This window comes from Ctenopharyngodon idella, chromosome 2 (assembly GCF_019924925.1).
Source record: "Ctenopharyngodon idella isolate HZGC_01 chromosome 2, HZGC01, whole genome shotgun sequence".
Classification (NCBI taxonomy): domain Eukaryota; kingdom Metazoa; phylum Chordata; class Actinopteri; order Cypriniformes; family Xenocyprididae; genus Ctenopharyngodon; species Ctenopharyngodon idella.
Window position 1 is genome coordinate 7,225,448 of NC_067221.1, and position 122,364 is coordinate 7,347,811.

Below are 122,364 nucleotides of genomic sequence, written 5' to 3' on the forward strand. Positions count from 1 at the left end.
TTCTGTTTGTGCTCTGAGGATTTTTCTTGTACATGTTAGTAAGTAACCACAAGAGGGTGCTATAAACTACAGTATATGAATAGTGATGACACTGTGGACTATGAAACAGATCTGATCTGTTCTTTCATTTAGATCTCTGGAAGAGGGAGGGTTTAAAGCATTGACATCAGATGTGATCTTGATAAGTGTCTGTAAGAGAAGTCTGTTCAACAGATCATAAGGAACAAACACAATGATACTCCATTCTTTTATTCTGCTTTCTGCACTTGCATGTAAGTATTAAAGTCTTTTGAGTATCGCAAGTAATCAGAGCAGCCAGATTTGCTAATTTCTGCTCAAAATTAAAAGTATAAAGTATTTTTTTTTTACATTGTACAGTATACAGTATGTTATGCTGATACATCTAAAATGATTTAATTTCAGTAAAGATTTGATCTACTTTTGCAGATGCAACATATGGAAATGAAATTAAATCAACCAAAACAGAAGAGTTCACTGTCGAGGGTTCAAGTGTTAAATTATCCTGCAGTTATTCATCTGCAGATTATCTTCACTGGTACCGTCAGTATCCCGGATCAGCTCCTGAATTCATTGTGCTCATCTCAGACATTACAAAAGAAGCGAAGGAGTCTGATGTAGATTCCAGATTCACTGCTGAGATCAGAAAAGAAAAAGAAAACTATGTGTATCTGGAGATCTCCTCTGCTGCTCTGAAAGACTCTGCTCTGTATTACTGTGCTCTGGTGCCCACAGTGACAGGAAACACAAGAACACTGTACAAAAACCTGCTTCTGCTCAGAGTGAGGAATCAATGGTCTTCTACAGTTCGAGAGAAATGGGACTCTTGAGTCTTGAATTATACCCAGATCCCCTCCAGTATGCCAAGCAGCATCTCGTTGATAAGCCACATGCCACAATTTTGAGCATTTTTGAATTACATTATTGTAAGTTAAAAGTGTTTGTCTAAAACATGACAGAAATCACCAATTTGCATGTACAAAAGTCATAAACATACAATCAAGTCACACCTTCTTCAGAAATAATTACCCACCCTCATGAAACTTTTTTTTTCATCATTTACTGTATTATCACAGTTAGCTTGGTTTATTACAGTTTTTCTCAGTCGATTTGACATTTCTCCAAACACATTTTCTCCAAACACAGGTCACAACACAGTAATCTGAACACTTTGTAATTGTCCTTAACAGGTTGTAAATTTTCCTTCATTTAGTGCAAATTAAAAATCACATACATTATTTTCTCAAATCACAGTGTACAAAATGCCCAGATGTTTTCACAGTATACAGCCAACCAAAACTTTAATATATCATTTTTGCACCATTTTTCCAAACAAAAGCAAACAAAACTCTGTTATTTGTTAAATTCTCAGTTGATCTCAATTAGCCCCAAATAAATATCTGCTGAGTTAGTAATACACACAACACAAGAAAAGCTTCCTAATTGTTTAATTGTTTTCAGTTACAAAATCTATAAAAGGGGAAAAGAAAAACAACAACCACAAAAAAAGAAGAAGAAGATTGGGAAAAGGAAGAGGTGTAAGAGTGAGAGGTTTTGGAGAGGATAGAGAATATTGAGAGGGAGAGGAACAGTGGAAGAGGAAGAGATGAGGGGAGAGGAATAGATGGGAAGAGGAGATGGAGCAAGAAGAGTTGAGGATGTAAGAAGACGGAGGAGTAGAGGGAGATAGAGTGGAAGGCAATGGTATTAGTGGAAAGAGCAAGAAAGACCTGGACAGAGGGAAAGAAAGGTATAAGAGGGAGGAGGAGAGGTAGAAGGATAGGGTACAGATGAGTTTCAAATGAAATCAGAGCCAACCTAATTTACCATGTCATAAATTATGGTCTTTCCTTGAGAGAAGCTGAAGAGAGAGTTCAGCTCAATATAAGCATCGTTCCACAGTCAGTGTCCCTGGACAACAAGAGCTCCATCCACTGGTGTTGTGGCACACAACGCTGTCATGGGCCACACAACACAGAACGGCTTCTAAATTGTTTAAACTCCCTCAGTGATATCCACTTTCTGCAGGGTGATCAGGAGCAAACTGAGTGAAATTGTGTAGTTGTGTGGGACAATGTCCACTTTCACCATTCAGCACCGGTACAAGAGTGGTTTGAGCATCACCCAATTTCAGGATGCTGTTTGTTCCAGCATATTCTTCTCTTGGAGATGGAAGGCATATGATCACAGCCCTTACAACCAAGTAAGTCTTGTTGAAGTGATGGAAGAGGCTTGTGGAGAAGCTGAGGCACAAGGATGGATCCAGCATTTAAAGCTTTTTTTCCCCACGATGCATGTGAAAATATATGCTGAGCTGTTGATTAAATTTTTTTGGCCAGATGTAAATGAGAGGCAAGATGTAGAAAGTTCATTGATTCAATGATTGCAGTACATTTTTTTATTTATTTATTTACTCACTTATAATTTTTATTTTTTTTAGGCAAAAACTCATCATTATATAACTAAACATGTCATTAAAGAACGATTACAGAACAATTAAGATAACATGATTAAAGACCATGAAAAACATGTATTTTCATTAATTATTTGTGTAAAAAAAAAAAAAAAACTGCAGATCTTCATCATGCAGTGAAAACTGTTTTGCCAACATAAGTGTGTGTTTAGATTGCTGTGTTAATTATTTTGAGAGCAACTACATTCATTGGAGAAATGTGTCAAATCGATTGAGTCAAAAGTTCAATTTCAAATTGTAGCACAAGGGGTCAGCATTGCACTCTTCATGTATGATTATATCATGTGACTGGAGTAAAACATTTAAAGTAGAGCTCTGTAAGAGAAGCACAGAGTTTTTGAGAGCACAGCTCTTTCTGCTCTTTTACCGCACAGAACAACTATGTTCAAACGGGCTTTGATTTCCCTGTGTCTCATAGCAGCACATTATGATGGTAAGCTCTTTTTTCAGTTTCAGTACATTTAACAGAATAAGGTTTACTTACATTTAGGTTATTAAATGTTTAAGTTTACTCTGCAATTAATTCACATTAATGACATACTTTTTTTCAGTGTCTTTGGGACAGGACAGAGTTGAACAGTCTTCAAGAGAAATGACTGCAAGTGAAGGAGATCAAGTTATTGTAAGGTGTAATTATACTGCCAGAGGTACAAATCTGTACCTCTTCTGGTACAAACAGCTACCAAACAAATCACCAACATTCATTCTAAATAAATACACAGTCGGTGAAGGAACTACTGAGCCTGATTTTAAGAAGAGATTTTCTGCAACATTGGACTCCATTGGACTCCAAGATCAAGATCAGTTCCTCTGATGATCCAGGATGTGTGTGTGTCTGACTCTGCTGTGTACTACTGTGCTCTGAGGCCCACTGTGACTCAAACACACTCAACACTCACACAAAAACATACAAAATAAATAAAAACTCTCCAACTTTGCCAAAGCAACACTATAAACCAAATGGAAACATATTATAAAATGACATTTCACATATCAGTGAGAAGAAGTGAGAAGCATATCAGTAATAAGCAATAAAGTGCTCTTTGTGGGGAACCATGAAGAATCACGTCATTTAAAGTTCAAGATGATCCTGCAAGATGTGAAACCCCAAAGTTCTACTCAAGCAGAGCATCTCTACAATATTTTCATTGTTATTTTTATTTATTCAACTTTTTAGAGTACAGTTCTATATGATCCAGTATGTGCCGGTGTGTCTGGGTTTTTAACCAGCACATATAGGTCCCCATCACACACTTTCTGATTTCTTTCTTTCAAGGCTCTTGTGTTCAAAACTGTCACTTCCAACCAATCACCTGCATCTGAACCAAAGATGAAGACACTGAAGACACACCTCTTCTGTGAGCTCTGAACTAAAGCATTAGCATCGGAGCACAGAGAACATGAAGAGATCTGTAGAAAACATGAAAAAACACCTGTTTCTGATTTTATTTCTGACTTCAGGTACAAAATGATTTCCTTTATTCATTCTAGTGATACAGAAAAACAGTGTAAGAAATGATTGTGTGCAACTTGACTCAGTAATTTTCTTATTTCTTTCTTTTAGGTGTGATGACTGCAGACAAGATTGGGCCAAATAAAGAAACTAGCGTTATAAAGAAGGAAGACGAGACTGTGACCCTCAGCTGCTCATATGAAACAGACAGCAGTTATGTTAGACTTTACTGGTACAGACAGTATCCTAATAGTGAACCTCAGTATTTAATGTGGAAAGAGGCTCGTTCATGGAGTAGTACTGGGAAACCCTCTGATCCTCGCTTTCAGTCGACTACATCTCAAACATCCACTGAACTCATTATTAATGGAGTAACTCTGTCAGATTCAGCTCTCTATTATTGTGCTCTAAGAGTTGGAGCCCAGTGATACAAAGTCTATGTGAAGCTGTACAAAAACTCAAATTCCCTTTTCTCTTTGATCTCAAGCCACATCAAACCCACAATCTATAATTCACATAATATAATTACACCAGTGGAAACACCTGTGTGTGGTTACAAATGACATTTAGTTCAAGTTATAAAGGGAAATTGAAAGAAAAAGAGAAAAGAGATCAAAATAACATTTTGTGGATTGTTATTAAAATGCAAAGCATGCAATCCTAATAGATGTGGCCATACTGTATATCAAACAATAAAACATATTTTAAAATTAAAAAATAAATTTTAAAAACATTAGATGCTGGCAGCATGATTATAAGTAACGTATATATATAGTTGATAATGACATTAACATGACATTAAGTGTAGAAGTATTAGAAGCTTCTTCTAATAATACACCCAAGTAGAATAACAATGTCAAGTGCTCTGTCTCGAATTAGTTTAGTTCATCAAATTGAAATAAGGGGTCAGTGCTTGAACCAACATATGATAAAACATCAGAGCACTGCAATTTTGTTAAAGTACATCCAGAATCCTTAAGGAGGAGGAGACGTTCAGTATTGAGGAACTGTGGTTCAGTCAGACTCCTCCTGCAGGTCTCTGATATGTGACAGTGTTAGTACAACTTTATCAAAGAGAGGCTGAAACAAGAGTCTACTGTAGATTTCAACAGCTTCATTTTATCTAAAGTATTATTTAACAATTTCTGTGATGGCTGAGAATTGTAGTCTTCTTTATCACATATTTCTGGGGTAAGTCAGATTCTGTAAGTAGAAATTCTGTAAAAATGATTATTTCTTGACATGCATGAGCAGATATCACATTTATTAGATGAAAGGTAATGCTTGGTTTTAAACTGTGTATGTGAAGATTTTTTATGGCATCAGGGTGAAAGAGGAGGAGTTTAACATCTCAGATGATCTTGTTACATTTGACTGTCACAAAGCTCAGTCCTGCTGCAGTGAACACACACATGTACAATGATACTTCATTCAGTCATTCTGCTCTCTGCCTTGACATGTAAGTGCATTTGTGTGTGTTTTGCACACGTGCATTTCTAATTTGAGAATATACATACATTTTTTTCAAATAATTTTCTCTTTTAAATGCTAAATGAGCTTTTTTTATTATTTAATTGAAAATGCGATGACAAAGTAACATTAAAATTGAATATAATTGTTAATATAATTAAACTATTAATTGATTCAAATCACTGTAATCAATTTCAAAACTTTTCTCTTTTCAGGTGTGAGTTTTGGAGATGAAATCACACCAGACAGCACTGAAGAGTCTGCTGCAGAGGGTTCAACTGTTACATTATCCTGCAGTTATTCATCTGCAGATTATCTATACTGGTACCGTCAGTATCCTGGATCAGCTCCTCAATTTCTTGTGCTTAAAATAGAGAGTGTGAAAGAGACGAAGATAAAGACATCGGAGGTAGATCCCAGATTCTCTACTAAGACCAGAAAAGAAAAACAAGCCCAAAAAGAGATCAAACATGTGTATCTGGAGATCTCCTCTGCTGCAGTATCAGACTCTGCTCTGTATTACTGTGCTCTGAGGCCCACAGTCACAGGAAACACATCAACACTGTACAAAAACCTGACACAGCTGAAAAGGCATAGCTATAATTATGCCTTCTACTAAACAGACTGAAGCACATAACAATCGAAAGAATCACATTTCCAAACTGACAATTCAGACACAGAACAAAAGTCTTTTGGAACACATTCAAAGACCCATGTTTATAATTACAATAACTTTGTACAAACCCAAAATTAAAGTCATTATATGTGATGTAACTGCTACCAACATTTATATAAAAAAATAAAATGTGCCATGAGAAAAAAAAAAAAAAAAAAAAAAAAAAACAGTATGCAGACTTTATTTTCTCTGGAGGAAACTACTAAAAGAGAACTTAGATCATCTGGTGCGAGCCAGATGATCTGAGTTATTTGACATCCAAGTTATTTGATGTTAAAAAAAAAGACATTCAACAGAAAAGTTTTGTTTGTTATAGATCCCACATTTATCAAAGCCATTTTAATTGGCACAACATAATTTCACATAATGACATAATTTTCCCATATCATAGCACTATTAATATTATTGGCTCATTCATATTTTTCTTAGGCAAAATCATCTGCTAAATAAATAAATATATATATATATATATATATATATATAATTTCTTGCAGTTGCAAAAGTTGTCCTCTAGGCAATGGCAGAGCAAAATCATGAGAAGCGGAGCATCACATTGAAAGCAGGAAGTTCCAGCGTGTTTATGTGTGAAACTGCAGAGACTCACAGTAACACAGAGCTACAGCTCAGAGCACGGAGAACATTAATACACAATTCATATGACCGAGTAAACATGGAAAAACACCTGTTTCTGATTTTATTTCTGATTTCAGGTACAATATGAATTTTTTATCTATTACTGTGGTCAGAAACATCTAAATGAGATTTGTGAAATTTTGTGCAACTTGACTCTCAAATTATTTTGTTTCATTGTTTTAGGTGTGATGACTGCAGACAAGATTGGGCCAAATGAAGAAACTGTTATAAAGAAGGAAGGCGAGACTGTGACCCTCAGCTGCTCATATGAAACAGACAGCAGTAATGTTAGACTTTACTGGTACAGACAGTATCTTAATGGAGAGCCTCAGTATTTAATGTGGAAAGAGGCTCGTTCATGGAGTAGTACTGGGAACCCCTCTGATCCTCGCTTTCAGTCGACTACATCTCAAACATCCACTGAACTCATTATTAACAGTGTGACTCTGTCAGATTCAGCTCTCTATTATTGTGCTCTAAGAGTTGGAGCCCAGTGATACAAAGTCTATGTGAAGCTGTACAAAAACTCAAATTCATTTTTCACTTTGATCTCAAGCCACATCAAACCCACAATCTATAATTCACATAATATTATTACACCAGTGGAAACACCTGTGTGTGGTTACAAAGGAAATTTAGTTTAGCGAAATGAAAGAAAGTGAAAAGAGATCAAAATAACAGATAAACAATACATATTCTATTAAATATGCAACATCCCACGTGACTTTAGTACATCACAGCTTGATAAATGTGATTAAACATTAAATTATCATCTGATATCTCCTCTGCTTGAGTCTGCCTGAAAAAAGTCTGATCAATCCAATAAATGTAATTTTACTTCTGATTAATTGATTCTGACTTTAGTTACAGTGTTGAATTATTTCACAACATAGGCTAATGTTGCATTTTGTGGATTGTTATTAATATGCAAAAAATATGCAAACCTGTTAACCATAATAAATGTGGACATATAACATTGAAACCTGATTTAGATGCTGATGGCATGGAAATATGTAATGTTGTGTAATGTACAGCTTAGCAAATGTATTAGGAAGAATTCCTCATCATTCCTCAAATTATTATGGCTGAACCATATGAAGAAACTAAAATGACTAAGAGAAACAGAGACATTTCACAGAAAAATCGCATTATCCTCTCACCTGACTACTCATCTTGACTGGGATACACAGAGATGATTATATGTAATAACATTTTACACAATCAGGCAAAGGACATTGCACTCCATCATTTATATAATAAAAAAAAAATCACAAATGATTTCAAAGGTTACAAATTAACTTCAAACCTGAGGTGTTTAATTCAATACATTCACCACCAGGGGGAAGCATCACTTAAATTCTCGAGCAGTTGCTGAAAATGATCAAGAGAAGCTACTAAAGAGAGATTCACCATAAGGAGAGACTCACATTAGTTGTTTTTCTCTCACTCTCTTCAACTCAGAGCAACAATGACAAAATGGGTGATTATTGCTCTGTTCTTCACGGCACATGATTTAGGTAAGAACAGTCTTTCATTATTTACACTTTATTTATTTGAGTATCTGTAAATGATTGTTAATTTATGTCCCATCTCTTCCAGTGTGCTGGGGACAGGACAGTGTTGATCAGCCTTCAAGAGAAAAGACTTCTGCTGAGGGAAATCAAGTGACTTTATTGTGTAATTATACCCTCATGAGCGCTGCAAATGCTTATCTCTTCTGGTACAAACAGCTACCAAACAGATCACCAACATTCATTCTGAGTGACTTTTCCATTGGGAAAGGAACGACAGAGCCTGAACTTAAGGAGAGATTTCATGCAAAACTGGATTCCACATTAGGAACAGTTCCTCTGATGATCCAGGATGTGTGTGTGTCTGACTCTGCTGTGTACTACTGTGCTCTGAACACCACTGTGACTCAAACACACTCAACACTCACACAAAAACACATTTCTCTGGCATTGATGACAAATACATAACCATAATGAATCCTTGAGGAGGAGGAGACGTTCAGTATTGAGGAACTGTGGTTCAGTCAGACTCCTCCTGCAGGTCTCTGATATGTGACAGTGTTAGTACAACTTTATCAAAGAGAGGCTGAAACAAGAGTCTACTGTAGATTTCAACAAGTTCATTTTATCTAAATGATTTTAACAATTTCTGTGATGGCAAAGAATTCTAGTCTTCTTTATCACATATTTCTGGGGTAAGTCAGATTCTGTAAGTATTCATGCTGTAATATTCTTCTAATATGAATATGAGATCCTCATCAGTGATGTTATACATTACAGGATGTGATTCTCTGGACAGCGTTGAACAAAATCCAGGAGTTCAAACTGCTGTTGAAGGTGCAGCTGTAACAATCAACTGTCAATATGAATCCACTGATGTTTCACCATATCTCTTCTGGTACCAGCAAAAAGTGAATGGATTTCCAGAATACATGCTGGGCAGATTTGGTACGAATGATAAGCAGTTCGAGGATAGATTTAGCAGCAATCTCAACACAACTTCAAAATCATTTCCATTGACAATCCAGGATCTGCGTGTGTCAGACTCTGCTCTGTATTACTGTGCTCTGAGGCCCACAGTCACAGGAAACACAAGAACACTGTACAAAAACCTGACAAAACTGAAGATGTACAACTAATTTCCTTCCATAAAAATCTTTTTGAATTAAAGTTAGATTATGAATTCATAATATATAAATATTTGAAGGTGAAAACTATAGTTGCAACAGTGGTATGATAAAGTATGCTTATCTTTCTGGATACTAATAATGATATTTATTCACACTGTACTCTAGGATATAAATCACTGACTAAATGTTAATTAAAGCTGTGTGAACTGTACAAAACCAGATGAAGTTAGTAGCACTGAAACATGAACTGTATCCCTAAATTCATGCATCCAAACAGAAAATATCTGATGATAATCTGGTTTATGTTTCTAAAATACTATAACAACCAAAGTATGAACAATTAATCCAGATCATATTTTATATGTTGAGATCTGATGATTTATATCATTTGACAGAGATAGTAAGTAACCACAAGAGGGAGCTATGAACTATAGCAATAGAGATGACACTGTGGACTATATGAAGATGAAACTGATCTGCTCTCTGGAAGAGGGAGGGTTTAAAACATTGATATCTGGTGAGATATTGTTAAACTTCAGACAGATCATAAGGAACAAACACAATGATGCTCCAATCTGTCATTCTGCTTTCTGCTTTTGCATGTAAGTAATGAAGTGTTTTGTGTTTTGCATTTACAGTAACTATTCTGAGCAGTCAGAATATGTATAAAGTGTATTTTGTATATTGCATTTTATGCTGATACATCTAAAATAAATTCAATTTAAACAAGTTAATAAAACATTTGATACTTTTGCAGATGCAACACATGGAAATGAAATTAAACCAACCAAAACAGAGGAGTTCACTGTCGAGGGTTCAAGTGTTAAATTATCCTGCAGTTATTCGTCTGCATTTACTCTTCAATGGTACCGTCAGTATCCCGGATCAGCTCCTGAATTCCTTGTGCTCATCTCAGACAGTGCAAAAGACGCTAAGGAGTCTGATGTAGATTCCAGATTCACTGCCAAAGTCACTAAAGTCAAAGAAAACTCTGTGTATCTGGAGATCTCCTCTGCTGCAGTATCAGACTCTGCTCTGTATTACTGTGCTCTGAGGCCCACAGTCACAGGAAACACTGTAACACTGTACAAAAACCTGACACAACTGAAAAGGCATACAATTATGCCTTCTACTAAACAGATTGAAGCACATAACAATAGAAATAATCACATTCCCAAACTGCCAATTCAGACACAGAACAAAAGTCTGATGAAACAAAAAGACACATTTATAATGAGATATAATAACTTTGTACAAACCCAACATTAAAGGTATTATATGTGCTGTAATGAAAGGTGAGTTTCACAGTGTAACTGCTAGAAGCATTTATAAAGAATAGAACAAATTAAAATATACAAGGAGAAAAGAAACAAAATGCAGACTTTTTTTTGGAGGAAACTACTAAAATTAATCTTGATTCTCGGTTTATAATGCTTTTTGGTAACCATAAGATGGCGATATGCACCACATATTCATATTATCAAGCCTCATTACAGGATCATTAGCTCCTCCTTTTCTATTTACAAAATAACAGATATCTCATTTACAGCTCTTGTTCACTCGTTCGTTCGCTCGTTCGTTCGTTCATTTATTTGTCTATACAATAAAAATGAGTCTGTTCGTTTTTATCAGTTTTTGCAAATATTTTTGAACAGTTTTTACTCTTCAAATATTTTTGAAGGTTTTGTTTCTATATTACATTGATGTTTTTGCTCAATTGTAAACTGAACAGCATCATCTCAACAGAGAGCAGGAAGTTTCTGAGTGACTTTATGATTCAGTTCCTCCTGAGTAACTGCAGAAACTCAGAGCATCAACACAACTGATCTGACTTAGTGAACATGGACAGACACTTAGTTCTGATTTTAATCATGACTTCAGGTAAAATATCACTTGATTCCAGAGCTATGGAAAATAGATAATCAAGTGTAATGTTACTGAAACCCACATGTGTTTTAAAACATATGCACATTTTTTATGTTTATGTTCATGTTTGCAGGTATAATGGCTGCAGATCAGATTGGGCCAAATAAGGGTGCAGATTTCATCCATACGGAAGGAGAGTCTGTGACATTGAGCTGCTCATATGAGACAAGCAGCAATTATGTTACACTTTACTGGTACAGAGAGTATCCTAATAGTGAACCTCAGTATTTAATGTGGAAAGATGCTCGTACATATACTGATACTGGGAGCCCTTCTGATCCTCGCTTTCAGTCGACTACATCTCAAACATCCACTGAACTCATTATTAACAGTGTGACTCTGTCAGATTCAGCTCTCTATTATTGTGCTCTAAGAGTTGGAGCCCAGTGATACAAAGTCTATGTGAAGCTGTACAAAAACTCAAATTCATTTTACTCTTTGAAACTGAACCACATCCAAACCACAATCTATTATACACAGAAATTTAAAAAAAAAAAAAAAAAAAAAGTGGAAACACCTGCATGTGAGTGTAATAAGAAATTTTATCCAGATATACAGTATATGTTAAAAAAGAGGTAGCAATAGAAGTGAAATATTCACAAAATATAAACAAGTTTGTGAGCAATTTTGACATTCACAGACTACATAAATTCAGGTCATTTCAGCTAATATTTATCATTGTTTTTTTGTTTTTTTTAAAGATTATTATTAAATGTTTTTATTGATTTTATTCTCCTTCTTCTCACAACCAATATGATATTTTTATTATAACCCACAATGCCATGGATGTGCTCTGATTTATTGCAATTCGATTTAACTGGATCATTTATTTTTCATTCCAATTAACTTAATTTGTAGAAACAGAACAAAGAAAAAAAAACATAAATAATTAGGTTAAATTAATATAGACTCTGGTTGTACGAAAAAAAAAAGTGACTATGTGGGGGGAAAAAAACCTGAGAATCCTTCTGAGGTAAAAACAGTCAGTCAGATTTCAGACATTGGCAATATATACTGAATCAAAGTAAATCAGTAAATGTGACTCTTTCTGTAACTTTGCAACACTAAACTAAAGCACAATGTCAGAATGGCTGATAATAGCTCTATTCTTCACTGCACACTGTATATTTGGTAAGAGCATTTTTTTATACATACGCTTTAATGTATGTTTGAGTTAAACATATTTTCCAGACTGCTGGGGACAGGACGGAGTCTCTTCTGGTACAAAAAGTTGCCAAACAAATGACCAAAGTGATCTGCCACATTGAACTCCACATCAGGAACAGTTCCACTGATGATTCAGGATCTGCTGTGTGTTTCTGCGCTCTGAAGCCCAATGTGATCACATGTGCCTCACTGTCATTCAAAAACATGAAGCTCTACTACAGATCAGTTCCTGTCATGTGTTATGATGGACAGCACAATAAATATATTGTCAGAGAAGATCTCACTGCTGATGTGCAGACTAAAACGATCCTAAATGAAAAGACCAGTTACATAAATTACACATAATGAATATGTTTCTCATAATGAATATGTCTCTCAGTCAGTAGCCTAAAGACTCACATGTTCACCAAAAAGACATTTTTAGGTGCCCACAATTACATTATTTTTAGGGAATATGATCAAAGTAATAACCTAGTAATATTATATAGAAACAAACGAATAAATAATAGTAGAATTGTCCATTTTGGGTGAATGGTTTCTTGAATCAGAACAATTCATTCACTTAAAGCATTGTTAACTTTTTTGGGCTCCACAAATCTGATGAAACACATCATCAGAGTAGATAAAGACACAAATGCAGCGCAGCTTCTTTAGTGTCAAAGACTGAATATCAGAGAGTCACTGTGAGAAACTGCAGAACAGAGCGCTGAGAGCACTAACAAACTCATATCAGCTTTTAAACATGGAGAAACATCTAAGTTTGATTTTAATTATGTCCTATGGTAAGCAACCACACGTTTTTTCCACTACAGTATAGTGATATGGATTATTCAAATGTAATGTGTATCAATGTATATTGTATGCATGATCTCACATGTTTGTAACACATTTCTTTGTTCATGTTTGCAGGTGTGATAGCTGAGGACCTGATTTGGCCAAATATGGGTTCAAATCTCATCATTAGAGAAGGAGAGTCTGTGACACTGAGATGCTCATGTGACACAAGCAGCAGTTATGTCAGACTTTACTGGTACAGGCAGTATCCAAACAGAGAACTTCAGTATTTAATGTTTCAGGTGTCGATATCCCGATCAACCAATAACCTCATTAATGATGATGTAACTCTGTCAGATTCAGCTCTCTATTATTGTGATCTAAGAGTTGGAGCCCAGTGATACAAAGTCTATGTGAAGCTGTACAAAAACTCAAATTCATTTTTTTTTTTTTTCACTTTGAACATACACATGCTACCCACAATATTTTATGCAACACCTGTGTATGGTAATGTACGAGATTATTATTATTACTTATTACTGATAATAAAGAAACTAATAGTTGGTTTCAGTGTTGATGAAGACCTGTGGCTTGTTCTGTTTTAACTGTGACACCTGCTGTTTTGTTTCATTTTACTGTATTTCCTCAGCTGATTGGAACCAGCATGACTCTGAAAAGTTTCTGGATGGTAAAGGCAATTATTTACTAAACAGAGTTAATTATCATGTGACTCCAATCCTATAAGAGTGCAGATGGGAGTGAAAAGTTTTGCGGGTGATTTATTACCAATGCACAAATTAAAGAACACAGACGCAGCCATTTCAAGCACAAACTGGGTTGAGACATGCTTTTTTCAGCATTAAATAAAAGTGCAAATGCCAGTAAATTGACAACTGCAAACCTTAGTAAATCATGTTGCGTGATTTATTGAAATACTCTCCCCACCTAAATTTTGCATCTGAAAGTGAAAGAAACTCCTACAAATACATATGCACTGACTGAGGTCAGCCGTAAAAATAACTCTCCATGCCTTTTCTTCGCTAATTTTTCACTGCATGTCTTTAGTAAATCCTGACCATTTTTAACAGGTTTTCGCACTGATGCAAGCTGTTAGTAAATCTGGCCCTGAGGCTTTAGATCAAAAAGTGTGTCCTCTGTGTGTCCACCAATACAAAATGTAAACGTAATGTGGTCATGTGTTAGAAATACAGAATTTCACCACTGGGGGGCAGCATCACTTAAAAGTGTCATCAATGGTGTGCTATTTGAGGACCTAGAGCTACTTGAAGACTTGAAATATCAAGAGAAGAGCAGCAGAGAGGAAACAGAGAGCTTCAGTAAAGAAACAGAGACACATTCATTGAATATATTTTAAAATAATCTCTTCATCTCAGCAATGCAAAAACTGATTATTATTACTCTTTTCTTCATAACACGGGACTTTGGTAAGAAAGACAATCAATTACACTTCAGTATCTGTTTTAGTTACAGTACACAATGTACGTAAATTATAAATAGTTTTATATATATTTTTCAGTGTGCTGGGGACAAGACAGAGTTGAACAGCCTTACAGAGAAATGACTGCGAATGAACAAGATCAAGTTACTCTCCTGTGCAATTATTCTACCATTTATACAAATGCATATCTCTTCTGGTACAAACAGCTACCAAACAAATCACCGACATTCATTCTGAGTAAATTTACAGTTGGTAAAGGAACTACTGAGGATGAATTTAGAGACAGATTTTCTGCAACATTGGACTCCACATCAAGATCAGTTCCCCTGATGATCCAGGATGTGTGTGTGTCTGACTCTGCTGTGTACTACTGTGCTCTGAGGCCCACTGTGACTCAAACACACTCAACACTCATACAATAACTATATATATATATATATATATATATATATATATATTAGTGCTGAGTTAGACCTGTTTCTGTGTCAACATATTTGGTTGATCCTGGAACAACATTCCTGTCTGAAAATGTAACCCTATCCCTACCCTAACCCTAACCCCTAATGCCTAAAACCAGAGGGAAATGATAGATGAATAACGCTGATGTAGAAGCAACTAACCCTAATTCCAAGCCTAAACGTGGCATAAACTGTAAACCCTCAAATCTGATTGGTTGATTGGAATGTTGATCCAGGAACATGTTGCACTTGGTTAAATCAGGTTCTGCATGATAGGTGTATTGTGTTACTGCTTTGGTTTACTGCTTCTGATTTTATTTCATATTTGTAAGTCACTTTGGTTAAAAATGTTAGAAATACACAAATTCACCACAGGGAGGCAGCATTCCTCAAAGAGACTCGAGTCATGTGAGGACTTGAAGACTTAAAATATCTAGAGAAGAGAAGCACAGATGAAACAGAGAGCTTCAGTCAGATCTAAGACAGAGAGACAGAATACATGTTAAAATATTAATATCTTTATCTCAGCAATGGAAAAATGGGTGATTAGTACTCTTTTCCTCACAGCACAGAATTTTGGTAAGAAAGAACATAATTTACACTTTATTATTTTAGTTTATATGTGAGTTAATTAATATATGTAAATGAGTAATAGTTAAATCTATTTTTCAGTGTGCTGGGGGCAAGACAGAGTTGAACAGCCTTCAAGAGAAATGACTGCAAATGAAGAGGATCGAATTACTTTGACGTGTAATTACACTACCAAAGCTTCAAATGCAGATGTGTATCTCTTCTGGTACAAACAGCTACCAAACAAATCACCAACATTTATTCTGAATAAATATACATTTGGTGGAGGAACTACAGAGCCTGATTTTAAGAAGAGATTTTCTGCAACATTGGACTCCACATCAAGATCAGTTCCCCTGATGATCCAGGATGTGTGTGTGTCTGACTCTGCTGTGTACTACTGTGCTCTGAGGCCCACTGTGACTCAAACACACTCAACACTCACACAAAAACATACAAAATAAATAAAAACTCTCCAACTTTGTCAAAGCAACACTAAACCATTAGAAACATATTATAAAATCATATTTCATGAAGTGAGAATCCTATCAGTAATAAACAATAAATAATGTGCTCTTTGTGAAGTTCTACTCAAGCAGAGCAGATCTACAGTATTTAAATAGTTTTCATTATTTTTATCTCTTTAATTTTAACAGAGTGCAGTTCTATATGATCCAGAATGTGTTGGTGTATTTGGGTTTTTAACCAGCACATATAGGTCCCCATCACACACTTTCTGATTTCTTTCTTTCAAGGCTCTTGTGTTTGTGTTCGAAACTGTCACTTCCAACCAATCACCTGCATCTGAACCAAAGATGAAGACACTGAAGACACGCCTCTTCTGTGAGCTCTGAACTAAAGCATTAGCATCGGAGCACAGAGAACATGAACAGATCTGTAGAAAACATGGAAAAACACCTGTTTCTGATTTTACTTCTGACTTCGGGTACAAAATGATTCATTTTATTCATTCATAGTGATTTAGAAAAACAATCGAAAGAAATGATTGTGTGCAACTTGACTCAGTAACTTTCTTATTTCTTTGTTTTAGGTGTGATGACTGCAGACAAGATTTGGCCAAATAAAGAAACTGTTATAAAGAAGGAAGACGAGACTGTGACCCTCAGTTGCTCATATGAAACAGACAGCAATCAAGTTACACTTTACTGGTACAGACAGTATCCTAATAGTGAACCTCAGTATTTAATGTGGAAAGACGCTCGTTCATGGAGTAATACTGGGAACCCCTCTGATCCTCGCTTTCAGTCGACTACATCTCAAACATCCACTGAACTCATTATTAACAGTGTGACTCTGTCAGATTCAGCTCTCTATTATTGTGCTCTGTGGAGCCCAGTGATACAAAGTCTATGTGAAGCTGTACAAAAACTCAAATTTACTTTTCACTTTGATCTCAAGCCACATCAAACCCACAATCTATAATTCACATAATATAATTACACCAGTGGAAACACCTGTGTGTGGTTACAAATGACATTTTATTCAAGTTATGAAGGCAGTTGAAAGAAAAATGGAAAGGGATCAAAATAACAGACAAATAACATACTAGATCATCCCACATGACTTTATACATCACAGCTTAATAAATGTGATTAAACATTAAATTATCATCTGATATCTCCTCTGCTTGAGTCTGCCTGAAAAAAGTCTGATCAATCCAATAAATGTCATTTTACTTCTGATTAATTGATTCGTTGCATTTTATGGATCATTATTATGCAAAATCATTAGCCATAATAGATGTGGACATACAATACAAACAATATAACAGACATATTTTAAAATTAAATAACAAATATATATTAATAAACATGATTTAGATGCTGGCAGCATGAAAATATGTCATGTTAATACTCAGAAAATGTATTAAGAAGAATGTATCATTCCTCCAATCTTATATAAGGATGAACCCTATATGCAATATTATTTTACACAACCAGTCATAGGACATTGCATTCCATGGTTTATATAATTAAATTATCAAAAATTATTTAAAAGGTTAAAAATAAACTCAAAAACGAGGTGGTTAATACACTAAATTCACCAGCAGGGGGAAGCATCCCTTAAATTCTCGTGCAGCTGCTGAAAATAATCAAGAGAAGCTACTAAAGAGAGATTCACCATAAGGAGAGACTCACATTAGTTGTTTTTCTCTCACTCTCTTCAACAATGACAAAATGGGTGATTATTGCTCTGTTCTTCGCGGCACATGATTTAGGTAAGAACAGTCTTTCATCATTATACTTTATTTATTTGAGTGTCTGTAGATGATTGTTAATTTATGTCCCATCTCTTCCAGTGTGCTGGGGACAGGACAGTGTTGATCAGCCTTCAAGAGAAAAGACTTCTGCTGAGGGAAATCAAGTGACTTTATTGTGTAATTATACCCTCATGAGCGCTGCAAATGCTTATCTCTTCTGGTACAAACAGCTACCAAACAGATCACCAACATTCATTCTGAGTGACTTTTCCATTGGGAAAGGAACAACAGAGCCTGAATTTGAGGAGAGATTTCATGCAAAACTGGATTCCACATTAGGAACAGTTCCTCTGATGATCCAGGATGTGTGTGTGTCTGACTCTGCTGTGTACTACTGTGCTCTGAGGACCACTGTGACTCAAACACACTCAACACTCACACAAAAACACATTTCTCTGACATTGATGACAAATACATAACCATAATGAATCCTTAAGGAGGAGGAGACATTCAGTACTGAGGAACTGTGGTTCAGTCAGACTCCTCCTGCAGGTCTCTGATATGTGACAGTGTTAGTACAACTTTATCAAAGAGAGGCTGAAACAAGAGTCTACTGTAGATTTCGACAAGTTCATTTTATATAAATGATTTTAACAATTTCTGTGATGGCAAATTGGCAAAGAATTGTAGTCTTCTTTATCACATATTTCTGGGGTAAGTCAGATTCTATAAGTATTCATGCTGTAATATTCTTCTAATATGAATATGAGATCCTCATCAGTGATGTTATACATTACAGGATGTGATTCTCTGGACAGCGTTGAACAAAATCCAGGAGTTCAAACTGCTGTTGAAGGTGCAGCTGTAACAATCAACTGTCAATATGAAACCACTGATGTAATGCAAAATCTCTTCTGGTACCAGCAAAAAAAGAAAGGATTTCTAGAATACATTCTGGACCGATTTAGTAGTAATGAAATGCGGTTCAGGGATCGATTTAGCAGCGATCTCAACACAATTTCAAAATCATTTCCATTGATAATCCAGGATGTGCGTGTGTCTGACTCTGCTGTGTACTACTGTGCTCTGAGGACCACTGTGACTCAAACACACTCAACACTCACACAAAAACCCTGTGTGAGCATCTGAGTAGTGTTGTTTAACCCCTGATGTGATTACTTCCACTGTCACAATTGCCACAAATGCTATGAAAATGCTTTGCCAATTGCTACTTATGTAATATATTCCTTCCTTTATGAAAACCTCTTAAAACAACATAAATGTACATTACTTTTTAAAACTTTTCTTTAATACATATTCAGGTGTAAGTCAGAAGAGACTGTATTGAACCTTCAAACAAAACAAAAAACAAAACAATCAACAAAACAATCATGAAGTCGTTGTTGTTTTTTAGGTGATAATGTGATCTGATCTATACCAACAACAGCAGTTTATTTTATTTTATTTTAAAATGGTTTTGGATTTTGTTACTCTAAATTATCCAGATTGACAGATTGTGTTAAAGAAGTAAAACATTGGATGACCAGTAATTTTCTTCTATTAAATTCACATAAGACTGAGGTATTAATTATTGGACAAAAAACTTGTACACAAATCTCCTAGACTACAATCTGCATTCAGAAGGATGTACCATTACTTCGTCGTCTACAGTTAAAGACCTGGATGTTATATTAGACAGCAACTTGTCTTTTGAAAATCATATTTTGTATGTTATGAAAATGGCCTTCTTCCACCTCAGAAACATAGCTAAGCTACGGAACATGTTATCTGTTTCTGATGCAAAAAAGTTAGTTCATGCATTCATGACGTCTACACTAGATTACTGTAATGCATTACAAGCTGGTTGTCCCGCATCCTCAATAAACAAGTTACAATAGCCCAAAATGCAGCTGCTAGAGTCCTTACCTGGTCAAGAAAATATGATCATATAACACCAATTTTATCATCTCTACTCTGGTTACCTATTAAGTTCTGTATCGATTATAAAGTATTGCTGCTGACCTATAAGGCTCTAAATGGTTTAGCTCCTGTGTATTTAACTGATCTTCTATCGCCCTACAATCCTTCATGCTCTTTAAGATCAGAAAACTCTGGACTTCTGGTTGTACCTAGGATATCTAAGTCCACTAAAGGAGGGAGAGCATTTACATAATTTGGCTCCTAAACTCTGGAATAGCCTTCCTGATAATGTTCGGGGCTCAGACTCAATCTCCCAGTTTAAATCTAGATTAAAGATGCATCTCTTTAGCCAAGCTTTCACATAATACATTTTGCACATGACCATCTTTGCTCAAAAATTATGAACAGCAGCTACGCTAATTATTCTCCATTTGCTTTTCTGTTTTGTCTCGGATGCCTGTCCCGAGGTGACTAGAGAGTACATCAGCTTCAGTTTGGATCCAGCCTCTTGTGAAGACTTCAGATGACCAACACCTGTGAAAAGATGGCACCAACTCCTGCGAGGACTTCAGATGATGGATCAACATGCACATTCCAAATATTGCTATATATCCTAATTATTGTTAACATGTATTCATTATGTTACACACAGAAGGGGACGGAGACACTGATGGAAGATAAACCAGGTTTATTGAACAATCAGAGAGCGTGAGCAGAGTGCAGGTGAGTAGTGGCTGATGCAGTTCGTGGCAGATGTGACCGAAGAGCTGATACTTGTCTTGTGATTTCCAGGGATCGTGGATGGTGGGCAGACAAGGAGCAGACCAGACACAGAAACACTCATGGGAAACGAGGAGAACGCTGGAGACAGGTGAGTATTCTTCCAAGAAGTCCTTAAGGTAAGCATCACAGGTGAGTATGCATTAACAAGACCAGACAGTGACTGTGTGTGCTGCTGTGTCTTTTGTAGTGCTGCTGGTAATGGTGCTGATGCGTGGCAGGTGTGGACGATTAGTATTCTGGTGAGGGAGTTCGCTGTGATTGGGTGACTGTGGAGCCTGGCGTGTCTGTGACACATTACTTTCATTAGCCCATTGTTTCTACTTTAAATTAACTTGCTAACAGTGACTAAATTAAATTGCCTAAATTATTACATTGTTAACTAACTGCGTGATTATATGTACATTTGTGAAATTACATAATTTGGACACAGTCAACTCTGATAACAGATTACTCTAAATTGTAATGTTGACATGCACTCCCTGTAAAGCTGCTTTGAAACAATACGTATTGTGGAAAGCACTGTACAAATAAATGTGTGTATGGAAGATTGAATGATTTAAATTGGGAAATGGTTTTCTAAATTTCAGGGTGTAAATCTGAGGAAGCCGTCCACCAGAATATGAGAGTTCAAACTGCTGTTGAAGGTGCAGCTGTAACAATCAATTGTACATTTACAACCACCGATCCATCCCAAACTCTCTTCTGGTACCAGCAAAAAGTGAATGGATTCCCAAAATACATGCTGAACAGAGTTGGTGCATATGGAGATAATGAGGAAGAGTTCAAGAAGAGATTTAACGCAAGTCTTAACACATTAACAAGATCAGTTCCTCTGATGATCCAGGATGTGCGTGTGTCTGACTCTGCTGTGTACTACTGTGCTCTGAGGCCCACTGTGACTCAAACACACTCAACACTCACACAAAAACACTGTGTGAGCATCTGAGTAGTGTTGTTTAAACTCATATGTGATGTGATTACTTCCACTGTTATAAGAACTCTGAAAAATCATATTTCATGTAGTGAGAATCCTATCAGTAATAAACAATAAATAATGTGCTCTTTGTGAAGTTGTACTCAAGAAGAGCAGATCTACAGTATTTAAATTATTTTCATTATTTTTTATCTCTTTAATTTTAACAGAGTACAGTTCTATATGATCCAGAATGTGTTGGTGTATTTGGTTTTTTAACCAGCACATATAGGTCCCCATCACACACTTTCTGATTTCTTTCTTTCAAAGTTCTTGAGTTTGTGTTCCAAACTGTAACTTCCAACCAATCACCTGCATCTGATGAAGACACTGAAGACACACCTCTTCTGTGAGCTCTGAACTAAAGCATTAGCATCGGAGCACAGAGAACATGAACAGATCTGTAGAAAACATGGAAAAACACCTGTTTCTGATTTTATTTCTGACTTCAGGTACAAAATGATTCACTTTATTCATTCTAGTGATTTAGAAAAACATTCTAAGAAATTATTGTGTGCAACTTGACTCAGTAACTTTCTTATTTCTTTGTTTTAGGTGTGATGACTGCAGACAAGATTTGGCCAAATAAAGAAACTGTTATAAAGAAGGAAGACGAGACTGTGACCCTCAGCTGCTCATATGAAACAGACAGCAATTATGTTACACTTTACTGGTACAGACAGTATCTTAATGGAGAGCCTCAGTATTTAATGTGGAAAGACGCTCGTTCATGGAGTAGTACTGGGAACCCCTCTGATCCTCGCTTTCAGTCGACTACATCTCAAACATCCACTGAACTCATTATTAACAGAGTGACTCTGTCAGATTCAGCTCTCTATTATTGTGCTCTAAGAGTCGGAGCCCAGTGATACAAAGTCTATATGAAGCTGTACAAAAACTCAAATTCATTTTTCACTTTGATCTCAAGCCACATCAAACCCACAATCTATAATTCACATAATATAATTACACCAGTGGAAACACCTGTGTGTGGTTACAAATGACATTTTATTCAAGTTATAAAGGCAGTTGAAAGAAAAATGGAAAGGGATCAAAATAACAGACAAATAACATACTAGATCATCCCACATGACTTTATACATCACAGCTTGATAAATGTGATTAAACATTACATTATCATCTGATATCTCCTCTGCTTGAGTCTGCCTGAAAAAAGTCTGATCAAACCAATAAATGTCATTTTACTTCTGATTATTATTTTTATGGATCATTATTATGCAAAATCATTATTAAAATCATTAACCATAATAGATGTGGACATACAATACAAACAATATAACAGACATATTTTAAAAATAAATAACAAATACAAATTAAACGATTTAGATGCTGGCAGCATGAAAATATGTTAATCCTCAGAAAATGTATTAAGAGGAACGTATCATTCCTCAAATCTTATATAAGGCTGAACCCTATGTAATATTATTTTACATAATCCATCAAAGGACATTGCACTCCATGGTTTATATAATTAATCAAAAATTATTTCAAAGGTTAAAAATGAACTCAAAAACGAGGTGGTTAAAACACTAAATTCACCAGCAGGGGGAAGCATCCCTTAAATTCTTGTGCAGTTGCTGAAAATGATCAAGAGAAGCTACTAAAGAGAGATTCACCATAAGGAGAGACTCACATTAGTTGTTTTTCTCTCACTCTCTTCAACTCAGAGCAACAATGACAAAATGGGTGATTATTGCTGTTTTCTTCATGGCACATGATTTAGGTGAGAACAGTCTTTCATCATTATACTTTATTTATTTGAGTATCTGTAGATGATTGTTAATTTATGTCCCATCTCTTCCAGTGTGCTGGGGACAGGACAGTGTTGATCAGCCTTCAAGAGAAAAGACTTCTGCTGAGGGAAATCAAGTGACTTTATTGTGTAATTATACCCTCATGAGCGCTGCAAATGCTTATCTCTTCTGGTACAAACAGCTACCAAACAGATCACCAACATTCATTCTGAGTGACTTTTCCATTGGGAAAGGAACGACAGAGCCTGAATTTGAGGAGAGATTTCATGCAAAACTGGATTCCACATTAGGAACAGTTCATCTGATGATCCAGGATGTGTGCGTGTCTGACTCTGCTGTGTACTACTGTGCTCTGATGCCCACTGTGACTCAAACACACTCAACACTCACACAAAAACACATTTCTCTGACATTGATGACAAATACATAACCATAATGAATCCTTAAGGAGGAGGAGACAGCGTTGAACAAAATCCAAGAGTTCAAACTGCTGTTGAAGGTGCAGCTGTAACAATCAACTGTCAATATGAAACTGATGTATTGCAAAATCTCTTCTGGTACCAGCAAAAAGTAAATGGATTTCCAGAATACATACTGGACAGATTTGGTAATAATGAAATGCGGTTCAAGGATAGATTTAGCAGCAATCTCAACACAACTTCAAAATCATTTACATTGACAATCCAGGATGTGTGTGTGTCCTTATTGTGACTGAAACACACTTGACACAAACACAAAAACCCTGTGTGAACATCTGAGTAGTGTTGTTCAACCTCTGATGTGATTACTTCAACTGTTATAAGGGATCTGTGAACCTAAACACTTATTACTTATTAACCTAAAAAAAAAAAAAAAAAAAAAAAAAAACACATTCACATTCACATTTGCCACAAATGCTATGAAAAGGCTTTGCCAATTGCTACTTATATAATATATTCCTTCCTTTATGAAAACCTCTTAAAACAACATAAATGTACATTACTTTTTAAAACTTTTCTTTAATTCATATTCAGGTGTAAGTCAGAAGAGACTGTATTGAACCTTCAAACAAAACAAAAAACAAAACAATCATGAAGTCGTTGCTTTTTAGGTGATAATATGATCTGATCTATATCAACAACAGCTGTTTATTTAATTTTATTTTATTTTAAAATGGTTTTGTTACAATGGAAGTTAGGATACAGAAGTTATTTTTTTATTATCCAGAAGATGGCGATATCTACATACACATGACACCACCTCATGTTTATTATTGTAAGTCTTGATTGAAAAGAAACATCTGCGGTTGAACATCATCACTATATCAACATGACAAGCAGAAGACAAAGCTTCTCCTACAGCTGTGGAACGCTGCTATGAATGACATTTTCCCATTTCCTTTCATAGATAAACAAAGATGTCTCTCAGAATGCCTGTTTTATTCATTTTGGTCTTTAATTTCTATGGTAAGTAATCAAATCTTTATTGCTGTAAATAACTGCATTATTAAAATGATATTGCTTGTATAATTATGTTATTATGCATTCACAGGATGCTTTGGGAAAGACACTGTTAATCAGTCAAGTGAGACAAAAACTGCCACTGAAGGACATCAGGTTACCCTGAGCTGTGAATATGAAACACTTCAGTCTGATCCATATCTTTTCTGGTACATTCAACGCTTTAATGACCTTCCTGAATATATACTGATGAAATACAAGTTTGGATCGAGTAGCAGTTCTGAATTTGAAGAGAGATTTAATGCCAGTTTGGACTCGAATTCAGTTTCACTGACAATCAAGAACCTGCGTGTGTCTGACTCTGCTGTGTACTACTGTGCTCTGAACCCCACTGTGACTCAAACACACTCAACACTCACACAAAAACAATTCTCAGACATTGATAAAAATGCATAACTATAATGAATCAAATAATAATAAAATAATATAGTAGTTGAGAATAACAACATAAAATATACAATCATTTAATGGTAAAAGTCTCTCTTTTAAAGCTTCTTCTAATAATATAACCAAGTACAATAACTATGCCAAATGATCTTCTAGCATTAGTTTAGTTCATCAAATTAAAAAAAAAAAAGGGATCAGTGCTTGAATCAACGTATTTGAAGAGACTGATAAAACAAACATCAGAACATTGAAAAGTATTAAAAGTACATCCAGAATCCTTAAGGAGGAGGAGACGTTCAGTATTCAGGAACTGTGGTTCAGTCAGACTCCTCCTGCAGAGCCCCTCCCACTGAAGTCATTTATCTATTCAATGTTTTTTTTTTTTTTTTTTTTTTTATCATTTATCACAATTAGTTTAGTGCACATGTATAAACCTTAAAGAAAGATACACAGCTATCCTTAAACCATTATCAAAACCTGTTTAAACTGAGGAATCAACATGAACAGATATCTACTAGTGATTGCCATTACAGTTTCAGGTGGATATAATTTACACTTTTAAAATCTCATGCTGTTTTTGGCAAGAGAAACTGGCTGATGGTTTAATGTTCTATTGTGATTTCTCAAATTTTATTGCAGGTGCATTTGCTGATAGCATTGGTCCAGTTGACAAGGATACTAATATGATCAGAAGAGAAGGAGAGTCTGTGACACTGAGATGCTCATATGATACAAGCAGCAATAATGTTTTACTTTACTGGTACAGACAGTATCCAAACAGAGAACCAGAATATTTACTGTATAAAGGTGCTCGAACATACAGCACATATTCTAATATACCAGACAATCGGTTTCAGTCAACGACATCCCAGTCATCCACTGAACTCATTATTAAAGCAGCAGCTCTGTCAGATTCAGCTCTCTATTATTGTGCTCTTAGACTAGAAGCCCAGTGATACAAAATGCCTGAAAAGCTTTACAAAAACTCAAACACACTATTACTGCTTTGAACAACAGCAATCACATGAGTATCAAACCACGGACATCTCTTTTGTAAACCACAGAGACTATAAATGAGAGGATATGGTAACACCTGTTGAATATCAAAAAGTGGTTCCCCTACAATACCTACAGTAAACATCTACCTACAGTATATCCACTGTTTATTTTTTATGCTGCATTAATAGTAATACATTTCAATTTTAAATTAAGGAATAAATAACTGTTTGTGAAAAAAAAACAAGAAAAAATTCAAAAAATAATGAAACAGTGTCAAATGAGATTTATGCTTCCAATAACATTCTGGAATAACCTCAGTTTTCAAAGGTAAATTAATATGAAATGTGTTACCAAAAATAAATAATTGAATAAATAATGTCAATAGGGACATGTTTATAGTTAAAAAATTTCATTGCATTTCAACCTTGCAATACCTAAAATAACCCAGGAGAGGGTGTTATGCACTGTATGTTTATATTGTTAACCATGTTCATCTGACAGTGAACTGAGATCCTCCTCACTATCAGAAACAAACCAATGCTTTGAATAACAGACTTCTCTCTCAGACCGACTGAATCAAACTGCTTAGATATCACTCTATCAAACAATGCAACTATGGCTGGAAGCGTTAATATTTGCTTCATTTATTTTTGGTATGTATACTTTTACATGTAAATTTAGGTTATTTTTTGATTAAATAATAACATTTGTAATATTAATATCATATATTTTCAGAATGCAGACCAGAGGATACAGTTGATCAGCCAGATAAACATGTAACTAAACCTGAAGGAGGATCAGTCACATTACAGTGCAAATATACTGCATCTACAACAACACCAGACCTCTTCTGGTACATCCAGAGAGAAAATGACATTCCTAAATACATGCTGAGGAAAAACAAATATGGAGGAGATCAGGACACTGAGTTTCAGAAGAGATTTCACTCTGAAGTGTCATCAGACTCAGTTCCTCTGATGATCCAGGACCTGCGTGTGTCTGATTCTGCTGTGTACTACTGTGCTCTGAGGCCCACTGTGACTCAAACACACTCAGCTCTTAGACAGAAACCTTCATCAGTGTTGATCCCCATTCTGACACATTCATTCATTTTTACTTCATTCTTTGTCACACATGTATATTTACAAAAGCTTAATTTTATCATTGCATTGATAATTTAAATTCACAAATATAATTAATGTTAAAATAGAATTAATAGCATAGCATGTGTATTGGCAGAAAAGGGGGCGGGTCTTATCACAAACCACACCCACATTATTAATATAAAGCATATCAGTTCTCTAGGGCATTCATTTATGATTTATGTACACTATTAATTATGGTAATCATAGTACCATAATCATAGTTGAATTGTCCATACTTTTAAAAACAGTTCAGACCTGAAATATCAACATGGAGAGGTATTTATTGATCCTCATAATTATATCAGGTAAATCAGACTTTTATCAATTCTTAAACACATGTTAAGGAGTGCATCATATCTGTATTAGTACAGAGTACATTTTACATCAATCATATGCATGTGTGTTTTTATGTCTTCTTTTTAGTTTCATTGAAAAGATTGTATTTGTGAAGTGTCTTATATTACTTCTAGGTGTGTTTTCTGACAGCATTGGACCAAAAGATGAAGATATGAATATAACCAGGAGAGAAGGAGAGTCTGTGACACTGAGATGCACATATGAAACAAGCAGCAATAATATTTTGCTTTACTGGTACAGACAGTATCCTAATAGTGAACCAAAATATTTACTATATAAAGGTGCCACACCCCAATCATCCACTGAACTCCCTATTAACAGTGTGACTCTGTCAGATTCAGCTCTCTATTATTGTGCTCTAAGAGTTGGAGCCCAGTGATACAAAGTGCCTGAGAGGCTTTACAAAAACTCACACACACAATTCTTGCTTTAAAAGTCAGTAATCAAATGTGTATAATACCACATGTACCACTGAGACTGTAAATAACAGAATGTGGTGACACCTGCTGAACAATGAAAGAAGAGAGTAGAGAGGGGTGATATGATAATGATTTAGAACAAGTTGCTGTACATGTGTTTTACAGCTAAATAAAGTTGATATTTTGAACACTGAACACTGTTATCTGACTTCTCATGTGAACTGAAATATATCCAATAAGAAAGGGGAATCATAAACTAGTTGTTTCAAATGGATTTAATATGAACTGTAAGAGAGAACAATGATTTTTAATAAAAATCAGAAAACAATTTGCCTTATAGATTATTCTAAGAGCCACAGTAAGAATAAATTGCATACAAATCAACTTATCATAACAATGTTGATAAGTATTGATTACATTTACACTAATTCACATCAGTTAAATTGATATACACTGTTCCTCTGTATATTTACATTATGAAAGAAAAAGGGATAGAGGATTGGCTGTGATGTCACTGACCACACCCACACTATTCATGAACAGCAGAGCCCCTCCCACTGCAGAATAAATCCATGCATCATCTACATCATTGATTTCATTTATCAAAAGTTTATAGCTGTGCATATGTATGAATCTCAAAAATAATAAACAGCAAAACCTCCTAAAGCTGTGATCAAAACCCAATTAAAACATATTTAATCTAAGCTATTAACATGGAGGCATGTCTGATAGTGATTCTCACAATTTCAGGTGAATATATTTTATGCTTTAAGGATCAAATGATGTTTTATGATGTTTTGATTTATGGAAAAGGCTGATGTTTAGTGTGCAATTGTTACATTTTATTGCAGGTGTGTTTTCTGACAGCATTGGACCAAATGACAAGGACACTAATATGATCATTAGAGAAGGAGAGTCTGTGACACTGAGATGCTCATATGATGCTAGCAGCAGTTATGTCTATCTTTACTGGTACAGACAGTATCCTAATACAGAACCAACATATTTACTGAGGCAAGGTGCTCGATCATATGAAGGAGTGCTGGATAAAACAGACCAGCGGTTTCAGCCAATTTCATCCCAAACATCCACTGAACTCACTATTATCGGTGTGACTCTGTCAGATTCAGCTCTCTATTATTGTGCTCTAAGAGTAGCAGCCCAGTGATACAAAGTGCCTGAGAGGCTTTACAAAAACTCACATCTCAAATTCTTGCTTTAAAAGCCAGTTATCAAATGTTTATCACACCGCATTTATATTTTCTAAACCACTGTGACTGTATGTGGTAACACCTGTTGAACAATACATGAAGAGAGTGGAGAAGAGAGGATATGACATCACACTAGAAGAATTTGTTGTATGGGATGTTTATCCACCTCATTTCGCAAAGCAGAAGTTATTTTCTGTGAATGTGTGTGAACTTCTGATTCATTAGCCACTATAAATCACTGGAAGAATAACAAAAATGCTTTAAATGCAAAATAATTTACTCTACAAACCAGTGTGTTTATGATTATGATAATAAAGTAAAATAATATGATAACAAACAACAGTTTGCAAAATCAAGCAGCATAACAGACAGTGTTTGTACAGCTAAAATAACTGTAAAATAACTATTAAAAATTAAATATCAGTCTCAGTGCTGTGTTATTTAATGTGAAGAAACATCACAAAAAATAAATGAAACTTCTTTTTGTAATTCCATAAAGAAAGCAGGAGAGGGAGAAATGCAGTCTATACTGATACTGATAACAGTGTTTGGAGCTCCTCCCTTCCTTATGTAATAATGGCTTCGAATCACTCTCTTTTCTCAGTTACTCTGCTTTTGCTGATTGATTCGTCTGCTCTTTGGGTACCACTCTATCATCTTGAAGAACAAACAATGAAATTATGGATGATGAAGACATTAATAATACTTGGATCAGTTATTCTTGGTATGTGAATGAATTGTGTTACTATTGAAATGTTTGGCTGTATTTATGATGATGATGATGATGATTGTCACAGAATTATTCTTGTGTTTTACCAGGATGTCAATCAGAAGACTCAGTTGATCAGCCAGTTAAACATGTTACTGAATTTGAGGGAGAATTGATCACATTGGACTGCAAATATACTACAAGCTCAACATCACAAGAGCTCTTCTGGTACATACAGAGAACAAATGAATCTCCCAAACTTGTGTTACAAAGGAATTCATATGGAGGAGGAGTGAATGGAACGGAGTACCAGGAGAGATTTCACTCTGAAGTGAAACCATCAAAATCCGTCCCCTTGGTAATCCAGGGACTGCGTGTGTCTGACTCTGCTGTGTACTACTGTGCTCTGAAGCCCACAGTGTTAACAGGACGTCTCTCTCTCACACAAAAACAAAAGAAACAAACCTACAGGGGAAACAGGCGAGTGAAACAGGTTGAGTTGTATCAATTTAATTAATTAAAAATTAGCTGCAGCTGTGAAATCACTATGATTTCACCAAAAATCATCTGAGATAAGAAAATAAAATTTAATGTCTGGTTTATAATTTGATTTGTGACCATGTTTATGAATGATAGAACTGGTTTCATTGAATCAGCAGATTCTCTAGTTTAATGTGATAGAATTAAAAAAGAAAAATCAGATTTTTGAATTAAGCACATATTTTGTATAATGTATTTGATTAATGTACAATAAATTAATGCACAAAATGTACCATACATGTATTCCTAGTGTTACAACTCACCTACAGTAGTACATTTCATCACAGTATAGCGTGTGTATGTGGAGGTGGACCTGATGTCACTAGCCACACCCATATTATAATATCAGCAAACTCCCTCTCCAGTGCTTCACTTTATCCAAACCAACATTCAATATAACAGTAAGTTAATAATCACACAAAAACTCCTAAAACAAACTCATAAATCTGTAAATATAAAACTATTTAAAGCCGTTTGATCAACATGAAGAGATTTCTGCTGCTGACTCTCATAGCAGTATCAGGTAACACATACATTTTACATGCTTTGGTTCAAAACATTAAGTATTGTGTTTTGTCAAGTACTAGTGTTTAAATTTATTTGCAGGTGTGTTATCTGACAGCATTGGACCAAATAAAAAGGACACTAATGTGATCAGAAGAGAAGGAGAGTCTGTGACACTGAGCTGCTCATATGATTCAAGCAGCAGTTATGTTTTGCTTTACTGGTACAGACAGTATCCAAACAGTGAACTAGAATATTTACTGTATAAAGGTGCTCAATCATGGAGGAATAAGGAGGATATATCAGACCATCGGTTTAAGTCGACTATATCCCAATCGTCCACATCACTCACTATTGATGAAGGAGCTCTGTCAGATTCAGCTCTTTATTACTGTGCTATGAAGAGTCGTCTATACAGCCCAGTGTTACAAGAGCCTGAGAGGCTTTACAAAAACTCACACAGAAATGTTGCTTTGAAAGTCAGTAATCAAATGTAAATCAAACCACTTTTGAAAACCACAGAGACTTAAGTAACAGAATGTGGCGACACCTGCTGAACAAACAGAAGTGAAGTCATTGTTATCCTGTGGTTATGTTATGCAGTGCAAAGATTTTAACAAATATAATACATTTACATTTAGATTCTTCATAAGGTGATGACAAGGGTTGCATTCATAAATACTTGACCTCTCTTATATTCAAACTGGAGTGCAATATAAACTTTGTATTTAAATAATCTCCTACTTTGCTATTAAAGATAACAGATTACTAAAATGTAAAGAAAATAATGGCAAAAGATGAAGAGAGCAGTGTGAGATCCATCACAGAGATATTCAGAGGAAATATTGACAAAAACAGCAACTCAAACAGAATATAGTAATAGAGAAATGAACAGAAGATAAAATATACTGTACATTATATAGTTATAAATAAACAACTTTTTTACTGAAATTTCACTATACTGAAACTAAAAAGAAAAGAAAAAAAGTATAAGGAAAGAGAACATGTGGTGAATCAACAGATCAAGCTCCTCCCAGCCTATATATGTGTGACAGCATTTAAAACAGGCTTATCAAAGACGAGCTGAAACAACTGCACACTTTACTCCAATCATTTAACAGTTATAATGGCTCACTGGGAAAGACATTTTATCTTCTTTATAATGTATTTCTGGGGTGAGTAGGATCCTTTGGAGTCTCTAAATTTGCCATACATATATTAAATCATGCAGAATATTAAATGATAATGCTTTAAATTCTTTTCCAGTATGTGACTCTCTGGACAGTGTTGACCAGAATTCAAGAGTTCAAACTGCTTTTGAAGGGGGATCAGTAACGATTAACTGTACATATGAAACCAGTGATCCATCCCCGTATCTCTTCTGGTACCAGCAAAAAATGAACGGAATCCCCAAAATCATGATGACATTTGCTGCAAGTGTACAGAACGACAAAGACTTTGGGAAGAGATTTACTGCAAATCACATCAAAACTTCAAAATCATTTCCACTGACAATCCAGGATGTGTGTGTGTCTGACTCTGCTGTGTACTACTGTGCTCTGAGGCCCACTGTGACTCAAACACACTCAACACTCATACAAAAACTCTCATGGTGTTCACTTACACTTTCTGATGGTTTATATTTGCTGTATATATATTGTTTTTTAATTTCGATTAACATTGTAATAGTGTTCAATTCTACTATTAGTTATTAACCTAAAATAATAAAATATTAACAGTATAATGATTAACTTAAACAGGTGTTGCTATTTCACTTACCATACCAGAAAAAGGTACATTTATTATTATTTTTATGTAATTATTTCAACTTAATCATTTATTTTATCTCACCTTACTTAAAGACAAAATAAAACCTTAACAACATTAACTTTAAATTTTTGTTGTCACCTTGTAATAACTCTTGCAATGCAGAAGAGGGCGACAAACAGTTACTCTACAAATGATCTTGAAGCAGTCTTAAGCTCCTCTCTATTTTCAGAAACAATGCTCTTTCTAGTGACTGCTTCATCCACTGAAGATCATTTGGTCACTCATCACTATAACACTGTGTATACTTGCATTTGCTAATTATCTCATTTAAACATTAAAGAGTTAGTTCACCCAAAAATGAAATTTCTGTCATTAATTACTCTCCCTCATGTCGTTCCAAACCCGTAAGAACTTTGTTCATCTTTGGAACACAAATTAAGATATTTTTGATGAAATCCAAGAGGTATATGTCTCGTCCATAGACAGCAATTTAACCAACATTTTTAAGGTCCAGAAAGGTACTAAAGACATTGTTAAAACAGTCGACGTGACTGCAGTGGTTCAACCTTAATGTTATGAAGCGACAAGAATACTTTTTGTGTGCAAAAACAAAACAAAAGTAACTAATTTATTCAATAATATCTTCTCTTCTGTGTCATTCTCATACGTTGTTTACATCCAGTGCTTCCAGGTTCTCCGTCAGAACGCAGACTCATTATTGGCCGGCTCCTGCGTCAGCATCACACACATGCGTCGTGCTGCTCACGTGATCAGCTTTGGCCAATACTGAGCCGGCATTTGGACGTAAACACAGAAGCCTTCACTGTGCTTACTGCGTCACCTGCGTAAGGATAATGACAGGGAAGAGAAGAGATTGTTGAATAAAGTTGTTATTTTTGTTTTGTTTGTTTTTGCACACAAAAAGTATTCTCGTCGCTTCATAACATTAAAGTTGAACCACTGCAGTCACGTCGACTGTTTTAACAATGTCTTTTGTACCTTTCTGGACCTTGAAAGTATTGGTTAAATTGCTGTCTATGGACGAGTCATATACCTCTCGAATTTCATCAAAAATATCTTAATTTGTGTTCCGAAGATGAATCTCCATGGATGTGGAACGACATGAGGTTGAGTAAATAATGACATTTTTGGGTTGAGCTAACCCTTTAAGATCTGTACTGGTCTATTGTGTATTAACTGACTCTATGTGTATAGGCTACTTCATATATTTTATATGCAGAGCAGATTTAACTTTAAGTGAAACCATTGAGATGTTCCAATCAGAAGATGTGCAGATGAAGCAAACAGTGAGCACAACACATCCAATCCTCATCTGACATGTGATACTTGTTTTAACAACACGGTGAGATACTCCTCAGTGGGTGGAGTTCATCTTTGTTCAAAGCTGCCAAAGTCACCTTGTACAGTACATGAGACTTTTCTTTGCTTTTTTGAGACCAGTATAAAAATTATAGCTAAGTAACTGTTACAGAATGTCTACTTGGATCAGACTTTCACTCATTCTTTTTTCATTTTCTAGAGGTATGTAATCAGTTCTATATTCCATCATCTCTATGTTTCAGTTTTATGACTACTGAACAGTTTTACAAATATTTTGCATTGATTTTCAGAATGCCGAGCAGAGGATAGTGTTACTCAGCCAACAGAAGTTCAAACTGCTACTGCAGGTCAAACTGTGACTATTGACTGCACATACAAAACCAACACATTCCCAACGCTTTACTGGTACCAATATAAAGCAAATCAATTCCCAAAATATATGCTGAAGAGATATGCAGGATCGAGCGATGAGGATGAAGATTTTAAATACAGATTTAATGCAACACTGGACTCCACATCAAGATCAGTTCCTCTGATGATCCAGGATGTGTGTGTGTCTGACTCTGCTGTGTACTACTGTGCTCTGCAGCCCACTGTGACTCAAACACACTCAACACTCACACAAAAACAGAGCTTAACAGATTTTCTCATAGAAAATATTATAATAATTTTAACTCCATGCTTTTTTGTGATCACAGTTTGATTGTCATGACATGTCAGAATTACAGTTCTATACTTTTTGCACATACTTACATTCTTATTTCATTCAATTTAAACACTGAAAAGCCAATTATGCTTTTCTTTTTTTTTTTAGGATTCAAAGCATCTGTTAACACATACTTCAGTATTTTAAGTCACTGATACAATGACATAATTCCATGCACAAGAATATTCTGATATAAATTTCCAATATAACTGAACATTCATTCATCTGTATTCCCTAATTCTAGGTGATATCAGATACAGACAGTTTCAGAAAAGTCAAGTGAATCAGTTGGGTAAATTACTATCCAAAAAAGTACTAAAATGCTGCACAATAATGGCAAGAATGAGCATAATGTCCATAAGAATAGTGAAAAGAATGTGTATGTCTTATCCCAATATGTACTTGGAAATATTCCAAATACAGAGCATATACATATCATTTTTTCAGAATAATGGCTTGACCAGAATATCTAAATCAGAATGTCTGAAAAAGAAAGTCTTTTTGGGGGAAAAAATAAGTAGTGTTCAGCTCAGCTGGTGAATGACAAATCCATGAAGCAATACAATAGTGATAATGAGATCTAAGTAGAAAACAAATGTTTTCATTATACTAAATAATTGATTTCTTCAGCTAGAACTTGTGAGAATGCATACAATTTCATAGTCACTGCAGTACAATTCAATTCAGTTGTGGGGGTGCTAGTAGTTTCAACAGAAATCCTCATATTAGACAGATGTGTGTATATCTGCTCTCCTCCACTTGGGGGAGATGTTTTAACAAATATATGCTGCTTCACTCTTACAGTCAAGACTTCACAAGTTTGAGCATCTCAGCAAGTTCCAGTTAAATCCAAGAGAACATTGTTTACTTCTGTGAGCCTTTTGTATCATGATTACCATGAGAAGCTGTGTGGAAACTCTTTTAATCCTGTTTGCAACTTGTATGGGTAATATACCATCTTTTATGCATGCATTTATTCCTATCTGTCAGGTTTCTAGATGTATAGATATATACTTACTGAAATAATTTACTCTCCTCACAGAATGCAGAGGACAAGACTTTGTTGATCAGCCCAAAAGGTTCCAGTCAGCATATGACGAGGAGGACACAGTAACTTTGCATTGTAAATACAATACTACAAGCTCAAACCCTACTCTACTCTGGTACAGACAACATGGTTATGACTCTCCGAAATATATTCTACGGAGACATAAATTTGGAGATGGTGATGAAGCCACTGAGTTCAAGGGACGATTTCACTCCAGACACGATTCTACTTCAAGATCAGCTCCTCTGACAATTCAAAATCCACGTGTGTCTGACTCTGCTCTGTACTACTGTGCTCTGCAGCCCACTGTGACAACAGGATATTCAGTGCTTGAACAAAAACCCTTACCTGAGCTTATACTTATGCCTAGGTCCTACATATAATGTAGGACCTAGGCATATGACAAATTAGACAAGTGCTTAAAACAGTTATAATCAGACAATCTTGAAGGTCTCCAGTGCAGCAACAAATGAAAGTGACTGTATACAGCACAAGGAGGTGGGCTCTACTAAACTTTTGGTTCCTATGAAGGTTAATGTCATCATGAAAGCAAAATTGACAATTCTTATTTTTTATGGAATATTGCAGAATTTATTATAAATGATTTATGCACGTAGGCTACATACATGAGCCATGGTAATCTTCAATCAAACAACTTCCCCTCCCTCTTGCTACGACATCCCTTCAAGTTCTCTTCTCTGATGAGTTGTTTATTGGTGTGAGGGCGGGACAACCTGTCACTCACATGAGATCAGAGCAATAGCAAACCACACCGATCCAATCAGTTCCTGATGGACAAAATCAAGTCCCACCCTACATTTTTTTTTCTTATTCGAGAAACTCTTTCACTCAGATATTCATCACAATAGGGAAGAAAAGACAATTGCAAATCCGTTTCATACCGACTTTTATAAGTTTACTTAACTTTAACACTTACTTAATATTTTCTAATATTTAATTAACATTTGCACATCCATCTAAGCGCATGTTTAAATAGAAAAGTATGAAGACAATGCAGTGGAGCGGGTAAAAAAAGGGTTCTGTGTGAACCATAAACTGTAAAAAAAAAAAAAAACAACAACAACAAAAAAAGATGGACAGCGCGTCTCCGCTTCTTTCCACTGTAGAAAAATGAAGCCAGTAATGGTCATTGCCGATTACGTCATTCGGATCCCAAGTCTGTGCAGTAGTGATCCTGAGGTGGAGCCACGGCATCAAGGTACTTCCGCTCCGCATCAACAACTAACTAAAACCAAACTTATTGGGAAAACAAACACTTGAACGTAGGTCTGCGTGAAGAGAACTACCTAAAATGACAGAAACTATCTTTGGAAAAAAATTATTTGAAATGTAACTGGATTTTTTCGTTTGGCTCGCGTCCCATTCGATTACATGGAGAGAGCGGGGATTTAAGACCTATACTGCAGCCAGCCACCAGGGGGTGATCGAAATACTTTGGCTTCACTTTTCAGGAGCTGTGCGGCACATTTGGGTGTGAACCCATCATTCAGCAACTATGCTTTGGCGTAACATGCACCTCTCAAGCATGATATCTGTTTCAAGCGCTTTGAATTGAGTCCTCCGGAGATGAAAAGCTTTAGCAATGTCCACTTTTGTCTTGCTTAAGCCCCTATTGATTTTTTATTGCTTTATATTCCTATTATTGTTCATTTTTAGGGTGTTTGTCTTTGTGAGCCGTCATTGACAGACAAGAAATCCTCATGATGCAAACCGTTCCAAATTCATAAGTCGCTTTTCTGGCTTGACATACAGTCAAACCAAAATGTATTCAGTCACCTTGAACATTTCATTCATTAATTTAGTTTATTCACTGTAGTTAAAAAAAAAAATGGTAATAAAATATGACAAGATCTGAGTTAAACTGTGTCAGAAAAAAATTATCTTAATTATGTCAGATAACACTTAAGCAAAACATGGTCAGGTCAAAGTGTCTGAATAATTTTTGGTTCCAAATTTTTATCAATTTTACTGGTAGTCCACTGTATGAAGAATGTTTGGGTATAATATGTCACAGTTTACTTTATTTTGCTATCCTCACTTACATAAATGAACTATAGTGTCCTGTACCCACTAGTAAAAATATAACAAAAATATCAAAAATGTCTGAATAATTTTTGGTTTGACTGTATATGGACTGACTGCTGTGAAATGATGACAGAAAGCACCTCAAAAGCTTTTGACTGGTTAAAGCAGGGTGCGATTTGTTAAAAAACAGAGGGAAATATTTGTAGAATGTAGAATGTTAATGTAGAAATTTAGACAATGTAAAAAATTAAGTGTATTTCATATAAAATGAACAATAAAAATACAAGTAAAAATAATTATTTAAACTGAAACATAAACCAAACAAAAGTTGACTGCTCTAATGCTTGTTGACACATTAATGGTTCTTGCTGTTCTTAAATGATGGTTAAAATATCTTTATTGCATAGTTATAATAGAATAAAACTTTATTTCACATTTTATTTATTTTATTTTTAAGACAGTAGTTAAACCAGTCCACTGAGAACAGAGGTTAAAGTGAATCTGTTTTAGTAGATTCAAAAGGATCATGATGTTTTAATGTGAGTGCAGCTTTCAGGGGCGGTGCTATAGGACACATCCTCTGCTAGACAGTGAGTGTTTTCTGTCTAACTAACAGTTCAGTCAACAGATGAACTAATCCATCATACTGCAAAATGGTGCTCTGTTTTTTGGTTTTGTTCTGTACTTTTGCGTGTATGTATTTCCATATTTTGCATATAGTTTTCCATTATGTTTAATTTTTTTTTTTTTTTCTTCTTGTTGTATTGTGCTGTTTTTTTATTCATGACAATGGAGTTTAATATGGTTTAATCTTATCTACAGGTGTGAGTTTTGGGAATGTCATCACACCAGTTCGTACTCAGGTGTCTGGGACGGAGGGGGACAATATAACACTGTCCTGTAACTACTCCTCAGCAGTTAGTCTACAGTGGTATCGCCAATATCACGGTTCAGCTCCAGAAAACCTTTTGATAATACTACATAGGACAGGAAAAGTTTCACAGAAGTCTGAAATTGTCAGTCTAGACCCCCGATTTTCTGGAAAATTGAATGAAGAGAAAACCCGTGTGTATCTGGAGATCTCCTCTGCTAAAGTGACAGACTCTGCGATGTACTACTGTGCCCTGGAGCCCACAGTGACAGGAAACACAAACTACACTGTACAAAAACTTGCTAGGCCTATTGAAATTGTTTCTCATGCTTTGATATATAATTTAAGGTAGTTTTCTTTATAACCTGTAAAATTATATCTAAGAATATTTAAAGTCTAAATAGTTAACAGACAAATAATAAAATAATAATAATAAATAAATAAAAGTAACTTAAACACATTTACTATTACAGACATAACATTATTTTAAAGTAAATGGAAAAAAACATGCTGTTCTGAGTTTCAACAGAAGGGGGCAACATAATCTCACAAGTATAGTTTACCCAAAAGTGAAAATTCAGTCATTTACTCACCCTCAAGTTGTTTCAAACCTATATGGAAAACAAATATGGAAGTCAATGGTGTCCATCAACTGTTTGATTCCCAACGTTCTTCAAAATATCTTCTTTTGTGTTCAGCAAAAGAAAGAAATTCATACAGTTTGGAATAACTTGAGAGTGAGTAAATGATGACAATTTTCATTTTTGGGTGATCTATCCCTTTAAGTGATCTCTTTTCTCATATTATATTGTATGAATTTCTAAAGATGAACGTGAAGTCTCATTAAAATCTGTAGAAACTCACATGAGCAAAATGATAATATTGACAATGAGCTGCAAAATGAAGAACATAAATGGATTGTCAAAACACAAAGAATTAAATCAATTAACTCATTTTTTTTAAGGCAACCAGGTAACATACTTTTTAAAGTTAAACCAAGCATTCTTTTTTACAGTGAAGATCTAAGCATACATATTTAAACATGCTCATTAAATCGTTTCTTATGTGCCTTGTGATTCAGATTCAGTGTCGTGAGGAGGAGGAGTTCAGCACCGACTCTATACAGTGTACAGCTGGTAAAGATGAGCGACACAACACTGTGGAGCAGCTTGCCAGTTACATGTACGCTGGCAAACTGGTAGTTTGCCAGTTTAGTGAAAGAACATGTTGATCTACATTTTGACACTGCTGTCATCAGCTGAAGGTATAATATTGTGTAAATGCATTTTATTGCAACAGAAACTGAAAGCTACATTTAATGCAACTTTAATCTGCAGGTTCCAGATCCACAGAAGTCATCACTCCAAAAAGTGTCAGAGTATTTGCACTTGAGGGTGACAATGTGACGCTCTCTTGTAACTACAGCGGTTCTGTTCGTGGTGTTCACTGGTATCGCCAATACGCAGGTTCACCACCACAGTTCCTCATACTGGAAGATTCAGGGGCCACTACTCCAGCTGATCCACCCGTTCCAAGAATAACCATCAATCACAGAAAAGAGCAAAGTCATGTGGATCTGGAGATCTCCTCTGCTGCAGTATCAGACTCTGCTCTGTATTACTGTGCTCTGGAGCCCACAGTCACAGGAAACACTGTAACTCTGTACAAAAAACAGTTTTCATATGCTTATCAAACCTTGAAATGTACATACAAACCACAGCTGGACTCAACAACACAAATGTCAAAAAAGACACAACAGCTACTGATACTAGTGGAATTGTCAAGTAACATATAATGGTAATAAGCTGGCTTTACTGGTACACTGAAAATCTACTTTTTACTCATTTGAATTGTTTATTTTTCTTACCCCACTAGCAGGTATTTTTTCTTGTTTTAAACTTAAACTGTCTGAATTTTGATAAATTATTCAGAAAACAAGACTTTTTGTTGACAAGTCATTTTGTTTCTCGAGTAAATGTTTCTTGATTTAACAATTTTAAGATATTTGTACTGGAAACAAGACTAAAATACAGAGTTAAGCCCAAAGTAGATTTCAATTTTTACGCGTACGAGGGTCAGCGTTCAGTGTGCGTGACGCAAATATCGTCATCAGAAGAGTATGCGTGTATACTGTACGCGCACCGCCGGATTTCTGTAACCGCATTTACTTGTACTTGTCGCAGGTCACACATGTGCATTTAATTTTTTTGCAGTAATTAGTTTTATCCACAAGCTGGCAATCGTGCCCTGGGGGCATCGATTCACAAGGTAGTCAAAGAAAAACTGCATAAACAGAACAGACCAGAACGAATGCATGCTACAGCGACGATGGAGGCCTACATAGATGAGAGATTGTGTGAAGAAGAGTTTAGAAAGTACCCTCATTTGTACAACTCTAGCATGAAATAATACAAAGATGTTTACATGGGCTGTAACTCGTGGCGAGAGATTGCTCAAAACTGAGCGTGCGTCAAACGTCTGTGTATGTGTACGAGTCAAATGGAGTATACTTTGCAAGGCTGTGCATTTGACAATGTTTTTCTGTAAGAGTGTTTTGCACTTTATTTAAATTAGGATATTTTACATTTATTTTACAGACTTTGATTGGCAGCCGTTGCTGAAAGTCATTTGACTGTTTGTTTTTTTTTTAAGATTATCTTTTGCAGTGAATGTGTTTTATTGTAATAATTCAGGGAATACCTGTAAAATAACTGTTTTTCTGTAGAAAAATTTTAATGAAAATTTCTGTTAAAGTTTTTTACACTTTATGTAAATTAGAATAATTTACTTTAATTTTAAGGTTTTTGTTTGGCTGCCGTAGCTGACAGTCATTGACCTTTTTTTTTTTTTTTTACAATTCTTTTTTTTTTTTTACAGTGTAGACCTCAAGCTTAACCTGACACAATCCTGTGCCATGAACAACAAGGTTCTGGATGCAGCAGTTCATCTGGTACAGTGGAATCATGGTTGTAAATGGCTGGAAAATGAAATCCATGGCTTAGTGTTGATGTCAAAACCATAATGACATATTACTTAACAATTAGTTAATAGTCATGTGCCTCAATAAGTAAAGTCATAACATAATGATATATTTGCAAATCATTAGTTAATGATTAATTAAAACAGACAACTGGAAGTTGAAGCCATTGTGGTAATTAACACATTAACTTACACTATTAGTTAATAAAATATGTTATTAAGGAATTAATACATTATGACACATTTAATTAATAACAATTCATATATTACTTAATCTATTAATCATATAGAAACTTTATTAGTTGCTGATGCAGTAATCATTAATTAATGGTTTAGTTCTTCATGAGTCATACATTAAAACATGACTATCTGTGCATTAGTTAAGCATGAATTAATGCATATTAGTGCACCCTTATTGTAAAGTGTTACCTTTGATTTTAAAGCACAGAGCATGTCCGTGTCTCACTAACCACACCCACATTATTAATACACAACAGAACTTCATTCAGTCTCAGTGAACAAACACTCTGATCTTTAAAGTGGACTTCAGTTAAGATGGAGGAGAAGCAAATGCTGCTCATGATGCTCATCACAGTTTCAGGTAAAGTAAATACAGTATATAGCAAAACAATCCTTATTAGATCATGATATTATAATATGATAATATATTATTATATTTCAGGTGGATTTGCAGATAAAATTGGACCAAAAGATGGAAATACTAATGTAATCAAAGAAGAAGGAGAGTCTGTGACACTGAGCTGCACATATGAAACTAACAGCAATACTATTTATCTTTACTGGTACAGACAGTATCCAAACAGAGAACCAGAATATTTACTGTATAAAGGTGCTCGAGCATACAGCAGTGATAAAGATATACCAGCTGGTTTTCAGTCGAAAACATCCCAAACATTCACTGAACTCACTATTAACAGTGTGACTCTGTCAGATTCAGCTCTCTATTATTGTGCTCTAAGAGTTGACGCCCAGTGATACAAAACGCCTGAGAAGCTTTACAAAAACTCATACAAAATTAATGCTTTGAAGTGTCTTTAATCAATCTGTATCATGTTATTGTAAACCACAAACAGTGAATGTGGTGACAGCTGTGAATTTGGGAGGTTACATAAGGGCATGTGAATAAAATTCAGCATGTACTGTATCTCCACATGGTTATAACTGCTTTTATGTTTTCTCTTTCTCGTGTCAAGGATGTCATTTAAAATGATTTGAAACCAAAGTCTCATAAACACACACACACAAAACATTTTACATACATGGCAGGTCATTTTTGATCTTTTACAGGTGTCTTTTGTGAATGTTTTCACACTAGTCCAAACTAAAGATAATAAAAGGGGAGCAAATAAAACTGAAACAATAAAAACATTACATAAATATGAAGAACACTTTCTGGCTCTGGCTGTCATCATATCATCCAGGTGGACACTGCTGCACACTGCTGGTGGGTGAGGAGAGACCCCGAGCCCACTGTAAAGTGCTTTGAATGTACAGAATGTACTTATAAAATGCTTCATTCATTAATTGAACAATCAGATAGAGATGATCTGTTTCATAAATTTAGGATTGTAGCTTCAAGAGGAGGTGCTAGAGCTGGAGACTCCTTCTGCTGGATGATGAATGAATGTTTACTTTAGTAACACTTTGCGATGCAGATGAACTAAAACATCATCCTGAAAAATGATGCTTTGTTTTTTGCTTTTGCTTTCTTCTCTTGCTTGTGAGTATTTAATTTTAACCCTTAACTTTATGAAATTAAAACATTATTTCATCTGCAGGTGTGAGTTTTGGGAATGTCATCACCCGCGTCTTCGAGCCGCAGGAAGGTAAGCTGGGTCTATATTTACATTATAGTATATCTGACCTTAAGTTTTCCTGCATGGGTTTTTCCTGGGCATGTAGAGAGGAGAAATAGAATAAGGGGTTTTTAAGGGCTCTGAAGTTTAAAAATCATTAGGTTGGCTTCAACGATTGTTTTTGGCTTGGCAAACAAAACAAAACTCTACCAATGGTGGTAGTTGTTTTGAGGTTAGCACTCTTTACTTCAGATAAATCTATGTCTCGCGTCGGCCTCCTGGGCTGCCTGACATTGTTGGCTTGGGTTGAGCTTTGCTCCTTTGAGCTCTTAATTTAGAGTTTAAAGTAGCCTCTTCTCTCATGAGTTTGTAGGCTGAGTTTTAGCCCCAGGCAGATCTATGCTTATGTGTGGCCCTATGGGCCCACAGCGTAGCTGGCCTAGGCTAAGAACTAGGGTTAGGTGTTTGCTTTGCATTCCCCCTTGTATTATTACTTCCCTTGTTAGGTTGTATAGTTTCCTAGTTCTGGCCTCTTCTGAGTTGTCAGGCCAAAAAAAAAACCCTTACCCCTTTTAGTGTAGGTGCAAGATAGATAGCAGCTAAGGTAGCAGGCTATCATTAGCCTCCCTGGTGCCACTGTCTCAGGTGGTAGGCCCCTTATCTTTAGATGGATAAAAGAATGCTAGTGTTGCGTAGGCCCCACTTGTCTAGAATTTTCATTCATACTGTGTTTGCCCTCAGCATGGCGGTGTGGGTATATCGTTCCCCAATGCGTTTCCGAACGCAGTGTAGAGTTCCCTTTTGAAAGGGAACGTCTCAGGTTACGTATGTAACCATGGTTCCCTGAGAACAGGGAACGAGGCACTGCGTTTCCCAGCCATGCATCAGGGCTGCCTGCTGAACAGTCCCTTCAGACGATAAGACACTGACTGGTTCTCTAGGCGCCCCTTATATATTTCCGGGTCGCGCTATGATGACGTCATAGGCTGTCGCCGGCCAATAGGATTGGTAGGATTTGACAATTGCTTTCAGACACCGGTTCACGTGATGGCGTTCCCCAATGCGTTTCCGAACGCAGTGTCTCATTCCCTGTTCTCAGGGAACCATGGTTACATACATAACCTGAGACGTTCCATATTGAGGGAATGAGTCGGAGGGGGATTTGTTTTGTAATTATATATATATTTAATCAAAATGACCAAGGCTTTAATTCAGTAGAAAATAGAAGTTGCAAATGGAAATGGAAGTTTTCTTCACTATTGTATATCTGAGTGAAATGTCTTCTCAAACAAGAAAATGTAGGACAGGACTTCATTTTTTCCTGAAGGGGTGGATTTACAGTACAATCCTTCTTCTTGTACTATATATAATGAATTGGAAATCAGAGTTTTCTTAAATCCAGTGAATTTATTCTGGTATTTATTTTACAGGCAATGTCTGTATGTGGTATGAGAAGTGACTTAGGGTCTGACCCATGGCAGGAATGCAATAACATGTTTTAAGAGATGCTTTAAGAGAATAAATTAATTAATTTCTCACACAACCAAATCAATCAATGTGACTATGCCAAAGGAATAGTCCCCAGAATAATTCAACAGCATTCCAGATGAGAAGAGGCCTTCCGGAATTTATGACTCACTTGTGACCCTTACCAAAGTAGCTTATGTATATAGGACATAGAAAGTGTCAAATATGTCTTGGAATAACCTCAACAGAATGTTTGGATGTTATCTGTACTGTTAACCAGAAGCTGTAGAAATGATGTCGACTGTCCATCTGACTATAAGTATTAGTGTTTCTGTATCTTAAGTTAGTTCGAGGCTGGATCCTCTTACTCATTTTTTCTATGACCTATGGAAGTGTGGAGAACTTTGACTAAACTTCAACTTTGACTGGTCTTCATTGAGCATACTTGTCTCTTTATGAGATCCAACTGTAATTGCCCTACAGTCCATCAGGAATTATGATCTCATGTTTGTGGCAGGTTGTCCCACATTCAAGCCGGTAAGCATGTCATCAGAGAAGAGAAGAGATGTCCCTGCAAGAGGGAGGGAAGTAATTCTGAATAAGAACATTACATAAAGATAAGAGTTGTCATTTTTGATTTCATGGTGACTTTAAAGCATAGCTGCACATATAGGTGCATCTCAGTCTTAAACTTAACATGTGCTCTTGGCTCCTCAAGCCTTGTCTGAAATAGTTTTCCATTTTGAAGACTTCTGATACTCAGTCCTTCAGCACACATACTGTATTCTACTGTACAACAGGCTCCAGCACACCTCAGTCTATTTTAATACCTCACCAACATGGATGTTACTCTTTGTCTGCCCCTGTATGACTTCCTTCTGAGCGACAGTAACACTTTATAATCACATTATTCTCTCTTTTGAATTACAGAAGCTGTGCAGCTTTTAAATTGTGTGCTTCACATTTCACTGACCACACCCACAGTATTAGTACACAACAGAACTTCAGTCGGTGCGTTCATTTACTCCTGATTAATATACTGGATATGACCACAGTTTCATTCATATTAAGGCAATATTCAGGTACAGTTTTATAATAAATCCAACTGTATTATAAATACAAACTACCTCTGGACTGCCAACATGGAGAGACATATTCTGCTCATGATTCTCATTGTAGTTACAGGTAAGTAAATAAGCTGGACAAACAACATCCCATTTTTATATGAAAGCAATCATCACATGATGTTTTGTTGTTGTTGTTTAACATTTATCTATTTTAATATTGAGGACACATTAAGTTTTATTGAAACAATCCTACTGATCAGAGATTACAGATCATGATGTAAATAAAAAATGTATTTAATTTCAGGTGGATTTGCTGACAGAATTGGACCAGGAGAAGGAAATACTAATATAATGAAGGAAGAAGGAGAGTCTGTGACACTGAGCTGCACATATGAAACTAACAGCAATGATATTTGGCTTTACTGGTTCAGACAGTATCCAAAAGGAGAACCTCAGTATTTACTGCTCAAAGGTGCTCGATCACAGACTTATGAGAATATACCAGACCGTCGGTTTCGGTCAACAACATCCCAATCATCCACTGAATTCATTATTGATAAAGCAGCTCTGTCAGATTCAGCTCTCTATTATTGTGCTCTAAGAGTAGTTGCCCAGTGATACAAAATGCCTGAGAAGCTTTACAAAAACTCAAATACACAATGTGCTTTAAACAGTCTTTAATCTAACAGCATCAAACCACAATTTATTATTTTTTTGTAAACCACAGCTCTGGAAATACCACTGTGCCAACACCTGTGAATATGGGAGATTATGAAAGGTTATATATGGGGCATGTGAAACTATCATTAACTATTTGTTTTTCTAAATATGTTATTTAAAAATTAAATCATTCAGTAAACAGAGGGAATGGAACTTGTTAACCTAAAAATTGAACAAAAACTAACATACAAACAAGAAAACATAGAAATACATTTCTTCTGAAGTAGTTCTCTGTTCATTATCTTCTATAGATCGAGAGGATCTGCAGTCGTCATGTATAATGGGAAGAGGAGGAGTTTAACACAGACATTAGCGCACAAATAACAATCCAGCAGCTGGTCTTTGTTTAGCTTGTTCCTGTCAGTTTGTTGAGCGAACATGTTTATCTATATTATACTGATGTCATCAACTGAAGGTATAATATTAAGGAAGTACAATGAAATGCATAATTTAAATTTAATTGTGCTCTTTTTAATGATTTTTTGTTACAAATTTAAATATCCTATATAAAAGTTTCATATATCAATGATGTGTTTGTGTGCTAAACTTAATGGCACTTTAATCTGCAGGTTCCAGATCCACAGAAGTCATCACTCCAAAAAGTGTCACTTCACTCAGTATTTGCACTTGAGGTTGACAATGTGACGCTCTCTTGTAACTACAGCGGTTCTGTTCGTGGTGTTCACTGGTATCGCTAATACGCAGGTTCACCACCACAGTTCCTCATACTGGAAGATTCAGGAGTAACTACTTCAGCTGATCCTCCTGTTCCAAGAATAACCATCAATCACAGAAAAGAGCAAATCTACGTGTATCTGGAGATCTCCTCTGCTGCAGTATCAGACTCTGCTCTGTACTCCTGTGCTCTGAGGCCCACAGTCACAGGAAACACATTAACATAAAACAAAGCTAACATCACAGTTCATAGTCAATGATAACACCATGCAGGAATGTAGGTTTCACCATCCAGTGTCCACCAACCGTCTGGTTTTCCCTAAATTGTTGTTGGGACCTGGAACATGGATGAATTAAAGTCCATGCATCATCAAAACAGCATGATAGAAAAACAAACCTGCATGTGTATTAATGAGTGATGTCACTAACCACACCCACTTTACAAATACACTTTAGAATGTAAGTAAGCATGATATCTGTTTTCAAGTGCTTTGAAATGAGTCCTCCAGAGATGAAAAGCATTAGTAATGTCCACTTTTGTCTTGCTTAGGGTCCTATTGTTTTTATTGCTTTATATTCCTCTTATTGTTCCTTTTTAGGGTGTTTGGCTTTTTGAGCCGTCGCTTGACAGACAAGAAATACCAAATTCATCAGTCGCTTTTCTAGCTTGATATATATGGACTGACCGCTGTGAATACGCAAAATGATGACAAAAAGCACCTCAAAAGCCTTTGATTGGTTAAAGCAGGGTGTGATTTGTTAAAAAAAAAAAAAATCAGAGGGGGAATATTTGTAGAATGTAGAATGTTAATGTAGAACTTTAGTGTAATTCATATAAAATGAACAAGTAAAATACACATAAAAATAATTATTTAAACTGAAACATAAACCAAACAAAAGTTGACTGCTGTAATGCTTGTAGACACTTCAATGGTTCTTGCTGTTCTTAAATATTAGTTAAGATATTTTTATTGCATAGTTCTAATGGATTAAAAAAAAATTTTCACATTTTGTTTATTTTATTTTTAAGACAGTAGTTAAACCAGTCCACTGAGAACAGAGGTTAAAGTGAATCTGTTTTAGTAAATTCAAAAGGATCATGATGTTTTAATGTGAGTGCAGCTTTCAGGGGCGGTGCTATAGGACACATCCTCTGCTAGACAGTGAGTGTTTTCTGTCTAACTAACAGTTCAGTCAACAGATGAACTAATCCATCATACTGCAAAATGGTGCTCTGTTTTCTGGTTGTGTTCTGTATTTTTGCATGTAAGTATTCAATATTTTGTGTATAGTTTTCCATTAAGCTTAACTGTATTTTTTTTCTTGTTGGTTTGTGCTGTTTTTGTTTTGTTTTTTTGTTTTTTTCTTTTCTTCCTGACAATTTAGTTTAATTTGGTTTAATCTTATCTACAGGTGTGACTTTTGGGAATGTCATCACACCAGTTCGTACTCAGGTGTCTGGGACGGAGGGGGACAATATAACACTGTCCTGTAACTACTCCTCAGCAGTTAGTCTACAGTGGTATCGCCAATATCACGGTTCAGCTCCGGAATACCTTTTGATAATACTACATAGGACAGGAAAAGTTTCACGGAAGTCTGAAATTGTAGATCTAGATCCCCGAATTTCTGGAAAATTGAATGAAGAGAAAACCCGTGTGTATCTGGAGATCTCCTCTGCTAAAGTGACAGACTCTGCGATGTACTACTGTGCCATGCAGCCCACAGTGACAGGAAACACAAACTACACTGTACAAAAACTTGCTAGGCCTATTGAAATTATTTCTCATGCTTTGATATATAATTTAAGGTAGTTTTCTTTATAACCTGTAGAATTATATCTAAGAATATTTAAAGTCTAAATAGTTAACAGAAAAATAATAAAATAATAATAATAAATAAATAAAAGTAACTTAAACACATTTACTATTACAGACATAGCGTTATTTTAAAGTAAATGGAAAAAAAACATGCTGTTCTGAGTTTCAACAGAAGGGGGCAACATAATCTCACAAGTATAGTTTACCCAAAAATGAAAATTCAGTCCTTTACTCACCCTCACGTTGTTTCAAACCTAAATGGGAAAACAAATATGGAAGTCAATGGTGTCCATCAACTGTTTGATTCCCAACATTCTTTAAAATATCTTCTTTTGTGTTCAGCAAAAGAAAAGAAAAAATCATACAGTTTGGAATAACTTGAGAGTGAGTAAATGATGACAATTTTAATTTTTGGGTGATCTATCCCTTTAAGTGATCTCCTTTCTCATATTATATTATATTGTATGGATTCCTAAAGATGAATGTGAAGTCATATTAAAAATTGTAGAAACTCACATGAGCAAAATGAAAATATTGACAATGAGCTGCAAAATAAAGAACATAAATGGATTTTCAAAACACAAAGAATTAAATCAATTAACTCATTTTTTTAAGGCAACCAGGTAACATACTTTTTAAAGTTAAACCAACCATTCTTTTTTACAGTGAAGATCTAAGCATACATATTTAAACATGCTCATTTAATCGTTTCTTAGGTGCCTTGTGATTCAGATTCAGTGTAGTGAGGAGGAGGAGTTCAGCACAGACTCTATACAGTGTAGAGCTGGTAAAGATGAGCTTCAACACTGTGGAGCAGCTGCGGTTCTTGCCAGTTTAGTGAAAGAACATGTTGATCTACATTTTCATACTGCTGTCATCAGCTGAAGGTATAATATTGTGTAAATGCATTTTATTGCAACAGAAACTGTTTGAAAACTACATTTAATGCAACTTTCATTTGCAGGTTCCAGATCCACAGAAGCCATCACTCCAAAAAGTGACAGAGTATTTGCACTTGAGGGTGACAATGTGACGCTCTCTTGTAACTACAGCGGTTCTGTTCGTGGTGTTCACTGGTATCGCCAATACGCAGGTTCACCACCACAGTTCCTCATACTGGAAGATTCAGGGTTCACTACTCCAGCTGATCCACCCGTTCCAAGAATAAACATCAATCACAGAAAAAAGCAAAGTCATGTGGATCTGGAGATCTCCTCTGCTGCAGTATCAGACTCCGCTCTGTACTCCTGTGCTCTGAGGCCCACAGTCACAGGAAACACATTAACATAAAACAAAGCTAACATCACAGTTTATAGTCAATGATAACACCATGCAGGAATGTAGGTTTCACCATCCAGTGTCCACCAACTGTCTGGTTTTCCCTAAATTGTTGTTGGGACCTGGAACATGGATGAATTAAAGTCCATGCATCATCAAAACAGCATGATAGAAAAACAAACCTGCATGTGTATTAATGAGTGATGTCACTAACCACACCCACTTTACAAATACACTTTAGAATGTAAGTAAGCATGATATCTGTTTTCAAGTGCTTTGAAATGAGTCCTCCAGAGATGAAAAGCATTAGTAATGTCCACTTTTGTCTTGCTTAGGGTCCTATTGTTTTTATTGCTTTATATTCCTCTTATTGTTTCTTTTTAGAGTGTTTGGCTTTTTGAGCCGTCGCTTGACAGACAAGAAATACCAAATTCATCAGTCGCTTTTTTAGCTTGATATATATGGACTGACCGCTGTGAATACGCAAAATGATGACAGAAAGCACCTCAAAAGCCTTTGATTGGTTAAAGCAGGGTGTGATTTGTTAAAAAAAAAAAAAAAAAAAAACAGAGGGGGAATATTTGTAGAATGTAGAATGTTAATGTAGAACTTTAGTGTAATTCATATAAAATGAACAAGTAAAATACACATAAAAATAATTATTTAAACTGAAACATAAAACAAAAGTTGACTGCTGTAATGCTTGTAGACACTTCAATGGTTCTTGCTGTTCTTAAATATTAGTTAAGATATTTTTATTGCATAGTTCTAATGGATTAAAAAAAAAATATTTCACATTTTATTAACTTTATTTTTAAGACAGTAGTTAAACCAGTCCACTGAGAACAGAGGTTAAAGTGAATCTGTTTTAGTAGATTCAAAAGGATCATGATGTTTTAATGTGAGTGCAGCTTTCAGGGGCGGTGCTATAGGACACATCCTCTGCTAGACAGTGAGTGTTTTCTGTCTAACTAACAGTTCAATCAACAGATGAACTAATCCATCATACTGCAAAATGGTGCTCTGTTTTTTGGTTGTGTTCTGTACTTTTGCATGTAAGTATTCAATATTTTGTGTATAGTTTTTCATTAACTGTATTTTTTCTTCTTGTTGGTTTGTGCTGTTTTTGTTTTGTTTTTTGTTTTGTTTTTTCTTTTCTTCATGACAATTTAGTTTAATATGGTTTAATCTTATCTACAGGTGTGAGTTTTGGGAATGTCATCACACCAGTTCGTACTCAGGTGTCTGGGACGGAGGGGGACAATATAACACTGTCCTGTAACTACTCTTCAGCAGTTAGTCTACAGTGGTATCGCCAATATCACGGTTCAGCTCCGGAATACCTTTTGATAATACTACATGGGACAGGAAAAGTTTCACGGAAGTCTGAAATTGTAGATCTAGATCCCCGATTTTCTGGAAAACTGAATGAAGAGAAAACCCATGTGTATCTGGAGATCTCCTCTGCTAAAGTGACAGACTCTGCGATGTACTACTGTGCCATGCAGCCCACAGTGACAGGAAACACAAACTACACTGTACAAAAACCTCACTTATCTAGTGGGGGAAATTATTTATCATCCAGCATATTTCTGTAAACATTTGTTTGTGCTAGAAGTAAAAAAAAAAAAAAAAAAATCAGTAACTTGCTAGTTCTATTGAAATTGTTTCTCATGCTTTGATATATAATTTAAGGTAGTTTCCTTTATAACCTGTAGAATTATATCTAAGAATATTTAAAGTCTAAATAGTTAACAGACAAATAATAAAATAATAATACTAAATAAATAAATAAAAGTAACTTAAACACATTTACTATCACAGACATAGCATTATTTTAAAGTAAATGGAAAAACCATGCTGTTCTGAGTTTCAACAGAAGGGGGCAACATAATCTCACAAGTATAGTTTACCCCAAAATGAAAATTCAGTCCTTTACTCACCCTCACGTTGTTTCAAACCTAAATGGGAAAACAAATATGGAAGTCAATGGTGTCCGTCAACTGTTTGATTCCCAACATTCTTTAAAATATCTTCTTTTGTGTTCAGCAAAAGAAAGAAATTCAAACAGGTTTGGAATAACTTGAGAGTGAGTAAATGATGACAATTTTAATTTTTGGGTGATCTATCCCTTTAAGTGATCTCCTTTCTCATATTATATTATATTGTATGAATTCCTAAAGATGAATGTGAAGTCATATTAAAAATTGTAGAAACTCACATGAGCAAAATGATAATATTGACAATGAGCTGCAAAATGAAGAACATAAATAGATTTTCAAAACACAAAGAATTAAATCAATTAACTCATTTTTTAAGGCAACCAGGTAACATACTTTTTAAAGTTAAACCAACCATTCTTTTTTACAGTGAAGATCTCAGCATACATATTTAAACATGCTCATTTAATCGTTTCTTATGTGCCTTGTGTCTTATGTGTCTTATGTGCCTTGTGAACATCCCTATTGAAATCGACCTCATATACAACTCAGAACAACTGTAATATTATTATAGGTGCAAGTCTTTGCAAAATGTCTTCATTAGCTAACCTCAAAAAGAATTGTGTATTGGTCTTTGCTAAAATGTATAACAATTTAATATAAATAAATAATTAGAGGGTAAACTATCATCAAGCACATTCACTATAGGATCAGATAGAGATGATCTACTTCTTAATTTCAGCACTGTAGCTTTAAGAGGAGGTGCTATAGCTGGAGACTCCTTCTGCTGGATGATGAATGAATGTTTACTTCAGGAACACTTTGTGATGCAGATGAACTAAAACATCATCCTGAAAAATGATGCTGTTTGTTTTGGTTTTGTTCAGTTGTCTTGCACGTAAGTATCTTATTTCAACCCTCAGGCACTCAGTTTTCTTTTCCATTTGTTTGTATGTCTTTGTTGTCAAATGTTGATAATCTCATCTGCAGGCGTGAGTTTTGGGAATGTCATCACACCAGTTGAAACTCATATGTTTGGGACAGAAGGAGACATTATAAGTCTCTCCTGTAGCTACTCCTCAGGAAAAAGTTTATTTTGGTATCGCCAACATCCCGGATCAGCTCCTGAATATCTTTTCATGATTCTTCACGCCACTGGGGAAGTTTTACAAAAATCTAATATTGTGGATCAAGATCCTCGATTCTCTGCAAAACTGAATGAAGAGAAAACCCATGTGTATCTGGAGATCTCCTCTGCTGAAGTGACAGACTCAGTGATGTTCTACTGTGCTCTGGAGCCCACAGTGACAGGAAAACAAACTACACTGTACAAAAACCTCATTTACTTTATATTTTTCATATTAAAGCATACAGAATTTTTCTACTGACATTTTACTATTCAATATATAAAAAGAACATCTAACCAACCAAACAGAAAAAACTTACTTCATGTTATAATATAAGAAAATTTATATAATTCGTCTTCATTTTAAACTTAATTGTAAGCAACACAAATAAGCTTTTTGCTAATCTGATTATCTTCCTAAAGTATGTTACTGAAATATGTTGTAGCTTTTCATTTATCTATCTCTCTTTATTAATATTCTTTTAAATGTGTGGGAATGTATAAATAACATTTAAAAAGTTTTGTCTGTCATATATTGTGAGACGAGGGCTGGATGTAGTGAATCTGAGTAGGAGGAGTTTATCACAGTCATTGTGAGACACAATAAAGGACTGTAAACATTTCACAAATCTCTTCGGATCGTCTGATGTTTCTGTGTGTCTCCTGTTCAAACCTGAATATTGAGCCAACATGTTTATCTATTTAATCATATTGATATCATCAGCTAAAGGTTAGTGCATATGCTGGAGCATTCTTAAAAGGGGGATGAAAACATTTTATTAGTGTAGAACGAATTTAGTTTTTGTGTAATTTATAAATAAATGATGATTTCCTTATTTAAGAAAAAGAGCTGATTGCTATATATCAGAAATGCTTTTTTTTTAGATAACCAAGCTAATAACAACATTGCATTATTAAATATAAATTCATTGCATTTGAATGGAGAAAGACATAAACATCTTGGATGACATGGGGGTGAGTAAATTATCAGGAAATTTTAATTCTGAAGTGAACTAATCCTTTAAAACAAATGGACAAAACATGCTGTTCTGAGCTCCAACATTAGGGGGCAACATAACCTCACAAGCTATGCTTTATTCACATTAGACAACCACCTGATGTCTAAATAAAACACTGCTCACCATTTGATTTAAAGCACAGTGCATGTCCATGTTTCACCAACCACACCCACATTATTAATACACAACAAACGCTCTGATCTTTAAAGTGGACTTCAGTTAAGATGGAAGAGAAGCAAATGCTGCTCATGATGCTCATCACAGTTGCAGGTAAAGTAAATACGGTATATAGCAAAACAACTAAAATCCTTATTAGATCATGATATATTATAATATGATTGATTATATTTCAGGTGGATTTGCTGATAAAATTGAACCAAAAGATGGAAATACTAATGTAATCAAAGAAGAAGGAGAGTCTGTGTCACTGAGCTGCACATATGAAACTAACAGCAATGATATTTGGCTTTACTGGTACAGACAGTATCCAAACAGAGAACCACAATATTTACTGTATAAAGGTGCTCGATCACGGAGCAGTGAAGATATACCAGACGGTTTTCAGTCGAAAACATCTCAATCATCCACTGAACTCATTATTAACAGTGTGACTCTGTCAGATTCAGCTCTCTATTATTGTGCTCTAAGAGTAGCAGCCCAGTGATACAAAGTGCCTGAGAAGCTTTACAAAAACTCATACAAAATTAATGCTTTGAAGTGTCTTTAATCAATCTGTATCATGTTACTGTAAACCACAAACAGTGAATGTGGTGACAGCTGTGAATTTGGGAGGTTACATAAGGGCATGTGAATAAAATTCAGCATGCATCTCTACATGGTTGTCATATAATTGCTTTTATGTTTTCTCTTTCTCATGTCAAGGATGTCATTTAAAATGATATGAAACCAAAGTCTCGTAAACACACACACACACGCACACACACACACACACACACACATGCTTGTATAAGTGGTTTACAGGGACTCTCCATAGACGTAATGGTTTTTATACTGTACAAACTGTATATTCTCTCCCCCTACACTACCGCTACTCCTAAACCTACTCATCACAGAAAACTGTCTGCAGTTTTTGAATTAAAAAAAAAACACAGTTTAGTATGTTTTTTAAGCCATTTGGTTTACGAGGAAACATCAAGTGTCCTCATAAACCATATTTACGTTGTAATACCCATGTCATTATAAACATTTGTGTATATATGTGTATACACCATGTATACAAGAACACACACGCACACAAAACATTTTACATACATGACAGATAATTTTTGATCTTCTACATGTGTCTTTTGTGAATGTTATCACACTAGTCCAAACTAAAGATAATAAAAGGGGAGCGAATAAAACTGAAACAATAAAAACATTACATAAATATGAAGAACACTTTCTGGCAGAGGATTCTTAGAATAAACAGTAAATGGGACTTTGTAAAAATGTATATACTTTTAATAAAATATATTAATTAGATGGTAAATTCTCATCATGAACACACCCATGAACTAAGCAGGGTTAAGCTTGACCATACCCGGATGGGAGACCTCCTGGGAAAACTGTGCTGCTGGAAGAGGTGTTAGTGAGGCCAGCAGGGGGCGTCACCCTGTGGTCTGCGTAGGGTCCTAACACCCCCATATAGTGACAGGGACACGATACTGTAAATAAGCACCAGCCTTCAGATGAGATGTTAAATCTAGGTCCTGTGAATCTGTGTAATTCTTCATTTCTGTCCACTGTGCAAAATCTGTCATGTTTAGGCGAAATGTTTTATTCCCGCATTCGCACCAGTAAGCATGTCATCAGGGAAGAGAATAGTAGTTGCTGCAAGAAGGACGAGGATGTCAATTTGGTTAAAGATTACGAGGACACACAAATAAAAAAAAAAAAAAAAGGATGGATGGATGGATAAATCATGTATAATAAACTGGAATATTCCATAAAAAAATAAGAATTGTCAGTTTTGATTTCATGGTGATTTTAAAGCATAGCTGCACATATAGGTGCATCTCAGTCTTAAAGTTAGCATGTGCTCTTGGCTCGTCAAGCCTTGTCTGAAATAGTTTTCCATTTTGAAGACTTCTGATACTCAGTCCTTCAGCACACATACTGTATTCTACTGTACAACAGGCTCCAGCACACCTCAGTCTATTTTAATACCTCACCAACATGGATATTACTCTTTGAATGCCACTGTATGACTTCCTTCTGAGCGACAGTAACACTTTATAATCACATTATTCTCTCTTTTGAATTACAGAAGCTGTGCAGCTTTTAAATTGTGTGCTTCACATTTCACTGACCACACCCACAGTATTAGTACACAACAGAACTTCAGTCGGTGCGTTCATTTACTCCTGATTAATATACTGGATATGACCACAGTTTCATTCACATTATAAGGCAATATTCAGATACAGTTTTATAATAAATCCAACTGTATTATAAATACAAACTACCTCTGGACTGCCAACATGGAGAGACATATGCTGCTCATGATTCTCATTGTAGTTACAGGTAAGTAAATAAGCTGGACAAACAACATCCCATTTTTATATGAAAGCAATCATCACATGATGTTTTGTTGTTGTTGTTGTTGTTGTTTTTTTTTTTTATATTTATCTATTTTAGCATTTGTAAAAAAAATTATTGAAACAATCCTACTGATCAGAGATTACAGATCATGATAACTATTTAATTTCAGGTGGATTTGCTGAAAAGATTGGACCAGGAGAAGGAAATACTAATATAATGAAGGGAGAAGGAGAGTCTGTGACACTGAGCTGTTCATATGATGCAAGCAGCAATAATGTTTGGCTTTACTGGTTCAGACAGTATCCAAAAGGAGAACCTCAGTATTTACTGCTCAAAGGTGCTCGATCACAGACTTATGAGGATATATCAGACCGTCGGTTTCGGTCAACAACATCCCAATCATCCACTGAACTCATTATTGATAAAGCAGCTCTGTCAGATTCAGCTCTCTATTATTGTGCTCTAAGAGTAGTTGCCCAGTGATACAAAATGCCTGAGAAGCTTTACAAAAACTCAAATACACAATGTGCTTTAAACAGTCTTTAATCTAACAGCATCAAACCACAATTTATTATTTTTTTGTAAACCACAGCTCTGGAAATACCACTGTGGCAACACCTGTGAATATGGCAGATTATGAAAGGTTATATATGGGGCATGTGAAACTATCATTAACTATTTGTTTTTCTAAATGTGTTAAATCATTCAGTAAACAAAGGGAATGGAATTTGTTAACCTAAAAATTGAACAAAAACTAACATTCTGTCACAGACTGGTTTGCAGTATACGTGCATGACAAAGAAGACAAATTCAATAAAGTTTAACAGAGTACTAGGAACAAGAATCAGTGAAAATAACCAAGAAAACAACTACAAACTCAATGTGATCGAAACAAAACTAAACAAAGGACAGACTGAAACTAAGTGCATATATATATATACACAGTGAACTGAGGAGTTAATTGAGACTAATAAACAAGAAAAAGCTGGTACAAATGAACTAATAATGATGGTAACCATAGAAACATAGGAATGGCGGGAAACTGAACAAAAGAGAACATGTGATTAAAGACAAACCAACTAATACATGAACAGGACAGGGAAACATAAAAAACAAACTCAAAACAGGCTTAACCCTGACACATACAAACAAGAAAACATAAAATACATTTATTCTGAAGTAGTTCTCTGTTCATTATCTCCTGTAGATCGAGAGGATCTGCAGTCGTCATGTATAATGGGAAGAGGAGGAGTTTAACCCCCGCTAGAAATTTTACGTTCCCAGAACATTCTCAGAATGTCCCCACTGGTGTTAAGGACGTTGCCTTGTAATGTTCCCAGTACGTTCAGAGACGGTCACGATGTGGAGTTCTTTTAAGGGTTGTGGGACGTTATTTGGTGGACCTTCAGGGAACATTCAGGACGTTCTGGGAATGTTTAGAAGACTATTACTATAGGACGTTCTGTTAACTTCCCAAATGTCCTCTTTGTAACGTTCTCGCGCGACCTTCACAGAACATTCAGGACGTTCTCTGAACCATATTTTATTTGGAAATGTTCTCAGAACATCCCTGCTGCCCTTGTCAAAAAATTGAATTGAATATTAGAGCTAAATTGACTAACAAAAGAGGCCGTTGTTGTAGATGTGTGTTTCTGAAACATTATTTAAAAAAAAAAGTTGTGTAAAAAAAAAAAGATCTGGTCAAATGAATTTGGTTACTCATTATTGATAATTTCATTGTACAGTGGACTTACTGATCTCTGATTTTGCTTTTAATGTTGTAGTCCTATGAAAATGAATAAGAGTTTTTATCATTGTGCAGAAACGATTCATATCATGTAGACTCACACAGACATCAAGATTCTGCATATGAACCTCAACAATGGTGACAAAATTTTCAGATAAACAGATCAGTTCTGAGCATCACAAAACAAGCTACTGAAGTCACAAAAAAGATTTTGTTTTTTGTCACCATTGTTGAGGTTCATACGCAGAATCTTGATGTCTGTGTGAGTCTAAAAGACATTGCTCAATGCATAATGAATAAAAAAAAATAAAATAATAAAACTCAAAAAAAAAACCTAACAGTTAATACACATAGTTTCTGGAGAGGATCAATGAATCAGGACACTTCATGATGATTGAATCACCATCATTAAATAACCAAAGTCATCTGATTAGGCTTTCATTTGCATTCTTTACTATAACAAGCATGTTTTGGAAACACAGTTAAAGCAGCCAGAGAAAATCTAATGTTAAAATATCAAGAATCAAGAGCCCATCTAAAGCAAACACTCACCTCCATAACGGTGACTTCAAACTTTATTATTTTCTATAAAACATCCAGGTAGAAGGCGACTTTCTCGTGACCTTGCACAACGTTCCCTAAAAGTTCTCTAAAGGTGACGAAAATTCTGAACCTTTACAGAACATTTGGGACATTCCTAAAACATCCTCTTTTGGTAATGAAAGTGCTGCAGTTCACGGTTCCTTATATGACTTTAGGGAGACATTCCAATTTGGTTAATTTTATGGTCACATAAGAATGTTACAAAGAGGATATTTGGGACATTAACTAAACGTTCCCACACGGTCCTCTGTTGGTCATTTAATAACGTTCCTGATATGAGTTTAGGGGGACGTTCTATTTTGGTTATTTTATGGTCGCGCAAGAACATTACAAAGAGGACATTTGGGAAGTTAACAGAACGTCCTATAGTAATAGTCCCCTAAACATTCCCAGAACGTCCTGAATGTTCCCTGAAGGTCCACCAAATAACATCCCCCAAACCTTAAAAGAACTCCACATCGTGACCGTCTCTGAACGTACTGGGAACGTTACTAGACAACGTCCTTTTTTGACATTTGTGTTGTTGAATCCAGCTGTGGTTTGTATGTACATTTCAATTATTCAGAAAACACGAATTTTGTTTTGCTTCTTAAGTAAATGTTTCTTGATTTAACAATTTTAAGATATTTGTACTAGAAACAAGAACCTCACAAGCTATAAAATACAGAGTAAGAAAATCACTCTTTGCGAGTACAGACAGTAACTCCATATATAATGTAACTAATAGAATAAACTGAACAGTTGGTTTCAGTCAGTTACATCAAACATTGAAATCAATCTCATATACAACTCAGAACAACTGTACACAGCAAAATCCCCAGTGTTAAACTAACACCCAAAGCGTACATATGAGTCCATCTTGCCAGGTGTTAAAAAGTAACACTGAAGCAGTGTTAAAGTTAATGAGATAATTGATTGATGATTGAGTGATGATTGACAATCAGTAGTGACACCTGATGTTAATAAGCAGAATCATTGAAGGAAAGAGAGAAAAAAGGTGTTAATTAATGTTTTATGGAATGTTTCATTTCAAGTCACCATAAAAGAGGTCAGCGTTTGCTTTAGTTGGGCTCTTGACGCTTTACCTTTTATTATTAGTTTTTCTCTGGCTGCTCCAACTTTGTGTTTGTAAAGCACATTTGTTATGACCAGAGAACATATAAGGTGGTCACATGATGATATTATCATCATGCAATGGCCTGATGTCATTCAGAGTCTAAATCTGACTGTATGCTTGATGTGTAGCTGTAGTATTAATGATTGTAGTCCTGTGATTTGTTGAGATCCAACAGCAGGATGAACAAATTTTTTTTTTTCAAGAAATGCATGATGGGAGCCATGGATGAGTTTTGATTGGTGGCTCCCATCATGCACTGCAACATGAAGCACTTTGTTTGATTGTCACCATTGTTGAGGGTCATATGCTGATTCTTGATGTCTGTGTGTGTTTCAAAAAAAACTTCAGATTATAAAAGCTCTGCTGGATATCAAGCGGTAACAGAGTTAGTGTAAAGAAATAATAGAACATCTATATGACCAGTTAACAATACTGGATGTCACCAATGAATCAGGCCATTTCACAATGAGAATGTCATCATCAAAACACAACTCTTATGACTGTGCTTTACTAAGCACTGTAAACCTGAATTGATCAACTTTGGCTTACAACACTTGTGGGAAATGTAGCCCAGATCACAGTTTCTCTGGCCATAACAAATGTGCTCTACAAACACAAAGTTGGAGCAGCCAGAGAAAAAGTAATGTTACTAAATAAAGAGTCAAGAGTCCAACTAAAGGAAATGCTTTTCACCATCATGGTGACTTCAAACTAAACTCATTAAAACATTAACATCTAAACATCTGTTAATTCTGAATAAGAACTTTTGTTGATGTATTACAGAAATAAAATCAAACTGGTTAATAATGAGTGTAATAATGTTTAATGGCTGGAAGTCAGTTGTAGTTGTCATGTGTCTCTTTTTCTCTTGTTGTTTCTTCAGTGATTCTGCTTATTAACATCAGGTGTCACCACTAATTGTCAATCATCACTCAATCATCAATCAATTATCTCATTAACTTTAACACTGCTTCAGTGTTACTTTTTAACACCCGGCAAGATGGACTCATATGTACACTTTGGGTGTTAATTTAACACTGGGGATTTTGCTGTGTATAGTACATTTGAATGCAAAATACATTTGAGACAGGAGACATTTGAGAATGGAGAGTACATTTGAAAGAGAATGTAAATTTCACATACATAAATGTGCATATGTGTGAGCACAACACTAAAATGTTTGTATATAAAAACAAATGTCAACAGTAACTCAAACACAGACAGCACATTTTAAAGTGAATGGACAAAACATGCTGTTCTGAGCTCCAACATTAGGGGGCAACATAACCTCACAAGCTATGCTTTATTCACTTTAGACAAGCACCTGATGTCTAAATAAAACACTGCTCACCATTTGATTTAAAGCACAGAGCATGTCCATGTTTCACTAACCACACCCACATTATTAATACACAACAGATCTTCACTCTTCGCATTCATTCATGCATCAGTGACACTTCATTTGTTTTATAAAACCACATTGAGCATAACTTATAAATCAACAATCAATAAAACAACAAGGAAAATCTAACAAATCAATTTAATAGTGAACAAACACTCTGATCTTTAAAGTGGACTTCAGTTAAGATGGAGGAGAGGCAAATGCTGCTCATGATGCTCATCACAGTTTCAGGTAAAGTAAATACAGTATACAGCAAAACAACTAAAATCCTTAATAGATCATGATATGTTATAATATGATTGATTGTATTTCAGGTGGATTTGCAGATAAAATTGGACCAAAAGATGGAATTACTAATGTAATCAAAGAAGAAGGAGAGTCTGTGACACTGAGCTGCACATATGAAACTAACAGCAATGATATTTGGCTTAACTGGTACAGACAGTATCCAAACAGAGAACCAGAATATTTACTGTATAAAGGTGCTCGATCACGGAGCAGTGAGGAAGATATACCAGACGGTTTTCAGTCGAAAACATCCCAAACATCCACTGAACTCACTATTAACAGTGTGACTCTGTCAGATTCAGCTCTCTATTATTGTGCTCTTGAAGTAGCAGCCCAGTGATACAAAGTGCCTGAGAAGCTTTACAAAAACTCATACAAAATTAATGCTTTGAAGTGTCTTTAATCAATCTGTATCATGTTACTGTAAACCACAAACAGTGAATGTGGTGACAGCTGTGAATTTGGGAGGTTACATAAGGGCATGTGAATAAAATTCAGCATGCATCTCTACATGGTTGTCATATAATTGCTTTTATGTTTTCTCTTTCTCATGTCAAGGATGTCATTTAAAATGATATGAAACCAAAGTCTCGTAAACACACACACACACGCACGCACACACACACACACACACACACACACACAGACATACTTGTATATGTGGTTTACAGGGACTCTCCATAGACATAATGGTTTTTTTACCGTAAAAACTGTATATTCTCTCCCCCTACACTACCGCTACTCCTAAACCTACTCATCACAGAAAACTGTCTGCAGTTTTTGAATTTCAAAAAAACACCGTTTAGTATGTTTTTTAAGCCATTTGGTTTACGAGGACACAGGAAGTGTCCTCATAAACCATATTTACGTTATAATACCCATGTCATTATACACATTTGTGTATATATGTGTATACACCATGTATACAAGAACACACACGCACACAAAATATTTTACATACATGACAGATCATTTTTGATCTTCCACATGTGTCTTTTGTGAATGTTATCACACTAGTCCAAACTAAAGATAATAAAAGGGGAGCAAATAAAACTGAAACAATAAAAACATTACATAAATATGATTGTTAGAATAAACAGTAAATGGGACTTTGTAAAAATGTATATACTTTTAATGAAATATATTAATTAGATGGTAAATTCTCATCATGAACACATCCATGAAGCTAAGCAGGGTTAAGCTTGACCATACCCGGATGGGAGACCTCCTGGGAAAACTATCCTGCTGGAAGAGGTGTTAGTGAGGCCAGCACGGGTGTCACCCTGTGGTCTGCGTGGGGTCCTAACACCCCCATATAGTGACAGGGACACGATACTGTAAATAAGCACCGGCCTTCAGATGAGATGTTAAATCTAGGTCCTGTGAATCTCTGTAATTCTTCATTTCTGTCCACTGTGCAAAATCTACATCATGTTTAGGCTAAATGTTTTATTCCCGCACTTGTGCCAGTAAGCATGTCATCAGGGAAGAGAAGAGTATTCGCTGCAAGAAGGACGAGGATGTCATTTTGGTTAAAGATTACGAGGACACACAAATAAAAAAAAAAAAAAAAAGAAAAGGATGGATGGATGGATGGATGGATAAATCATGTATAATAAACACTGGAATATTCCATAAAAAAATAAGAATTGTCAATTTTGATTTCATGGTGATTTTAAAGCATAGCTGCACATATAGGTGCATCTCAGTCTTAAAGTTAACATGTGCTCTTGGCTCGTCAAGCCTTGTCTGAAATAGTTTTCCATTTTGAAGACTTCTGATACTCAGTCCTTCAGCACACATACTGTATTCTACTGTACAACAGGCTCCAGCACACCTCAGTCTATTTTAATACCTCACCAACATGGATATTACTCTTTGAATGCCACTGTATGACTTCCTTCTGAGCGACAGTAACACTTTATAATCACATTATTCTCTCTTTTGAATTACAGAAGCTGTGCAGCTTTTAAATTGTGTGCTTCACATTTCACTGACCACACCCACAGTATTAGTTCACAACAGAACTTCAGTCGGTGCGTTCCTTTACTCCTGATTAATATACTGGATATGACCACAGTTTCATTCACATTATAAGGCAATATTCAGGTACAGTTTTATAATAAATCCAACTGTATTATAAACACAAACTACCTCTGGACTGCCAACATGGAGAGACATATGCTGCTCATGATTCTCATTGTAGTTACAGGTAAGTAAATAAGCTGGACAAACAACATCCCATTTTTATATTTATATATATATATATATATATATATTTTTTTTTTTTTTTTTTTTTTTTTTTTTAAATATTTGTCTATTTTAATATTGAAAGGACACATTTGTAAAAAGTTTTATTGAAACAATCCTACTGATCAGAGATTACAGATCATGATAACTATTTAATTTCAGGTGGATTTGCTGACAGAATTGGACCAGGAGAAGGAAATACTAATATAATGAAGGGAGAAGGAGAGTCTGTGACACTGAGCTGTTCATATGATACAAGCAGCAATAATGTTTTGCTTTACTGGTACAGACAGTATCCAAAAGGAGAACCTCAGTATTTACTGCTCAAAGTTGCTCGATCAGAGAGTGGTGGTGAGGATATATCAGACCGTCGGTTTCGGTCAACAACATCCCAATCATCCACTGAACTCATTATTGATAAAGCAGCTCTGTCAGATTCAGCTCTCTATTATTGTGCTCTAAGAGTAGTTGCCCAGTGATACAAAATGCCTGAGAAGCTTTACAAAAACTCAAATACACAATGTGCTTTAAACAGTCTTTAATCTAACAGCATCAAACCACAATTTATTATTTTTTTCTAAACCACAGCTCTGGAAATACCACTGTGGCAACACCTGTGAATATGGAAGATTATGAAAGGTTATATATGGGGCATGTGAAACTATCATTAACTATTTGTTTTTCTAAATATGTTATTTAAAAATTAAATCATTCAGTAAACAAAGGGAATGGAATTTGTTAACCTAAAAATTGAACAAAAACTAACATAAAAACAAGAAAACAAATAAAAATACATTTATTCTGAAGTAGTTCTCTGTTCATTATCTTGTATAGATCAAGAGGATCTGCAGTCGTCATGTATAAGGGGAAGAGGAGGAGTTTAACAAGAATACCCGTTCCCGTTCCAAGAATAACCATCAATCACAGAAAAGAGCAAATTCATGCGAATCTGGAGATCTCCTCTGCTGCAGTATCAGACTCTGCTCTGTACTCCTGTGCTCTGAGGCCCACAGTCACAGGAAACACATTAACATAAAACAAAGCTAACATCACAGTTTATAGTCAATGATAACACCATGCAGGAATGTAGGTTTCACCATCCAGTGTCCACCAACTGTCTGGTTTTCCCTAAATTGTTGTTGGGACCTGGAACATGGATGAATTAAAGTCCATGCATCATCAAAACAGCATGATAGAAAAACAAACCTGCATGTGTATTAATGAGTGATGTCACTAACCACACCCACTTTACAAATACACTTTAGAATGTAAGTAAGCATGATATCTGTTTTCAAGTGCTTTGAAATGAGTCCTCCAGAGATGAAAAGCATTAGTAATGTCCACTTTTGTCTTGCTTAGGGTCCTATTGTTTTTATTGCTTTATATTCCTCTTATTGTTTCTTTTTAGGGTGTTTGGCTTTTTGAGCCGTCGCTTGACAGACAAGAAATACCGAATTCATCAGTCGCTTTTCTAGCTTGATATATATGGACTGACCGCTGTGAATACGCAAAATGATGACAGAAAGCACCTCAAAAGCCTTTGATTGGTTAAAGCAGGGTGTGATTTGTTAAAAAAAAAAAAAACAGAGGGGGAATATTTGTAGAATGTAGAATGTTAATGTAGAACTTTAGTGTAATTCATATAAAATGAACAAGTAAAATACACATAAAAATAATTATTTAAACTGAAACATAAACCAAACAAAAGTTGACTGCTGTAATGCTTGTAGACACTTTAATGGTTCTTGCTGTTCTTAAATATTAGTTAAGATATTTTTATTGCATAGTTCTAATGGATTAAAAAAAATATTTCACATTTTGTTTATTTTATTTTTAAGACAGTAGTTAAACCAGTCCACTGAGAACAGAGGTTAAAGTGAATCTGTTTTAGTAGATTCAAAAGGATCATGATGTTTTAATGTGAGTGCAGCTTTCAGGGGCGGTGCTATAGGACACATCCTCTGCTAGACAGTGAGTGTTTTCTGTCTAACTAACAGTTCAGTCAACAGATGAACTAATCCATCATACTGCAAAATGGTGCTCTGTTTTTTGGTTTTGTTCTGTACTTTTGCATGTAAGTATTCAATATTTTGTGTATAGTTTCCCATTAAGTTTAACTGTATTTTTTCTTCTTGTTGGTTTGTGCTGTTTTTGTTTTGTTTTTTTGTTTTTTTCTTTTCTTCCTGACAATTTAGTTTAATTTTCATCAGAAGAGTACACGCGTACTGTACGCGCACTGCCGGATTTCTGTAACCGCATTTACTTGTACTTGTCGCAGGTTGCACATGTGCATTTAATTTTTTTGCAGTAATTAGTTTTATCCACAAGGTGGCAACCGTGCCCTGGGAGCATCGATTCACAAGGTAGTCAAAGAAAAACTGCATAAACAGATCAGACCGGAAAGCATGCAAGCTACAGCGATAATGGAGGCCTACATGAGAGATTGTGTGAAGAGGTTAGAAAGTACCATCATTTGTACAACTCTAGCATGAAAGAACACAAAGATGTTCACATGGGTTGTAACTCGTGGTGAGAGATTGCTCAAAACTGCGCATGCGTCAAACGTCTGTGTTACGTGTACGAGTCAAATGGAGTATACTTTGCAAGGCTGTGCGTTCGACTGTGCGCGTACACTAGCGTACACGTAAAAAAATGAACTATACCCAGGGCTCAATAAAATCACTCTTTGCGAGTACAGACAGTAACTCCATAAATAATGTAACTAATAGAATAAACTGAACAATTGGTTTCAGTCAGTTACATCAAAAATCCCTATTGAAATCGATTTCATATACAACTCAGAACAACTGTAATATTATTATAAGTGCAAGTCTTTGCAAAATGTCTTCATTAGCTAACCTTAAAAAGAATTGTGTATTGGTCTTTGCTAAAATGTAGAAACAATTTAATATAAATAAATAATTAGAGGGTAAATTATCATCAAGAACATTCACTATAGGATCAGATAGAGATGATCTACTTCTTAATTTCAGCACTGTAGCTTTAAGAGGAGGTGCTATAGCTGGAGACTCCTTCTGCTGGATGATGAATGAATGTTTACTTCAGGAACACTTTGTGATGCAGATGAACTAAAACATCATCCTGAAAAATGATGCTGTTTGTTTTGGTTTTGTTCAGTTGTCTTGCATTTAAGTATCTTATGTCAACCCTCAGGCACTCAGTTTTCTTTTCCATTTGTTTGTATGTCTTTGTTGTCAAATGTTGATAATCTCATCTGCAGGTGTGAGTTTTGGGAATGTCATCACACCAGTTGAAACTCATATGTTTGGGACAGAAGGAGACATTATAAGTCTCTCCTGTAGCTACTCCTCAGCAAGAAGTTTATTTTGGTATCGCCAATATCCCGGATTGGCTCCTGAATTTCTTTTCTTCATTCTTCACAGAAATGGGGAAGTTTTACAAAAATCTAATATTGTGATTCACATTTTACAGTGAATGTGTTTTGTTAGTAACAATTCAGGATATATGTATAAAACAACAATGTTTTTCTGTAAGAGTGTTTTGCACTTTATTTAAATTAGGATATTTTACATTTATTTTACAGACTTTGATTGGCAGCCGTTGCTGAAAGTCATTTGACTGTTTGTTTGTTTTTTAAGATTATCTTTTGCAGTGAAGGTGTTTTATTGTAATAATTCGGGGAATACCTGTAAAATAACAGTGTTTTTCTGTAGAAAAATTTTAATGAAAATTTCTGTTAAAGTTTTTTACACTTTATTTAAATTAGAATATTTTACTTTAATTTTAAGGTTTTTGTTTGGCTGCCGTAGCTGACACTCATTGACCTTTTTTTTAAGATTTATTTTTTTACAGTGTAGACCTCAAGCTTAACCTGACACAATCCTGTGCCATGAACAACAAGGTTCTGGATGCAGCAGTTCATCTGGTACAGTGGAATCATGGTTGTAAATGGCTGGAAAATTAAATCCATGGCTTAGTGTTGATGTCAAAATCATAATGACATATTACTTAACAATTAGTTAATAGTCATGTGGCTCAATAAGTAAAGTCATAACATAATGATACATTTTCAAATCATTAGTTAATGATTAATTAAAGCAGACAACTGGAAGCTGAAGCCATTGTGGTAATTAACACATTAACTTACACTATTAGTTAATAAAATATGTTATTAAGGAATTAATACATTATGACACATTTAATTAATAACAATTCATATATTACTTAATCTATTAATCATATAGAAACTTTATTAGTTGCTGATGCAGTAATCATTAATTAATGGTTTAGTTCTTCATGAGTCATACATTAAAACATGACTATCTGTGCATTAGTTAAGCATGAATTAATGCATATTAGTGCACCCTTATTGTAAAGTGTTAGCTTTGATTTTAAAGCACAGAGCATGTCCGTGTCTCACTAACCACACCCACATTATTAATACACAACAGAACTTCATTCAGTCTCAGTGAACAAACACTCTGATCTTTGAAGTGGACTTCAGTTAAGATGGAGGAGAAGCAAATGCTGCTCATGATGCTCATCACAGTTTCAGGTAAAGTAAATACAGTATATAGCAAAACAACTAAAATCCTTATTAGATCATGATATTATAATATGATAATATATTATTATATTTCAGGTGGATTTGCAGATAAAATTGGACCAAAAGATGGAAATACTAATGTAATCAAAGAAGAAGGAGAGTCTGTGACACTGAGCTGCACATATGAAACTAACAGCAATGATATTTGGCTTTACTGGTACAGACAGTATCCAAACAGAGAACCAGAATATTTACTGCGCAAAGGTGCTCGATCACGGAGCAGTGAGGATATACCAGACGGTTTTCAGTCGACTACATCCCAATCATCCACTGAACTCATTATTAACAGTGTGACTCTGTCAGATTCAGCTCTCTATTATTGTGCTCTAAGAGTAGCAGCCCAGTGATACAAAGTGCCTGAGAAGCTTTACAAAAACTCATACAAAATTAATGCTTTGAAGTGTCTTTAATCAATCTGTATCATGTTATTGTAAACCACAAACAGTGAATGTGGTGACAGCTGTGAATTTGGGAGGTTACATAAGGGCATGTGAATAAAATTCAGCATGCATCTCTACATGGTTCTCATATAACTGCTTTTATGTTTTCTCTTTCTCATGTCAAGGATGTCATTTAAAATGATTTGAAACCAAAGTCTCATAAACACACACACACAAAACATTTTACATACATGGCAGGTCATTTTTGATCTTTTACAGGTGTCTTTTGTGAATGTTTTCACACTAGTCCAAACTAAAGATAATAAAAGGGGAGCAAATAAAATTGAAACAATAAAAACATTACATAAATATGAAGAACGCTTTCTGGCTCTGGCTGTAATCATATCATCCAGGTGGACACTGCTGCACACTGCTGGTGGGTGAGGAGAGACCCCGAGCCCACTGTAAAGTGCTTTGAATGTACAGAATGTACTTATAAAATGCTTCATTCATTAATTGAATGATCAGATAGAGATGATCTGTTTCATAAATTTAGGATTGAGCTTCAAGAGGAGGTGCTAGAGCTGGAGACTCCTTCTGCTGGATGATGAATGAATGTTAATATTTATTATTTAATATTTGTCATAATCTGGTTATTTCTTTCCTTTATGAAATTAAAACATTATTTCATCTGCAGGTGTGAGTTTTGGGAATGTCATCACCCGCGTCTTCGAGCCGCAGGAAGGTAAGCTGGGTCTATATTTACATTATGGTATATCTGACCTTAAGTTTTCCTGCATGGGTTTTTCCTGGGCATGTAGAGAGGAAAAATAGAATAAGGGGTTTTTAAGGGCTCTGAAGTTTAAAAACCGTTAGGTTGGCTTGAACGATTGTTTTTGGCTTGGCAAACAAAACAAAACTCTACCAATGGTGGTAGCTGTTTTGAGGTTAGCACTCTTTACTTCAGATAGATCTATGTCTAGCGTCGGCCTCCTGGGCCGCCTGACATTGTTGGCTTGGGTTGAGCTTTGCTCCTTTGAGTACTTAATTTAAAGTTTAAAGTAGCCTCTTCTCTCATGAGTTTGTAGGCTGAGTTTTAGCCCCAGGCAGATCTATGCTTATGTGTGGCCCTATGGGCCCACAGCTTAGCTGGCCTAGGCTAAGAACTAGGGTTAGGTGTTTGCTTTGCATTCCCCCTTGTATTATTACTTCCCTTGTTAGGTTGTATAGTTTCCTAGTTCTGGCCTCTTCTGAGTTGTCAGGCCAAAAAAAAACCCTTACCCCTTTTAGTGTAGGTGCAAGATAGATAGCAGCTAAGGTAGCAGGCTATCATTAGCCTCCCTGGTGCCACTGTCTCAGGTGGTAGGCCCCTTATCTTTAGATGGATAAAAGAATGCTAGTGTTGCATAGGCCCCACTTGTCTAGAATTTTCATTCATACTGTGTTTGCCCTCAGCATGGCGGTGTGGGTATATCGTTCCCCAATGCGTTTCCGAACGCAGTGTAGAGTTCCCTTTTGAAAGGGAACGTCTCAGGTTACGTATGTAACCATGGTTCCCTGAGAACAGGGAACGAGGCACTGCGTTTCCCAGCCATGCATCAGGGCTGCCTGCTGAACAGTCCCTTCAGACGATAAGACACTGACTGGTTCTCTAGGCGCCCCTTATATATTTCCGGGTCGCGCTATGATGACGTCATAGGCTGTCGCCGGCCAATAGGATTGGTAGGATTTGACAATTGCTTTCAGACACCGGTTCGCGTGATGGCGTTCCCCAATGCGTTTCCGAACGCAGTGTCTCATTCCCTGTTCTCAGGGAACCATGGTTACATACATAACCTGAGACGTTCCATATTGAGGGAATGAGTCGGAGGGGGATTTGTTTTTGTAATTATATATATATTTAATCAAAATGACCAAGGCTTTAATTCAGTAGAAAATAGAAGTTGCAAATGGAAATGGAAGTTTTCTTCACTATTGTATATCTGAGTGAAATGTCTTCTCAAACAAGAAAATGTAGGACAGGACTTTTTCCTGAAGGGGTGGATTTACAGTACAATCCTTCTTCTTGTACTATATATAATGAATTGGAAATCAGAGTTTTCTTAAATCCAGTGAATTTATTCTGGTATTTATTTTACAGGCAATGTCTGTATGTGGTATGAGAAGTGACTTAGGGTCTGACCCATGGCAGGAATGCAATAACATGTTTTAAGAGATGCTTTAAGAGAATAAATTAATTAATTTCTCACACAACCAAATCAATCAATGTGACTATGCCAAAGGAATAGTCCCCAGAATAATTCAACAGCATTCCAGATGAGAAGAGGCCTTCCGGAATTTATGACTCACTTGTGACCCTTACCAAAGTAGCTTATGTATATAGGACATAGAAAGTGTCAAATATGTCTTGGAATAACCTCAACAGAATGTTTGGATGTTATCTGTACTGTTAACCAGAAGCTGTAGAAATGATGTCGACTGTCCATCTGACTCTTAAGTATTAGTGTTTCTGTATCTTAAGTTAGTTTGAGGCTGGATAATCTTATTCATTTTTTCTATGACCTATGGAAGTGTGGAGAACTTTGACTTAACTTCAACTTTGACTGGTCTTCATTGAGCATACTTGTCTCTTTATGAGATCCAACTGTAATTGCCCTACAGTCCATCAGGAATTATGATCTCATGTTTGTGGCAGGTTGTCCCACACTCAAGCCGGTAAGCATGTCATCAGAGAAGAGAAGAGATGTCCCTGCAAGAGGGAGGGAAGTAATTCTGAATAAGAAGATTACATAAAGATAAGAGTTGTCATTTTTGATTTCATGGTGATTTTAAAGCATAGCTGCACATATAGGTGCATCTCAGTTTTAAAGTTAACATGTGCTCTTGGCTCGTCAAGCCTTGTCTGAAATAGTTTTCCATTTTGAAGACTTCTGATACTCAGTCCTTCAGCACACATACTGTATTCTACTGTACAACAGGCTCCAGCACACCTCAGTCTATTTTAATACCTCACCAACATGGATGTTACTCTTTGTCTGACACTGTATGACGGCAGTAACACTTTATAATCACATTATTCTCTCTTTTGAATTACAGAAGCTGTGCAGCTTTTAAATTGTGTGCTTCACATTTCACTGACCACACCCACAGTATTAGTACACAACAGAACTCAGTCGGTGCGTTCATTTACTCCTGATTAATATACTGGATATGACCACAGTTTCATTCACATTAAGGCAATATTCAGGTACAGTTTTATAATAAATCCAACTGTATTATAAACACAAACTACCTCTGGACTGCCAACATGGAGAGACATATGCTGCTCATGATTCTCATTGTAGTTACAGGTAAGTAAATAAGCTGGACAAACAACATCCCATTTTTATATGAAAGCAATCATCACATGATGTTTTGTTGTTGTTGTTTAACATTTTTCTATTTTAATATTGAAAGGACACATTAAGTTTTATTGAAACAATCCTACTGATCAGAGATTACAGATCATGATGTAAATAAAAAATGTATTTAATTTCAGGTGGATTTGCTGACAGAATTGGACCAGGAGAAGGAAATACTAATATAATGAAGGGAGAAGGAGAGTCTGTGACACTGAGCTGCACATATGAAACTAACAGCAATGATATTTGGCTTTACTGGTTCAGACAGTATCCAAAAGGAGAACCTCAGTATTTACTGCTCAAAGGTGCTCGATCACAGACTTATGAGAATATACCAGACCGTCGGTTTCGGTCAACAACATCCAAATCATCCACTGAATTCATTATTGATAAAGCAGCTCTGTCAGATTCAGCTCTCTATTATTGTGCTCTAAGAGTAGTTGCCCAGTGATACAAAATGCCTGAGAAGCTTTACAAAAACTCAAATACACAATGTGCTTTAAACAGTCTTTAATCTAACAGCATCAAACCACAATTTATTATTTTTTTGTAAACCACAGCTCTGGAAATACCACTGTGGCAACACCTGTGAATATGGCAGATTATGAAAGGTTATATATGGGGCATGTGAAACTATCATTAACTATTTGTTTTTCTAAATATGTTATTTAAAAATTAAATCATTCAGTAAACAAAGGGAATGGAATTTGTTAACCTAAAAGTTGAATAAAAACTAACATAAAAACAAGAAAACAAATAAAAATGCATTTCTTCTGAAGTAGTTCTCTGTTCATTATCTTCTATAGATCAAGAGGATCTGCAGTCGTCATGTATAATGGGAAGAGGAGGAGTTTAACAAGAATACCCGTTCCCGTTCCAAGAATAACCATCAATCACAGAAAAGAGCAAATTCATGCGAATCTGGAGATCTCCTCTGCTGCAGTATCAGACTCCGCTCTGTATTACTGTGCTCTGGAGCCCACAGTCACAGGAAACACATTAACATAAAACAAAGCTAACATCACAGTTTATAGTCAATGATAACACCATGCAGGAATGTAGGTTTCACCATCCAGTGTCCACCAACCGTCTGGTTTTCCCTAAATTGTTGTTGGGACCTGGAACATGGATGAATTAAAGTCCATGCATCATCAAAACAGCATGATAGAAAAACAAACCTGCATGTGTATTAATGAGTGATGTCACTAACCACACCCACTTTACAAATACACTTTAGAATGTAAGTAAGCATGATATCTGTTTTCAAGTGCTTTGAAATGAGTCCTCCAGAGATGAAAAGCATTAGTAATGTCCACTTTTGTCTTGCTTAGGGTCCTATTGTTTTTATTGCTTTATATTCCTCTTATTGTTTCTTTTTAGGGTGTTTGGCTTTTTGAGCTGTCGCTTGACAGACAAGAAATACCAAATTCATTGGTCGCTTTTCTAGCTTGATATATATGGACTGACCGCTGTGAATACGCAAAATGATGACAGAAAGCACCTCAAAAGCCTTCGATTGGTTAAAGCAGGGTGTGATTTGTTAAAAAAAAAAAAAAAAAAACAGAGGGGGAATATTTGTAGAATGTAGAATGTTAATGTAGAACTTTAGTGTAATTCATATAAAATGAACAAGTAAAATACACATAAAAATAATTATTTAAACTGAAACATAAACCAAACAAAAGTTGACTGCTGTAATGCTTGTAGACACTTCAATGGTTCTTGCTGTTCTTAAATATTAGTTAAGATATTTTTATTGCATAGTTCTAATGGATTAAAAAAAATATTTCACATTTTGTTTATTATATTTTTAAGACAGTAGTTAAACCAGTCCACTGAGAACAGAGGTTAAAGTGAATCTGTTTTAGTAAATTCAAAAGGATCATGATGTTTTAATGTGAGTGCAGCTTTCAGGGGCGGTGCTATAGGACACATCCTCTGCTAGACAGTGAGTGTTTTCTGTCTAACTAACAGTTCAATCAACAGATGAACTAATCCATCATACTGCAAAATGGTGCTCTGTTTTTTGGTTGTGTTCTGTACTTTTGCATGTATGTATTTCCATATTTTGTATATAGTTTTCCATTATGTTTAATTGTTAATTTTTTTTTCTTCTTGTTGTATTGTGCTGTTTTTTTCTTCATGACAATTTAGTTTAATATGGTTTAATCTTATCTACAGGTGTGAGTTTTGGGAATGTCATCACACCAGTTCGTACTCAGGTGTCTGGGACGGAGGGGGACAATATAACACTGTCCTGTAGCTACTCCTCAGCAGTTAGTCTACAGTGGTATCGCCAATATCACGGTTCAGCTCCGGAATACCTTTTGATAATACTACATGGGACAGGAAAAGTTTCACGGAAGTCTGAAATTGTAGATCTAGATCCCCGATTTTCTGGAAAACTGAATGAAGAGAAAACCCGTGTGTATCTGGAGATCTCCTCTGCTAAAGTGACAGACTCTGCGATGTACTACTGTGCCATGCAGCCCACAGTGACAGGAAACACAAACTACACTGTACAAAAACCTCACTTATCTAGTGGGGGAAATTATTTATCATCCAGCATATTTCTGTAAACATTTGTTTGTGCTAGAAGTAAAAAAAAAAAAAAAAAAAAAATCAGTAACTTGCTAGTTCTATTGAAATTGTTTCTCATGCTTTGATATATAATTTAAGGTAGTTTTCTTTATAACATGTAGAATTATATCTAAGAATATTTAAAGTCTAAATAGTTAACAGACAAATAATAAAATAATAATACTAAATAAATAAATAAAAGTAACTTAAACACATTTACTATTACAGACATAGCGTTATTTTAAAGTAAATGGAAAAAAAAACATGCTGTTCTGAGTTTCAACAGAAGGGGGCAACATAATCTCACAAGTATAGTTTACCCAAAAATGAAAATTCAGTCCTTTACTCACCCTCACGTTGTTTCAAACCTAAATGGGAAAACAAATATGGACGTCAATGGTGTCCATCAACTGTTTGATTCCCAACATTCTTTAAAATATCTTCTTTTGTGTTCAGCAAAAGAAAGAAATTCAAACAGGTTTGGAATAACTTGAGAGTGAGTAAATGATGACAATTTTAATTTTTGGGTGATCTATCCCTTTAAGTGATCTCTTTTCTCATATTATATTATATTGTATGAATTCCTAAAGATGAATGTGAAGTCATATTAAAAATTGTAGAAACTCACATGAGCAAAATGATAATATTGACAATGAGCTGCAAAATGAAGAACATAAATAGATTTTCAAAACACAAAGAATTAAATCAATTAACTCATTTTTTAAGGCAACCAGGTAACATACTTTTTAAAGTTAAACCAACCATTCTTTTTTACAGTGAAGATCTCAGCATACATATTTAAACATGCTCATTTAATCGTTTCTTAGGTGCCTTGTGATTCAGATTCAGTGTCGTGAGGAGGAGGAGTTCAGCACAGACTCTATACAGTGTACAGCTGGTAAAGATGAGCGACACAACACTGTGGAGCAGCTGCGGATCTTGCCAGTTTAGTGAAAGAACATGTTGATCTACATTTTCATACTGCTGTCATCAGCTGAAGGTATAATATTGTGTAAATGCATTTTATTGCAACAGAAACTGTTTGAAAACTACATTTAATGCAACTTTCATTTGCAGGTTCCAGATCCACAGAAGTCATCACTCCAAAAAGTGACAGAGTATTTGCACTTGAGGGTGACAATGTGACGCTCTCTTGTAACTACAGCGGTTCTGTTCGTGGTGTTCACTGGTATCGCCAATACGCAGGTTCACCACCACAGTTCCTCATACTGGAAGATTCAGGGGCCACTACTCCAGCTGATCCACCCGTTCCAAGAATAACCATCAATCACAGAAAAAAACAAAGTCATGTGGATCTGGAGATCTCCTCTGCTGCAGTATCAGACTCTGCTCTGTATTACTGTGCTCTGAGGCCCACAGTCACAGGAAACACTGTAACACTGTACAAAAAACAGTTTTCATATGCTTATCAAACCCTGAAATGTAGAACACAAAGATGTTTACATGGGCTGTAACTCGTGGCGAGAGATTGCTCAAAACTGTGCATGCGTCGAATGCCTATATATGCGTACAAGTCAAATGGAGTATACTTTGCAAGGCTGTGTGTTTGACTGTGCGCGTACACTAGCGTACACGTAAAAAAATAAACTATACCCAGGCCTTAAGAAAATCACTCTTTGCGAGTACAGACAGTAACTCCATAAATAATGTAACTAATAGAATAAACTGAACAGTTGGTTTCATTCAGTTACATCAAACATCCCTATTGAAATCGATCTCATATACAACTCAGAACAACTATAATATTATTATAGGTGCAAGTCTTTGCAAAATGTCTTCATTAGCTAACCTTAAAAAGAATTGTGTATTGGTCTTTGCTAAAATGTAGAAACAATTTAATATAAATAAATAATTAGAGGGTAAACTATCATCAAGCACATTCACTATAGGATCAGATAGAGATGATCTACTTCTTAATTTCAGCACTGTAGCTTTAAGAGGAGGTGCTAGAGCTGGAGACTCCTTCTGCTGGATGATGAATGAATGTTTACTTCAGGAACACTTTGTGATGCAGATGAACTAAAACATCGTCCTGAAAAATGATGCTGTTTGTTTTGGTTTTGTTCAGTTGTCTTGCATGTAAGTATCTTATTTCAACCCTCAGGCACTCAGTTTTCTTTTCCATTTGTTTGTATGTCTTTGTTGTCAAATGTTGATAATCTCATCTGCAGGTGTGAGTTTTGGGAATGTCATCACACCAGTTGAAACTCACATGTTTGGGACAGAAGGAGACATTATAAGTCTCTCCTGTAGCTACTCCTCAGGAAAAAGTTTATTTTGGTATCGCCAACATCCCGGATCAGCTCCTGAATTTCTTTTCATGATTCTTCACGCCACTGGGGAAGTTTTACAAAAATCTAATATTGTGGATCAAGATCCTCGATTCTCTGCAAAACTGAATGAAGAGAAAACCCATGTGTATCTGGAGATCTCCTCTGCTGAAGTGACAGACTCAGTGATGTTCTACTGTGCTCTGGAGCCCACAGTGACAGGAAATCCAGTGCATGCTGTACAAAAAGTGTTTAACTGGGAGAAAGAAAGCAAGAGGTGCCGTTGAGGTTTTATGTACGGTGAAAAATCACACGGATACTTAAGATAGTCTATTCTTATGAAGTTCTTACATTAGTAGATCTTGTCATATACAGCATAGTTAAAATATTCTGTGGCTGAAAGAGGAAGAAAGATCATACAGATCAGTTTCATGAGGACATAAATGTGCATATGTGTGAACACAACACTAAAATGTTGGTATATAAAAACAAATGTCAACAGTAACTCAAACACAGACAGCACATTTTAAAGCACACTTTAAAGGATTAGTTCACATCAGAATTCAAATTTAAATTAAAAAAGAAGTCCACTATATGGAGAAAAATCCTGGAATATTTTCCTCAAAAAACTTAATTTCTTTTTGACTGAAGAAAGAAAGACATAAACATCTTGGATGACATGGGGGTGAGTAAACTATCAGGAAATTTTAATTCTTAAGTGAACTAATCCTTTAAAGCAAATGGACAAAACATGCTGTTCTGAGCTCCAACATTAGGGGGCAACATAACCTCACAAGCTATGCTTTATTCACATTAGACAACCACCTGATGTCTAAATAAAACACTGCTCACCATTTGATTTAAAGCACAGAGCATGTCCATGTTTCACTAACCACACCCACATTATTAATACACAACAGAACTTCACTCTTCGCATTCATTCATGCATCAGCAACACTTCATTTCACACTTTCAACACATTCATTTTATAAAACCACATTGAGCATAACTTATAAATCAACAATCAATAAAACAACAAGGAAAATCTAACAAATCAATTTAATAGCAAACAAACACTCTGATCTTTAAAGTGGACTTCAGTTAAGATGGAGGAGAAGCAAATGCTGCTCATGATGCTCATCACAGTTTCAGGTAAATACAGTATATAGCAAAAAAACTAAAATCCTTATTAGATCATGATATTATAATATGATTGATTGTGTTTCAGGTGGATTTGCAGATAAAATTGGACCAAAAGATGGAAATACTAATGTAATCAAAGAAGAAGGAGAGTCTGTGACACTGAGCTGCACATATGAAACTAACAGCAATGATATTTGGCTTTACTGGTACAGACAGTATCCAAACAGAGAACCAGAATATTTACTGTATAAAGGTGCTCGATCACGGAGCAGTCAGGAAAATATACCAGACGGTTTTCAGTCGACTACATCCCAATCATCCACTGAACTCATTATTAACAGTGTGACTCTGTCAGATTCAGCTCTCTATTATTGTGCTCTAAGAGTAGCAGCCCAGTGATACAAAGTGCCTGAGAAGCTTTACAAAAACTCATACAAAATTAATGCTTTGAAGTGTCTTTAATCAATCTGTATCATGTTACTGTAAACCACAAACAGTGAATGTGGTAACAGCTGTGAATTTGGGAGGTTACATAAGGGCATGTGAATAAAATTCAGCATGTGTCTCTACATGGTTCTCATATAACTGCTTTTATGTTTTCTCTTTCTCATGTCAAGGATGTCATTTAAAATGATATGAAACCAAAGTCTCGTCACACACACACAAAATATTTTACATACATGGCAGATCATTTTTAATCTTTTACAGGTGTCTTTTGTGAATGTTTTCACACTAGTCCAAACTAAAGATAATAAAAGGGGAGCGAATAAAACTGAAACAATAAAAACATTACATAAATATGAAGAACACTTTCTGGCTGTCACACTCAGTTGCAGCAAAGGATGAGATGCAGGATCTAAGCTCAAGCAGTATGATGTTTATTTTAACAGAGAACTCAGAATACAAAAACACAGAAAAGAACCACCAGGTAAATGCAACAGAGAACTGAAAAAGAACAGACTGAAACACAGGGCTTAAATACACAGAACAAACAAAGGAACTAATAAACTAGACACACCTAAACATAACTAACTCAATAAGTAACCATAGCAACCAACAGGGGGAGAACTGAGGAATACAGGACTAATTAACTAAACACAGCTGAACTCAAACACTAATCAAATAGGAACCATGACAACAAACAAGTGGCGGGAAACTAAGAACAAAGAACATGTGACTAATGAAAAACAAACTCTAGACATGAACAACTAAACAGAACAAAACTCAAATGTTACACTGGCAAAGTATTCTTAGAATAAACAGTAAAGGGGACTTTGCAAAAATGTATATACTTTTAATGAAATATATTATTTAGATGGTAAATTCTCATCATGAACACATCCATGAACTAAGCAGGGTTGAGCTTGGCCAGTACCCGGATGGGAGACCTCCTGGGAAAACTATATTGTTGGAAGAGGTGTTAGTGAGGCCAGCAGGGGGCGTCACCCTGTGGTCTGCGTGGGGTCCTAACACCCCAGTATAGTGACAGGGACACGATACTGTAAATAAGCACCGGCCTTCAGATGAGATGTTAAATCTAGGTCCTTTGAATCTGTGTAATTCTTCATTTCTGTCCACTGTGCAAAATCTACAGATAGAAATCTACATCTACAGAAATCTAAAGATTACGAGGGCACATTAATTAAAAAAAAAAAAAAAAAAAATGATATGGATGGATAAATCATGTATAATAAACACTGGAATATTCCATAAAAAAATAAGAATTGTCAGTTTTGATTTTATGGTGACTTTAAAGCAAATAGCTGCACATATAGGTGCATCTCAGTCTTAAAGTTAACATGTGCTCTTGGCTCGTCAAGCCTTGTCTGAAATAGTTTTCCATTTTGAAGACTTCTGATACTCAGTCCTTCATCACACATACTGTATTCTACTGTACAACAGGCTCCAGCACACCTCAGTCTATTTTAATACCTCACCAACATGGATATTACTCTTTGAATGCCCCTGTATGACAGCAGTAACACTTTATAATCACATTATTCTCTCTTTTGAATTACAGAAGCTGTGCAGCTTTTAAATTGTGTGCTTCACATTTCACTGACCACACCCACAGTATTAGTACACAACAGAACTCAGTCGGTGCGTTCATTTACTCCTGATTAATATACTGGATATGACCACAGTTTCATTCACATTAAGGCAATATTCAGATACAGTTTTATAATAAATCCAACTGTATTATAAACACAAACTACCTCTGGACTGCCAACATGGAGAGACATATGCTGCTCATGATTCTCATTGTAGTTACAGGTAAGTAAATAAGCTGGACAAACAACATCCCATTTTTATATGAAAGCAATCATCACATGATGTTTTGTTGTTGTTGTTGTTGTTTAACATTTATCTATTTTAATATTGAAAGGACACATTTGTAAAAAGTTTTATTGAAACAATCCTACTGATCAGAGATTACAGATCATGATAACTATTTAATTTCAGGTGGATTTGCTGACAGAATTGGACCAAGAGAAGGAAATACTAATATAATGAAGGGAGAAGGAGAGTCTGTGACACTGAGCTGTTCATATGATATAAGCAGCAATAATGTTTATCTTTACTGGTACAGACAGTATCCAAAAGGAGAACCTCAGTATTTACTGTGGAAAGGTGCTCGATCAGAGAGTGGTTATGAGGATATATCAGACCGTCGGTTTCGGTCAACAACATCCCAATCATCCACTGAACTCATTATTGATAAAGCAGCTCTGTCAGATTCAGCTCTCTATTATTGTGCTCTAAGAGTAGTTGCCCAGTGATACAAAATGCCTGAGAAGCTTTACAAAAACTCAAATACACAATGTGCTTTAAACAGTCTTTAATCTAACAGCATCAAACCACAATTTATTATTTTTTTGTAAACCACAGCTCTGGAAATACCACTGTGGCAACACCTGTGAATATGGCAGATTATGAAAGGTTATATATGGGGCATGTGAAACTATCATTAAGCATTTGTTTTTCTAAATATGTTATTTAAAAATCATTCAGTGAACAAAGGGAATGGAATTTGTTAAACTAAAAAATTAACAAAAACTAACATACAAATAAGAAAACATAAAAATACATTTTTTTTTCTGAAGTAGTTCTCTGTTTATTATCTTCTATTTTCTTACCCCATTGGCAGGTTTTTTTTTTTTTTTTAACTTAAACTCACTGAATTTTGAAAAATTATTCAGAAAACGACTTTTTGTTGACAAGTCGTTTTGTTTCTTGAGTAAATGTTTCTTGATTTAACAATTTTAAGATATTTGTAACTAAAATACAGAGCTAAGCCCAACGTAGACTTCACTCTTTGCATGATGCAAGTTTCATCATCAGAAGAGTATGTGTGTACTGTACGCGCACCGCCGGATTTCTGTAACCGCGAGTACTTGTACTTGTCGCAGGTCGCACATGCGCATTTAATTTTTTTGCGGTAATTAGTTTATCCACAAGGTGGCAACCGTGCCCTAGTTGATTCAAGGTAGTCAAAGAAAAACTGCATAAACAGAACAGACCGGAACGCATGCAAGCTACAGCGATGATGGAGGCCTACATAGATGAGAGTACCCTCATTTGTACAACTCTAGCATGAAATAATACAAAGATGTTTACATGGGTTGTAACTTGTGGTGAGAGATTGCTCAAAACTGAACATGCGTCAAACGTCTGTGTATGCGTACGAGTCAAATGAAGTATACTTTGCAAGGCTGTGCGTTTGACTGTGCGCATACACTAGTGTACACTAGCGAAAAACGAAGTATACCCAGGGCTTAAGAAAATCACTCTTTGCGAGTACAGACAGTCATCAGACATCCCTATTGAAATCGATCTCATATACAACTCAGAACAACTGTAATATTATTATAGGTGCAAGTCTTTTTTAAACTAACCTTAAAAAGTATTGTGTATTGGTCTTTGCTAAAATGTATAACAATTTAATATAAATAAATAATTAGAGGGTAAACTATCATCAAGAACGTTCACTATAGGATCATACAGAGATGATCTACTTCTTAATTTCAGCACTGTAGCTTTAAGAGGAGGTGCTATAGCTGGAGACTCCTTCTGCTGGATGATGAATGAATGTTTACTTCAGGAACACTTTGTGATGCAGATGAACTAAAACATCATCCTGAAAATGAAGCTGTTTGTTTTGGTGTTGTTCAGTTGTCTTGCACGTAAGTATCTTATGTCAACCCTGAGGCACTCAGTTTTCTTTTCCATTTGTTTGTATGTCTTTGTTGTCAAATGTTGATAATCTCATCTGCAGGTGTGAGTTTTGGGAATGTCATCACACCAGTTGAAACTCATATGTTTGGGACAGAAGGAGACATTATAAGTCTCTCCTGTAGCTACTCCTCAGCAAGAAGTTTATTTTGGTATCGCCAACATCCCGGATCAGCTCCTGAATATCTTTTCATGATTCGTCACACCACTGGGGAAGTTTTACAAAAATCTAATATTGTGGATCAAGATCCTCGATTCTCTGCAAAACTGAATGAAGAGAAAACCCATGTGTATCTGGAGATCTCCTCTGCTGAAGTGACAGACTCAGTGATGTTCTACTGTGCTCTGGAGCCCACAGTGACAGGAAAACAAACTACACTGTACAAAAACCTCATTTACTTTATATTTTTCATATTAAAGCATACAGAATATTTCTACTGACATTTTACTATTCAATATATAAAAAGAACATCTAACCAACCAAACAGAAAAAACTTACTTCATGTTATAATATAAGAAAATTTATATAATTCGTCTTCATTTTAAACTTAATTGTAAGCAACACAAATAAGCTTTTTGCTAATCTGATTATCTTCCTAAAGTATGTTACTGAAATATGTTGTAGCTTTTCATTGATCTATCTCTGTTTATTAATATTCTTTTAAATGTGTGGGAATGTATAAATAACATTTAAAAAGTTTTGTCTGTCATATATTGTGAGACGAGGGCTGGATGTAGTGAATCTGAGTAGGAGGAGTTTATCACAGTCATTGTGAGACACAATAAAGGACTGTAAACATTTCACAAATCTCTTCGGATCGTCTGATGTTTCTGTGTGTGTCCTGTTCAAACCTGAATATTGAGCCAACATGTTTATCTATTTAATCATATTGATCTCATCAGCTAAAGGTTAGTGCATATGCTGGAGCATTCTTAAAAGGGGGATGAAAACATTTTATTAGTGTAGAACGAATTTAGTTTTTGTGTAATTTATAAATAAATGATGATTTCCTTATTTAAGAAAAAGAGCTGATTGCTATATATCAGAAATGCTTTTTTTTAGATAACCAAGCTAATAACAACATTGCATTATTAAATATAAATTCATTGCATTTGAATGGAGAAAGACATAAACATCTTGGATGACATGGGGGTGAGTAAATTATCAGGAAATTTTAATTCTGAAGTGAACTAATCCTTTAAAACAAATGGACAAAACATGCTGTTCTGAGCTCCAACATTAGGGGGCAACATAACCTCACAAGCTATGCTTCATTCACATTAGACAACCACGTGATGTCTAAATAAAACACTGCTCACCATTTGATTTAAAGCACAGAGCATGTCCATGTTTCACTAACCACACCCACATTATTAATACACAAACGCTCTGATCTTTAAAGTGGACTTCAGTTAAGATGGAGGAGAAGCAAATGCTGCTCATGATGCTCATCACAGTTGCAGGTAAAGTAAATACGGTATATAGCAAAACAACTAAAATCCTTATTAGATCATGATATATTATAATATGATTGATTATATTTCAGGTGGATTTGCTGATAAAATTGAACCAAAAGATGGAAATACTAATGTAATCAAAGAAGAAGGAGAGTCTGTGTCACTAAGCTGCACATATGAAACTAACAACAATAATATTTATCTTTACTGGTACAGACAGTATCCAAACAGAGAACCACAATATTTACTGTATAAAGGTGCTCGATCACGGAGCAGTCAGGAAAATATACCAGACGGTTTTCAGTCGAAAACATCCCAATCATCCACTGAACTCACTATTAACAGTGTGACTCTGTCAGATTCAGCTCTCTATTATTGTGCTCTTGAAGTAGCAGCCCAGTGATACAAAGTGCCTGAGAAGCTTTACAAAAACTCATACAAAATTAATGCTTTGAAGTGTCTTTAATCAATCTGTATCATGTTACTGTAAACCACAAACAGTGAATGTGGTGACAGCTGTGAATTTGGGAGGTTACATAAGGGCATGTGAATAAAATTCAGCATGCATCTCTACATGGTTCTCATATAACTGCTTTTATGTTTTCTCTTTCTCATGTCAAGGATGTCATTTAAAATGATATGAAACCAAAGTCTCGTAAACACACACACACACACACACACACACACACACATGCTTGTATAAGTGGTTTACAGGGACTCTCCATAGACGTAATGGTTTTTATACTGTACAAACTGTATATTCTATCCCCCTACACTACCGCTACTCCTAAACCTACCCATCACAGAAAACTGTCTGCAGTTTTTGAATTAAAAAAAAAACACAGTTTAGTATGTTTTTTAAGCCATTTGGTTTACGAGGAAACATCAAGTGTCCTCATAAACCATATTTACGTTGTAATACCCATGTCATTATAAACATTTGTGTATATATGTGTATACACCATGTATACAAGAACACACACGCACACAAAACATTTTACATACATGGCAGGTCATTTTTGATCTTCTACATGTGTCTTTTGTGAATGTTATCACACTAGTCCAAACTAAAGATAATAAAAGGGGAGCGAATAAAACTGAAACAATAAAAACATTACATAAATATGAAGAACACTTTCTGGCAGAGGATTCTTAGAATAAACAGTAAATGGGACTTTGTAAAAATGTATATACTTTTAATAAAATATATTAATTAGATGGTAAATTCTCATCATGAACACACCCATGAACTAAGCAGGGTTAAGCTTGACCATACCCGGATGGGAGACCTCCTGGGAAAACTGTGCTGCTGGAAGAGGTGTTAGTGAGGCCAGCAGGGGGCATCACCCTGTGGTCTGCGTAGGGTCCTAACACCCCCATATAGTGACAGGGACACGACACTGTAAATAAGCACCGGCCTTCAGATGAGATGTTAAATCTAGGTCCTGTGAATCTGTGTAATTCTTCATTTCTGTCCACTGTGCAAAATCTGTCATGTTTAGGCGAAATGTTTTATTCCCGCATTCGCACCAGTAAGCATGTCATCAGGGAAGAGAAGAGTAGTCGCTGCAAGAAGGACGAGGATGTCAATTTGGTTAAAGATTACGAGGACACACAAATTAAAAAAAAAAAAAAAAAAAAAAAAAAAAAAAGGATGGATGGATGGATAAATCATGTATAATAAACTGGAATATTCCATAAAAAAATAAGAATTGTCAGTTTTGATTTCATGGTGATTTTAAAGCATAGCTGCACATATAGGTGCATCTCAGTCTTAAAGTTAGCATGTGCTCTTGGCTTGTCAAGCCTTGTCTGAAATAGTTTTCCATTTTGAAGACTTCTGATACTCAGTCCTTCAGCACACATACTGTATTCTACTGTACAACAGGCTCCAGCACACCTCAGTCTATTTTAATACCTCACCAACATGGATATTACTCTTTGAATGCCCCTGTATGACTTCCTTCTGAGCGACAGTAACACTTTATAATCACATTATTCTCTCTTTTGAATTACAGAAGCTGTGCAGCTTTTAAATTGTGTGCTTCACATTTCACTGACCACACCCACAGTATTAGTACACAACAGAACTTCAGTCGGTGTGTTCATTTACTCCTGATTAATATACTGGATATGACCACAGTTTCATTCACATTAAGGCAATATTCAGATACAGTTTTATAATAAATCCAACTGTATTATAAATACAAACTACCTCTGGACTGCCAACATGGAGAGACATATGCTGCTCATGATTCTCATTGTAGTTACAGGTAAGTAAATAAGCTGGACAAACAACATCCCATTTTTATATGAAAGCAATCATCACATGATGTTTTTTGTTGTTGTTGTTGTTGTTGTTGTTTTTTTTTAATATTTATCTATTTTAGCATTTGTAAAAAAAATTATTGAAACAATCCTACTGATCAGAGATTACAGATCATGATAACTATTTAATTTCAGGTGGATTTGCTGAAAAGATTGGACCAGGAGAAGGAAATACTAATATAATGAAGGGAGAAGGAGAGTCTGTGACACTGAGCTGTTCATATGATGCAAGCAGCAATAATGTTTATCTTTACTGGTACAGACAGTATCCAAAAGGAGAACCTCAGTATTTACTGCTCAAAGGTGCTTGATCACAGACTTATGAGGATATATCAGACCGTCGGTTTCGGTCAACAACATCCCAATCATCCACTGAACTCATTATTGATAAAGCAGCTCTGTCAGATTCAGCTCTCTATTATTGTGCTCTAAGAGTAGTTGCCCAGTGATACAAAATGCCTGAGAAGCTTTACAAAAATCAAATACACAATGTGCTTTAAACAGTCTTTAATCTAACAGCATCAAACCACAAGTTATTATTTTTTTGTAAACCACAGCTCTGGAAATACACACTGTGGCAACACCTGTGAATATGGGCAGATTATGAAAGGTTATATATGGGGCATGTGAAACTATCATTAACTATTTGTTTTTCTAAATGTGTTAAATCATTCAGTAAACAAAGGGAATGGAATTTGTTAACCTAAAAATTGAACAAAAACTATCATTCTGTCACAGACTGTTTGCAGTATACGTGCATGACAAAGAAGATAAATTCAATAAAGTTTAACAGAGTACTAGGAACAAGAATCAGTGAAAATAACCAAGAAAACAACTACAAACTCAATGTGATCGAAACAAAACTAAACAAGGACAGACTGAAACTAAGTGCATATATATATACACAGTGAACTGAGGAGTTAATTGAGACTAATAAACAAGAAACAGCTGGTACAAATGAACTAATAATGATGGTAACCATAGAAACATAGAAATGGCGGGAAACTGAACAAAAGACAACATGTGACTAAAGACAAACCAACTAATACATGAACAGGACAGGGAAACATAAAAAACAAACTCAAAACAGGCTTAACCCTGACACATACAAACAAGAAAACATAAAATACATTTATTCTGAAGTAGTTCTCTGTTCATTATCTCCTGTAGATCGAGAGGATCTGCAGTCGTCATGTATAATGGGAAGAGGAGTTTAAGCCCCGCTAGAAATTTTACGTTCCCAGAACATTCTCAGAACGTCCCCACTGATGTTAAGGATGTTGCCTTGTAACGTTCCCAGTACGTTCAGAGACGGTCACGATGTGGAGTTCTTTTAAGGGTTGTGGGACGTTATTTGGTGGACCTTCAGGGAACATTCAGGACGTTCTGGGAATGTTTAGAAGACTATTACTATAGGACGTTCTGTTAACTTCCCAAATGTCCTCTTTGTAACGTTCTTGCGCGACCTTCACAGAACATTCAGGACGTTAGAGAACCATATTTTATTTGGAAATGTTCTCAGAACGTCCCTGCTGCCCTTGTCAAAAAATTTAATTGAAAATTAGAGCTAAATTGACTAACAAAAGTGGCTGTTTGAACTAAAACTATTTTTTCTTAAACTGTCTTCCAAAAAAAAAGTTATTCACAGGTATTTATTCTGAATTACTATTACGAAACCTTTTTTTTAAATGCAATCTCTTGTCCAGTAAGTCATTAGCTCGACAACTGCCCATGCATGAGCGAATGTAACTGCTGTATCACTGCCATCAGCAACTACACAAGTTACTGTCTTTTCAAATAAAGCAACATGCAGCAGAACATCAGTGTTTCTGGATCATCACTGACTGAAGCACAGGCTCTACTCTCCAGCATGATGGTAACATCACAAACCTCCGCTATCAACAGAACATTAACACTAACAGATCTCTCTTCGATTATCAGCATCTTCAACTTATTACAAACCACTCTGACTTTATTTCTTTCATACAAATCTTCTTAATGAAGGTGTTGATGTTTTAAATATATAAAGTCACCATTACGGAGGTTCATACGCAGAATCTTGATGTCTGTGTGAGTCTAAAAGACATTGCTCAATGCATAATGAATAAAAAAAAATAAAATAATAAAACTCAAAAAAAAAACCTAACAGTTAATACACATAGTTTCTGGAGAGGATCAATGAATCAGGACACTTCATGATGATTGAATCACCATCATTAATAACCAAAGTCATCTGATTAGGCTTTCATTTGCATTCTTTACTATAACAAGCATGTTTTGGAAACACAGTTAAAGCAGCCAGAGAAAATCTAATGTTAAAATATCAAGAATCAAGAGCCCATCTAAAGCAAACACTCACCTCCATAACGGTGACTTCAAACTTTATTATTTTCTATAAAACATCCAGGTAGAAGGCGACTTTCTCGTGACCTTGCACAACGTTCCCTAAAAGTTCTCTAAAGGTGACGAAAATTCTGAACCTTTACAGAACATTTGGGACATTCCTAAAACATCCTCTTTTGGTAATGAAAGTGCTGCAGTTCAAGGTTCCTTATATGACTTTAGGGGAGACATTCCAATTTGGTTAATTTTATGGGCACATAAGAATGTTACAAAGAGGATATTTGGGACATTAACTGAACGTTCCCACACGGTCCTCTGTTGGTCATTTAATAACGTTCCCGATATGAGTTTAGGGGGACTGTTTCTATTTTGGTTATTTTATGGTCGCTGCTGAGAACGTTACAAAGAGGACATTTGGGAAGTTAACAGAACGTCCTATAGTAATAGTCCCCTAAACATTCCCAGAACGTCCTGAATGTTCCCTGAAGGTCCACCAAATAACATCCCCCAAACCTTAAAAGAACTCCACATCGTGATCATCTCTGAACGTACTGGAACGTTACTAGACAACATCCTTTTTTGACATTTGTGTTGTTGAATCCAGCTGTGGTTTGTATGTACATTTCAGTTTATTCAGAAAACACGAATTTTGTTTTGCTTCTCAAGTAAATGTTTCTTGATTTAACAATTTTAAGATATTTGTACTAGAAACAAGAACCTCACAAGCTATAAAATACAGAGTAAGAAAATCACTCTTTGCGAGTACAGACAGTAACTCCAAATATAATGTAACTAATAGAATAAACTGAACAGTTGGTTTCATTCAGTTACATCAAACATTGAAATCAATCTCATATACAACTCAGAACAACTGTACACAGCAAAATCCCCAGTGTTAAACTAACACCCAAAGCGTACATATGAGTCCATCTTGCCAGGTGTTAAAAAGTAACACTGAAGCAGTGTTAAAGTTAATGAGATAATTGATTGATGATTGAGTGATGATTGACAATCAGTAGTGACACCTGATGTTAATAAGCAGAATCATTGAAGGAAAGAGAGAAAAAAGGTGTTAATTAATGTTTTATGGAATGTTTCATTTCAAGTCACCATAAAAGAGGTCAGCGTTTGCTTTAGTTGGGCTCTTGACGCTTTACCTTTTATTATTAGTTTTTCTCTGGCTGCTCCAACTTTGTGTTTGTAAAGCACATTTGTTATGACCAGAGAACATATAAGGTGGTCACATGATGATATTATCATCATGCAATGGCCTGATGTCATTCAGAGTCTAAATCTGACTGTATGCTTGATGTGTAGCTGTAGTATTAATGATTGTAGTCCTGTGATTTGTTGAGATCCAACAGCAGGATGAACAAATTTTTTTTTTTCAAGAAATGCATGATGGGAGCCATGGATGAGTTTTGATTGGTGGCTCCCATCATGCACTGCAACATGAAGCACTTTGTTTGATTGTCACCATTGTTGAGGGTCATATGCTGATTCTTGATGTCTGTGTGTGTTTCAAAAAAAACTTCAGATTATAAAAGCTCTGCTGGATATCAAGCGGTAACAGAGTTAGTGTAAAGAAATAATAGAACATCTATATGACCAGTTAACAATACTGGATGTCACCAATGAATCAGGCCATTTCACAATGAGAATGTCATCATCAAAACACAACTCTTATGACTGTGCTTTACTAAGCACTGTAAACCTGAATTGATCAACTTTGGCTTACAACACTTGTGGGAAATGTAGCCCAGATCACAGTTTCTCTGGCCATAACAAATGTGCTCTACAAACACAAAGTTGGAGCAGCCAGAGAAAAAGTAATGTTACTAAATAAAGAGTCAAGAGTCCAACTAAAGGAAATGCTTTTCACCATCATGGTGACTTCAAACTAAACTCATTAAAACATTAACATCTAAACATCTGTTAATTCTGAATAAGAACTTTTGTTGATGTATTACAGAAATAAAATCAAACTGGTTAATAATGAGTGTAATAATGTTTAATGGCTGGAAGTCAGTTGTAGTTGTCATGTGTCTCTTTTTCTCTTGTTGTTTCTTCAGTGATTCTGCTTATTAACATCAGGTGTCACCACTAATTGTCAATCATCACTCAATCATCAATCAATTATCTCATTAACTTTAACACTGCTTCAGTGTTACTTTTTAACACCCGGCAAGATGGACTCATATGTACACTTTGGGTGTTAATTTAACACTGGGGATTTTGCTGTGTATAGTACATTTGAATGCAAAATACATTTGAGACAGGAGACATTTGAGAATGGAGAGTACATTTGAAAGAGAATGTAAATTTCACATACATAAATGTGCATATGTGTGAGCACAACACTAAAATGTTTGTATATAAAAACAAATGTCAACAGTAACTCAAACACAGACAGCACATTTTAAAGTGAATGGACAAAACATGCTGTTCTGAGCTCCAACATTAGGGGGCAACATAACCTCACAAGCTATGCTTTATTCACTTTAGACAAGCACCTGATGTCTAAATAAAACACTGCTCACCATTTGATTTAAAGCACAGAGCATGTCCATGTTTCACTAACCACACCCACATTATTAATACACAACAGATCTTCACTCTTCGCATTCATTCATGCATCAGTGACACTTCATTTGTTTTATAAAACCACATTGAGCATAACTTATAAATCAACAATCAATAAAACAACAAGGAAAATCTAACAAATCAATTTAATAGTGAACAAACACTCTGATCTTTAAAGTGGACTTCAGTTAAGATGGAGGAGAGGCAAATGCTGCTCATGATGCTCATCACAGTTTCAGGTAAAGTAAATACAGTATACAGCAAAACAACTAAAATCCTTAATAGATCATGATATGTTATAATATGATTGATTGTATTTCAGGTGGATTTGCAGATAAAATTGGACCAAAAGATGGAATTACTAATGTAATCAAAGAAGAAGGAGAGTCTGTGACACTGAGCTGCACATATGAAACTAACAGCAATGATATTTGGCTTAACTGGTACAGACAGTATCCAAACAGAGAACCAGAATATTTACTGTATAAAGGTGCTCGATCACGAGCAGTGAGGAAGATATACCAGACGGTTTTCAGTCGAAAACATCCCAAACATCCACTGAACTCACTATTAACAGTGTGACTCTGTCAGATTCAGCTCTCTATTATTGTGCTCTTGAAGTAGCAGCCCAGTGATACAAAGTGCCTGAGAAGCTTTACAAAAACTCATACAAAATTAATGCTTTGAAGTGTCTTTAATCAATCTGTATCATGTTACTGTAAACCACAAACAGTGAATGTGGTGACAGCTGTGAATTTGGGAGGTTACATAAGGGCATGTGAATAAAATTCAGCATGCATCTCTACATGGTTGTCATATAATTGCTTTTATGTTTTCTCTTTCTCATGTCAAGGATGTCATTTAAAATGATATGAAACCAAAGTCTCGTAAACACACACACACACGCACGCACACACACACACACACACACACACACACAGACATACTTGTATATGTGGTTTACAGGGACTCTCCATAGACATAATGGTTTTTTTACCGTAAAAACTGTATATTCTCTCCCCCTACACTACCGCTACTCCTAAACCTACTCATCACAGAAAACTGTCTGCAGTTTTTGAATTTCAAAAAAACACCGTTTAGTATGTTTTTTAAGCCATTTGGTTTACGAGGACACAGGAAGTGTCCTCATAAACCATATTTACGTTATAATACCCATGTCATTATACACATTTGTGTATATATGTGTATACACCATGTATACAAGAACACACACGCACACAAAATATTTTACATACATGACAGATCATTTTTGATCTTCCACATGTGTCTTTTGTGAATGTTATCACACTAGTCCAAACTAAAGATAATAAAAGGGGAGCAAATAAAACTGAAACAATAAAAACATTACATAAATATGATTGTTAGAATAAACAGTAAATGGGACTTTGTAAAAATGTATATACTTTTAATGAAATATATTAATTAGATGGTAAATTCTCATCATGAACACATCCATGAAGCTAAGCAGGGTTAAGCTTGACCATACCCGGATGGGAGACCTCCTGGGAAAACTATCCTGCTGGAAGAGGTGTTAGTGAGGCCAGCACGGGTGTCACCCTGTGGTCTGCGTGGGGTCCTAACACCCCCATATAGTGACAGGGACACGATACTGTAAATAAGCACCGGCCTTCAGATGAGATGTTAAATCTAGGTCCTGTGAATCTCTGTAATTCTTCATTTCTGTCCACTGTGCAAAATCTACATCATGTTTAGGCTAAATGTTTTATTCCCGCACTTGTGCCAGTAAGCATGTCATCAGGGAAGAGAAGAGTATTCGCTGCAAGAAGGACGAGGATGTCATTTTGGTTAAAGATTACGAGGACACACAAATAAAAAAAAAAAAAAAAAGAAAAGGATGGATGGATGGATGGATGGATAAATCATGTATAATAAACACTGGAATATTCCATAAAAAAATAAGAATTGTCATTTTTGATTTCATGGTGACTTTAAAGCATATAGCTGCACATATAGGTGCATCTCAGTCTTAAAGTTAACATGTGCTCTTGGCTCGTCAAGCCTTGTCTGAAATAGTTTTCCATTTTGAAGACTTCTGATACTCAGTCCTTCAGCACACATACTGTATTCTACTGTACAACAGGCTCCAGCACACCTCAATCTTTTTTAATACCTCACCAACATGGATATTACTCTTTGAATACCCCTGTATGACTTCCTTCTGAGCGGCAGTAACACTTTATAATCACATTATTCTCTCTTTTGAATTACAGAAGCTGTGCAGCTTTTAAATTGTGTGCTTCACATTTCACTGACCACACCCACAGTATTAGTACACAACAGAACTTCAGTCGGTGCGTTCATTTACTCCTGATTAATATACTGGATATGACCACAGTTTCATTCATATTAAGGCAATATTCAGGTACAGTTTTCTAATAAATCCAACTGTATTATAAATACAAACTACCTCTGGACTGCCAACATGGAGAGACATATGCTGCTCATGATTCTCATTGTAGTTACAGGTAAGTAAATAAGCTGGACAAACAACATCCCATTTTTATATGAAAGCAATCATCACATGATGTTTTGTTGTTGTTGTTTAATATTTATCTATTTTAATATTGAAAGGACACATTAAGTTTTATTGAAACAATCCTACTGATCAGAGATTACAGATCATGATGTAAATAAAAAATGTATTTAATTTCAGGTGGATTTGCTGACAGAATTGGACCAGGAGAAGGAAATACTAATATAATGAAGGGAGAAGGAGAGTCTGTGACACTGAGCTGTTCATATGATACAAGCAGCAATAATGTTTTGCTTTACTGGTACAGACAGTATCCAAAAGGAGAACCTCAGTATTTACTGCTCAAAGGTGCTCGATCACAGAGTTATGAGGATATATCAGACCGTCGGTTTCGGTCAACAACATCCCAGTCATCCACTGAACTCATTATTGATAAAGCAGCTCTGTCAGATTCAGCTCTCTATTATTGTGCTCTAAGAGTAGTTGCCCAGTGATACAAAATGCCTGAGAAGCTTTACAAAAACTCAAATACACAATGTGCTTTAAACAGTCTTTAATCTAACAGCATCAAACCACAATTTATTATTTTTTTTGTAAACCACAGCTCTGGAAATACCACTGTGGCAACACCTGTGAATATGGGAGATTATGAAAGGTTATATATGGGGCATGTGAAACTATCATTAACTATTTGTTTTTCTAAATATGTTATTTAAAAATTAAATCATTCCGTAAACAAAGGGAATGGAATTTGTTAACCTAAAAATTGAATAAAAACTAACATAAAAACAAGAAAACAAATAAAAATGCATTTCTTCTGAAGTAGTTCTCTGTTCATTATCTTCTATGGATCAAGAGGATCTGCAGTCGTCATGTATAATGGGAAGAGGAGGAGTTTAACAAGAATACCCATTCCCGTTCCAAGAATAACCATCAATCACAGAAAAGAGCAAATTCATGTGGATCTGGAGATCTCCTCTGCTGCAGTATCAGACTCCGCTCTGTATTACTGTGCTCTGAGGCCCACAGTCACAGGAAACACATTAACATAAAACAAAGCTAACATCACAGTTTATAGTCAATGATAACACCATGCAGGAATGTAGGTTTCACCATCCAGTGTCCACCAACCGTCTGGTTTTCCCTAAATTGTTGTTGGGACCTGGAACATGGATGAATTAAAGTCCATGCATCATCAAAACAGCATGATAGAAAAACAAACCTGCATGTGTATTAATGAGTGATGTCACTAACCACACCCACTTTACAAATACACTTTAGAATGTAAGTAAGCATGATATCTGTTTTCAAGTGCTTTGAAATGAGTCCTCCAGAGATGAAAAGCATTAGTAATGTCCACTTTTGTCTTGCTTAGGGTCCTATTGTTTTTACTGCTTTATATTCCTCTTATTGTTTCTTTTTAGGGTGTTTGGCTTTTTGAGCCGTCGCTTGACAGACAAGAAATACCAAATTCATCAGTCGCTTTTCTAGCTTGATATATATGGACTGACCGCTGTGAATACGCAAAATGATGACAGAAAGCACCTCAAAAGCCTTTGATTGGTTAAAGCAGGGTGTGATTTGTTAAAAAAAAAAAAAAACAGAGGGGGAATATTTGTAGAATGTAGAATGTTAATGTAGAACTTTAGTGTAATTCATATAAAATGAACAAGTAAAATACACATAAAAATAATTATTTAAACTGAAACATAAACCAAACAAAAGTTGACTGTTGTAATGCTTGTAGACACTTTAATGGTTCTTGCTGTTCTTAAATATTAGTTAAGATATTTTTATTGCATAGTTCTAATGGATTAAAAAAAATATTTCACATTTTGTTTATTTTATTTTTAAGACAGTAGTTAAACCAGTCCACTGAGAACAGAGGTTAAAGTGAATCTATTTTAGTAAATTCAAAAGGATCATGATGTTTTAATGTGAGTGCAGCTTTCAGGGGCGGTGCTATAGGACACATCCTCTGCTAGACAGTGAGTGTTTTCTGTCTAACTAACAGTTCAGTCAACAGATGAACTAATCCATCATACTGCAAAATGGTGCTCTGTTTTTTGGTTTTGTTCTGTACTTTTGCATGTAAGTATTCAATATTTTGTGTATAGTTTCCCATTAAGTTTAACTGTATTTTTTCTTCTTGTTGGTTTGTGCTGTTTTTGTTTTGTTTTTTTGTTTTTTCTTTTCTTCCTGACAATTTAGTTTAATTTTCATCAGAAGAGTACACGCGTACTGTACGCGCACTGCCGGATTTCTGTAACCGCATTTACTTGTACTTGTCGCAGGTTGCACATGTGCATTTAATTTTTTTGCAGTAATTAGTTTTATCCACAAGGTGGCAACCGTGCCCTGGGAGCGTCGATTCACAAGGTAGTCAAAGAAAAACTGCATAAACAGATCAGACCGGAAAGCATGCAAGCTACAGCGATAATGGAGGCCTACATGAGAGATTGTGTGAAGAGGTTAGAAAGTACCATCATTTGTACAACTCTAGCATGAAAGAACACAAAGATGTTTACATGGGTTGTAACTCGTGGTGAGAGATTGCTCAAAACTGCGCATGCATCAAACGTCTGTGTTACGTGTATGAGTCAAATGGAGTATACTTTGCAAGGCTGTGCGTTCGACTGTGCGCGTACACTAGCGTACACGTAAAAAAAATGAACTATACCCAGGGCTCAATAAAATCACTCTTTGCGAGTACAGACAGTAACTCCATAAATAATGTAACTAATAGAATAAAATGAACAATTGGTTTCAGTCAGTTACATCAAAAATCCCTATTGAAATCGATTTCATATACAACTCAGAACAACTGTAATATTATTATAAGTGCAAGTCTTTGCAAAATGTCTTCATTAGCTAACCTTAAAAAGAATTGTGTATTGGTCTTTGCTAAAATGTAGAAACAATTTAATATAAATAAATAATTAGAGGGTAAATTATCATCAATAATTTTCACTATAGGATCATACAGAGATGATCTACTTAATTTCAGCACTGTAGCTTTAAGAGGAGGTGCTAGAGCTGGAGACTCCTTCTGCTGGATGATGAATGAATGTTTACTTCAGGAACACTTTGTGATGCAGATGAACTAAAACATCATCCTGAAAAATGATGCTGTTTGTTTTGGTTTTCTTCAGTTGTCTTGCATTTAAGTATCTTATGTCAACCCTCAGGCACTCAGTTTTCTTTTCCATTTGTTTGTATGTCTTTGTTGTCAAATGTTGATAATCTCATCTGCAGGTGTGAGTTTTGGGAATGTCATCACACCAGTTGAAACTCATATGTTTGGGACAGAAGGAGACATTATAAGTCTCTCCTGTAGCTACTCCTCAGCAAGAAGTTTATTTTGGTATCGCCAATATCCCGGATTGGCTCCTGAATTTCTTTTCTTCATTCTTCACAGAAATGGGGAAGTTTTACAAAAATCTAATATTGTGATTCACATTTTACAGTGAATGTGTTTTGTTAGTAACAATTCAGGATATATGTATAAAACAACAGTGTTTTTCTGTAAGAGTGTTTTGCACTTTATTTAAAGTAGGATATTTTACATTTATTTTACAGACTTTGATTGGCAGCCGTTGCTGAAAGTCATTTGACTGTTTGTTTGTTTTTTAAGATTATCTTTTGCAGTGAAGGTGTTTTATTGAAATAATTCGGGGAATACCTGTAAAATAACTGTTTTTCTGTAGAAAAATTTTAATGAAAATTTCTGTTAAAGTTTTTTACACTTTATTTAAATTAGAATATTTTACTTTAATTTTAAGGTTTTTGTTTGGCTGCCGTAGCTGACACTCATTAACCATTTTTTTAAGATTTATTTTTTTACAGTGTAGACCTCAAGCTTAACCTGACACAATCCTGTGCCATGAACAACAAGGTTCTGGATGCAGCAGTTCATCTGGTACAGTGGAATCATGGTTGTAAATGGCTGGAAATTGAAATCCATGGCTTAGTGTTGATGTCAAAACCATAATGACATATTACTTAACAATTAGTTAATAGTCATGTGCCTCAAGTACATGTGTACATTTACCTCAAAGTAAAGTCATAACATAATGATACATTTTCAAATCATTAGTTAATGATTAATTAAAGCAGACAACTGGAAGCTGAAGCCATTGTGGTAATTAACACATTAACTTACACTATTAGTTAATAAAATATGTTATTAAGGAATTAATACATTATGACACATTTAATTAATAACAATTCATATATTACTTAATCTATTAATCATATAGAAACTTTATTAGTTGCTGATGCAGTAATCATTAATTAATGGTTTAGTTCTTCATGAGTCATACATTAAAACATGACTATCTGTGCATTAGTTAAGCATGAATTAATGCATATTAGTGCACCCTTATTGTAAAGTGTTACCTTTGATTTTAAAGCACAGAGCATGTCCGTGTCTCACTAACCACACCCACATTATTAATACACAACAGAACTTCATTCAGCCTCAGTGAACAAACACTCTGATCTTTAAAGTGGACTTCAGTTAAGATGGAGGAGAAGCAAATGCTGCTCATGATGCTCATCACAGTTTCAGGTAAAGTAAAAACAGTATATAGCAAAACAACTAAAATCCTTATTAGATCATGATATTATAATATGATAATATATTATTATATTTCAGGTGGATTTGCAGATAAAATTGGACCAAAAGATGGAAATACTAATGTAATAAAAGAAGAAGGAGAGTCTGTGACACTGAGCTGCACATATGAAACTAACAGCAATGATATTTGGCTTTACTGGTACAGACAGTATCCAAACAGAGAACCAGAATATTTACTGCTCAAAGGTGCTCGATCACGGAGCAGTGAGGAAGATATACCAGACGGTTTTCAGTCGAAAACATCCCAATCATCCACTGAACTCACTATTAACAGTGTGACTCTGTCAGATTCAGCTCTCTATTATTGTGCTCTGTGGAGCCCAGTGATACAAAATGCCTGAGAAGCTTTACAAAAACTCATACAAAATTAATGCTTTGAAGTGTCTTTAATCAATCTGTATCATGTTATTGTAAACCACAAACAGTGAATGTGGTGACAGCTGTGAATTTGGGAGGTTACATAAGGGCATGTGAATAAAATTCAGCATGCATCTCTACATGGTTCTCATATAACTGCTTTTATGTTTTCTCTTTCTCATGTCAAGGATGTCATTTAAAATGATTTGAAACCAAAGTCTCATAAACACACACACACAAAATATTTTACATACATGGCAGGTCATTTTTGATCTTTTACAGGTGTCTTTTGTGAATGTTTTCACACTAGTCCAAACTAAAGATAATAAAAGGGGAGCAAATAAAATTGAAACAATAAAAACATTACATAAATATGAAGAACACTTTCTGGCTCTGGCTGTAATCATATCATCCAGGTGGACGCTGCTGCACACTGCTGGTGGGTGAAGAGAGACCCCGAGCCCACTGTAAAGTGCTTTGAATGTACAGAATGTACTTATAAAATGCTTCATTCATTAATTGAATGATCAGATAGAGATGATCTGTTTCATAAATTTAGGATTGTAGCTTCAAGAGGAGGTGCTAGAGCTGGAGACTCCTTCTGCTGGATGATGAATGAATGTTAATATTTATTATTTAATATTTGTCATAATCTGGTTATTTCTTTCCTTTATGAAATTAAAACATTATTTCATCTGCAGGTGTGAGTTTTGGGAATGTCATCACCCGCGTCTTCGAGCCGCAGGAAGGTAAGCTGGGTCTATATTTACATTATAGTATATCTGACCTTAAGTTTTCCTGCATGGGTTTTTCCTGGGCATGTAGAGAGGAAAAATAGAATAAGGGGTTTTTAAGGGCTCTGAAGTTTAAAAACCATTAGGTTGGCTTGAACGATTGTTTTTGGCTTGGCAAACAAAACAAAACTCTACCAATGGTGGTAGTTGTTTTGAGGTTAGCACTCTTTACTTCAGATAGATCTATGTCTAGCGTCGGCCTCCTGGGCCGCCTGACATTGTTGGCTTGGGTTGAGCTTTGCTCCTTTGAGTTCTTAATTTAAAGTTTAAAGTAGCCTCTTCTCTCATGAGTTTGTAGGCTGAGTTTTAGCCCCAGGCAGATCTATGCTTATGTGTGGCCCTATGGGCCCACAGCTTAGCTGGCCTAGGCTAAGAACTAGGGTTAGGTGTTTGCTTTGCATTCCCCCTTGTATTATTACTTCCCTTGTTAGGTTGTATAGTTTCCTAGTTCTGGCCTCTTCTGAGTTGTCAGGCCAAAAAAAAAACCCTTACCCCTTTTAGTGTAGGTGCAAGATAGATAGCAGCTAAGGTAGCAGGCTATCATTAGCCTCCCTGGTGCCACTGTCTCAGGTGGTAGGCCCCTTATCTTTAGATGGATAAAAGAATGCTAGTGTTGCATAGGCCCCACTTGTCTAGAATTTTCATTCATACTGTGTTTGCCCTCAGCATGGCGGTGTGGGTATATCGTTCCTCAATGCGTTTCCGAACGCAGTGTAGAGTTCCCTTTTGAAAGGGAACGTCTCAGGTTACGTATGTAACCATGGTTCCCTGAGAACAGGGAACGAGGCACTGCGTTTCCCAGCCATGCATCAGGGCTGCCTGCTGAACAGTCCCTTCAGACGATAAGACACTGACTGGTTCTCTAGGCACCCCTTATATACTTCCGGGTCGCGCTATGATGACGTCATAGGCTGTCGCCGGCCAATAGGATTGGTAGGATTTGACAATTGCTTTCAGACACCGGTTCACGTGATGGCGTTCCCCAATGCGTTTCCGAACGCAGTGTCTCGTTCCCTGTTCTCAGGGAACCATGGTTACATACATAACCTGAGACGTTCCATATTGAGGGAATGAGTCGGAGGGGGATTTGTTTTTGTGATTATATATATATATATTTAATCAAGATGACCAAGGCTTTAATTCAGTAGAAAATAGAAGCTGCAAACTATTGTATATCTGAGTGAAATGTCTTCTCAAACAAGAAAATGTAGGACAGGACTTCATTTTTTCCTGAAGGGGTGGATTTACAGTACAATCCTTCTTCTTGTACTATATATAATGAATTGGAAATCAGAGTTTTCTTAAATCCAGTGAATTTATTCTGGTATTTATTTTACAGGCAATGTCTGTATGTGGTATGAGAGGTGACTTAGGGTCTGACCCATGGCAGGAATGCAATAACATGTTTTAAGAGATGCTTTAAGAGAATAAATTAATTAATTTCTCACACAACCAAATCAATCAATGTGACTATGCCAAAGGAATAGTCCCCAGAATAATTCAACAGCATTCCAGATGAGAAGAGGCCTTCCGGAATTTATGACTCACTTGTGACCCTTACCAAAGTAGCTTATGTATATAGGACATAGAAAGTGTCAAATATGTCTTGGAATAACCTCAACAGAATGTTTGGATGTTATCTGTACTGTTAACCAGAAGCTGTAGAAATGATGTCGACTGTCCATCTGACTCTTAAGTATTAGTGTTTCTGTATCTTAAGTTAGTTTGAGGCTGGATAATCTTATTCATTTTTTCTATGACCTATGGAAGTGTGGAGAACTTTGACTTAACTTCAACTTTGACTGGTCTTCATTGAGCATACTTGTCTCTTTATGAGATCCAACTGTAATTGCCCTACAGTCCATCAGGAATTATGATCTCATGTTTGTGGCAGGTTGTCCCACACTCAAGCCGGTAAGCATGTCATCAGAGAAGAGAAGAGATGTCCCTGCAAGAGGGAGGGAAGTAATTCTGAATAAGAAGATTACATAAAGATAAGAGTTGTCATTTTTGATTTCATGGTGATTTTAAAGCATAGCTGCACATATAGGTGCATCTCAGTTTTAAAGTTAACATGTGCTCTTGGCTCGTCAAGCCTTGTCTGAAATAGTTTTCCATTTTGAAGACTTCTGATACTCAGTCCTTCAGCACACATACTGTATTCTACTGTACAACAGGCTCCAGCACACCTCAGTCTATTTTAATACCTCACCAACATGGATGTTACTCTTTGTCTGACACTGTATGACGGCAGTAACACTTTATAATCACATTATTCTCTCTTTTGAATTACAGAAGCTGTGCAGCTTTTAAATTGTGTGCTTCACATTTCACTGACCACACCCACAGTATTAGTACACAACAGAACTCAGTCGGTGCGTTCATTTACTCCTGATTAATATACTGGATATGACCACAGTTTCATTCACATTAAGGCAATATTCAGGTACAGTTTTATAATAAATCCAACTGTATTATAAACACAAACTACCTCTGGACTGCCAACATGGAGAGACATATGCTGCTCATGATTCTCATTGTAGTTACAGGTAAGTAAATAAGCTGGACAAACAACATCCCATTTTTATATGAAAGCAATCATCACATGATGTTTTGTTGTTGTTGTTTAACATTTTTCTATTTTAATATTGAAAGGACACATTAAGTTTTATTGAAACAATCCTACTGATCAGAGATTACAGATCATGATGTAAATAAAAAATGTATTTAATTTCAGGTGGATTTGCTGACAGAATTGGACCAGGAGAAGGAAATACTAATATAATGAAGGGAGAAGGAGAGTCTGTGACACTGAGCTGTTCATATGATACAAGCAGCAATAATGTTTTGCTTTACTGGTACAGACAGTATCCAAAAGGAGAACCTCAGTATTTACTGCTCAAAGGTGCTCGATCACAGAGTTATGAGAACATACCAGACCGTCGGTTTCAGTCAACAACATCCCAATCATCCACTGAACTCATTATTGATAAAGCAGCTCTGTCAGATTCAGCTCTCTATTATTGTGCTCTAAGAGTATTTGCCCAGTGATACAAAATGCCTGAGAAGCTTTACAAAAACTCAAATACACAATGTGCTTTAAACAGTCTTTAATCTAACAGCATCAAACCACAATTTATTATTTATTTGTAAACCACAGCTCTGGAAATACCACTGTGGCAACACCTGTGAATATGGCAGATTATGAAAGGTTATATATGGGGCATGTGAAACTATCATTAACTATTTGTTTTTCTAAATATGTTATTTAAAAATTAAATCATTCAGTAAACAAAGGGAATGGAATTTGTTAACCTAAAAATTAAACAAAAACTAACATAAAAACAAGAAAACAAATAAAAATACATTTATTCTGAAGTAGTTCTCTGTTCATTATCTTCTATGGATCAAGAGGATCTGCAGTCGTCATGTATAATGGGAAGAGGAGAAGTTTAACAAGAATACCCGTTCCCGTTCCAAGAATAACCATCAATCACAGAAAAGAGCAAATTCATGCAAATCTGGAGATCTCCTCTGCTGCAGTATCAGACTCTGCTCTGTATTACTGTGCTCTGAGGCCCACAGTCACAGGAAACACATTAACATAAAACAAAGCTAACATCACAGTTTATAGTCAATGATAACACCATGCAGGAATGTAGGTTTCACCATCCAGTGTCCACCAACCATCTGGTTTTCCCTAAATTGTTGTTGGGACCTGGAACATGGATGAATTAAAGTCCATGCATCATCAAAACAGCATGATAGAAAAACAAACCTGCATGTGTATTAATGAGTGATGTCACTAACCACACCCACTTTACAAATACACTTTAGAATGTAAGTAAGCATGATATCTGTTTTCAAGTGCTTTGAAATGAGTCCTCCAGAGATGAAAAGCATTAGTAATGTCCACTTTTGTCTTGCTTAGGGTCCTATTGTTTTTATTGCTTTATATTCCTCTTATTGTTCCTTTTTAGGGTGTTTGGCTTTTTGAGCCGTCGCTTGACAGACAAGAAATACCAAATTCATCAGTCGCTTTTCTAGCTTGATATATATGGACTGACCGCTGTGAATACGCAAAATGATGACAGAAAGCACCTCAAAAGCCTTTGATTGGTTAAAGCAGGGTGTGATTTGTTAAAAAAAAAAAAAAAAACACGGGGAATATTTGTAGAATGTAGAATGTTAATGTAGAACTTTAGTGTAATTCATATAAAATGAACAAGTAAAATACACATAAAAATAATTATTTAAACTGAAACATAAACCAAACAAAAGTTGACTGTTGTAATGCTTGTAGACACTTCAATGGTTCTTGCTGTTCTTAAATATTAGTTAAGATATTTTTATTGCATAGTTCTAATGGATTAAAAAAATTATTTCACATTTTATTTACTTTATTTTTAAGACAGTAGTTAAACCAGTCCACTGAGAACAGAGGTTAAAGTGAATCTGTTTTAGTAGATTCAAAAGGATCATGATGTTTTAATGTGAGTGCAGCTTTCAGGGGCGGTGCTATAGGACACATCCTCTGCTAGACAGTGAGTGTTTTCTGTCTAACTAACAGTTCAGTCAACAGATGAACTAATCCATCATACTGCAAAATGGTGCTCTGTTTTTTGGTTGTGTTCTGTACTTTTGCATGTATGTATTTCCATATTTTGTATATAGTTTTCCATTATGTTTAATTGTTAATTTTTTTTTCTTCTTGTTGTATTGTGCTGTTTTTTTCTTCATGACAATTTAGTTTAATATGGTTTAATCTTATCTACAGGTGTGAGTTTTGGGAATGTCATCACACCAGTTCGTACTCAGGTGTCTGGGACGGAGGGGGACAATATAACACTGTCCTGTAACTACTCCTCAGCAGTTAGTCTACAGTGGTATCGCCAATATCACGGTTCAGCTCCGGAATACCTTTTGATAATACTACATGGGACAGGAAAAGTTTCACGGAAGTCTGAAATTGTAGATCTAGATCCCCGATTTTCTGGAAAACTGAATGAAGAGAAAACCTGTGTGTATCTGGAGATCTCCTCTGCTAAAGTGACAGACTCTGCGATGTACTACTGTGCCCTGGAGCCCACAGTGACAGGAAACACAAACTACACTGTACAAAAACCTCACTTATCTAGTGGGGGAAATTATTTATCATCCAGCATATTTCTGTAAACATTTGTTTGTGCTAGAAGTAAAAAAATAAATAAAAAAAAAATCAGTAACTTGCTAGTTCTATTGAAATTGTTTCTCATGCTTTGATATATAATTTAAGGTAGTTTTCTTTATAACATGTAGAATTATATCTAAGAATATTTAAAGTCTAAATAGTTAACAGACAAATAATAAAATAATAATACTAAATAAATAAATAAAAGTAACTTAAACACATTTACTATTACAGACATAGCGTTATTTTAAAGTAAATGGAAAAAAAAAACATGCTGTTCTGAGTTTCAACAGAAGGGGGCAACATAATCTCACAAGTATAGTTTACCCAAAAATGAAAATTCAGTCCTTTACTCACCCTCAAGTTGTTTCAAACCTAAATGGGAAAACAAATATGGACGTCAATGGTGTCCATCAACTGTTTGATTCCCAACATTCTTTAAAATATCTTCTTTTGTGTTCAGCAAAAGAAAGAAATTCAAACAGGTTTGGAATAACTTGAGAGTGAGTAAATGATGACAATTTTAATTTTTGGGTGATCTATCCCTTTAAGTGATCTCTTTTCTCATATTATATTATATTGTATGAATTCCTAAAGATGAATGTGAAGTCATATTAAAAATTGTAGAAACTCACATGAGCAAAATGATAATATTGACAATGAGCTGCAAAATGAAGAACATAAATAGATTTTCAAAACACAAAGAATTAAATCAATTAACTCATTTTTTTAAGGCAACCAGGTAACATACTTTTTAAAGTTAAACCAACCATTCTTTTTTACAGTGAAGATCTCAGCATACATATTTAAACATGCTCATTTAATCGTTTCTTAGGTGCCTTGTGATTCAGATTCAGTGTCGTGAGGAGGAGGAGTTCAGCACCGACTCTATACAGTGTACAGCTGGTAAAGATGAGCGACACAACACTGTGGAGCAGCTGCGGATCTTGCCAGTTTAGTGAAAGAACATGTTGATCTACATTTTCATACTGCTGTCATCAGCTGAAGGTATAATATTGTGTAAATGCATTTTATTGCAACAGAAACTGTTTGAAAACTACATTTAATGCAACTTTCATTTGCAGGTTCCAGATCCACAGAAGTCATCACTCCAAAAAGTGTCAGAGTATTTGCACTTGAGGGTGACAATGTGACGCTCTCTTGTAACTACAGCGGTTCTGTTCGTGGTGTTCACTGGTATCGCCAATACGCAGGTTCACCACCACAGTTCCTCATACTGGAAGATTCAGGGGCCACTACTCCAGCTGATCCACCCGTTCCAAGAATAACCATCAATCACAGAAAAAAACAAAGTCATGTGGATCTGGAGATCTCCTCTGCTGCAGTATCAGACTCTGCTCTGTATTACTGTGCTCTGAGGCCCACAGTCACAGGAAACACTGTAACATTGTACAAAAAACAGTTTTCATATGCTTATCAAACCCTGAAATGTAGAACACAAAGATGTTTACATGGGCTGTAACTCGTGGCGAGAGATTGCTCAAAACTGTGCATGCGTCGAATGCCTATATATGCGTACGAGTCAAATGGAGTATACTTTGCAAGGCTGTGTGTTTGACTGTGCGCGTACACTAGCGTACACGTAAAAAAATAAACTATACCCAGGCCTTAAGAAAATCACTCTTTGCGAGTACAGACAGTAACTCCATAAATAATGTAACTAATAGAATAAACTGAACAATTGGTTTCATTCAGTTACATCAAACATCCCTATTGAAATCGATCTCATATACAACTCAGAACAACTATAATATCATTATAGGTGCAAGTCTTTGCAAAATGTCTTCATTAGCTAACCTTAAAAAGAATTGTGTATTGGTCTTTGCTAAAATGTAGAAACAATTTAATATAAATAAATAATTAGAGGGTAAACTATCATCAAGCACATTCACTATAGGATCAGATAGAGATGATCTACTTCTTAATTTCAGCACTGTAGCTTTAAGAGGAGGTGCTATAGCTGGAGACTCCTTCTGCTAGATGATGAATGAATGTTTACTTCAGGAACACTTTGTGATGCAGATGAACTAAAACATCATCCTGAAAAATGATGCTGTTTGTTTTGGTTTTGTTCAGTTGTCTTGCATGTAAGTATCTTATTTCAACCCTCAGGCACTCAGTTTTCTTTTCCATTTGTTTGTATGTCTTTGTTGTCAAATGTTGATATTCTCATCTGCAGGTGTGAGTTTTGGGAATGTCATCACACCAGTTGAAACTCATATGTTTGGGACAGAAGGAGACATTATAAGTCTCTCCTGTAGCTACTCCTCAGGAAAAAGTTTATTTTGGTATCGCCAACATCCCGGATCAGCTCCTGAATTTCTTTTCATGATTCTTCACGCCACTGGGGAAGTTTTACAAAAATCTAATATTGTGGATCAAGATCCTCGATTCTCTGCAAAACTGAATGAAGAGAAAACCCATGTGTATCTGGAGATCTCCTCTGCTGAAGTGACAGACTCAGTGATGTTCTACTGTGCTCTGGAGCCCACAGTGACAGGAAATCCAGTGCATGCTGTACAAAAAGTGTTTAACTGGGAGAAAGAAAGCAAGAGGTGCCGTTGAGGTTTTATGTACGGTGAAAAATCACACGGATACTTAAGATAGTCTATTCTTATGAAGTTCTTACATTAGTAGATCTTGTCATATACAGCATAGTTAAAATATTCTGTGGCTGAAAGAGGAAGAAAGATCATACAGATCAGTTTCATGAGGACATAAATGTGCATATGTGTGAACACAACACTAAAATGTTGGTATATAAAAACAAATGTCAACAGTAACTCAAACACAGACAGCACATTTTAAAGCACACTTTAAAGGATTAGTTCACATCAGAATTCAAATTTAAATTAAAAAAGAAGTCCACTATATGGAGAAAAATCCTGGAATATTTTCCTCAAAAAACTTAATTTCTTTTTGACTGAAGAAAGAAAGACATAAACATCTTGGATGACATGGGGGTGAGTAAACTATCAGGAAATTTTAATTCTTAAGTGAACTAATCCTTTAAAGCAAATGGACAAAACATGCTGTTCTGAGCTCCAACATTAGGGGGCAACATAACCTCACAAGCTATGCTTTATTCACATTAGACAAGCACCTGATGTCTAAATAAAACACTGCTCATCATTTGATTTAAAGCACAGAGCATGTCCATGTTTCACTAACCACACCCACATTATTAATACACAACAGAACTTCACTCTTCGCATTCATTCATGCATCAGCAACACTTCATTTCACACTTTCAACACATTCATTTTATAAAACCACATTGAGCATAACTTATAAATCAACAATCAATAAAACAACAAGGAAAATCTAACAAATCAATTTAATAGCAAACAAACACTCTGATCTTTAAAGTGGACTTCAGTTAAGATGGAGGAGAAGCAAATGCTGCTCATGATGCTCATCACAGTTTCAGGTAAATACAGTATATAGCAAAAAAACTAAAATCCTTTTTAGATCATGATATTATAATATGATTGATTGTGTTTCAGGTGGATTTGCAGATAAAATTGGACCAAAAGATGGAAATACTAATGTAATCAAAGAAGAAGGAGAGTCTGTGACACTGAGCTGCACATATGAAACTAACAGCAATGATATTTGGCTTTACTGGTACAGACAGTATCCAAACAGAGAACCAGAATATTTACTGTATAAAGGTGCTCGATCACGGAGCAGTCAGGAAAATATACCAGACGGTTTTCAGTCGAAAACATCCCAATCATCCACTGAACTCATTATTAACAGTGTGACTCTGTCAGATTCAGCTCTCTATTATTGTGCTCTAAGAGTAGCAGCCCAGTGATACAAAGTGCCTGAGAAGCTTTACAAAAACTCATACAAAATTAATGCTTTGAAGTGTCTTTAATCAATCTGTATCATGTTACTGTAAACCACAAACAGTGAATGTGGTAACAGCTGTGAATTTGGGAGGTTACATAAGGGCATGTGAATAAAATTCAGCATGCATCTCTACATGGTTCTCATATAACTGCTTTTATGTTTTCTCTTTCTCATGTCAAGGATGTCATTTAAAATGATTTGAAACCAAAGTCTTGTAAACACACACACACAAAATATTTTACATACATGGCAGATCATTTTTAATCTTTTACAGGTGTCTTTTGTGAATGTTTTCACACTAGTCCAAACTAAAGATAATAAAAGGGGAGCGAATAAAACTGAAACAATAAAAACATTACATAAATATGAAGAACACTTTCTGGCTGTCACACTCAGTTGCAGCAAAGGATGAGATGCAGGATCTAAGCTCAAGCAGTATGATGTTTATTTTAACAGAGAACTCAGAATACAAAAACACAGAAAAGAACCACCAGGTAAATGCAACAGAGAACTGAAAAAGAACAGACTGAAACACAGGGCTTAAATACACAGAACAAACAAAGGAACTAATAAACTAGACACACCTAAACATAACTAACTCAATAAGTAACCATAGCAACCAACAGGGGGAGAACTGAGGAATACAGGACTAATTAACTAAACACAGCTGAACTCAAACACTAATCAAATAGGAACCATGACAACAAACAAGTGGCGGGAAACTAAGAACAAAGAACATGTGACTAATGAAAAACAAACTCTAGACATGAACAACTAAACAGAACAAAACTCAAACGTTACACTGGCAAAGTATTCTTAGAATAAACAGTAAAGGGGACTTTGCAAAAATGTATATACTTTTATTGAAATATATTATTTAGATGGTAAATTCTCATCATGAACACATCCATGAACTAAGCAGGGTTGAGCTTGGCCAGTACCCGGATGGGAGACCTCCTGGGAAAACTATATTGTTGGAAGAGGTGTTAGTGAGGCCAGCAGGGGGCGTCACCCTGTGGTCTGCGTGGGGTCCTAACACCCCAGTATAGTGACAGGGACACGATACTGTAAATAAGCACCAGCCTTCAGATGAGATGTTAAATCTAGGTCCTTTGAATCTGTGTAATTCTTCATTTCTGTCCACTGTGCAAAATCTACAGATAGAAATCTACATCTACAGAAATCTAAAGATTACAAGGGCACATTAATTAAAAAAAAAAAAAAAAAAAAGATATGGATGGATAAATCATGTATAATAAACACTGGAATATTCCATAAAAAAATAAGAATTGTCAGTTTTGATTTTATGGTGACTTTAAAGCATAGCTGCACATATAGGTGCATCTCAGTCTTAAAGTTAACATGTGCTCTTGGCTCGTCAAGCCTTGTCTGAAATAGTTTTCCATTTTGAAGACTTCTGATACTCAGTCCTTCAGCACACATACTGTATTCTACTGTACAACAGGCTCCAGCACACCTCAGTCTATTTTAATACCTCACCAACATGGATATTACTCTTTGAATGCCCCTGTATGACAGCAGTAACACTTTATAATCACATTATTCTCTCTTTTGAATTACAGAAGCTGTGCAGCTTTTAAATTGTGTGCTTCACATTTCACTGACCACACCCACAGTATTAGTACACAACAGAACTTCAGTCGGTGCGTTCATTTACTCCTGATTAATATACTGGATATGACCACAGTTTCATTCACATTAAGGCAATATTCAGGTACAGTTTCATAATAAATCCAACTGTATTATAAACACAAACTACCTCTGGACTGCCAACATGGAGAGACATATTCTGCTCATGATTCTCATTGTAGTTACAGGTAAGTAAATAAGCTGGACAAACAACATCCCATTTTAATATGAAAGCAATCATCACATGATGTTTTGTTGTTGTTGTTGTTGTTTAACATTTATCTATTTTAATATTGAAAGGACACATTTGTAAAAAGTTTTATTGAAACAATCCTACTGATCAGAGATTACAGATCATGATAACTATTTAATTTCAGGTGGATTTGCTGACAGAATTGGACCAAGAGAAGGAAATACTAATATAATGAAGGGAGAAGGAGAGTCTGTGACACTGAGCTGTTCATATGATATAAGCAGCAATAATGTTTATCTTTACTGGTACAGACAGTATCCAAAAGGAGAACCTCAGTATTTACTGTGGAAAGGTGCTCGATCAGAGAGTGGTTATGAGGATATATCAGACCGTCGGTTTCGGTCAACAACATCCCAATCATCCACTGAACTCATTATTGATAAAGCAGCTCTGCCAGATTCAGCTCTCTATTATTGTGCTCTAAGAGTAGTTGCCCAGTGATACAAAATGCCTGAGAAGCTTTACAAAAACTCAAATACACAATGTGCTTTAAACAGTCTTTAATCTAACAGCATCAAACCACAATTTATTATTTTTTTGTAAACCACAGCTCTGGAAATACCACTGTGCCAACACCTGTGAATATGGGAGATTATGAAAGGTTATATATGGGGCATGTGAAACTATCATTAACTATTTGTTTTTCTAAATATGTTATTTAAAAATCATTCAGTGAACAAAGGGAATGGAATTTGTTAAACTAAAAAATTAACAAAAACTAACATACAAATAAGAAAACATAAAAATACATTTTTTTTCTGAAGTAGTTCTCTGTTTATTATCTTCTATTTTCTTACCCCATTGGCAGGTTTTTTTTTTTTTTTAACTTAAACTCACTGAATTTTGAAAAATTATTCAGAAAACGACTTTTTGTTGACAAGTCGTTTTGTTTCTTGAGTAAATGTTTCTTGATTTAACAATTTTAAGATATTTGTAACTAAAATACAGAGCTAAGCCCAACGTAGACTTCACTCTTTGCATGATGCAAGTTTCATCATCAGAAGAGTATGTGTGTACTGTACGCGCACCGCCGGATTTCTGTAACCGCGAGTACTTGTACTTGTCGCAGGTCGCACATGCGCATTTAATTTTTTTGCGGTAATTAGTTTATCCACAAGGTGGCAACCGTGCCCTAGTTGATTCAAGGTAGTCAAAGAAAAACTGCATAAACAGAACAGACCGGAACGCATGCAAGCTACAGCGATGATGGAGGCCTACATAGATGAGAGTACCCTCATTTGTACAACTCTAGCATGAAATAATACAAAGATGTTTACATGGGTTGTAACTTGTGGTGAGAGATTGCTCAAAACTGAACATGCGTCAAACGTCTGTGTATGCGTACGAGTCAAATGAAGTATACTTTGCAAGGCTGTGCGTTTGACTGTGCGCATACACTAGTGTACACTAGCGAAAAACGAAGTATACCCAGGGCTTAAGAAAATCACTCTTTGCGAGTACAGACAGTCATCAGACATCCCTATTGAAATCGATCTCATATACAACTCAGAACAACTGTAATATTATTATAGGTGCAAGTCTTTTTTAAACTAACCTTAAAAAGTATTGTGTATTGGTCTTTGCTAAAATGTATAACAATTTAATATAAATAAATAATTAGAGGGTAAACTATCATCAAGAACGTTCACTATAGGATCATACAGAGATGATCTACTTCTTAATTTCAGCACTGTAGCTTTAAGAGGAGGTGCTATAGCTGGAGACTCCTTCTGCTGGATGATGAATGAATGTTTACTTCAGGAACACTTTGTGATGCAGATGAACTAAAACATCATCCTGAAAAATGAAGCTGTTTGTTTTGGTGTTGTTCAGTTGTCTTGCACGTAAGTATCTTATGTCAACCCTGAGGCACTCAGTTTTCTTTTCCATTTGTTTGTATGTCTTTGTTGTCAAATGTTGATAATCTCATCTGCAGGTGTGAGTTTTGGGAATGTCATCACACCAGTTGAAACTCATATGTTTGGGACAGAAGGAGACATTATAAGTCTCTCCTGTAGCTACTCCTCAGCAAGAAGTTTATTTTGGTATCGCCAACATCCCGGATCAGCTCCTGAATATCTTTTCATGATTCGTCACACCACTGGGGAAGTTTTACAAAAATCTAATATTGTGGATCAAGATCCTCGATTCTCTGCAAAACTGAATGAAGAGAAAACCCATGTGTATCTGGAGATCTCCTCTGCTGAAGTGACAGACTCAGTGATGTTCTACTGTGCTCTGGAGCCCACAGTGACAGGAAAACAAACTACACTGTACAAAAACCTCATTTACTTTATATTTTTCATATTAAAGCATACAGAATATTTCTACTGACATTTTACTATTCAATATATAAAAAGAACATCTAACCAACCAAACAGAAAAAACTTACTTCATGTTATAATATAAGAAAATTTATATAATTCGTCTTCATTTTAAACTTAATTGTAAGCAACACAAATAAGCTTTTTGCTAATCTGATTATCTTCCTAAAGTATGTTACTGAAATATGTTGTAGCTTTTCATTGATCTATCTCTGTTTATTAATATTCTTTTAAATGTGTGGGAATGTATAAATAACATTTAAAAAGTTTTGTCTGTCATATATTGTGAGACGAGGGCTGGATGTAGTGAATCTGAGTAGGAGGAGTTTATCACAGTCATTGTGAGACACAATAAAGGACTGTAAACATTTCACAAATCTCTTCGGATCGTCTGATGTTTCTGTGTGTGTCCTGTTCAAACCTGAATATTGAGCCAACATGTTTATCTATTTAATCATATTGATCTCATCAGCTAAAGGTTAGTGCATATGCTGGAGCATTCTTAAAAGGGGGATGAAAACATTTTATTAGTGTAGAACGAATTTAGTTTTTGTGTAATTTATAAATAAATGATGATTTCCTTATTTAAGAAAAAGAGCTGATTGCTATATATCAGAAATGCTTTTTTTTAGATAACCAAGCTAATAACAACATTGCATTATTAAATATAAATTCATTGCATTTGAATGGAGAAAGACATAAACATCTTGGATGACATGGGGGTGAGTAAATTATCAGGAAATTTTAATTCTGAAGTGAACTAATCCTTTAAAACAAATGGACAAAACATGCTGTTCTGAGCTCCAACATTAGGGGGCAACATAACCTCACAAGCTATGCTTCATTCACATTAGACAACCACGTGATGTCTAAATAAAACACTGCTCACCATTTGATTTAAAGCACAGAGCATGTCCATGTTTCACTAACCACACCCACATTATTAATACACAAACGCTCTGATCTTTAAAGTGGACTTCAGTTAAGATGGAGGAGAAGCAAATGCTGCTCATGATGCTCATCACAGTTGCAGGTAAAGTAAATACGGTATATAGCAAAACAACTAAAATCCTTATTAGATCATGATATATTATAATATGATTGATTATATTTCAGGTGGATTTGCTGATAAAATTGAACCAAAAGATGGAAATACTAATGTAATCAAAGAAGAAGGAGAGTCTGTGTCACTAAGCTGCACATATGAAACTAACAACAATAATATTTATCTTTACTGGTACAGACAGTATCCAAACAGAGAACCACAATATTTACTGTATAAAGGTGCTCGATCACGGAGCAGTCAGGAAAATATACCAGACGGTTTTCAGTCGAAAACATCCCAATCATCCACTGAACTCACTATTAACAGTGTGACTCTGTCAGATTCAGCTCTCTATTATTGTGCTCTTGAAGTAGCAGCCCAGTGATACAAAATGCCTGAGAAGCTTTACAAAAACTCATACAAAATTAATGCTTTGAAGTGTCTTTAATCAATCTGTATCATGTTACTGTAAACCACAAACAGTGAATGTGGTGACAGCTGTGAATTTGGGAGGTTACATAAGGGCATGTGAATAAAATTCAGCATGCATCTCTACATGGTTCTCATATAACTGCTTTTATGTTTTCTCTTTCTCATGTCAAGGATGTCATTTAAAATGATATGAAACCAAAGTCTCGTAAACACACACACACACACACACACACACACACACACACACACACACACTGACATACTTGTATATGTGGTTTACAGGGACTCTCCATAGACGTAATGGTTTTTATACTGTACAAACTGTATATTCTATCCCCCTACACTACCGCTACTCCTAAACCTACCCATCACAGAAAACTCTGCAGTTTTTGAATTTCAAAAAAACACTGTTTAGTATGTTTTTTAAGCCATTTGGTTTACGAGGACACAGGAAGTGTCCTCATAAACCATATTTACGTTGTAATACCCATGTCATTATACACATTTGTGTATATATGTGTATACACCATGTATACAAGAACACACACGCACACAAAATATTTTACATACATGACAGATCATTTTTGATCTTCTACATGTGTCTTTTGTGAATGTTATCACACTAGTCCAAACTAAAGATAATAAAAGGGGAGCGAATAAAACTGAAACAATAAAAACATTACATAAATATGAAGAACACTTTCTGGCAGAGGATTCTTAGAATAAACAGTAAATGGGACTTTGTAAAAATGTATATACTTTTAATAAAATATATTAATTAGATGGTAAATTCTCATCATGAACACACCCATGAACTAAGCAGGGTTAAGCTTGACCATACCCGGATGGGAGACCTCCTGGGAAAACTGTGCTGCTGGAAGAGGTGTTAGTGAGGCCAGCAGGGGGCATCACCCTGTGGTCTGCGTAGGGTCCTAACACCCCCATATAGTGACAGGGACACGACACTGTAAATAAGCACCGGCCTTCAGATGAGATGTTAAATCTAGGTCCTGTGAATCTGTGTAATTCTTCATTTCTGTCCACTGTGCAAAATCTGTCATGTTTAGGCGAAATGTTTTATTCCCGCATTCGCACCAGTAAGCATGTCATCAGGGAAGAGAAGAGTAGTCGCTGCAAGAAGGACGAGGATGTCAATTTGGTTAAAGATTACGAGGACACACAAATTAAAAAAAAAAAAAAAAAAAAAAAAAAAAAAAGGATGGATGGATGGATAAATCATGTATAATAAACTGGAATATTCCATAAAAAAATAAGAATTGTCAGTTTTGATTTCATGGTGATTTTAAAGCATAGCTGCACATATAGGTGCATCTCAGTCTTAAAGTTAGCATGTGCTCTTGGCTTGTCAAGCCTTGTCTGAAATAGTTTTCCATTTTGAAGACTTCTGATACTCAGTCCTTCAGCACACATACTGTATTCTACTGTACAACAGGCTCCAGCACACCTCAGTCTATTTTAATACCTCACCAACATGGATATTACTCTTTGAATGCCCCTGTATGACTTCCTTCTGAGCGACAGTAACACTTTATAATCACATTATTCTCTCTTTTGAATTACAGAAGCTGTGCAGCTTTTAAATTGTGTGCTTCACATTTCACTGACCACACCCACAGTATTAGTACACAACAGAACTTCAGTCGGTGTGTTCATTTACTCCTGATTAATATACTGGATATGACCACAGTTTCATTCACATTAAGGCAATATTCAGATACAGTTTTATAATAAATCCAACTGTATTATAAATACAAACTACCTCTGGACTGCCAACATGGAGAGACATATGCTGCTCATGATTCTCATTGTAGTTACAGGTAAGTAAATAAGCTGGACAAACAACATCCCATTTTTATATGAAAGCAATCATCACATGATGTTTTGTTGTTGTTGTTGTTGTTGTTGTTGTTTTTTTTAATATTTATCTATTTTAGCATTTGTAAAAAAAAATTATTGAAACAATCCTACTGATCAGAGATTACAGATCATGATAACTATTTAATTTCAGGTGGATTTGCTGAAAAGATTGGACCAGGAGAAGGAAATACTAATATAATGAAGGGAGAAGGAGAGTCTGTGACACTGAGCTGTTCATATGATGCAAGCAGCAATAATGTTTATCTTTACTGGTACAGACAGTATCCAAAAGGAGAACCTCAGTATTTACTGCTCAAAGGTGCTTGATCACAGACTTATGAGGATATATCAGACCGTCGGTTTCGGTCAACAACATCCCAATCATCCACTGAACTCATTATTGATAAAGCAGCTCTGTCAGATTCAGCTCTCTATTATTGTGCTCTAAGAGTAGTTGCCCAGTGATACAAAATGCCTGAGAAGCTTTACAAAAATTCAAATACACAATGTGCTTTAAACAGTCTTTAATCTAACAGCATCAAACCACAATTTATTATTTTTTTGTAAACCACAGCTCTGGAAATACCACTGTGGCAACACCTGTGAATATGGGAGATTATGAAAGGTTATATATGGGGCATGTGAAACTATCATTAACTATTTGTTTTTCTAAATGTGTTAAATCATTCAGTAAACAAAGGGAATGGAATTTGTTAACCTAAAAATTGAACAAAAACTAACATTCTGTCACAGACTGGTTTGCAGTATACGTGCATGACAAAGAAGATAAATTCAATAAAGTTTAACAGAGTACTAGGAACAAGAATCAGTGAAAATAACCAAGAAAACAACTACAAACTCAATGTGATCAAAACAAAACTAAACAAAGGACAGACTGAAACTAAGTGCATATATATACACAGTGAACTGAGGAGTTAATTGAGACTAATAAACAAGAAACAGCTGGTACAAATGAACTAATAATGATGGTAACCATAGAAACATAGGAATGGCGGGAAACTGAACAAAAGAGAACATGTGACTAAAGACAAACCAACTAATACATGAACAGGACAGGGAAACATAAAAAACAAACTCAAAACAGGCTTAACCCTGACACATACAAACAAGAAAACATAAAATACATTTATTCTGAAGTAGTTCTCTGTTCATTATCTCCTGTAGATCGAGAGGATCTGCAGTCGTCATGTATAATGGGAAGAGGAGGAGTTTAACCCCCGCTAGAAATTTTACGTTCCCAGAACATTCTCAGAATGTCCCCACTGGTGTTAAGGATGTTGCCTTGTAACGTTCCCAGTACGTTCAGAGACGGTCACGATGTGGAGTTCTTTTAAGGGTTGTGGGACGTTATTTGGTGGACCTTCAGGGAACATTCAGGACGTTCTGGGAATGTTTAGAAGACTATTACTATAGGACGTTCTATTAACTTCCCAAATGTCCTCTTTGTAACGTTCTCGCGCGACCTTCACAGAACATTCAGGACGTTCTCTGAACCATATTTTATTTGGAAATGTTCTCAGAACGTCCCTGCTGCCCTTGTCAAAAAATTGAATTGAATATTAGAGCTAAATTGACTAACAAAAGAGGCCGTTCAAACAAAAACTAATTTTTCTTAAAGGTCTTACAAAAAAAAAAAAAGTTCTTTACAGGTATTTCCTGAATTATTATTATGAAACCCTTTTTTTAAAACACAAATCTCTTGCAGTAAGTCATTAACTAACAACAGCACATGCATAAGTGAATGTAACTGCTGTATCACTGCATCAGCAACTACACAATTACTGTCTTTAAATAAAGCAACATGCAGCAGAACATCAGTGTTTCTGGATCATCACTGACTGAAGCACAGGCTCTACTCTCCAGCACGATGGTAACATCACAAAACTCAGATATCAAACAGAACATTAAACACTAACAGATCTCTCTAGATCTCAGCATCTTCACTTATTACAAACCGCTCTGACTTTATTTCTTTCACTCAAATCTTCTTAATGAGGTTGATGTTTTATTAAAATTTATAAATGTCACCGTTATGGAGGTAAGCGCTTGCTTTAGTTGAGCTCCTGTCCCTTGACATTTTGGCTTTACTTTTTCTCTGATTGTTGTAGATGTGTGTTTCTGAAACCCATTTGTTATTTAAAAAAAAAGTTGTGCAAAAAAAAAAAAGATCTGATCAAATGAATTCAGTTACTCATTATTGATAATTTCATTGTACAGTGGACTTACTGATCTCTGATTTTGTCTTTTTTTTTAATGTTGTAGTCCTATGAAAATGAGTAAGAGTTTTTATCATTGTGCAGAAATTATTCATATCATGTAGACTCACACAGACATCAAGATTCTGCATATGAACCTCAACAATGGTGACAAAATTTTCAGATAAACAGATCAGTTCTGAGCATCACAAAACAAGCTACTGAAGTCACAAAAAAGATTTTGTTTTTTGTCACCATTGTTGAGGTTCATACGCAGAATCTTGATGTCTGTGTGAGTCTAAAAGACATTGCTCAATGCATAATGAATTAAAAAAAATAAAATAATAAAACTCAAAAAAAAAACCTAACAGTTAATACACTTAGTTTCTGGAGAGGATCAATGAATCAGGACACTTCATGATGATTGAATCACCATCATTAAATAACCAAAGTCATCTGATTAGGCTTTCATTTGCATTCTTTACTATAACAAGCATGTTTTGGAAAAACAGTTAAAGCAGCCAGAGAAAATCTAATGTTAAAATATCAAGAATCAAGAGCCCATCTAAAGCAAACACTCACCTCCATAACGGTGACTTCAAACTTTATTATTTTCTATAAAACATCCAGGTAGAAGGCGACCTTCTCGTGACCTTGCACAACGTTCCCTAAAAGTTCTCTAAAGGTGACGAAAATTCTGAACCTTTACAGAACATTTGGGACGTTCCTAAAACGTCCTCTTTTGGTAATGAAAGTGCTGCAGTTCACGGTTCCTTATATGACTTTAGGGAGACGTTCCAATTTGGTTAATTTTATGGTCACATAAGAATGTTACAAAGAGGATATTTGGGACATTAACTAAACGTTCCCACACGGTCCTCTGTTGGTCATTTAATAACGTTCCTGATATGAGTTTAGGGGGACGTTCTATTTTGGTTATTTTATGGTCGCGCAAGAACATTACAAAGAGGACATTTGGGAAGTTAACAGAACGTCCTATAGTAATAGTCCCCTAAACATTCCCAGAACGTCCTGAATGTTCCCTGAAGGTCCACCAAATAACATCCCCCAAACCTTAAAAGAACTCCACATCGTGATCATCTCTGAATGTACTGGGAACGTTACTAGACAACGTCCTTTTTTGACATTTGTGTTGTTGAATCCAGCTGTGGTTTGTATGTACATTTCAATTATTCAGAAAACAAGAATTTTGTTTTGCTTCTCAAGTAAATGTTTCTTGATTTAACAATTTTAAGATATTTGTACTAGAAACAAGAACCTCACAAATACAGAGTAAGAAAATCACTCTTTGTGAGTACAGACAGTAACTCCATATATAATGTAACTAATAGAATAAACTGAACAGTTGGTTTCAGTCAGTTACATCAAACATCCCTATTGAAATCAATCTCATATACAACTCAGAACAACTGTACACAGCAAAATCCCCAGTGTTAAACTAACACCCAAAGTGTACATATGAATCCATCTTGCCGGGTGTTAAAAAGTAACACTGAAGCAGAGTTAAAGTTAATGAGATAATTGATTGATGATTGAGTGATGATTGACAATTAGTGGTGACACCTGATGTTAATAAGCAGAATCATTGAAGGAAAGAGAGAAAAAAGGTGTTAATTAATGTTTTATGGAATGTTTCATTTCAAGTCACCATAAAAGAGGTCAGCGTTTGCTTTAGTTGGGCTCTTGACGCTTTACCTTTTGTTATTAGTTTTTCTCTGGCTGCTCCAACTTTGTGTTTGTAAAGCACATTTGTTATGACCAGAGAAAATATGATCTGGTCACAGTATGTTTTGGTGATGATATTATCATCATGTGATGGCCTGATGTCATTTAGAGTCTAAATCTGACTGCTTGATGTGTAACTTTAGTATTAATGATTGTAGTCCTGTGATTTTACAGCTTGAGATCCAACAGCAGCATGAACAATTTTTTTTTTTTTTAAAGAAAAATGAGCTTCTGTGTTTAGACACACACACAGACATCAAGAATCAGCATATGATTCTCAAGAACGGTGACAATAAATAAATACAAAATACTGACAAACAGATCAACTCTGAACATCACAAAACAAGCTACTGTCACAACAAAACAACAGAAAAATAAAAGCAAACATGAACAATCTACGAAAATTACAGGACAATTCAGCTGCATAATTTATTCATGCAGCAATGCATGATGGGAGCCATGGATGAGTTTTGATTGGTGGCTCCCATCATGCACTGCAACATGAAGCACTTTGTTTGATTGTCACCATTGTTGAGGGTCATATGCTGATTCTTAATGTCTGTGTGTGTTTCAAAACAGCTCTGCTGGCTCTCAAGTGGTAACAGATTTAATGTAAAGAAATAATAGAAAATCTATATGACCAGTTAACAATACTGGATGTTAATCAGGCCATTTCACAATGAGAATGTCATCATCAAAACACAACTGTTATGACTGTGCTTCCCAAAGCATTGTAAAACTAACTCAATCAACTTTGGCTTACAACACTTGTGGGATACGCAGCACAGATCACAGTTTCTCTGGCCATAACAAATGTGCTCTACAAACACAAAGTTGGAGCAGCCAGAGAAAAGTTAATATTAATAAATAAAGAGTCAAGAGCCCAACTAAAGGAAATGCTTTTCACCATCATGGTGACTTCAAACTAAACTTTCATTAAAACATTAACATCTAAACATCTGTTAATTCTGAATAAGAACTTTTGTTGAAGTATTACAGAAATAAAATCAAACTGGTTAATAATAAGTGTAATAATGTTTAATGGCTGGAAGTCAGTTGTAGTTGTCGTGTCTCTCTCTTTTTCTCTTGTTGTTTCTTCAGTGATTCTGCTTATTAACATCAGGTGTCACCACTAATTGTCAATCATAACTCAATCATCAATCAATTATCTCATTAACTTTAACACTGCTTCAGTGTTACTTTTTAACACCCGGCAAGATGGACTCATATGTACACTTTGGGTGTTAATTTAACACTGGGGATTTTGCTGTGATATAGTACATTTGAATGCATTTGAATGGAGAATACATTTGAGACAGGAGACATTTGAGAATGGA

The 122,364-nt window shown here is 35.5% G+C and overlaps 1 protein-coding gene, 1 pseudogene and 17 gene segments (V, D, J or C); all 19 read left to right on the forward strand.

The window, feature by feature from the left end:
• LOC127501292 (T cell receptor alpha variable 9-2-like) overlaps window positions 1–219 on the forward strand; it is a 1,595-nt gene extending 1,376 nt beyond the window's left edge. Inside the window, exon 2 of the V gene segment in view lies at window positions 1–219. This exon is cut by the window's left edge and continues 715 nt beyond it.
• A 5,843-nt stretch (window positions 220–6,062) lies between these two features.
• Window positions 6,063–7,630, forward strand: LOC127501193 (T cell receptor alpha variable 18-like). The segment is given in 2 exon segments: window positions 6,063–6,800; window positions 6,907–7,630. Coding segments are annotated over 2 exon segments (507 nt in total).
• Window positions 7,631–9,856: 2,226 nt separating this feature from the next.
• On the forward strand, window positions 9,857–13,632 carry LOC127499297 (T-cell receptor alpha chain V region RL-5-like). The segment is given in 3 exon segments: window positions 9,857–9,966; window positions 10,122–10,421; window positions 13,367–13,632. Coding segments are annotated over 3 exon segments (606 nt in total).
• Window positions 13,633–46,179: 32,547 nt separating this feature from the next.
• On the forward strand, window positions 46,180–46,890 carry LOC127499351 (T cell receptor alpha variable 18-like). The segment is given in 2 exon segments: window positions 46,180–46,390; window positions 46,577–46,890. Coding segments are annotated over 2 exon segments (357 nt in total).
• A 10,349-nt stretch (window positions 46,891–57,239) lies between these two features.
• On the forward strand, window positions 57,240–58,013 carry LOC127500031 (T cell receptor alpha variable 14/delta variable 4-like). The segment is given in 2 exon segments: window positions 57,240–57,376; window positions 57,564–58,013. Coding segments are annotated over 2 exon segments (357 nt in total).
• A 4,269-nt stretch (window positions 58,014–62,282) lies between these two features.
• Window positions 62,283–63,039, forward strand: LOC127500032 (T cell receptor alpha variable 18-like). The segment is given in 2 exon segments: window positions 62,283–62,494; window positions 62,578–63,039. Coding segments are annotated over 2 exon segments (360 nt in total).
• Window positions 63,040–64,624: 1,585 nt separating this feature from the next.
• LOC127499355 (T cell receptor alpha variable 18-like) lies at window positions 64,625–65,280 on the forward strand. The segment is given in 2 exon segments: window positions 64,625–64,763; window positions 64,964–65,280. Coding segments are annotated over 2 exon segments (360 nt in total).
• A 4,012-nt stretch (window positions 65,281–69,292) lies between these two features.
• LOC127499362 (T cell receptor alpha variable 18-like) lies at window positions 69,293–69,736 on the forward strand. The segment is given in 2 exon segments: window positions 69,293–69,338; window positions 69,426–69,736. Coding segments are annotated over 2 exon segments (357 nt in total).
• A 3,200-nt stretch (window positions 69,737–72,936) lies between these two features.
• Window positions 72,937–73,755, forward strand: LOC127500030 (T cell receptor alpha variable 18-like). The segment is given in 2 exon segments: window positions 72,937–73,119; window positions 73,308–73,755. Coding segments are annotated over 2 exon segments (357 nt in total).
• A 2,786-nt stretch (window positions 73,756–76,541) lies between these two features.
• Window positions 76,542–78,328, forward strand: LOC127499393 (uncharacterized). The gene is made up of 3 exons (XM_051869649.1): window positions 76,542–76,750; window positions 76,828–77,193; window positions 77,943–78,328. Exons 1-3 carry the CDS (start codon window positions 76,711–76,713, stop codon window positions 78,326–78,328), a joined length of 792 nt encoding a protein of 263 aa, XP_051725609.1. The 5' UTR covers window positions 76,542–76,710.
• On the forward strand, window positions 78,325–79,790 carry LOC127500008 (T cell receptor alpha variable 18-like). The segment is given in 2 exon segments: window positions 78,325–79,193; window positions 79,270–79,790. Coding segments are annotated over 2 exon segments (360 nt in total).
• A 1,528-nt stretch (window positions 79,791–81,318) lies between these two features.
• On the forward strand, window positions 81,319–82,542 carry LOC127500021 (T cell receptor alpha variable 18-like). The segment is given in 2 exon segments: window positions 81,319–81,458; window positions 81,648–82,542. Coding segments are annotated over 2 exon segments (360 nt in total).
• Window positions 82,543–87,105: 4,563 nt separating this feature from the next.
• On the forward strand, window positions 87,106–87,652 carry LOC127499406 (T cell receptor alpha variable 38-1-like). The segment is given in 2 exon segments: window positions 87,106–87,148; window positions 87,339–87,652. Coding segments are annotated over 2 exon segments (357 nt in total).
• A 4,504-nt stretch (window positions 87,653–92,156) lies between these two features.
• LOC127500033 (T cell receptor alpha variable 18-like) lies at window positions 92,157–92,912 on the forward strand (annotated as a pseudogene).
• Window positions 92,913–94,490: 1,578 nt separating this feature from the next.
• Window positions 94,491–95,138, forward strand: LOC127499425 (T cell receptor alpha variable 14/delta variable 4-like). The segment is given in 2 exon segments: window positions 94,491–94,636; window positions 94,825–95,138. Coding segments are annotated over 2 exon segments (357 nt in total).
• A 4,006-nt stretch (window positions 95,139–99,144) lies between these two features.
• Window positions 99,145–99,778, forward strand: LOC127500001 (T cell receptor alpha variable 18-like). The segment is given in 2 exon segments: window positions 99,145–99,214; window positions 99,302–99,778. Coding segments are annotated over 2 exon segments (369 nt in total).
• A 3,021-nt stretch (window positions 99,779–102,799) lies between these two features.
• LOC127500025 (T cell receptor alpha variable 18-like) lies at window positions 102,800–103,527 on the forward strand. The segment is given in 2 exon segments: window positions 102,800–102,983; window positions 103,172–103,527. Coding segments are annotated over 2 exon segments (357 nt in total).
• A 4,659-nt stretch (window positions 103,528–108,186) lies between these two features.
• On the forward strand, window positions 108,187–109,634 carry LOC127500016 (T cell receptor alpha variable 18-like). The segment is given in 2 exon segments: window positions 108,187–109,055; window positions 109,132–109,634. Coding segments are annotated over 2 exon segments (360 nt in total).
• Window positions 109,635–111,175: 1,541 nt separating this feature from the next.
• LOC127499428 (T cell receptor alpha variable 18-like) lies at window positions 111,176–111,827 on the forward strand. The segment is given in 2 exon segments: window positions 111,176–111,321; window positions 111,511–111,827. Coding segments are annotated over 2 exon segments (360 nt in total).
• Window positions 111,828–122,364: the final 10,537 nt, after the last annotated feature.

Coding starts and splice junctions, on each gene's coding strand:
- LOC127499393 (XM_051869649.1), top strand. CDS start 76,711: ATGTTGATCTACATTTTCATACTGCTGTCATCAGCTGAAG. Junction 76,751..76,827: donor ACTGCTGTCATCAGCTGAAG/GTATAATATTGT, acceptor TTTCATTTGCAG/GTTCCAGATCCACAGAAGTC. Junction 77,194..77,942: donor TGCTTATCAAACCCTGAAAT/GTAGAACACAAA, acceptor TCTCATCTGCAG/GTGTGAGTTTTGGGAATGTC.